Here is a 143,024-nt window from a genome sequence, read left to right on the forward strand (position 1 = left end):
ACTTGATCATAAAAATTCCTACTGACTGTTTGTGTGTGATATATTGACACAAAAACATCTACATCTTACTAAAAGGAGTGAAGCGGTCCACCCCTGCTATTTACATAAGCGAGATGTCCCAAACACAGCTGCTTCGCTGTTGGCTTGTTGGAAAAAGATATTAATTCAATGTTGAATTGGCATCATGTGCAATCTGGGTACAGAACAGAATCACAACTCAATGTTGTCAACACATAGTGCTTAAGTTAAACCGTGATTAACCCTCACTGAAAATGGGGTGTGCTGTAGTGGTGCAGGGGTTGGTTAAGCACAACCCACATATGGAGGCCCTAGTCCTTGACGCAGCTGTCGCAGGTTCAATTCCCAGCCTTGGCAGCCTTTGCTGCATGACTTCCCTCTTTCTTGTCAATTAACTATCAAATAAAGGCCACTAGAGCCAAAATAAAATGTGAAAATTGAAAACCCTCACCTAAAATTTTAATTGTTTCACCCGGAGCCCAAGGAGGAGGGGAGGAGACCGAGGGGCAGATGGGGCCACGTCAGGGGTGGGTGGTGGGGGGAAGGGAGGCGTGAAAAACAGCTTACATTGATTGAACATTTTGACCACGAGTTCTTCCCAAACCTTGTCCTCACGGCAAACTGACCTGCGTGTTTTCAGTTCAGCAAAACCCCATTAATCAGACGTCAATTGAAATCATGTGTGCTGAATTAGGGAAATGCCTAAAACTTGCAGGGGACCAGTGCTGAAACACACTGGATTTGATGTTGGCATTTCAATCAATAGATATAGACAATAAATCAAAATTGATTCAATGACACATTTTCAACATTAGTTAATTGGCTAGAATTGAATGGTTGGTTGATGGTTGCTACAGTTTTGTTATTGACCTCAATCATAAATTCAACCTTTGTGATCATAATTCAATATTGAATTAACATTTTTTGCAAATAAGCCAACAGTGTGTTTGGACCATCCCACTCATAAATGGTGAGGGTGGACCGCTTCACTGCTTGTAGGAAGTTGTAGATGTTTTCGGGTCAATATATCACACACAAACTGTCTGTAAGAATTTTTATTTCAAGTAAAAAAAGTGTACAGAAAGGAATCACCACTCACTATCCTCTACAATGTTATTAAAAATGCGATAACCCCCGCTCAGTAATAAAATGCTCTCACCCAGAGCTATGATGAGGAAGAGAGGAGGGGAAGGTGTGCGGCCAAACAGCTGACATTGATTCAACATTGATCAGACGTTGATCAGACAAATGCATTTCAGTCATTAGATTTCAACGACAAAACAACATAGATTCAATGACACAGTTTCAACGTTAGTTACTTGGCTAGAGCTGGATGGTTGTTTGATGGTTGATCCACCGTCATTTGTTGACTTCAACCAAAAATGAACCATTAATCAGACTTCGGCATTTCAGTCATCAGATTTCAACCACAAAACAACGTTGATTCAATGACACAGTTTCAACGGTTTGATTGGATGGTTGTTTGATGGTTGATCCACCATCATTTGTCGACTTCAACCAAAAATCAACGATTCTATTTTTCAACGTTGATTTAACATCGTGTGCTATCTGGGTAACGAGCAGAGCAGGAGTTTAAATTAACTAATCAACGACACTGTAAAATAAAAAACGGGTAAATGTACCGTAGAAATTTGAAGGAATTTTTCCGTTTTTAGTTTTAACTATTTTCAATTTTACGCATTGCATAATGGGAACAAGAACCTTCGCGAAGCGCGAAACCTGAAATTGACAGAGATGCAGTGGTAAGACTTACAGAGAGTTGTCAAGAAATGTTAAAGAACTGAAACAAACAAACGAAAAAAAAACTGGATCAGAACTCCACAAATTAACAGAGATATAAAATCCTCCAATTAAAGAGTGAGAAAAATATTTCAATAAAACTTGTGTCTGTCTGGGAACGACAACATCTGGAGAAACAAAAAGTAATTGAATGCCTAACAAGCAAAAACATCTCTAGAATGTAAAAATAAAAACAAACAGTAAAGATATATGTTAACTCTTTATTTAATCCATTCAGATTAGAAATAATAAAAGATAATATTTCACAACGGTTTCGTAGAATGCCCACAATAGTCTTCTCTCATCACAGATTGGGTTCTGATTCGGCATCGCATGGTTTTTCTTCCCAAGTCAATTAACGGCAGCAAAGACAAGTTAAAAATACCTCTGTACAAATACGTCTGGATAGTTCATCTGATTCCACGTACAAAAATAAGTTCTAAGTGCTTCACACACTTTAATACTGTCTCTGCTTCGGCATGTTCACAGCTCGGACGCCAACTCGTGTCATCTGTTCTGAAATCTCCACAAAACCTTCAGTCGAGTAGAAGAAGTAAAAGTTAAAACTGTTACCATCAGCAGCTGCTTTTGCCCCAAAGAAAGGAAAAAAAAAACAAAACAAGATACCCTAGAGCATTGTTTAGATTCGACACTATATCATCCATTTTTCTTTCTTTTTTTTTCTTTTTTTTACTTCTAACCCATCATGAAAACGCTGTGGATGTGACTGAAAGCCAACTCCTGTATTTTAAGGATCCAGAGAGGGAGGTGAGTTTTAGCTAATGCAACAGACTTGACGGAAGGAAAAGAAAACGCTCGGTGTGAAAATACGAACACTGAAAAAAAAAGATCAGAAATGAAGCAACAAATTTCAACCAAATAAGGTGCCTGGGCATTTTTTTACGCTTGGCGGAAACAAACCTGCTGAACAGAAGACGACACAAATGAAAGATCTGCTTTTAAAAAGCTCCAACAAACTTGTACAAAACAGGGCAGATTTACTTTGTGTAGATTTTTTATAAATACAATTGTTACGCTGTGTCTAATACTCTTCTTATGTTACCTTAGCTCCTCCCTCTGCACAAGAGGTTGCCATGGATATGCCAGGCCTGTAACCATGGCAGCAGCCACAGTGACAGATATCATTTACATCCTGTGGGTACTAATTGGTTGTGTTGGACAGAGTCAACAAAAGGTATGTAGCAAAATAAAAAATATGAGCAGATTCTAATCTTATTCTAATTACAGATGTTAAAAAGAAGAATTTAGTACCCTATTGTCTTTATTTTCAGCATTTTTTCCATCTTCTTTTCAATTTATTTGGCTTAAAAAGTATAGAACTGAAGCAGAGTTAAAGGTCTGAAGAAAAAGTTAAAGTTAACAACCCAAAAGCCATTGCAATCGCCACTAGAAGATACTCAGAAAGTACATTTCTTAGAGATAAGCCACACTGTACACACCTAACCAGAAAACGCGAATCAGCCAATCAGAGGCAGTTTTCAGCATCACAAACCAAACCGTGGATGAGCAGATAATTCGGATTAAACGAGGAGCAGAAACGGGTGACAGATGAAAGAGTTTGCTTTGAGGCGACTGACGAGTCCGATCGGGTTTTCAGCAGCAGCTAGCGATGTGGGATGAGACTGAACCGGTTTCCAATTGAAAGAAGCTTAAATCTCCCTGTTTGATAACAACAGAATGCTGCATTCACACCAGTTCACCTTTGGTTTTAGGAAAGACGCAATCAGATTTGACTTCTTGTCAGGTCGCAGTGTTTGGTGTCTCCCAGACTGAGTCGACCTTTGCTGGTGAGCGAAGCGGCGTGGCGCAAATGCAGCTCCACGGTTTAACTCAACGCCCGGAAGCAGCAGCTTTAGAAAACGCCGTATCCGTCAGAGTGGCGAGCCGCCACGGCAAACGCGGGGTAGCCCTCATAAGTGGCGTAGGCGGTTAGGTCCTGACCCAGAGAAACGGCCTGCTTCAGCTGGGAGGCCACGCCCGATGACCCCGGGCTCGCCAGAGCGTAGCCTGCAGGAAGACACGAAAGAAAAGACACCTTCTTATTTTCGATCCCTGCTGGTTCACATGTGTGATCTGGTTCTGGTTACACGCTGAGGGTCAAGTGGGTTCTGTCTCTGCTTTAGCGAGAAGTTAGTCGGACTTGGGTACGGACCTTCACATACCTGGGAAGGCTACCGAGGCCACAGCGGCTGCAGTAGCACAGCCGGTGTCAGCAGCGCCCTCTGTCTGCAGGCCGAGCGTCTGCAGGGTGTGTTCAGCCGCGTGGAGCTTCGCTTCTTCCACAGACGCACAGAGTTTTGCAGGAGTGAAGGGGTGCCTGCAGAGAGGAGCACAAACACAGATGATCTGAAAGTTGACAAAACTAACCTATTAAGTTTAAATTATAAGTAGAATTCTGCTCAGCTAGCGTTATTTTCTGTCCGCTTTTTAGCATTCTGCTTAGCACTTTTTAAAAAAGTTTTTAGAACGAGTTTCAATTAAATTCAAATAAAGTCTAATCATATCTAATTTTCTAGTTCAATGGTAAATGATAAATGGTAAGAGAGGGGTTCAAACCAATGAAATGAAATATTTTCGAACCAATAATTTAGGGAATAAACTCCTACCATCGATGCCTCCATCGTTCTTCAAGTCTCCTCAAAGATCACAAAACACATTTAGACGCTCGTTGTGAGATACAAACTCCTACGACCCAATCAGCAATTCCCCAACGGTTAAACTCTGGTACACCATTTCTGGTACAAAGCCCAGGCTTTGACGGTATTTGACAATGAGGAGTCTCGTCTTTCATCTTCTGACTCTCAAGCACGAAGAAGAAGCATTTAATGCCATGAACATTTACCTATTTAGAGGACGGGGCTCCTCACTAGACATTTTCAGTTTAACCTGTCCACTTCCTGCCATTAGATCCATTTCATCTCCAGTTATCAATCAACAGCAGTGCACTGCCTTTACTCATGTGGCAAAAAAAAAAAATCCTGGAAATTTCACGCATTACAAAGGAGTACAAAAACAGTCGTCTCTTTAGCTTATACTTTGTCCACCGGCTAAAAGGTTTCCCCAGCTGATGCTTCGCTACCCTGTAGATTCATTCAATGGAGCAGAAGTCTGGGTTGCTGCTCTACTCACACATTGGGGTACTGCGTGGCCAGAGCTGGGATGGTGATCTTGTAGAGAAACAGCTGCCGCTGGTCCGGACTGATGGCCGAGTGGAGCTGATAGACGGGCTGACCCCAGTTGTTCTTCTGACACAGCTCTTCCAGAACCTGACGGGAGCACAGACGGGTGGAGGTGTTCACCTTGGGAGAAGAACTTCCAAGTTCCACACAGTCATAGCTTTTATTTCACATTGCAGTTTGTAGGATAAGTGGTCCTCTTTTGTGAATGAAGAGCCAAAGGTTTTCAGTTGAGGAATCGTGTAGGCATTAGAAACGTTTCTCTCCGTTCGCATATTCCTGAAAAATGTCAGGAAAAAGTGGGAATATGTCGTTGTGTTTGGGTGTGTCCCGTTACCTGAGTTGGTGGTTTGATGCCGGTGCCCTTCATGCTCATGGCAGCCGGGTTCATCGGTGTCAGCTCCATCCCCGGCAGCAGGTCGTACAGCTTTTCCTCGGCATGCTTGTCGCCTTTCAGCCCGTAGGAGGCGCTACTTCCACCCCCTCGTCCCATGGCTCCGCCCCCGGCTGCGTAGGCCAAGTAGCCCCGCCCACCCAGCCCTCGTACCCCCGCCGCCCCTACAGGTACAGTCATGTAAATTTCTACAGGAGATCGGAGAGGCAGTAAATCAATCAAATCACCGGAAATCAGCAGGGAAGAACAATCACACAATTAATAAATCACGACGAAGACTGATAACAAAGATAACAGCTAAGTGATTTCTTATTTTTCTGGCGAATTTTTGACCAAACTTCAGCTGATTCAGAGGATCTCACATGATTCCTACCATAAAATACTCTGATTTTCAAACCACGTCCATTACATCCACATGATTCAGGAAAATCCACCCCTCGGCATCACACCTGCCACTCAAAGCCAATAAAGAGACGTGTTTGAAGTCGCTGTTAAATCCAATTCATTTGTAGCAACAGCTGAGTTGCGATCGGACAGTCTGTGTCGAGGGGAGGAGCTTCAGCATCAGATTGAGCAGTTTCTGCTGTCAAATCAAGATCTGACAGCAGATCTGCCTCCATCATGGTCTCCAGTTTATGTGAACAGAGAGAGCGTCCTCACCTCTGACCGACGGCGTCCTGATCAGACCTCTTCCTCCCACGTGCGCTTTGGCTGCCGGGAAACGGAACTGACCCGGAATGGCGGCGTAGGCCTGGGGGGCATAAAACACGGGAGCACCAAGGTACGCCGTAGTGGGGTCGTACACCTGCGAGAAATGGAGGCGGAAGATTAAGTTTGCCCCTTATGTTAAGATGTTTATTGTCGGAGCTAACTTGTATTTCTTTGGATTTTGTTATACTTGGTTTACTTTATGTTTTTGGGTTCTTTGCAACAATTTATAACACTAGCGGCACCCAGAAACAATTTCTTTTGCTCCTTGTTTGAGTGCTTGTGTTGCCCCTGATAAATTGGCGCCCTCTACTGCTCTGGAAAACGCAGGTAAAAACAAACAAAACCATAGCTAAAAATTGTTTTCCTGTTCTGAATGTTTTAGTTCCTGTTCCTGGGTTTGGTGTTGCCATCACTGGTGCAAACTCTTCTGTCACATTGAGTTAAACTCGACACTGGATGAAGTTGTTTGACGTCCTATGATTTTTTATTTTTTATTGGTAAGTGTTGTTATATACAAAATAATGCAAAGTTAGCACTTCTAATGGACTTTTAAAGCTACTTTTAGGACAACTTTGCAATAAAAATTTTATTATTTACCAACTCACACTTCATGACAACAGTCATAGACATTCAGAAAGAGCCCTTCATGTTCATGACAGATGTTATGTCATGTTTATGACGGTGTAATGTCAGTTTTATCCACACCCCGAGAAAGTGTTACCTTTTTTCCTTTTTTTTGGTCATTCTTGACAACACAGGGGAACAGTAACACAGAAAGTCTCTGGGAACTCAGAGTTCAGCTCATTATCAGCTCCTTATCTCCTGTTTATCTGTGAATCAGGTTCAGGTTCAACTCGGTCTACTTTATGGCTTTCATGTTCACGATGTTCCCACTCGACTCTCTAATGAAGGAATTTTCATAAGCTAGAAAACGAACAAAAAAAAGTGCCATATTTAGTAAGATTTTCAACTTTAATTTTCTCTTTTTTAAAACACTGAATTGTTGTTATATTTATTTCACTACTTATTGAAAAATTTCTCTAGATAATTTGTTTCTCTAAATGTCTTGTATACACCTTTGATTTGTGATATGATTTCTGTATAAGTCTAGATTTATCCCATGATGCATTAACCGTCCTGACCGAGATTTTTGATAACTGTGTCATGGAGATGCATTAAAATCTGATAAAGCTACGATAACGACAATGGAAAACATCATAGGTCACTGAGCTAAAGTTTGATAAATGTCAGCAGTTATGTGCTGCAAGGTAAATTCCTGTTGTAATTTGGGATATTGATGCTCACATTCCAAGTTGGTACTCATTTCGTCATCAATATATTTTACTATAGATTCGGTTCAAGGCCCCTCCATGCTCAAATTCCTTCCTGAATATACCTAATTTATAAGAATGTCTGTTTGGATATTACACATCCATTTTAGTATTCAGGTATGAGCTTAGAGTCCCACCTGTCCCAGAGTGTAGGCCGTGTAGTCGGTCTGCAGAACCGAGCCTCCTCTTCCTCCGGTTCCTCTGGTGTACCGGACGTAGCTGTCCTTATCCACCGGCTTGGCCAGAGTCACCTCGATAGGAGAGCCGTCCATCACCTGCAGGCGGAGAGAGGAGAGAGGAGTTTACCTCTCAATGATCATTCTGTGTGCATCGCCTAAAAACAAAATCAATCTCGGATGTATTTTTGGAATGCTATACTTTTGCGATTATTGCTGGTGAAATTATTTTCCCGCGTCAGCTCACTGCCATCAAAATTCCCAGTGTTTTATGCAGCTGTTTTGATGGTAGCTATGGAAACAGCCTGCTGTATGCCCTGTGAGGCAACAGCTGTGTGCTTGTTTCTTTTCTTTTACCAAACGGTGAGAAATTTGTCCGCCACCAAAAAGAAATTTTAAAACAAAAAATTTGTTTAGATTTAATTTCTTCTTCTTCTCCTCCTATTTTTTTCTTGTGTGCTCTCTGTGGGGTTTTGTGTGTTTGCAGAACATGTCCCCTTTCCCTTAGAAGTTTTGGAGTATACATATAAGGACCTTGGTCTCCAACCTTCAGCTCGCTTTGCTGACATGTGCTCCAATCATACGCTGCTTTTTTTTTGGTCTAAAATTAAACCTGATGGTTTTTTTCTGATTTTAAACAGCAGAGAAATTAGGGCAGGGCAGGGCAGGGCAGAGCTGACCTTCCCGTTGAGCGCGTTCATGGCGTTGATGGCGTCCTCTCGCTGACTAAAATGTACGAAGGCGTAGTCTCTGATCTTCTTCACTCGCTCCACTGCACCTGCAACGCAACAACACCTTTATTGGCTTCTCATTGTAACACTTTTCACTTTCCTGGAGCTCCACCCATTCAACATACAGTATTTATAATGCAAAGAAACCCACATATCATAAAAAAAAAAATATCTTCAATAATCATATGAGTTTATGGTAATAAAGACTAATAACCTTAATTAATTGCTTATTTTCTAAATACAAAACATATTAATGCTTTTATAAAGTTTTATGGTTTTGGTTTGAAATTTTAAATATATTTTTTAGTTGATCTTTACATCTTTTTACTAGACTTTGAAAGTTTACTTTCGCTCTCTTCTATTAAAACTATTGTTCCTGAATGATCCAATCAAATTTGAATATACACTGCTCAAAAAAATAAAGGGAACACTCAAATAACACATCCTAGATCTGAATGAATGAAATATTCTCATTGAATACTTTGTTCTGTACAAAGTTGAATGTGCTGACAACAAAATCACACAAAATTCATCAATGGAAATCAAATTTATTAACCAATGGAGGCCTGGATTTGGAGTCACACACAAAATTAAAGTGAAAAAACACGCTACAGGCTGATCCAACTTTAATGTAATGTCCTTAAAACAAGTCAAAATGAGGCTCAGTATTGTGTGTGGCCTCCACGTGCGTGTATGACCTCCCTACAACGCCTGGGCATGCTCCTGATGAGGTGGCGGATGGTCTCCTGAGGGATCTCCTCCCAGACCTGGACTAAAGCATCCGCCAACTCCTGGACAGTCTGTGGTGCAACGTGACGTTGGTGGATGGAGACATGATGTCCCAGATGTGCTCAATCGGATTCAAGTCTGGGGAACAGGCGGGCCAGTCCATAGCTTCAATGCCTTCATCTTGCAGGAACTGCTGACACACTCCAGCCATATGAGGTCTAGCATTGTCCTGCATTAGGAGGAACCCAGGGCCAACCGCACCAGCATATGGTCTCACAAGGGGTCTGAGGATCTCATCTCGGTACCTAATGGCAGTCAGGCTACCTCTGGTGAGCACATGGAGGGCTGTGTGGCCCTCCAAAGAAATGCCACCCCACACCATTACTGACCCACTGCCAACCGGTCATGCTGAAGGATGTTGCAGGCAGCAGACCACTCTCCACGGCGTCTCCAGACTCTGTCACATCTGTCACATGTGCTCAGTGTGAACCTGCTTTCATCTGTGAAGAGCACAAGGCACCAGTGGCGAATTTGCCAATCCTGGTGTTCTCTGGCAAATGCCAAGTGTCCTGCACGGTGTTGGGCTGTGAGCACAACCCCCCATCTGTGGATGTGGGGCCCTCATACCATCCTCATGGAGTTGGTTTCTAACCGTTTGTGCAGACACATGCACATTTGTGGCCTGCTGGAGGTCATTTTGCAGGGCTCTGGCAGTGCTCCTCCTGTTCCTTCTTGCACAAAGGCGGCGGTAGCGGTCCTGCTGGTGGGTTCTTGCCCTCCTATGGCCTCCTCCACGTCTCCTGGTGTACTGGTCTGCCTCCTGGTAGCGCCTCCAGCCTCTGGACACTACGCTGACAGAGACAGCAAACCTTCTTGCCACAGCTCGCATTGATGTGCCATCCTGGATGAGCTGCACTACCTGAGCCACTTGTGTGGGTTGTAGAGTCCGTCTCATGCTACCACGAGTGTGAAAGAACCACCAACATTCAAAACTGACCAAAACATCAGCCAGACAGCATAGGTACTGAGAAGTGGTCTGTGGTCCCCACCTGCAGAACCACTCCTTTATTGAGTGTGTCTTGCTAATTGCTAATAATTTCCATCTGTTGTCTATTCCATCTGCACAACAGCAGGGGAAATTGATTGTCAATCAGTGTTTCTTCCTAAGTGGACAGTTTGATTTCACAGAAGTTTGATTTACTTGGAGTTATATTGTGTTGTTTAAGTGTTCCCTTTATTTTTTTGAGCAGTGTACTTTTTTTTACCATGCTTTGGTTTTGTTTGGAGTTTCCCAGCTTTTTGTCAGCTTTTGGATTTAATAAATTAAAAAAATAGCTTTTAGAAATTGTATTTATTGCCAGTAACGATTTGCAGACTAACCTGACTGTGTGTTAGATGCTTGAAACAAACAGATGAGGCTTTAAGAAGATCTTGTCCGCAGCATTTAAGGACAATCTGAAAGCGGAGAGGCCGGTCGTACCTGGTTTCAGGCTGTTAAACTCCCTCTCGATGGTTTCTTCAGTGGTCTGCAACATCAGGTTCCTCACATACAGAATCTTTACGGTTGCCATGGTATCCTCATCAACCTCCACCTCAGGCTCCGCCCAGTCCACCGCGATGGGATGACCCCACAACTGGATCCGACCTGAATGTTTGATAACGCATGTAGTTTAGATTAAGTTTAGAGCTGGATTGGACCACGATCGTCAAAATGTATGTCTTTGTGATTTTTCAGAAAAACACTGGAAACAGTGACGGTTCTGCTGCTGAAACCCCATCTTCAATATCTGCTCTCTTATCATGAGAACCCATCAGCTGTAAAATTGGCTTTGACTGGCTGACACTTGGACAGCTGAAGACTTTGACTGTTTTTATGACGTTCTCTTGATGATATTAAGGTTTGTTATCAGCTTTGCAAGGTGCATGTGTTCACTTACCCGGTGTGAGATCAACCTGCATATTTTCAGCATCTCGAAACAGAACACGCACCGATCGATTTGAAACACCTCTAGTAATTTTGAGACAAAACTGGCCCAAGAAACCATGTGGATTTCCAGAGTTTTCGGTCTCTACCTGGCAGGAGTTTGCGCCTGGCCATGGCAGCTGCCCGGTGGCTCTCGTACTCAACAAAGGCGAAGCCTCTGTTCTTGGATTTGTCTGCAGCGCTGGGGTACACGATGACGTCCATAACGCCATCCGTGACCTTTCGCATCTCCGCTAGGATCTCGTCGTGCTTCTTGGTTTTAGGAATGCCCCCGACAAACAGACGGCAGTTGTCCACGCTGGCACAGACACCGAGGAGGCGACCGTTCCTGGGAGACGGAGAGAAGAACATTGTAGGAAGGTCAATTTAAACCAGTATTCTGATCTACGCAGATGACACCACTCTGTACTTGAGAAACAAAGCAGCAGTCTATAGAAGAAGGTGTTTAAGGTCTTGAACTTCTCATAAAACAGTTTTTTTTTGTCCCAGTGATGGTGAAACTGTTTCATGATCAACTGAGGAACTTACGGTGATGTGAATTGGTGCGGTCACATAAAATGTGAAGTGTTTGGTCAATTGATAGTATTGTTACTCTGGTTGATGACATGTAAATTGATAATAGTCAGGTTTAGATGGATGGTTGGCTCAGATTAATTAGGGTTAGGGTTATGGGCTAGCAATAAGGTAGTTTTAAATTAAGATGGGTGTTTAAAACGGATAATTGCAAAGGCTGTCGTAGGTGAAGAACCGCTCTGACCTGATCTCGTAGTTGTTAAGCTGCTTCATGGCTGTTCTGGCTTCCTGTTTGTTGGTGAAGGTGACAAAGGCGTAACCTCTGTTGTTCCCGTTGAAGTCCATCATCATCCTCACCTCGTAGATCTTACCAAACTGATGACAAGGGCAGAGAATGCCAGAACATTTAAAAAAGAAGTGATATCAAGGGACATATTCCTCAAATTATTCCACAATGACTCACCTTCTCACACAATGGAACCAGTTCATCCTCAAACAGATCTCTCGGGAGTTTTCCCACAAAGATCTCACTACCTCTCTCAGGCGGTGGTCCGTCCCAGTCAGGCGGTGGGCCACCATACCGCCGCTGACCATTCTCCTGAAGAACAGAACCCCAAAATGAGGAGCAGCAGCATGGGGAGAACTCCCCTAGCACTTGGGTTCCTAAAAACATTCCTTACCTGTCTCAGTTGGTATCCGGTCCGTTGGGTGAGTACCCGAAGAGCGGCCTCTTTCTGCGTCCCCGCCAGTCCGTCCCCACTTCCCTTCTGATTGGATTCCATTGGGTGTGATTAACAGCAGGTTGTGAATCAGGGAAATTAGGGGTGCTCACTGCAGAAACGGACATAAAGCAGGTCTCAGTTCTGATGTTCTGGTTGTCAGAGAGAGTTTGGGTGGGCTTTTGTAAGTCACAGAACCACGTTCAGGCTGTCTGTGATGATGGTTGTGAAGGTTAATCTATATTGGTTTCATTAAAACTCTTTAAACCACATGAAAAGCTTTTCTTACGTTTATTTGCTGGATCCTGTCATATCCTCACAAACCATTGAATGATTTACATATTTTCTTTGTACCGACGTGTTCAGATTTCAGAAATCAAATTTTTATAAACCCGTTTAGATTTAAGACATTAAAGCCTTATTTTCTCCTCCAGACAGTCTGTTCCCCATAAAGGTGAACCAAACAGAAACATATTTCCAAACATCCTAATTGCTTTAGAGCCTGCAGATTTCTGCAGCTTTAGAAGGAATGTATTCCTGATCTAAAAAGTAGCATTTGCAGTCGCAGTTAAATGAGTTCATGCAGAAAAGCTTGCTGTGGACTCTGAAACAGTTACCAAATAGTTTGTGTCATATAAAAACATAAAACTGATTAATCTACAGAGTTTTCCCACATTCAGTGTGAAATAAATACAGAGAAATTAAACAGAAAGTAAACCATTCTAATTGTAGAAAAATGTATATATTTTTCAAAAGCTGCACTAAACCAAACAACCATGACTTTATTAAAAGTGGACATTTATGTGAAACTAATGAACAGAGGAATCTGGTCAAGGAAGCTGCCATGAGGTCAACAGCAGCTTTGGAGGAGACTAGATACTTCACAGGAACACAATGGCCACTGTAAGAAACGGTGGCAGCAGCATCATGCTGTGGGATGAGTTTTTGTCCGATGAACATGAGGTTTTTGTAAAGTCGAATCAGTTCCAAAACCAAGGAAAGTTCTGACAAACTTCAAGATGTCTGCTAGAAAGCTGAAGGCTTAATTATTTAGTCCCACTATTACTCCCAGGATATATTCAAATTAGGAACGGAACGAATTGATATGAGGGAAAAATTGATGTTTTGAAATGACTGAGCCAAAGTCCAGTCCTAAATGTGACTTTAAAAAAGAAAAAGAGAGCAATTTGTGCCCACAATGTGACATATTGATTCCTATCAAAGACGGCTGAACGCTGAAATTGAATAAATCATTATATCCACTGTTTGTCCTCTCTCTTTTTTTCCCTGTCTCGGTCATATTTGGTGGAACCGCCTGCCAGCCCTCTGTTGAATCAACTCGTGTCCCTGCTGAGACATCATGTACTCACAGATCTGCACCTCCTCGCCTTGTTTTTCCCAATCTGAGCGGCAGATATGAGCGGCGGGGAGGTCAAGGTCTGCTGGCTGATCATTAACAGAGACCGCGGACAGCCTGACAGTCCGTCTCACTGTCCCGCAGGGTGAAAGCCTGCCGCGGCCAAAATCAGGTCGAGCTTTCGCTGAATTTATTCAGCAAATAGCTTCCCAAACGAGACAGAACGCCTCCCACCCCCTTGCTGTAAAAACCCTCGGCTCGTATAACCAGAACCAAAACACTCCAGGTCACATTATGCAGAGCTGGGATGTTGTGATGCTTTTATTACATCTGTGTAATAAAAGCATCATGTTTGTTTGAGGTTTTTTTTTTGTTTCATTTTGGCACATATTCAGGAATTTTTAAATCAATCAGCAGGGGACGAAACTATCTTACGTAAAAATGGTCAAATGTGTTCCAGACTTTGAAGAAATTCTTGTATCCTTATCAGAAAACCGATTGGAATGATTTCATGAAATCATTCCAATCGTTATCTGTGAAACACAGTTCAAATGACTCTGAATGTGTCCAGTAAGCTCTAAGAATCAGTTTTATGCTTTTTCTCCCGAATACCAAATTAATCTGTTCACACTTTCCTGGCTGGTAGTTTATCTCAAGTAAAACTTCTACAGGTTTTCTTCAAAATTCACGCCGGTCATAATTGAATATTTTTCCTCGAACATTCAAACATCAGCTGCCCTTGCTGGTAGGGCTTCAAACAATTCGGCTAAACTCGGGAATCAGATTGTCTTCAAACTGCTGACATCATTTCCAAGAACAAGGATGAACAAAAAGCTTTCCATCCGAGTCAGATAAATCAATCGGAATGCTCTCCGAATGTCAGAAATCCATAGACCGACACCGTCCCAACATGGCCGCCATTAGCGAGGAACTCCAAGAAGATATAGTGGCTTTTCAGCTCAGTCGAACTAATCTGTTCAACATTTATCAACAAGCATCTTCTGGACAAACTGACTAAAAGACAAAACTAATAAAAATAATTAGGCCACGTTTCACGTCTTCATTCAGTTTTACGTAATCAGATATTGGAGCTCGGTTCATGAATGACTGATCTTTGATCAATCACTCTATCGGCCAGTCGGCTTCAACTTTTGACCTTCCGACAGCAGCTGTGATGATCCTCCTGCATTGGCTCATCAGACAATTAAAGCTGCAGAAACTAACGCTAATCTAGACTTCTGGTTTCAGCAGAAACCAGAAGTCTGCTCATTTATTTCCATACGGAACAACTTCCTCATTAAAAACAGTTTCAGCTCTGCATCTGTGTTCATTATCCTGATCTGTGAAATGAAATCCTTGGTCGTCCTGAGGATACATCATGGTGGTTATGAATATTTATTGTTCAGGATCCATCTTCTCCATAAAGAAACATATCTATCACATGACCCATAACGTGTACTCCAATACTAAGGAACTCCCTGTTCAAGTTGCAATGAGGCAAAGTGACTGTTGAAGAACACAATACCAGATCTTCCTCAAAAGATTTTAAAAAGTCTGGAATGTTTTCATTCTTGAATCCAATTTAATTTTAAATTAGGACAGAAAGCTCACTTTTACTCACACTAAAATGTATAAATTAAATTAAATTAAATTCTGATAAGATAATGTCATTTTAATTAAAGAGGAAATGCTAATCTCGTCACTTATAATGGGATGATTGTAATATGAAAACTTTCCTTGAGAATGTTTGAATAAATCAAGCTAACAGGAAAACTGAGACGTGCTGATTAAATTCCTCCTGGTTTTCTAGGAAAAAAGTCAAAATACTCAAGTGCCTGCATATAAAACTTTGCTGTTTTCTGAGGAGAAATCAATTGTGGAGCAGTTCATTCTGTTGGAGCCGCATTTTGTTGGTAACGGCGTGGTTGTCATCTCATACGAGACCAGCAGATGGCAGTAATATTCCGGAACAATACAGATTGGTTTAATCAGTATTAAATTAACATGATCATATTTGGGGCTGAAATAGATTCTAATTTTAATAATACACTAATAAGGACAGCAAATTAACCACGGGCACATGTTTTTCTTTAGGTAAAAAAAAAATATATAAAAAAAGTAATTTACTAATATTTGAATACTTTTTATAATAAACATAATTTTAAAAATAAAATATTTATTATATATATATATATATATATTACATTTTATTTTTTCCCCCTAAACAATCTGACAAAATGCCACGCAGTTTAAATTTAGATTATAATTGAAATATTTTTTCTTCCTATGAAATATCCTCAGATGTCTCCTGCTGTGAGTCAGAGCCTCATAAATGAACTGGGCTGATTAACTGCACATGCTCAGTGACGATGTGTCTCTCTGTGGGAAAAGGATTTAAATAATGTACCTCCACATAGCACTCCAGCAAGAAAAATGATTCAATCAAAAGTTTCATTAATTTGATGTTAAAATTGCATCAGATTTGTCATATGAATGATCTCATTTATAATGCAGGACAATAGCTCAGGAGCTGCTGCAGATCCTGCTGCTGATTGATGGCATAACTGAGTTTGATCAGGACTTTCAGGATCCAATACAAAACTGTTCTCAAAATATTTTAGGTATATTAAATGAGATTTAATGTTAAGTGTCAACACAACTTCCCTCCTCTGGAATCTCACAGAGAGTGTATGGAAGTAAAGCTTTATGTAAATTACAGAAAGAAAAAATGAGCATGGTAATGGGATTCATCTTTTGTTGGATTTGTCTGGATTACCTCTGATAGCACAGCTTAACCACTAACCAGAGCTCCCAGTTTTACACCCCAGTAAGAACATTTAACTGGTCCGTAAACATCAACAGAAACACTTTCACTGGCAGAAGGAGCTCCAGCAGCTGCTGGCCGACGCTGGCTCGCCGCAAACCCGGCCTGTTTGCTCAGTTTGCAGCCGTCAGCCTCAACACACAGAAGAGAAGAAGAGAAGGGCGAGCAACACTTACTTCACATCTGCTCTCTCTCTCCCAAGTTTGATGCTTTTGGATCAATTTTTAGTAGCAAAAAATCTTAAAAACTCACCTGAGCAATTTCAGAGATCACCTCCCTCCGATCAGAGCTGTGTCATTCTGAATTCGAGTGTGTCGTCAGAGGCCCCTGTGTGAGATAGCGTGTGCGGGTGGGTGTGCGTGTGCGTGTGTGTGTGTGTGTGTGTGTGTGTGTGTGTGTGTGTGTGTGTGTGTGTGTGATCACATCATATCAAACTCCAAAGGTTCACTGTCCTGGTGTTAGCTTTACAAGCTGCAGGTCGTTAATGTTTAACCTGCTGCTATCTGTGGACACTGAGGCAGTCCTGTGTGTGTGTGTGTGTGTGTGTGTGTGTGTGCGTGTGTGTGTGTGAGCATCAAGAGGCCTTTGACCAACAGGATCTGGATCAGAGGCCTCTCCAGCTGCTTACAGATGTTGTGAGGATTGTTGCTAGGGGTCCGAAAATCTTTCTGATCAAAAGTATTGATAAGACTATTGATATTGCTTTCATAATGGAGTCAACCTTTGGTATTATATCATATCAGAGTAACAATGTGGGACAAATAATGTCCTTTCACATACATAAACAGATGTTAGATTATAATCACCACTGCTCCCAACAAACTCAACGAATGTTTTCATCCTGGCTAGTATTTGTTTCCCCTAATTTTAAATAACATTTCCGCTGTTGTTTGCGCAGTTTTTATTTTTCCACATGTTGTAAATAGTCTGCTCTCTTTCAATGCACACATGTAAATTAATATCCTACTCAGTTGCACATTCCCTGTTTCTGATAATTGCACAGTATTTTTATGGTAAGATCTTGTTCTTATTATACAGTATATTAGTCTTTATATTGTTTGTCATATATTTTTAATACTTTATCTTTGTGTGAACCGACATGCCTGTGTTTATACCTGAATTTCCCCACTATGAGACAATAAAGGATATTTCTATTCTATTCTATTTTATTCTGTGCCTACAGTGAAACAATTCCAAAACCAAAAGGAGAAATAGAAAAACTAAAAAAAAAAGAAAATTATGAATTACATGTAAAATGAATTAAATTTCTGATACACACAGGATTTTTGGAGCAGAAAGCAAGTTCAGTGTGAAACCGTTTCGTTCCAGAGGAAATTAGTATCATGTTCATTTGAGAAACAATAATAAAAAAAAGTTATAGTTTTTATCTCCTGGTTGTAATGACAGTAAGTCTCCAGAAGAGGGCGGACAGTGATTACAAAGTCCTTCATTTGTCTCCAGCAGAAGAGGTATAGTTTGACCATCCCTATGTCCGTGATGCCTCTATTCTGGTCAGAGCATTACGAAATATGATCCATAGCAGCGAAAATAACAACAACAACAACAACAACAAAAAATCAAAAATAATAATGTGTGAGATCGTGGAATATTTCCACGTCTGTTCTCGGATGAATTCGCTGTCATTTCCTCAGATGTCTCTGCAGCAGCTGCAGGGACATGCTGACAGTTTGAACACAGCAGGACAAACACTGATGCCAACAGAAGGTTTATATAAATAGAGAGAACGGACCAGGCTCACAGTTCTGGTCTAAACTGGACACATTATCTGCGGTCCAACACATCTATTTTCTGCTGTTCAGAGCAGATTTACGGGATGAATCAGACTTTAAACTGTTTTTATTATTATTATTATTATTATTATTATTATTATTATTATTATTATTATTATTAACTTTTGCTAAAAAGTTTAAAACATCCTTTTTCAAACTCTCATGAGTTTGAAAAAGAATGTTGCTCATTGGTTTTATCCGTTTTAAATTTGCACATGAACGCATCTCTTGAAACTTAAAAAACATGAAAGATATCGTCTCATCTGTTTTCCTGAACTTTCTTAGAGTAGTTTAACATCCATCCCTTCTGGCCACGGCTTATTCCTGCAAAAATAAATAAATCAAAAATTTTGGTTGGTTTAAGATTAGGCAGTTTTTTTCTCCATCTGTTCATAGAAAACTTTAACTGAAGCTGCACAGGTGAGGAGTAGCAGTAGGAGGACAGGTGACGAAAAGGAGCGGAGGCAGCCCAACTTTCCTCCTCCTCCTTTTCTCTCTCTCTCTCTCTCTCTCTCTCTCTCTCTCTCTCTCTCTCTCTCTCTCTCTCTCTCTCTCTCTCTCTCTCTCTTTCCGCCTCGACCTCCACTTAAGCTCCAACTGTTTCGGATTAAACTGTTCCTACTGGAAGTGGATCGGCGCTCCGGACTCCTCCGGACTCGCGGCTCTGCAGCACCTGTTTCCCCGCGTTTGTCCTCTCATCTCCCTAAACATCCAACTTGAGGCTCTTGGCTTCCTGTCTCTCGTTTCCAGGTGGGATTGGAACGCATCTTTTTCTTTTTTTCCTTTGTGTGTGTGCGTGTGTGTCGGGAATCAAGTGTGCGCTACTGGATTCCTGCACCTCCGTTTTCACACTTTATTCAAACTGGCGGACATTTGGTTCCTTATTCTCTGCGTAAAATATTCCAGCGGACATAAACCCGGAGCAGCCCTCCAGTGGGATTATCCTTCTCTCAGACTGATTGTAAACTTTTTGTGTGTGTGTTAGTTGTACTCCGGATTACTCCTCACGTCTTCAGTTTTTTTTTTCATTTCATATATCGAGAGGAATCCTGCATCCAAATTTCCTTCTTTTTAAAAAAAATGTTTTTTGAATCATGCGGTTTGTTTTGATTGGATTTAATCAACGGAATGGGAAACGTGACCCGCAGGAGTATCTTTTATTATTTAATCTGTTTTCCAGAGTTTCTCCTGTGTAAATCACTGTTCATCACCTGATTCCACCCAACCTCAAATTACCACAAAAACAATTTAATAATTTCCCCCCCCAGATATCAGATTGTGGAACCAATTCACAAACGTTCTCAGATATGTAAGTAAAAGAAAATCCGATGGAAACTTTGGGAACTGCCTGAAGGCACCCAGGCAGAACACCTGCAGCAATTTCGACAATGTCTGATAAATAAATGGATCTGGACCAAGAGCAAACACAGGTACCCTGACGAGCAAAAAAGAAAATGTAGTTAAAGACTTTTACAAAGACGTAACTGGGGTAAAGAGTAAAGGACTCTGGAGTTTCAAAGGTTTTAAGAAACATTTGGAAAGTTCCTGAAAGTCCTTTGTCCTCTGGATGTTCCTGGGAAAATCTGGAAGAGATTTTCACACAGAGAAGTTTCCATACAACAACCAAATCCTAAAACTCAGGGAGAGCCTCAACAAGACCTGGCAGGGCAACGATTTAAAGCGAAACGAGGCACCCAAAGACTTCTCCCAGGAACCTGGAGATCCCAACGTGGTCAGGCTGCGGCGGACGCTGAGACTCGGACCCGACGTCCTGCCGGGACAGGCTGAGGGGAATCCATGGGAACGCTGCGGGACCTGCAGTACGCTCTGCAGGAGAAGGTTGAGGAGCTGCGGCAACGCGACGCCCTGATCGACGAGCTGGAGCTGGAACTGGACCAGAAGGACGAGCTGATCCAGAGGCTGCAGAACGAGCTGGACAAGTACCGCTCGGTGATCCGGCCCGCCACGGCCCAGCAGGTCCAGGCCCAGCAGAACAACCTGGTGCTGCAGCCGGACCAGCAGCGCAGCAAGAGGCAGGCCATCTCCGCCGAACCCACGGCCTTCGACATCAGCGAGCTGTGCCACGTCACGCTGCCGTTCTACCCCAAGAGCCCACAGTAGGTCCTTCACTTCCTCCGGCGGGTTCTGACGCGGTGGGGGGGACTTCCTGTTTCCATATTGGCTGTGGTAGCAGAGGGTTAGAATCATCAGACTGAACAGAACCTCCTTCAGCAGCTCCAGAAAACCTCGTAGAACTTGTTCTGTCCCTTCAGCTGGGTTTAAGCTTCTGTCGAACTTCTAGAAAGTTCTGCATGCAACAGGAAGTTAACAGAACATCCTGCAGTACACTGAAAAACACAAACTCTTATCGAGTATTTTTATTTCGCTTCTAGTTTGAATAACTTGATGCACTTAAAATAAGACAAAAACTAACTTACAAGCAACTTTTCTGCTCATTTTTGTTGCTTGTTTTTAGTGAATAGTTACTTAATATTGATAAATAAAGTTATTAGTTGTACTAGTAGATGTTTGGTCGTATAACAGGACAAGTTCCCTAAGTGAAACAAGCTGCCGGTGAAATCAGTACTTTTTATTAGCATTCAGGAATTATTGACTGAAAACAAACTTGCATCTTGCTGAAAAGTTAGTACAATGGTAATAGGACAAAACTAAGATATTTTGCACTAGAAACTAGACCAAACTTTGTAAGACTTTGTGTTTTTGCAGCGTATACAGGAAGTGTAAATATTGGCGTAAACAGGGGGAGTTTTTATCTCTCAGCTAGTTTTAAGTCTGTGTTGAACACGCTGGATTTCCTAAGAGTTTACGACCAGAGGATAGACTCTCCCACTGAACACCGGGGCTTTTTGGGTTTTTTTGTGTGTTTTTTTTTGTAACAGTTCTGTTCTCTCGGCTGGTTTTGCACGCCGGAGACAGGTGGTTCTCTGCTTTCACCAAGTTTCAAAGCTGTTTTATGTCAGACTGTTCAAGGACGGATTCAACTGTTTCGCCGTCAAATAAAAAAAAAAAAAACTAATCGGCTGTATTACCTGAGTGAAGAACAGGCTTTCAGTGCGTGTCAGTCTGTCTTAAACGAGTGACTCTGGGGGTCTTTTGTTTGGCAGGTGAAATCTTTGCGATCAGTTTTGAGGCCCTGCAGCTGCAGCTGCTCATTAGCGACAGGAACGAGTTCTAATGGATCTGCTCTGTTCTGCGTTAATGAAGCTTTTCAGCTCTGTTTCGGGGCTGATTGCCCAGCTCTGATCAACATCAGATAACGCAACGGCTGGAGCAGGCGGCCCTTCGCTCCTTCGGATGAACAAAAACCACTCAGTCAAACCGTGGTCGTGGTCGTCGGTGCTTTTAATGCGCCGCACGACGCCGAACCGAGGTCAGGGCCTCCGGCCGAAGGTTCCTCATGGAGGGAAATGAGAGAGATGTGTCTGTTAAGACACCTGCTCCCTGTGCAGCTCTGTGTTTCAGATCATTATCCGCTCCGAGTATTCTCCTCACACACCTGTGCGCAGACGCGTCTCCTGTTCAGCATCCCGTCGTCGAGCTTCAGACGTGCAAAGATCTTGCGAGTTGCCGCATGCTCTCACTCAGATAATTATTTTTAGCTTTTCTCCTGAAAACATGAGCCGGTTTTGTTTTGCGTAAAAAAATTATAATACAAAAATAAATAAATAAATAATAAGAGGATGTACTGATGATGTTCTCCATGAGCTGGAGGAAATCTGAGAGAGTTCGATGTGAGAACTTGTGGATTTGCAGAGGAAGGCAGAGGAAATTGCAAAACCGGGGCAACGGCAAATGACGAGGATTCCTGTTTTCCTCAGTTGCCTTTGAGGTCTACTTCTCCTGATTGGATGATTCATATTTTGTTTCTCAAGGCAACAACACAAAAAAAGAGAGAAATGTGCTGCAGTTTATTCATGGAGAAACTTTCAAATTTAACAGGAAATAAAGGATTTAGACATGTATCCCCCATTCATGCAACGAAAATATTAGCCTCTAGCATATATTTGAAACTCAAAGAGCATGCGACATGCTTCTGATTGACGCGTTTGCAAACCAAAAATACTTGGAGTTCTTAAATTTGACAAATCAAATAAATAGCAAAAATAAAAATCCATCTAATTAAATTTTTTTTACTGATCCATAGCACTGAAAAGATGGTTATAGAATAAACATTTGTGCAATAAGGAAACAAACAGTATAATCTGGTGGTCTATTTTCATCATTTTGGTCAAATTGTGTAGAATGTAAGCTTCATGGACTCTCCCGATCCGATATTGATATCACAAATCAGTTCGATATCAGTAAAAAAAAAGTATCGGATTATAACGACCTGTATCAAAACCATTATAATAATAACAGTCAGTTGTTCTCACACCTATTGGTTGTTGACTATTGTTTTGTTGGAGTGACATCACTTGATCAACTCTTTTCTAATCTTCCACACTACAAAATAACTAATAAAAGCATGCATGGCTTGTGCAACGCGATAATATCACATCGGGTCAATGTCGGTATCGGCTGCTCCTCAAAACTCCATATTTTGAATGGCATTGCGCCTGTTCCTCTGAATGTGGATGTTTATGGCCAGGAGGCTCTATGGGATGTGAGGTTGGACCTCATGTGCTTTGCTTTGCAATAATATGAAATTCCTGACACTTCAGGTATCCAAATAAAAATAAAAAAAAGAGAGAGAGAAATTGAAATGATTTTCTGCTTTTTTCTTACTAGTATCAGATCTCAGATTATCCTGATTATCATCCACACAGCTTCCCAATCAGGCTTCAGGACGGCTAACAGATGGCTACGGAAAGCCAAGAAGGAACGAACGGTGGCCGAGCCTCAGCTCCAACTCATCAGCTCCGAAATTAAGTTTGAGCTGCAGACGTAGCTCCGCCCTCCGTGATATCCAGGAGGTTTTGATGTTTCCATCCACCAGAACGCCGCTGATACATCTCTGTATAGCTGGGCCGCACGGTGCAGCAGAGCTCAGTGTTTGGCGTCTTTGCATGTAGTGGAGCCGCACAATATCCTGAACTATAATTTGTGCAATGTTGCAGTCAGAAAGGAACAGCTTGGATGCATTATTTAATAGAATATAACATTTCTGGGGCAATGCATTTTAATTCTGTCTGATGACGATATTATTTCCCCACTTGGTTGGACTCACACTGCTTTTAAGGAACAGAACAGAACAGAATAGAGATTCTAGATAGAAATTCACAAAAGGTAAACATGAAGCAAAAAATATGGCAAATTTATGACGTAAGAAAAAAAAATTGTGGCGCTATTAAAGTAGTTTAGTCAGATTTAAAGAAATATGCAACAAAGAATCATAAAAATAAACACACAACATGTCTATGTGGTTTCTGTGCATAAGAAAAAGGTGGGTGTGATTGTTGTTGATGGTTAGGTTTCATAAACAGGATCATGATTAGGATGATCTGCTGGGATTTTCTGAAGGTCCCGTTAATCTGTCAGTGTCATCCGGCTCTTTAGTGGTTAAGTTCTGCCGCTTCGACTCTTTGCAGACTGCTAAATGGCGTGCTTTTCTGTCTGCGGCGGCGAGAACAACCGAGCTCGTTGGTTTTTATCTTCCCACACACGGAGGCAGATGACAGGGTTTGTTTCCCATCTCCTCTCCGAGTCTGCAGCCCGCCCGCATGTGTCTGTGTGTTATATGAAAATAGAAAGTAATGGAGAAGAGAGAGAGAGTGTGTGTGTGTGTGTGGGCTGTGGACTCCCACCAGCTCTCCTGGTGTCTACAGACAAGTTAATGATCCACTGAAACTGTTCCCTGATTCGCTGCTGCAAGAGTTTGAAGCGATCCACCAGAGTTTGCAGTGATCACCAGCTGCAGAGTGACGTGGGAATCAGAAGGTTTGCAGTTTCTGTTGTTAGACATTATGGTGGGTCTTTGTTAGTAACTACTGTGGTTCTCACAGCTGTAGAAACTACTTCCAGATACAAGGAAAGACACTCGTTTCCATTTTTAAACGCGTTCCCGCTGCTCTCATGCGACTCCTACTGAGAGAAACTAAACAGGAAGAAATCCAACTTCTGTTCTGTGTAAAAAAAAAACATAAAGTAGAACATTGTGAAAAAGTCAGAGTCAGTGAAGTTAGTCTGTTTCTTTGAAATCAGCTGTTCAGTCCAGGTTTGGTCCATGGGACATCCCAGGTTTGTGCTTTTTTGTAATGTAAATAAAGTCACCTTAAACCCATCATCTCCTGCAGAACGCTAGAGGTATTAAAAAAGAACTATTAAGTTTGAAGGCTCCCACATTTGATCGACTGTTAAGTGTTTGAGTTAAAAAGCCACAAACTTCATGGTATGGATGGATGTAATTCCCATAATGCCCTCTGTTTTATGGATTAAGTGCTTCTTTGTTATGGAAAATGAACAAGATCTTTGATTCCTTCCAGAGAGCAGTGCACAGAGATCTTAGACATCTCATTAATCAGATTTTGCAAATATTTCTCCATCCTGTTTATTTTGTTCAGTCATATGCAGCACAGACTGAACTCATCTAAGAACAAATGGTGTGAAACATTGCAAACTCACAAGCATTAACAAACCTTAATACCACTGAAAATATATGTTAAAACAACTTAATTTAACATATATTTATGTAGACATGTCTCTTGAATGTTTGCCATGAATTCAAATGTCTTTTTTTGTGAATTATTGAGAATATAATCAATAAACTATATTATATATTGTCATGTTTCTGAAAACAAGCGTTATAATTTATCACCTTCCCATTGGAATTGGTTTTCATGCCACTTTAAGCCTTTTGGTTTTTATTTATTTATTTTTTTTAATGAAATCTAATTTGGACTCATTTATTACACATTGAACTCTGATCAAATGATATAAATTGATTGCAGCTACACAATATTAGAGAACAAAACACATGAAATTGCGACAATGATGAAGATAATATGAGCAAGCAGAGTTTAAATGCAATAAACTGGACATATTCAAATTAGGACGATGATCTGCATGTTTTCTGGCTAAAAGGCGATTTAAATAGCTGAATGTAAAACTCGACTGGAGCGTCCCCACGGCAGGTATGAATCCATCCATGTTTGGTATAAAATGCCTCTCTAACATAAAGGTTAAGACGAGACGTCAACGGCTCTAAATAACCGGCGGCAGTTCAGCAGTTGCAACATTTACAAAAGTTTGGCGCTGCAGAAGCTTTCGGGTCAAGAGTTGACGTTTGTGTTGCACTCACCAGAAATTCTTTGTAAAAAAATTCAAAATGGCTGCAGAGGCTCATATTTATCCTGTAATACGTTCCCTCCCAGGGCTGCAAGAGCAAAACGACATCATTCTGTTTCTGGCTCGACTCATCGGGTCAGAACTTTTTTTGTGTGTGTGTCTGTGTGTGTGTGTTGTCTGACAGCTTTCGTGCAGTTGGTCACCAATTTTTAAGTGGGCATGTTTACTACGTGAACAAATGCTGCAGTGGGAGGACTGCGAAGACCTCACATTATGAAATGTCTCAGCCCAAGAAAAAGAAAAAAAAACAACTTTTCTCTTGTTCTTCGCTTCCTCGAGTAAAATAACATCGTTCTCTTTTCTCGCCGAGTACGTTTTTTAGGCCTTTGTTGGATCCGACCTTGACATTGACGGAGCTTTTTCTGAGGCATGTCAACTCCTTCATCCTTCAAAGACAAAAAAAGCCTGAAAGCCCTTTGGTTTTTTTTTTCTGTTGAAAGCCAGATTTATGCTTCATGTTGAACCGGTCTGTGTGAGTTTCAGTGGCTTTTGAAACTTTTTTATTTCGTCTTTTGTCAATGCTTCTTATATTTAACATTTCAAGCCCGTCTCACAACTTGGCTTCGATTCAGCAGCAAAATATAAATGCTATTCGTATTTTTCACTCCAGTTTTACCATATTCATGAGCAATGTTCTTACAAAATAAACGTGTTGAAATTTTTTTTTAAATATGCACCACAGCTAATGGTGCTATTAGAGAAGCTCTAATACTTCTTATTTGTCTCTGGAAAAAGGGTAAACATCAAAGAAAGTTATTTTCTTTACTCTTTCAAAAAAAATGTTTTTTTAACGGCAAGACACATTTTCTACATAAAATCAAATTTGTCTGTTATTTTCTATTATAAGCAACAAAAATATAGGTATATTTTTTAGCAGTATTCAAAATTTTTCACAGTTTTGCACCATAAACTGAGGCTACACATCTGCTTTAACATGAATTATTTTTTTGGCATTTTTTTCTTTCTTCTACACTCGACGTCCCCTGATTCTGATATTTGATGCTTCTTCTCATAGATTGGCAATAATTTAAAATATTTATTTAAATTCTAGCATATGAATCAAACAGACCGCCTGTTGTTCTGTCAGATTGTTTAAACTTTTACGCAGTAAAACTCATCTTAGTCTTCCAGTTCAGCCTCTTCTGTTGACCTGATGTCCATAAAAAGGTCTAGATCTAATGAATGCAAATCTGCTGCTGAGGATTTCACTGATTTTTAGATGTTATTGGTGTTTCTGCCTCTGATTGGCAGATGGTAATGAGCTAATGCTCCCCTGCTTCCCTGTCAAACACTCTGTCAATATTAGTCAACCATGTTTTACAAAATCATCTCTGTTCAGATTTATTTTATTTCCCCTTTGAGTTCCCTTTTCATTTTCAGCAGAATTATTTTGAGTTGCTTCTTTTTTTTAAATCTCTCTTTAATTATTTCCACTCTCTTAATTCTCTTTTCATAATTTTTCCCTCTCACCCATCTGTTGTTTTGTTCCTCCGGTTTCTATTCTTTCACACTCGTCACCTTCCTCTCCCTCCATCATCCATATCATTTGTCCTTACACCTTCCCCCTCCCTCTGTGACCAATGCGGCAACGACGTAAGGGTGAGCGCTTCGTCACCACCTTCCGTCCAGACCTCGCCGATTTTCCTCCAGAGTCCTGTTCTGTTCATGTGCAGAAACAGAAGCGGGGCCCGCAATGTTTTTCTGTCGCCGAAATAACATCCGGCTCATCTCCGAGAGCTCGTTTCCTCTGAGCATGAATTAAAATGGAACTTATCAAGCAGGTCGTAATGCGCGTCTCTCCCCCCCCCCACACAACAAGCCCCCAAGTTAACGACAAAGTGATCTCGCTCCACGTTTCCTCCTGCACTGCAGGGACGCATCTTGTTCGCCTCAGCTCAGAAAAATATTTTATCTGCAAACCTCGACTGGGGATGGAATGTTTCTCGACTGTGTTTGTTTGATCTGCTGATTGAATTCGGGAGGTAACGCCGCAACTTCTCCTGTTAGAAGTTTCTAAAGAAAATCTATTAGAAAATACTGACCATTGGTCCTGATTTACTCGCGTGTTCATATGTAGGTCTAATGAAACGTGGAGGATAATTCATATTCACGTCCATCTGACGCATTTCTTGTTCTGCTTTGACAAAAACTAAACGGATCACAAAGTAATCTGATCCATCATGAACTTGGGATTTCAGGCAGCCATTATTAGCATGCTGCTTGTAGCAGAACCGTGCCGCCAGCTCTACAAATAAGTCACAGCAACTCTTTGGGCAACGCAGTTGCTCCCACCATCACTTGCCACAACCAATAGGATTGGACCACATGGCTGTCATCAAACACTGTGCCATGCTTCACCACTAGTCACTCAATTTTAGTTTTACTAATTAATTATTCTACCCTTTGTTTTTACCAGGTAGGCTGATCAAGAACAGATTCTCATTTTCAACAGCGACCTGTTCTGGAACCATAAAAACTTCACGCCACAGAATATCGTACAGCAGAAACGGGACGAATATCGTAAAACAAACAAGCAAACCAAAATGACACAACTGCCCACATGTACCGTATCCACATGACAAGCCAACTGCTTGAAAAGCAGAAACATCGATCACATACTTTGTGGATTTTAGTAAGTTTATAAAGCTTATACTGAAGTTAATGTTTTTTTTGCGTTGTTTTTTTTTGCAAGTTGTTCCAATCCAAAGTTGAAAGGCGAATTTGATTGGGCATCATATGGTTTGGTGTTGATGCTAATCAGTTTTGCTAAATAAAAACAAGTTAAATTGTGATCTTAGGGTTCTGCATTAAAACAAGTCTCCTATTCTACACTTATTTTAGCTGCCTGATGCTTAAATTTACATTTCACAACCAAAAAATAAAAAACTCTATTTCTCCTGCCTTTAATAAGTCAATAATGCTCCTTTACACTGGAATCACATTTTTGTAGCAACTTAACACAGCTCTGTGAGTCTGACTGAACTGTAGGTGTTTTGGATTAAACCCTGAGTGGGCTATTTAAATGTTAGCAGATTTTTTTTTTTTTGGAAATCATTCAGCAGCTGCCAGCCAGTGAGGATCTATGGAGCATTCACCATCTTCCTTCCACTCACTTTGTCTCTTTCAGTCCATTTCAATAAAACTGAGCCCTCCACTCTCGACAGGAAGGAAAACCTTTGGCTCTGCTGGCTGAGAGAGAGACATCCTTCTCCTCCTCTTTAGATTCTGTATGACGACGACGGCTCAGCTGCTCGGTATTATTTGCATCTAGAGGGTAGAGCTGCTCATCTAAGCAACCAAGTCACAGTCCAGAGTTTAAAGAAGAAGAAGACAGTTAAAAACGTACAAGAAAACAGAGTCCAGCAAAAAAATTGAAACCAGACATCGTGGGAGAAGACAATAAAACAACAGCAATGAAATAAAGCAACTATGGAGCCATTAAGAGAAGAAATGATGACACTTTTTAAGTGCCTCTGTTGGGAGACGATGGCTCCGAACACCAGGAGGGAGTAAAGAACATAGCATGTTCTGGGGACTACCTGGAGCCTCGGGCGGGATATGATTTAGGGGCCCGTCTTCCTGTTAAGAACGTCAGCACCACTAATCAGTACAGATGTGGTAGAATCTGGTAGACGGGTCCCAGTTCAATTGACTAAGATAACAAAACAAAAAAACAATCACTGATAATTGGTTAATTATTATCGATAGGTATTTTGGTACAAACCGAGCCGGAACACAAAGATTAAACTCGTAGCCTCACACTGTCGCCATGGTAACGCAACAATCGAACTATGAAGGCCACTCTTTGCACTTTTACAAAGTAAACTTGGCAATTTAATCTCAGATGTAAATGTCAAGCAATTTAATTCGTCTCTGCTGAAACGGTTAAATCAAAATTGATGGCGTTCTCGTTCTCGATAAACAAATGTCTGGGGGCGGCGGGGCCCTGGGTGGCTTTTTAGTTCGTTGTTGTCATTTCATTCCTCTGTGGAACAAGGAGATCACTGACACAATATTTAAAAAGTCCATATTGAAAAGTTGAGAGATAAGAAAAAAAGCATAAAGCCCTCCTGGAAAGTGCAGAAACAAATGTAAAAAAGAAATTATGACCTGTTTGCTGATCCAGAGTTATTATTATAAAGGTCGTTTTTTAGTTGGATTTTATATTGTGATTTACCTTCTAGGCTATATAAAGGCTCTCTCTTTGAATGTCTTTAAATTATTGATGTCCTTTTGTTGATTTTCTTTGTAAAATAGCACGTGAAAGACTTTTTACATTTTCTCAGAGTGGCAGCATTTTGATTTTGGGTGGTTTCGAGACAGCAGTGTGATCGATTTAGTGCACAAAGCCGCACTGTGTTTTGAAATCCAGTCAGAATCTTCTCCTGTGCAAACAGAACCTGTGCAAAGTCACGGATGAAGTCTTGCACAGTCAGACTTGGGGTTACAGTATGGTGCAGTTAGCACATACCTCACAGTGAAAAGCATTCTGGGAATTTTTTCTAACAGAACTCGAATCAAAGAAACAAGAAAGAATCAGCAGAGCGGAGTCATGATTTCACGATGAAGAGTGTTTTTCAATTTACAACAGTGAGAGGAACAGGTTAAGGACAGCGCATCAGAGCTTTGTAATGTGACTTTAAGTGTTTTTGTGTGGGCCTTAATGTTCAGTTATTCAGCATTTGTCTAAGGCTAAAAGCTGCATTTCGCAAAGTTAAGGCATCGTTCCGATACAGACATCCTCGTCAAACACAAGAGTTAATGTCGATGTCGCTCCTAATTGTTGCATCATGTTGTACCTCGTATGCAGGTTCTGCTTTATATCTTATGTCTGTCTGCACTTTGGTCAATAAAACCCTTCAGCTCAAGCATGCTACTGTATTCAGTTAATTAACAAAACACCAAACATCTGAAACGTTTCACAGCTCCTTCTTTGTCCAACCTTTTGTCAAACACGTTGCAGATACGGTCGGTTTTCTTGTGATCATTTTTGTTTTTATCTGCGTGAGCTCCGGGGGGTTTTATTCAGTGACATCCGTTTCTTCTATGCTTTGCAACTTAAGATTGTATCCCAGAAAGTAGAACATCTCCTGACAGTTTGTGAGATACTCATCAGCTCGGGTCCCGATAATTCCTCCTTTTGCCCAGAGGCGCCGCGCCATTTGTAAGATCAATCTGAGCCGGAGGACGTTTTGAATGAATCGGCTGTCTGTTCTACACCACCCGGCTGCCATTGATCAGGCGCACGGTTTCAGTGTTTACGAGCTCGGAGATGACAAATGATCAAACCTGCAGAAAATAACTTGGGCTGTTTGATAAAAGACGGAGCTGAATCCGCCTCCCTGGCGCAGATGCTCACGCTGTCAAACAGAAAGAAGCGTGAAGACAACTGCAGACAGGAGAGTTAATTAAACACTGAGCGTTTCAGATGAAGGTTCCTCTGGAGCTTCAACGGAGAAGAGTAGAAGCACAGTCTTGAGTGTCTAGGAGGACAAACCACAGTTTTATGACAAAATTCTAAATATTTCCAGGTCGCATTTACAAAAAAAGTTAATTTAACATTTTTAGAGAAATGGACTGAAGTTATTTAGTTGTGAAAATATGGAGAATTCAGGATTCTGCCGTCGGATCTAAGACTTTCTGACATGAACTTGTCCCATTTCAGAGTATTTTTCGGTTTCTTTTTACTACATTTTTTTTATTTTATGGGTCAATCAAAGAACTTTAGATACTTTTTTTTTTTCATTTATTTAGCCTTTATTTTACCAGAGTAAAATCCTATTAAGATTTAAAAACAAAAAAAGGAGTCCTGATTAAGAGGCAACAACAAATATAACACAAAAAGTTACACAATTTATAGAAAATGATAAGCTATGAGAATCAGGTAAATGTCAGTCTATCAGCCTCAAACGCTTTTACTTTGGATGAATTCAGTTGATTTCAAAGTTTCCTGAAATAAGCTCCAGGATAACGGAGCGGCAGACTGAACAGAAACTTCTGTGCAGGAACAGAAAGAAACAGCAATTTGTCAAAGCGAAGAAATTAAGAGTCAGACTTTCTCTCAGTGCAATTTGAGCACAGATATCGGCCAGCAGGAGTCTAAGTGATGCCCTGGAAATGAAAGTTAACAGATGGGAGAAGCTCTCCATAATCCGGCACAGCCATAAGAGTTGCAGAGACACCACGCTTTTTTAGCAATATATGAAAAACACAATTTGGTTTGAAAGTAAAAGTCTGACTTTTCATGAGATTTCCCACATTGGGTTTGAAAATGAGGGAGTCATTGAACAAAATGCCCAGATATTTATATGTGTGAACCTGCTTTATTTGATTTCCATTGGAAATCCATTGGGATATTTTGATGGGCCTCTGTATCCGGAAAAATAAATCTATTAAGAACAATTTTTCATCGTAAGAAAGAGCATTAGATAGCAACAATATAATATTTATAATAGTTCAACAACCTGAGTAGGAATAGATCCAGTGCGATAAATTACTGTGTCATCTGCATAGAAATGCAAAATCACCTCAGACACTTTCTGCCCCAATTCGTTTATGTGAATTACGAATAGAAGAGGACCTAATATAGATCCCTGCGGAACCTCCTTATGAACTACTACAGCTTCAGAACAAGCGATCATATTTAATACATTGTGTCCCATTTCTGAGATAAATTTCGAACCAAGCAAAGGCTTGTAACTGGCTACCAGAACTTTGGTTTACAGTACAAAAAGCTTTGAACAAATCCACAAAAAGAGACGCGCAGCACAATGTTATTGTTAGTTAAGAACAATTGTGTTGTTAACCACCTTCAACGCAGCTGTTATGCTTGCCTATAAAGAAGGCTTGGAAGGATGAGGTGATAATATTGCCAGATTATAGACTTGCAGAATTAGTGCCAGCACTGAAAGATTAGATATAGGCCTAATATTTGTTAAAACGGTTGGTTGGTTGATTGGATGGATTGATTGACTGACTTTATCCTGACAATTTCTTGTAGATATTTTAGGTTTTTTTTCTCTCCCTCCTCTTCTTCTCAGGTCAAAGGAGCTGATAAAGGAAGCCATCTTGGACAATGACTTCATGAAGAACCTGGAGCTCTCTCAGATACAGGAGATTGTGGACTGTATGTACCCGGTGGATTATGGGAAGGACGCCTGTATCATAAAGGAAGGAGATGTGGGCTCACTGGTGTTCGTCATGGAAGGTGAGAGCAAGAACACAGGCTGGAACCGGTCCCGAGATGGGAATCGGTCTAAAAGAGTCATCTGAGAGGGATTTTATAGACAAGAACAGAAGGCTTTAGGGTTTGATCTCTGTTTCTTCCAAATGGTTCAGTTTTAACTATTTCTTGTGTTTCTCTCTGTACCTAATTCGTTTCTACCTCCATCTGCCTTTGCTTACGTTCTTCTGTCTTTACCTCCTTTGTGCCTCCTTCTGTTTCTACCTAGTTCTACCTGCCTGTCCTTTTGCTTTGACATCAACCTAGAGAAGAATTGCAAGCTCCAACTCTTAGATAATAAAATCCAACACCTTATGTATTTTTTAGCTCAGTGTGTTGCTTCAATCCAGATCATTCTCTAATACGTCTTGGACAGCTTCATCTGGGATGTGAAACACGATACATTTTATGTTTGACCTTGCGACCGACTAGAGTCTCTCAACAAAAACAGAACCGTTTGCATTGTTCTCGCTGTCTGTGCCGTAGAGGGACTTGAGGTTTCATTGCGGTTGAATGGGAAACAAGTTCGGAGAAGGTTCATTTAATGTTCCTTCAGAGTTTTGGGACACGGGAAATATTCAGCAAAATTAATGAATCCATGTGACCTGCAAAGGCAAAGTAACCTTCTCTTTAATGAGCCTCTGGTTGAAGCAGGAAGTTTATCTCAAAGGTCGGTTTAATCCTCACTGCTGAACATTTACTGCTGCTGGCTTTCTTTTGGCAACGCTGAACGGTTACTAGTTCCTCTGTTGCCGTCATCCGCTTTGTATAACTTTCAAAATGGAAATGAGTTTCTTTTCTTATTATTACCATTGAGCTGCCGCTGTTGTCAGAAAAAAGATATAATTATGTTTTTCTTCCTTCAGCTGGAAGTTTGGTTAGAAACTGGTCCCTGCTCTCTTTTGCCTGTTGATGCAGACTAAGAGTGAAGCAAATGACTCGTTGTTCTCCTGCAGCGTTGCTGCGGATGCAAAATGTGTCATCACTTCCAGCTGAGACGATGCACAGCCAGTCAGCTTTGCCACAAAGACAGAAGATTTTCCTCTGTACCGAGAGACTTTTAGAAAACCGAGAACAGGAAATGTAGTGGGAACGTCGAAACTCTGATTAATTTGTACAGAGCTCTAGAAAAATACAACGCTATGATGAGAAGTCCGCCGTAAGTTCATGCTGTCTGTGTGCAGAGCTGAACAATGGGTGCGTCTGGTGCTGCCCTTTCTTCCGGTTAATATTTAGGAGGTGAAATGCTGTGTCCATGACAACAGACTTTTATGAATTTGTGGTTTATCAGATAGCGCTTTGCTTTGCTTGGCTGTTTGCTGCAGTTTTCATTTACAGGCGGATGCAGTGTTTGGACTCCAAACTCAGGTCAAACTCAGGAAAGTTGACCTGAAAAAGTGATGATAAGAAATGATTACATTTTCTAATATCTTGAGGACAGCAGCTTCAATATTTCTGGTATTGTCTCTGACAATTCCTACTGTGTGGCTCTTTGCATCCCTTCTTGGGTGGACAATGGGGTTAGTACGTAGGACAAAAACTATACATGGCTGCCTTGGCTTAAAAAATAATTTGAGCTGAATTTCCTTCACTTCTGACATATTATTCCTCCTCTTTAATTCATCTATCTTGATCATCCTTTGACCAAGCTCAATGTTTTGGCATATTTTCAATAAATATTCCAATAAGTTAACAAAAAAATGCTGATGAACTTTAACCATCCGAATGCTCCATAAACAAGTGTCTTTGAATAATTTGCTACCAATTATACATCATACAGTATATTTTGTTGGTAACCCAACAAGCATTTTTTGGCACTACGGTGAAGAGTAGCAAAATTAGATCTAGCCTCGTTATGATTCCGCACCATGTCGTCAGGACCCACAACCTTTGCGGCTACCTCCTCGTGGGCAACATTTACAGAAAGCGGTGGAGGGTAAGACAGAGATGGAGGTGGACGGACGACATCAGGGTTTGGACGAGAAGATCAGGTGGAGAATGTACGGCCATCTTCAGAGAAAGAAGAGAGTGGAAAGCAGTGGTGCAATCAGCGTCTATTGTCCCCGACTCTCAACAATGAGGATGCGACTAGACAGGACTACGATTCCTCTTAGTTTTGTAGTTTGCAGATTCACCGGGTCAGATTCTTGAGTTGGAATCATACGGATTGTGTGATCAGTGTGTGGATTGGAGCAGCAGTCATTGTAGTTATTGGTTATGACCTATCCTTATGACCAGAAGGCAAAGAACTAAAAAAAAGAGCAGTTGCAGTCAGGTCCCACATCTAAACATCTGAGACGTATTGTGATATAAGTGCAGTCTGCAATACAAGCAGAAGCTTTTACACATGTTGGTTTCTTTCCCCTCTGCTGGAGGAACAAGATGGGATGAGAACTGGGAGGGGCTCCGAGATCAAACCCGGAGCCTCTCCGTCTTTTCTCCGTTACTACGCTCAGCTCGTTTGTTATATTTATAGCCGGATTTGAGGTCAGTGTTTTACATAAGAATCCTGTTCGGTAACGTGATCCTCCCACTGAAAACGCGCCGTGATGCTGGTGTCGTACTGGATCTGCAGTCACATCTGGAGGAACGAACGGTGTGCCGTTGCCGTCTCGACAGAACAGAGAGGACCTCTTCAGAGGGAAGACACTGTTTGAATACATTCGGACTGCAGGAGATTCCTGTTGAAACGTCTTCCCTCTGTCACACTCGGGCATGTTCTATTATGAAGACGCTGTGAGGATAAATTTAGCTCCACCTCCTCATTAGAGTCCACCTGACCTTTTCAGAGCAGCTGCAGGTCTGCTTGTGTCTTCAGGTCCTTTCAAACCTTTTGTGGCGTATCGGGGCTGGACTACACTGAGACCCCGACAACAATCCTCCAGATGGCTGGTCCCGTGTTGGTAGGCGGCAGCGCGCGGTGTGCAAAATAACCAATGACATTTATGTCCAAAAAAAAAAAAAACCTGCTGGGTGAATAACACACAAGCTGAGTCTAAGAGCACGTCCTCACAATGTGAGAGGCGTCTTTTCTGTCGGGTTTTATATTAGAGCCAGATTAGATAATTATCTAATCAATGTTAAAGGAACTGGTTTTAGAGAGGAGTCTGCTGTGGGTGGATGAAGTTCAAAACAGACAGATTTTTTGAATGCGTTATATATCTATGTGTGTGTGTAGCTTTGTTTGTCTATCTTCGTCAGGACTCGTGCTACTGTTTGACTCTATGAGTAGCTTTTTTTTTTTACCAGTGTTTGAACGAGTTTTAGATCAGACCTGATCATTTGAACTCCGCCTCCACCTGGACTGTGTTGTGTTTCAAACTAAATGTTAAAACCAAATTGCTTTGCCTGAATAGACTCTGGGTAGGAACATGTACTAAAGCACACCCTCACTACTTGCCTGACAACAGGTTATGAAAAAGGTCTAATCTTTTTTTTTTTTTTTTTTTTTTTACAACTTAGTAGACTATTCAAAGAGATCATATTGATCCATTTTTTTAAAAAATAATAAATTACTACCACATTGTCCATAATGTCAGATGGAAACAAAAATTCTGACATAACTTTCTCTATCTACTTAACCAGAGAAGCTACATGAATAAAAGCCTTTTTTTAAAAAAAATGTTTTTAGATAAAAGTTGTCTTTTTAGATTTGGATGCAGAAATACAGTTCTATGCATGCTTTATTTCCTTATTTATCATCAAATAATGGTCGCTCATCCATTGGCAAGGTTGGTTATACCTGCAGGTCAAGAAAATTCCCAGATATCAGTCTGAAAGTTAAGCATTTTGACAGGAATATTTTGAATATTTCCTACTGTTTTGTTCACCGAAGCAGTGACTTTCTATGGAGGACATTTTGCTAATAATGCATTTGACTTAAAATGACTTATTATATTGCTTAGAGAGAGAGTTTGATCTATGGTAAATTTCAGAGCTGAATTAGTTGTTTGAATAACAACATATTTAGCATCAAACATAATGAACACCTCTGACGAAGTATCGATTCCCTTGGTTTAGGCAGAATTTTACTACGACACCTAAACCCAACATATTAGTGGGTCAACATCAACATTTAATAAATCTATTAAAATATATTCCATACTATGAGGTTAATCGTGAATGCCTCCCAGTCCCTTGATGTTTACATAATGTCAAATCAATAGAACTGATCTAAAAGAGCTAGAAAAACAGAAAAAACATGATCGCTATTCAATTCTGATGAAGGACAGGTGTACCACACGGCTGTGTACACAAACCACTTCTGTTCTCAAATGTACAAATGAACATAGAGTAACGAGCGGGGGAAGATAAGATAGAACACCGGGAGAGCAACTAACACGTTAGAGCGGGATATTTACGGGAAAATTATAATACGTGCTTGGTCAGAATATGAATATGATAGAAATAAGTATGAAAACTAATAACTTACCGAACAAGGTAGATTCCATGGGTTTCATGTGAAATACAGAAGTGTTTCTTGACTGCAGAAATCCCAATGCAATCCGGGTTGGGAAGTTACGTCACTCGGCAGAAAATACATATTTTCCAAATTAAAGTACTTCTTGGACTTTTATTGAAGTATTACTCTCCTTTGAGATACATTTACATTACGTTAGAATAAACGCAATGCAGATTATTGAAGCTAGTAACCGTATTTTAAACGTCGCACACGGACGTTTAGATGATTTTCAGACAACATTCAGAGATGCAGACTTTCTAAAAGGACAAAAATAGAGATTTTGTCAAAAAAAATATTAACCACCATAAAGGTTTTAAAGATATTAAAATTGATTAAATAAAATTACAGAAAAAATATATTTTTTCATAATGCGCGAAAGTTTGGAGCGAATGTTCAGACAGAGTTCGGCGAACGTCAAGTCCGAACATTTGACGTTCGACTTTCGGAGAACGTTCGGCGGACGTAGTCTTAACATTTGCTTGTTAGCTGGGTACGTGAGCACGGCGGGAACGGGGAGAGAAGGGGGGTAAAAAAAAAACGGTAGCTTCCAGGTCAAAACGGGAGACTTGACAGGTGTGCGCCGATCAGAGTGAAAAGGTTCCAGCTGCAGGATTTATACTCCTGGCTCTTTGTTTGCTTTGTGTTAAACATGGTGAATTAATGTAGATTTTGCGCCCACCAGTGCTGAATGCTCTCTGTCGCTGTGGATCCTTACAGACGTGCGTTTCAGGGGCAGGGGCGGAAGTTGATGGGGCGCAGATGGCGGCTAAATATAAAGACTTTTGTCACAGGAAGAGGAAGTGATCCCAAAAAAACAAAACAAAAAAACACCACTTAAAAGACGAGGTTGATAGTTTTTGTTGAGTGTGTGAGTGTGTAAATATTACAAACATGATCCTCATTATTTGTGGTTTGGCAGAAGAAACAGATGCAGCAGTTTTGTCTCATGATGTCACACACACACACACAGAGCTTTGTGGTGAATGCGGTTGCTTAGCAACATGTTGGCTAATCATATTTTACTATTGGAAATCTACAAAATTGGAAGCAGTTATTTAAAAATAAAGCAAAAAGAAAAAAAATACACAGTGAGGCAGGGAGAGCGGCGAGAATGGACAAAAACAAAACCAAATGCATTCAAAATAATCAGAAAAAAACAGTAGAAAATGTTTAAATTGAATTAAGTGTAAAAATGTCCTCCATAGAAACATAAAAAACTCAAAAACTTTTAGGTGAGAGAAATGTTACAGCCTGAAAACGCAGAGTATTATTCATCCACAGTTCATGTCAAATGATCCGTTCATCGTTTTGCGTCACGGCATGAGAGGGCATGGCAGACAAAAAAAAAAAAAAGTTAGAAGACATGAAGGAATTTGTGACAGCTCAGCAAAGATGTGAGAAAAGTGGAGGGACAGATAACATGATGATAACATCCAGGCTACTGTCTTTGAGCTGTGTGAGATCAGATTAAAGCAGCTGATATTAAGCTTAAATAAGATCAGAATTTTAACAAAGTGAAGCGTATGGCTTTTAAAAAAAAAAACCTGTTCAGTCAGTGACTGTATTTCTGCAAAGGATGCAACTAATCACAGGTAAGAGTACATTTAAAAAAAAAAGCATAATTGTGGTTGAGTGATTATGTTATCTACCATCAATTAATAAAAAAAACCCTAATAAATCAAATTAACAAATCAATTAAAACTACTCCAGCTAGGCACAATGAAAATATGTATTTTCTACATAATTTATAAGTGAATAATGAACAATAAATTTGAAGCTAAACATTAACAATTTAGTGTAATGGAGGTAATTTTCTTCATAAAAAGACTGAATCCTGTGACTACACAAAGGATATAAAATTAAGAATATAACTAATTAAATATTTGATAATATCATGGAAAGGAAAATGGTTAGTTATCAAAATGATTTTCTAAATTCTTTTCAACAAACCGTGTCAATAAATATAAAAGATTTTCAGAAATTTTGACTGATAACCTTTTCTTGCATGTCGCTGCGCTTTATTTTTTATTATGAATAAGTAAACTCTCGAGTTGTTATTAGGTTATTACTACAATATTTAGCAGAGTTTCACTAAAATTCAACACAAATGAAACAAATTGCTTACAAATTGATTTCCTGTATCTTTAATTCCCCCCATTATCGCCCTGAGTTTCTCTCCCTTATTATCCTGTTACCCAGTCAGAGTAATTATGTTGACATATTTAATCACCCGACCGTTGCTTTTGTGAATATGCTATTTGCTGCAGAATCATTTCCAAATCTATCATCAGTGAATCCAGCAGGAGAATCCAGACAGAACCTCGGTGTTTTACAGTGAGAGCAGCGGCGAAGCGGCCGCTCGCATCCTCTTTCTTTAAAGCCTCTGAAGGTTAACTGGCTCTCCGCTTTGTTCAGACGATCTTCTTTCAGGCCGAGAAGCTGCCATTACCTGCAACGAAAGCTGGAATTAATTTTCACTCCAGCTAAGGAGACGCAGCGCTTAGCGGCTCCCTACTCTCTGCTGCCGACCGTCGTTCTGAAAGCTCTCCTGCTGCTGTAATGAGCTCCTGAAGCCTCAGCCGCTGGGCTTTTCTTCCTTACAGTGATTACAGGAACAAAGACATGAGCGGAGGAGGTCTCACTCTGATCCGTGTTTGTTTGTCGTGGTGAGAGCAGTTGAGGCTCCTCACATGGATAAGTGATTACACACACACGCGCACTGCTTCGGGCTTTCTGGAGCAGCAAACAGATTTTGGTTTCAAACGTCAAGCCAGAATCTAGCAGCTGCTTCTGTGACTCACCTGGATCCGAGTTCTGGCTGAATCACTAAAAACAAATTCGTCTGATCGAGTAAAAGATGTGCATCCGTCAAGCAGGTCTTTGGGTCAAACCTATTCAGATTATTACAGACTATAGGGCTGGAATGATTAATCAGATTAATTGTGATGAAGTGATTATTGACATAATCATCAACTAATATGGTAATTGGTTAATTGTTAACCATAAAAGGCCATTTGCTGAAAGAACAACATAGTAATTACGTCAAAACTATACAGAAAATATTGATACTGATTTAGCATTTAAGATAAAAAATACAACTTTGTAAATATATTCTAGTCAGAACCCCTCAAAGGTCCTAGTTTTAGTTTCACTCCTTTAAAAAAAATAAAAAATCTCTCAATCCAAATAAATATTCAACATATTAGCCCTACACTGTACAGCTTCGTACATGATGATACCAGAACCATGTGTACAGTCACATTGTTACATTTGGTTGTAGACATTAGCGTTCACTGTGGCTGTTAAAGAAAAAAAAAAAAATCTCACATCAGACTGCACAGAATGTGTTTTTCCCCCCTTTTCTATAGAGAAGGTGGACAGAGTGACAGAGCAGCAAAAGGACAAGTGTGGGCGCATGTTTCAGTTCAGCCTGGCAGAAGTCAAACTCTCAGTCAGTGTGGCAATTACTGAGAGATTTGACTGGCCATGCAGCTGTTACAGTAAGTGATACGGACTGGCAGAGAGAGGGGAAAATCGTTCAAATGCTACCGCTAATAGCATGCACCGTCGTGCCGTTTTTTTCTGATAACTGCCTTCTGTTAAAGTACGGAACTTTTGAGGAATGCTGTGGATTTTAATTGAAGAGAAACATAAACAGGAGCTGAAATTCCTGTTTTTTTTTTTTTTTTAGGTTGCTTGTAAATTCCGATTTCAGTTCTGTTATTCATCTGGCCTAACCAAACGACCGGACCGAGACCCGCTTTTTGAGTCAATCCCAGTCTGCTTTCAAGCAAACTCTGGTGCGGTTCACTTCTGGTGTGAACACAGACTGGCCTCCATGTAGTTTTGGACTTTATGAGCCACTATTGCCGGGCAGTTGCTAGCGCTACCGCTGATAAAACCGAAGCCGTACCTGATTTGCCGTTTTCTGCACTTTGTCTCTTTTTGCTCCCAGCTTTCGTTTTTACTGACAGCTTTGCAAAATTAGAAATATCTCATGATGGAACCAGCGTATTTATGACCTGCTATTTACTTTAAAAATGATATTACAATGTAATTGTACACAACAAAAACACAGCAAGTAATTTCTGTCAAATTGGAGCAACGATCGTCACCCACGTGGCTGTGTTTGCAGTGAAAGAAAGCAAAAAAAAAAAAAAAAGCAGACTTTCCTGGTGGGAACACATCCTCAGGTGTAATAATTCGGTTCACGCAGAGAGTTTAGACTAGCAGCCAAACACAGACGAGGGAGGAAGGAACAGACGTCTCAGCATTTCTTTTTCTTTCTAAAGGAACTTTTCTTTAAAATATAAATGAGCTGATTTTTCACTGAAACTTCTAGAAGAGCCATATTTAACATGTGATGACTTCGCAATGTGCTCGCTGGCTTGAAAACAGGAGGAGACGCTGCTGCAGGGCTGCAGTCCAAACCTCTCACCTTGCGCAGCTCCTGCTCCTTCTTTTCTTTTTCTGTTTCTTGTTGCTCTTTTCTTCCTTTCTTCCGCTGTCGGGCTGAAATCAGCAGAAGCAGTTGCGTGTTTCCAGTTCGGTTAGATTTCGCTTCTGGAATCGTGAGACTCTAATAAACAGAAGACTCTCAGTCACACAGGAAACTGTGTGCACAGTCACAGTTGGGCTTAAAGAGATTAAGGCACTGGGCACCAACACAAGCAGTAGCAGTTAACAGTTTGAGTCGTTAAGCCCAAAATAATCTCAGTCTGATATTTCTAATACAAACATACAGTAAACATGATCACGGAGGAATACTGCAGCAGTTAATTTATTCTCGTTCAGCACGTGCAGAGACAATCAAACAAGGGTTGTTGTAACCGTGTTTACTGTAAATTCATACTGATGTTATTATAGCTGTTATGTTTCCCCACAGACCAGTTCTGACTGTTAGAAATGTTGAAAGGCGATCCAGTCTGATCCATTTACCGACTTTTCTTCTTCTTTGGTTCTTTAGTCCTTCAGCTACTGGAGGATCTGAGTCAGATCTCGGAGCACCCGACGAGGGTTCAGCTGCAGCTTGCGATGAATGCGTGTGTATGCGCGCGCGTGTGTGTATGTGTGTCTTTTTCAGCACGATGATCATTACAGCCTGTGATTATGGCAAAAGATCCTGTGTGTGTTTATCCTGTTCGATAAAACGATTGTCTCCATCTGCTGTGTGTGTGTTAGAGACACAGCAGGGTTAATTATTGCTCCGTGTGTGTGCGTGTTATTGTTTGTTGTGCGTGTGTGTGAGATGCCAAGCAGATAATTTCTCTCCTAGCAGGTAAAAAAAAAAACAGCTTAGACTATTCCATCTTTCCTTCTTGGAAAAGATCCATAAGTCATCACGTTTTTATCTGAACTGAATCTGCTGTTGAGCGAGAGGAAATCTGCTGCAGCTCTTCTGCAGCAACACAAACAGCCAGACCTTAAACCTGTGTTGTGGCAGAGAGGTGGAGCTCACCGACGGTACAACTAAAGCTTCAGTCGCCAGTGCCGGGAGAGATTTCCTCTAAAATTCACCTCAAAACATAAAACTTGAAGTCTTCCCCTGACTACCTGTCTTTCGCTTTGGTCTGTATTACATTTCAGTAATTCATGTTCCTGGACTTAAAAAAGCTTCTGTTCTGAAGTTTAATTCCCATTTTTGAAAGGTTTTCCGGTGAAAGCAATGATAGTTGATACATTATATGAAAGACCCACTTCCTAAACTAAACAGACTAAACACAGTCTTGTCACTATGTTTACATTCTGTTGCTACTGCTGCAACCCAGTTTTACTCAGAACTACAAAATTCCAACTTTATAGTTGAAAAAGAAAAATCAACTGGAATGCCCTACAAAGTTGCATTTCGTAATGAGAAACTGGGACTGCCTCCATATTGAAACTGACTTGGTTTCAATATGGCCGCTTCTCGCATGGACAGTAACCAGATGAGTTGGAAGCATCTCAATTTTACACGAAAGAGTGTGTCTAAAATCAATGTTACATGTAGCACCTGAAACTTTAAACTGAAGAAATTAAAAGTGGGGTTTGATTACTTAAACATCAGTTTAAGTAAAGCTTAAACTGATGTTTTTATTAAACAAGCAACACCTATGAGCGCCACCATATTGAAATTCCGACTTCTTGAATCGAATATTGTTATCGTCGATGTGGCATCAAAACCCATCTCCGACATCCGGGGTATCTGGGACGCAGCATTAATTCTCGAATGGTGACTCTTCTTCTTACAAGCCATTATGGGATAGCATTTCTTAGCTGTGACAACAGTGCCCTCTGGTGGAGAAAGAATTAACATTACTGCACCAATGATAAAAAATTGTTACAAAGATGCTGAAAAGCACAAATATAAGAACGGTTTAAAAATACATTTATATCCCCATAATCTATTAAGCCATCATTGCTTTACCCTCAAGTTGTCCTCAGTGGGACTGAATAGGTTAAAGGTCAAGTATGTAAACTCACATGTCCCTCTCTCAGATGGAGCTCCTTTCTCTGGGGGATCCCAAGAAACCAGAGTGGTTTTACAATCTGGGTCTGTACTGGGATCTCCTCTTTAGAGCCAACATCTAAAAAGCATCCATATGGAGGATTTTTAAAAAATCAAATTAATCATGCTGGCTGACTGCTTTTGAAGTGGAGGAGAAGCAATTCTGCTCTCCTTGACGGAGCTCCTCTTCTTATCCCTAAGGCAGGATTCAGTCTTCATTAAAGGGGGAGTTAATTTCAGCTATTTGTATCCTGGATCTGGTTCTTCAAGTCATAATCCATATCTCAGGACCATAGGGGAGGGTTGAAATGCAAATGGGACAGTAATACCCAGAGCCTTATTTTCCAGCTCAGCTCTTTCTTGATAATAGATGATAGACCTTGATAGTCCGGCGCAACACCCTCATTATTGCAAATGGAGCCTTATCCGTCTTTTCATCTCTGGCTCCATCCTGCCATCAGTCAGGAACACCAGGATACTGCATGAGGCAGAGACTCACCTCTGACCTTCTTCCAGATCCCAGGTCTCAGATTTAATGGCGCACCATAAATTCAGTCTGTCGAAATATTAACAGACAATTGTGACTTTCAAGTAACAAATAAAAATACCAAGTTTGGTTCACAATTTCTCTGTCAATTTAGCTCTGCTTCTCCGTCTTCCTGTAGGTATGAGTGTTAATCTTCTGAGATGTTCTAGTGATCAGTTGGCAGTTTGATTTATCGATTGTGTCCACTGGCGTTATATGTCAGTTAATGTCAAAGGGAGACGATTAAACACAAATGCGCTCCGTCTTAAGGTTACGTCAGTTCCCTGAATGTTGCTTAACGCACCTCCAGTTCACACAGAGGACCACATCATGCAGGTGCGTTTGTGTTGTTGATTGCCCTGACATTTCTGTTCCCAGCTGCATTAATCCGTCTTCATTAGTGTCAGTCGGAAACGCCAGAGTCCAAATGCCAAGCACCCTGTGTCGTACAAAGAAAAGTGACACACGGTTATGAAAAACTCTGGGCTGAAAGTGTTCTCACCTAAACGTACCAAGACTTCTGATTGGACAGCACTTAAGTCAATCAGATCAGCACATATTGTGGCGACAGAGTCGAGTCAGCTGTGTCTAAACTAAATATTCAGGTTGGAGAGGGAAACATTCAGTTGGACTAACAAAGACTTCAATGCTTACACTACAGATATAGCTTCTAGGATATGGGTCCTCAAATCCAGTAAGGACTTAAAATCTCTGCACCAAATAAAAATAAAGCAATGATTTTCTTTGCCCTTAAGGACTAGATTTGAGGGCTGGCAATTCTATAACTTTTAGATATGTAGCTGGTTCAAAAGATCAGATTCAAATAGCTGTATTAGCTCCTCAGTTCAGTCAAATCCTGCTAATGACCTGATCAATTGACTCAGCTGAGACTCATCTAAAAGTTGCAGGACACTGGACCTTGAGGAAGGGCCCCTATTCTGGGGGTTGTTACTGAAAGTCACTGATGCATATATCCATTGTAGGACACTTCCAGAGATGGAAGTTACTCAGCTAAAGAAATCAGCCTTTATGGCCCGAGAAGGTATTTTTGTCATCAACCGTGACCTTAACTTTTGCTGTTAACTAAAGTGCTTAAGTTTTGTTTTTCTTTTGGTTCTGAAAAGGCTGCTGAGAGGAGTTTTTATTGGTTTATTGACTCTGTATGAGTTATGATTCCAGAGAAAGTTTCTACATGTTGACTTGAGACCGACAAATACCAAAGGTCTATATTTCCCATGATGCGTCTGGGCAGAAGTGCTTGTTTGACAGTGACAGATTGTCTTCTGTGTGTCTGACCCAGAGGGGAAGGTGGAGGTGACCAAAGAGGGGATGAAGCTGTGCACGATGGGACCGGGGAAAGTTTTCGGAGAGCTGGCCATCCTCTACAACTGCACCCGGACCGCCACGGTCAAGAGTGAGTATGCTGTTGGAGATCAACAGGAACAACATTGTAAAAAAAAAAAAAAAATGGAGGTGATCCCCCGGTGTTGTTTTGTTGCTACGCTGAAACCAGCAGACAGTCTACTGTTGTTGATTAAATTAGCTGTTTGCCTGGGTATCACGAACAACATCTCTGCAGGAGGTTAAACTGAAACAGCGCGCGGGGATCGCTCTTTCCAGCTCTGTAGGCTTAAATTTAAACTTCCAATTTGTAGCGTTAGCCTCAAACCGACTACTGAGGCGGCAGATGGTAGGGTTCCTGTGCGTTCTTCTGGGATTCGATTGGATTCTCTTCCTGATAAGGAGGGAATCCAAAGAAACTGTTTAGAGATTCTGAGAGAGTTGGCAGCATTGAGCTGATGTGACTCTAATGCTTCTGAGTTAAAAAAAGAAACCCTGAAATATTGCTGCTGGAATCAGCTTCCCTGCTGGTGTTTTCTTCACCAACACGGAGCTGGAAGAGTCGGGCTTCCAGAGGGAGCTGATCAGAGTTCAGCTGAAGAAACGAATCTGAACACCATCCGACAGCACCGCCGTGTCTAAGTGTGCACGTCCAACTTCCTGTCAGCTCTTCCTGGTGGAACGATCGCTAAGCAGCTGTTGCCAAGCAACACCATCCGGTCCGGCCAACCCGCTTTGGCACCTGTGCGTCTCTTGGCAACAGGGCTGGGTTCCACATGATTTGTTTGCATTTTCAGATGCTTTCTGCTTGTTTCTCACATTAACACGTTGAGTCCGCTCCATTAAATCGCCTCCGTTTCATTTCACAACACGGCTCTAAATATTCAGTTTCATGATCAGATCTGATTATGCTTCAGCACTACTGCGCTGACTCAAACCTCAACAAATTATTCTTCCCCTACGTGTTTGAGCCTCCGTCTGGCCTATTCTGGCCTAAAGGTTTTCAGACTTTGTATCTTTTTTTTTGTCTAAATATAAAACTGGCAGAGAAGAAAATATGTCAACGGCTCTACTTAGCCCATCTGAGAACACTGCGCAAATTTCCAATTTTTGGCTTATGGGGTCTTTCTGCATGGAATTTGCATCTTCTCTCCGCGTATGCGTGGGTTCTCTCCAGGTACACCAGCTTCCCTCTAAAGTCCAAATCTACATTACTCAGAATGGAAGAAAACTCAGCTCAGACAGAGAGATTTCAGAGAAGGAGATAAATTAGCCAACTGGTTTTATTTGCAAGTCATAAAACATTTGGAAATCTTTGTGTGGGGAAAAAAAATGGAAAAATGATGCGGGGATTAACAGTGGTGTTAACTGCTGAAATTGAGATGAGTTTATTACACATCATGTCTCACGCGGCTGCTGCTGAAACTCGTGTTTTACAATGATGTCACAGAGTGATGCATCACTCTCAGAGATCGTCTTTGATTGAGCTCAGATGGTTTCTTTCCTCGATCTTCGCCAGAGATCTTCATTAGGTGTTGCAACCATCAAGGCAATGAGCCAATTAAGTCAGAAACAAAACCTCAAAGAAATCGTGATCGCTCTAAATTACCCCTCATCATGAGTGTACTTAGGTATGAATTTGTGTCTCTATTGGTTGATTTGTCTGTCTCTGTGTTGTCCTTTTTTGGACTGGTGACCTGTCCAGGATGTACCCCGCCTCTCGCCCAAAAGACCACTGGAGATAAGCGCCATAACTCTAGCCCACATAACCCTGCAACGATATGTGGGTATAGTCAATAGGTCAATGGATTGATCTGTGGAACCTACCACTTGGTGTTTGGGTCTAAACCTCAAGTTTGGGGACCTTTGCTGGGAAGAATCCAAGGAAAGGGAGACACTGTTGTGCATCAGTTTGTATTGTTTCTTTCACAGTTTTCTATAAAACTGAAATGAAAGTCAAAATGATTCACACAGTCTTAGATTTGAAGTAGTTTGAAGATCTTTTATTTTACAATCAAGTTCCTAATGTTTGAAGGGAATAACATTTTTGGAGCGGTCCATCCAGAATTAAAGGCTCTCGAATAAATAGTCATCATTCCATTGAAAACAAAGGGCTTAATTACCGTACTCCCAATAGATTTTTCTACTGGTTATGAAACAGCATATGCATGTTATAGTGCTTTCACTTGGTGAGTTGGTCCAGCTAGACATGGATTCAGAAAATCCACCACTATATCCAGGAGCATCTTCAGAATTATCCAGAAGGTTTTAGAAGAAAAAAAAGAACATGATCTGAATTTGATGCTCCTGTTTACGTTTTTTACAATTGTTTCCAGGTTCCAGTAAAGTGTTTTTTATTAAAAGCAAAAATACATTTACGGCTTTCAGAAAATTATTTTAATGCTGATTTGAGCTCTTACCCACAGAAACCTCCTCACTTAGCGCCCACATGTCCGCACAGCGTTTATTTATAACCCAGCAGAGCTTCTCTTTCCCTCACACTCGCTCACATTGCGATAAACACACAGAGGCACAGTTTGGGTTCCACACACAAACGTTGTGCTTTCTGGACCTCCATACACACAAAATCACACTCACTTAACCTCTGAATGTGATCATTTACTCTCCATCCTGCAGCCTGGAGGCCTCACAGTGACAGGGAAGCAGAGAACCATCCTCACTGCTGTGGCTGACGGAAATAAATGTGTTGGTGCTCTCTAAAAAAAATAAATAAAAAATACAGTCTCTCTCAACTCAAACATCATTAAAGTGCAGGAAGTTTCTGAGTTCCTGCGTCTCCACAGTAACTGCCTGCAACTTTAGGCAGAGGCTTCGTAACCATGGCATCCAGGTCTGTCAGTGGACCTGTTGAGGATTATGGGATGTAATAAGTTTTGGCTCACCTTTCGTGAATTTGTGAGCACTTTCCTTCAGTTCCTAAGCTTGGAGTTGTCTTTACCCCTTGCTTTCAAGTTTTCCTATTTTACACTCACTCTTTTTCTTTTATTCATCCCCCTAAATCACTATCAGTTCCTTTGCTCCATTTACTCCAGTTAAATTTATTCTGTTCTTCGTATTGTGTTCCCTCTGTCCTACTTTTCCATCCGTCCTCCACGTCTTTCTGTCTTTCCTTCTTTCCTTCTCTCCTTCTCGTTTCAGTCAGGTTTTGCTGTTTCCCTCAGAGATTTCCGAGATGAACGACTGTGGCACAATCTGAAACTACCACAGATTCCTCAGGAGGACGAAGATTCTGCTGTGGCTCAGTCACAGTTATTTCCTGACCCCCTGTTCCTCGGTTCCGGTTGTGCGGGGAATTGAACCAATCGTCACCGTGGAGCAGAGCCCTCAGAGAAAGCTGATCCTCTCTGTCACAGACAGGCGTCAGAGGGGTTTTCTGGTGATTTTGGTTTTATTCAGACCAAGGTCTGTAAGTTTGACTCCAGTCTGATTTCTGGCTACGATCTGATTTCAGGCTCAGATCGCAGAAAGAAACCATCTGAACTCAATCGAAGACGATCTCTTGTTGTTCTAAAGCAGGGGTCCCCAAACTTTTTCCTGTGAGGGCCACATAACGTTTTCCTTTTCTGGTGGGGGGCCGGAGTCAGTTTGTAAGAGAAAAAGTGTGACAACTGCAGGAGTGCCTAAATGTAAATATATATTGTTTTCCAGAAAGCACAATCAAAAAACCCTCTTTGGGTTCTTCACAGAATAAATCCAAGGATTATAGTCCGTATTTTCAGAACTATGAGCCGCACTGGACCATAAGCCATAACCCCAAAGTTGTTTTTTTGTTGTTTTTTTAATCAGTAAACATACATCTAAGCCTCAGATATCTCTGCCGGTTTTCCACAACGATACAGCAGCAGCAGAGGGGGGCGGACACCCAAAATCTGAGTCATAACAGGTCAATTGAATATCACATTTATTATGGTTGAAAAAGAAAAAAGTTGCCAAGATTAGATTTAACTGAACTGATTACGGTAGTTTCCGAGCGGTAACTGTAACAGTAAAAGTGCTGATCCTTCGTGTTGCTACTAGCATGTGCTAAATCAGTGGTTCACCTTTTTATTACCGCGGACCGGTCAAGACTTGGACATTTTGTTGCGGCCCGGGAGAGGGGGAAGGGGGATGAACAGTCAGATAAGGCTTCTGCATGTTGGTGTTCCCACTAAATACTGAATATGCCCTATTTGGGTTGCTTGGCCCTTTTATCGCAGCCTGTGGGGTTTTCCCTGACTTGGAACGAGAATACAACTTGTTGAATGTGACAGGTAGCCAATCAGAAAGCGTGGTGACGTCAGAACAGAGGGGAATCCCAAACAGCTGACATGTCACGCAACCGAGAGTCGGGTAGATATCGGAGATGATATGTGGAAATGTTTATTATTAAATCTAAAAATTATTATTATGTTTATTCAGTTAAAAATGTTAACTATGAAAAAATATATCCACCTCCAAATCATAGTGCAGCAAATAGAGCGGCTACTTCCGTCGTCTTTCATCCACCGCCTTTTCTTTTTGTTACATCTTTTATCTCTTAAAATGACTCCACAAATTATCACTATTGCTTCTACATCGTCATCCGTGTTTGGTTATTCTAAATTCCTGCTATGTTGGGGGTTTTACTGGATTATCCTCTGGAATCGGGATGTTCGTGACTGGAATCGGTTCGTGTTGCTCCTGCCTTGGACACACGAACCGATCGAACCTGTTGGACTTTTATCAGCTCTGTGGTCACAGAGGTTTGGAGAATCAGCCGACAATTCTTAAATCTTTCCGTCTAAACCAGACTTAAGACTCAAAAGCTCTACTCCTCTCCTCTCCACCGCAGCCCAAACGCGCTGACTCTGGTCGCTATGGTAACGTTTATATATCCCTTCAAAATAATATACAGGAGCGCCACAAAAACGAACATATTACTTTCATGAAAATTTTAACTCACGATAATGACTAACGGGAGCCCTGAGCTTGTTTCTCTGCAACGAGTGTCCGATCTGGGAGTGATGGGAGACAATAACACCCGAAGTGTTGCTTATATCCACAGCCTGCTTGGTCTCTAGGTGGCAAAGCAGCTTGAAGCTTCATTGCTTCATTAGCAGCCGGTCGCGGCATGTTACGCAGAGCGGCTTGTAATGTGGGACTCACCTACCAGTCCGGGATAAATCCATTCTGCTGTCTCTTCTCTGGGCCTTTTCCCCTTTGCAAAGACACTTTCCAAAGACATCTGATCTGTTTCTTACTCATTTTGCTGTTTGTGGCTCAGTGTTGGTGCGCAAGTAACCAGACTTCCAATGATTCACTTCCTGCTAAAGAGCCCCCTGGTGGTTGAAGAAAAATCCACATATACACGGCTTATAGTTCGGAAAATACGGTAAATGAAAAAAAATAAATCTGAATATTATCGGGTATTGTTCAGGGGGCCGGACCAAATGTGGAGGCGGGCCGGATCCGGCCCGCGGGCCGTAGTTTGGGGACCCCTGTTCTAAAGCATCGCTTCAGTAGCAAAGTGAGACATTATGTGGAATAAACTGATGTCTGTTTCAGGAACCAACATCATTTTAACACGTTGAAGTATTCTCAACCTTTTTTCCCCCCAAAGATTTCTAGTTATTTTATGACTTGAAAATAAAATCCATGTGGTTAGTCAGGCGACTCCATCAGTGATGAATTTGGCTTCCCTATTGCAGCATTTCTCGGTCTCGGCTGAAGTTTCTAACGTAGGTTTGACGGGTTTCAGCAGATCTCAGACAGAAGATGTCACCAGGAGCCTGAAATATGCCACCACCAAAAAAATAAATACTAACTGATGTTCACAGACGTGTTAAATAGGCTGAGCGATGTGAAACCAAGGTCCGGTGTTTGTTCGTTACATAAAAAAAAAAGCCCCCTGCTGTTAAACAGACTAAAATTTGTTACTAGGCAACAACATCAACTCAGTGCTCACAGTATAAAAGTAGCCCAGATCACATTAAAGTTTGTCTGTTGGTCACAAACAGAACCTGAACGCCTGATTACACCTGGACTGCAGATTTGAACATCTGATACACACACAAACACACACACACACACACAGAGAAGTGTGTGGTTTCCATGACAACCTGTGCATGTTTTGTGCACGCACATCGTGGCACGATTTCAGGTCTCACCTGATGCTAACACACAGTTTAAAGATGAACATGAAAGCCCACGTGCACACAACTCTGAGCACGTACATGCAGAACCAGCAGCTCTGTGTTTCAGCTCTCATTGTGTGTTTCTCAGCTCTGATCCATGTGAAGCTGTGGGCCATCGACCGGCAGTGCTTTCAGACCATCATGATGAGAACCGGACTCATCAAACATTCTGAGTACATGGACTTCCTGAAGAGGTGATTGCCTTAAGAGATGCACGATCTCATCAACACGCGCACATATACAGTCAGTGGCTCCAGAACCATTTTAATTCATTAAATTCGTTGTTTTGAACGGCGAAAGTTCTCCAAAGCAAAACCTTCCCCTTGTGTAGATGCAGCAGCTGATAGTGCAGACTCCTTCAGAAAATGTCTTTTTAATATTTAATGTTTTTCAGGGAGCATTCAGAACTGAAGCAACCCAAACACTTCAAATGCAGAATTTACGATTTAAGATAAATTAAGAATGAATTTCTTTCTGCGCAGCGTTCCAACCTTCCAGGGTCTTTCAGAGGAAACCCTCAGTAAGCTGGCGGACGTCATGGAGGAGGTGAGTCCGTCATCTTACTCACCGTCTCTCCTTCGTCTGCTGCGAATCGTCCAATCAGACAGCTTGCTCTGTGTCCAGACTCACTATGACGACGGAGAGTACATCATCCGACAAGGAGCACGAGGAGACACCTTCTTCATCATCAGCAAGGGGAAGGTTCGTCCGCTCTCCTCTTATTAAATGACTGTGACATCATCATTTATGTTAGGAAAACCTGCTGATTAGTTCACACTTCCTGGTAGGTGAATGTGACTAAGGGGGATTCAGCCAATCAGGAGGCCATTCACCTGAGGGAGCTCGGAAGAGGAGACTGGTTTGGAGAGCGAGCGCTGCAGGGGTAAGACCATGTTGCCCTAGACAACCAATGTCACTCCACCTTTCAGCTCCATCAAGTCATCCAAGCATCTTTTCCCTACAATCAACCGTTCAAACACCTCCATGTCTGTCTGTCAGCCCATTGGACGCAACTTCTTCTTAAAAGTTTGATGGACAGCTCGCTGCCTGGCTTCATGTCCATGTGCACGAGGCGCTGCACAGTTTTCAGAATTCTTTTTACATACGCCTTTTCCACTTTTGCTCCATTTTTGTTTTCGAAGTTTGCATAAGTTTGAAAACAAAGACGTTTGAAGTCGATGAAAAGGTTTGTCGTGACAGAATATTTTGAAAATTGTGATTTTTGCAAAATTTTGAACATATTTGAATTGATCTCAGACAGTCTACTTAATGTGAGAACTTTATGAGTAGTCACAGACTACCCAGTGCTCTGAATACAGTTATCTGCTGGGCTGGTGGTTTAACCCCCAATGATGCTGTAAATATGTGTGTGTGTGTGTGTGTGTGTGTGTGTGTGTGTGTGTGTGTGTGTGTGTGTGTGTGTGTGTGTGTGTGTGTGTGTGTGTGTGTGTGTGTGTGTGTGTGTGTGTGTGTGTGGGTGTGTGTGTGTGCGTTTCTGTGTGTGTGTTTACAGGGAAGACGTGAGAACAGCCAACGTGATCGCTGTTGAGCCTGTCACCTGCCTGGTTATCGACAGAGAGTGAGTGTTCTCCGTAGTTTCAGAACCAAACAGACCTGGACACAAAGTCTGTCTGCCCCGGGTTCAGATTAGTCTTTTCAAGATGCTCCTTTAAAGCTGACCATTTTCCAAACATTGCATTTTAACAGTGGAAAAAACTGGTCCATCTTTCTTAAGTCAATACTGCCCTCTGCTGGCTTTCAGGGCAAATGACATGTACTAATTACTGCAAATAAGTAATAAAACCTATCTGGATTGTTCTCCCGACCCCACTAAGGGACAAGGGTGTAAAAGAAAATGGATGGATGGATGGATTGTTCTGGAGATTGTAGTCCTCCTCACATGGCTCCTAACTGCTATCTAAAACCAATCTGAGTCCTTACAGAGGGAGTTATAAATCTTCCACAGCTGTTAAAACTAAGTCTTACACATTGATTTTCCTTTTCCACTGCTGAGGTTCTCTCAGGAATGTTGTGTGGTTCAAGGCAGAGTGAGTCCTTTAAGAGCAACACTAATCTAACCTCACTGACTTCAGCTTTACCGGGGCTCTGTCCTGCTAGCATGTTTCTGAAATGGACCGAACATCATGATGGTTCTCAGATTATTGAAATGAATATATATATTCTCTCTCTCTCTCTCTCTCTCTCTCTCTCTCTCTCTCTCTCTCTCTCTCTCTCTCTCTCTCTCTCTTCAGCTCATTCAAGCACCTGATTGGTGGACTGGACGACGTTTCAAATAAAGTCTACGAGGACGCTGAAGCCAAAGCCAAGTACGTCCATCAGACAGTGACGGGTCTGCAGTGTTATCAGGAAGTTTTCACTTTGCTTTCAGCTGAGCTTTCTAAAAAAGTAAAAATAAAAATAAAAACTCTTGATGAAGCAACACATTTTATTTACAGCTTCATCACTACACCAGAAACCTCTCTCCCTAAACAACTCTGTTGTGTTGGTGTGACGATGATGCCCTCGTTAAACTGTCTCCGGCTGTGCGTTAATCCCTAATCGTGGCGCTCATGTGAGCTTTCATAAGTGAAGTGGGCATTGAGAAACGGCAGGAGGCAACCCAGGGGGCTTGTTACAGAGCGATACGCATAAAATTGGCATTGAATCCATTCTGCTCTAAAGAGTAAAACATGTCAGTAATGCGCAACCTGCATCGAAAACACACCTCCAGTACTGTTATTAATAACAACCCAGATCTGGTGGGCAAATCTACAATTCTCGTCTTTTTTCACCTTAAATTCTTTAAACCACTTAATCACACAGACTGTCTGCCACCATTACATCAAACCCTCGAGCTGATCTTTGTCAAGGGTCGACCGTTATGTGGGTGTCACTGCTACCTGAAAAACAGAATAGAAAACAATAAAAAACAGTGCGAGTATCGAGGGCTTCCCTTAAGAAATAGACCCATAACAGGTGGATGCTTTTGTATTCAGTAGGCTTGATTATTGTTTTGGCGTGTTTACTACTGAACTCTATAAAAAAAAAAAAAAAAAATGGTGTTAGAGTTCTGACCAACATCAGAATCAATGAACATATCCAGACATACCTTTTAATACCTACCTTGACCCCATTTTTGGAAAATAAAACTGTACTTCATGCTTGTTTTGAATTAGAAAGCGTCTGCTTAATTGTTTTTTCAGGTAAAGCTAAATATTTAGAAAGCCTTCATGTCAATGTATCTGTACAGCAGCTGGAATATAATTCAGTCCGACTTCTACCAGGTGGAGAAAGGACCGCTATCAGAGGCGTTTGTGGACCGAGGTCACTCGTCCAATCAGGGTTCAGCTGCTGCTACAGTGACGGTCAGGAGTCAACCGACTGCCGGTCATGTGACACTTTGCAGCTGGACGCTCATGTGTTTCCTCTTATGGTATAGATTTAATATGGCACACACTCGCAAACCTGGACTGTTCGACTGTTGCGCATGGCTGTCGCCACGGCAACGGTAAACAGAAAACAGAGAGGTTGCAACCTGAGTGTGCGTTTGCCCTTCCGGCGCTCTGCTCTGAGCCGAACTCTGTTCCATACCAGTGACCTGAATTTGGTTTAGGTTGCTTCTGTTGATCCGAGCTGACGGAAAGTCTTTGGTGGGATTTGTTTGTGGTGTTTAAGAATATCTCCTAACTGCCAGGAAAAAGTGTTAAATATGCAAATATGTCCAATTTATGTGAGAGTTGTTTTTTTTAGGATTACCGCAAACAATTTCACACGGAGCTTGATAAGAACATGAAAAGGATAAAACTACAGAAACGATGCTAAATCTCCTCGTGCTGTATTTTGATATTAAATCTCTCCCCTTTGTTTAAGCTTTTTGAAGCCGCTTGGTTTACTCTGTTTGATTCATCCTTGTGTGTCCTTCGTGTGCTGTGAAGTCCAAATCCCTTTCTTACCACCGCCGACTAATTTTAGACCGTTCAAGTGTTCGCCAACAGCAGCTACTGTTTCTGCAGAAACCCGAATCCAGTGCTTGCAGGAAGTAATCTGGTCCTGCATGTACAACTAAAGAGGCTTCAGTCTGTTGGTCCAGACGTGAAAACATGGGAAGCATTGTTCTCAAAAGATATATGATGATTCTATTAGTCTCTTTTTTATTCTTCTGTAAAACTTCCAAGAGGTCCCAGGACGCTGTTCACATTAGTTTCGGGTTTGGACATTGACTAGATCCCGTGGTTCTCAATGCCAGGCCTCATGTTTTAGGTGCTTCCCTTTTGCCACACACCTGGCTTGAATAAGTGGGTGATTAACAGGCTTCTGTACCACTTGATGGCATGCAGAGAAGACCATGCAGTCATTTTAATCAGGTGATCTAAAACAGAGACACGTCTAACATACAAAGGGCTGTAGTCCCCCGAGGACTGCAACTGAGAAACACTGGAACTGAGAAACACTGGACCAGACCATTGCAATATGTTGATTCTGTTCTTGTTTAGCTATTCTGCCATAGTTGCTGTATTTGGGATCATCGTCCAGTTGACGTCCAAGTGTGGGCAAGGTTCATGTTTCAGACAGACAGCCTCGCATTTGACTCTAGAATTGTTTGGTTGTGGTTCTTGGTCAATTCAAAGATAGGAGAAGGTAGAAAAAAGCCCATTCATTACACCTCAACCAGCACTAACTAGGGTTTTCTATAAACATGGTTCTGTGCTTTATGACCAAACCACTCTACTTTGATCTCATCTGTCCAAAGGACGTTGTACCTTGAGTCTCGCGCTTCATTCAAGTACAGTAAGGAAAGTTATCTTACTCAGCAATTTCATGCAAGTTTAGTTAAGTCTTTCTCTGATTGTCCTGTCATAAATTTCAACAGTTAAAATGCTGACAAAGTAATGGACTCTCTAATCCAAGAAATGTGCTGGGATGTCAACTCAACAGAAAAAGTAAAGAATCTTCTTTTTATTTTATTCTGATTATATGATCTGTTGAGAACCAGGTGACCTGATTTCGTGGCTTGGTACGATTCAGGTATAGAGCTTTGGCTTAAACCCTTTTTGACCCTCACGTGCAAAGGGATTAGAGCTGCCATTGTGACAAAATATTTTTTGTTGTTTGTCAGCTCGTAGCGAGTTATTCTGGGAGGACATGGCGATGCTGGAACACAACGCTTACAGTTATTGGCCTGGTTAAAGTCAGAGTCCGGAGGATTAACAGCCCTAAGTTATGTCAGGTGTATAACACCTGTGGTGCATGCAAACATAAAAGAGCCTCGTTCACACTGAAGGCAGGAACAAACATGACTCCACAGCTGATCCATGGGTACGGAAATGCGCAGCAAGCTGTGAGGGTCTCTGATAATCCCAGAAGAAGAAACCTGGGTGTCTTCTAATTTTCAGGTTGGGACAGTCTGTGCTGCAGCCTCCTGTCACTCAGCCAGCCTCCTCAATGACTGACCTTCCTTTAGCGGGTGAACCTCTGAGCAATGTTTCCACCTCCTAAAAATACCCGTTAGCAGCAGCAACTCCCACCACTCAGGTCGCCGTGTCAGTAGCTGTTCCAGCCTGGAGGATTCAGCCGCTGCAGACCTGAGTCTCATTTTGACCAAAACCTCTTAGAGCCTTTCCTCAGTTTGGGTTATAGTCCTTAAAGTGTCCTCAGTTTAACTGCTCCGCTTCAGACCTTCTTGTTCTCTTCGTATCAGTCAGAGAAACAAAAAAAGTGATTTTCTTGGAGGTGATGCTGTTCTCAGTCTCTCCTGGATTCTGACAGCAGTTCCTTCACTTCAGGACCAGCCGCTTTCTCTATCTTGATGCACAAACCTCTGGAGGACCCGGCAACCTCCCCGCCGCGCCGGTACCTCCACAGCAGAACCCTGCTGATCTACTGCTGCCATCGGCGCTACCCGCACCATGTAAACTGGACGTGGAGCTCATCGTTTGAGACGGCTCTGCTGCAGACGCTCTGCCGAACGTTCTCGTGAGGTTCCAGATTTTGCTCCGGTTCTCTGTCTTCACGTCTTTACGTGAGAACTTTTTTTTTTCGTAGAATAACGACTGAAACATCATCTGAAGAATCCAGTGCATTGAGTTCCATTCATAAATAGTCATCGACCGATTAAAGGCGGATTCACCCTCTCGGTTCAGGGAGAACATTTTTTTTCCTTATTCCGACCTTATTCGAAATAGTTTCAGAGATGAGAGAGTTGCTTCCCGTCCCAGTGAGGCGGCAGCGGGAACGTCTCCCCAGTCTTCCTTCTACCCCCTCTCACTCCTTCCCCATCACTTCCTTCTCCATCCAGACTTCCAAGAAGTTTCCATTTTTCCACGTGGTAAAATGCTACAGGTAGGACAGCCGGGTATTTGATTAACTGGAAAGGTTTTATCCACTTGTATTCTCCATTGCAATGAACCTTTAAAAAAAAAAAAAAAAGACATTCCCACCACATGATTGTGTGTTTATCTTGTCAGGTACGAAGCTGAGAACGCCTTCTTCTCCAGCCTAAAGCTCAATGACTTCAACATCATTGATACTCTGGGAGTTGGAGGCTTTGGAAGAGTTGAGCTGGTACGTCTTGATCTGTACGTGTTTTACTAGTCAACATCCATCCATTGATCCATTGGCTACACCCGGTTGTCCTTGTCCATTATACATCCCGGACAGATCGCCAGTTCGGAGGTCAATGTTCTAACAGAATAATGAACCAGAAACTCTCTGTTCCACACCAGTTTCTGAACAGGGATGAACAAGTTTTAGACATGCTTCTGAACTTGCATGTCTGAAACTTGTACCAGACATCCAGTTCCGGACCGTTTAATTATTTGTTGAGTCATTTTAAACTGTTTCATTGTCACTGCGTGATAGCAAAGTGTCAGCATCTGTAACTGGAAACCAGTCCAAATATGGTTGAGGGGGTCATACACCTGCAATCCTGGACCAAAACAGGCTCAGGGATGTTCTGGGTTGGGTGGAGGGAAGTGGAGAGGATGGAGGGATGAGGCATTTGACGCACTGCGGCTCAAGGAGTTCGGTTTCTCTAGGACAGGAGGCGGGGCTGGAGGTGACTGTTGGTTAAAGGGAAAGCCCTGCTGCGGGTTTGCCCAAAAACAGATTAGATTCCAGGCTTGGCGGTTGGGGGGGTCCTCCTGAAGTATTTTTAGTCATTCAGAGTGTAAGAAGGTGAACTCTGACCTCCAGACTGCCTGTCTGACCCAAATGGATTGCTAATGACATCATCGTAACTGAAAATCTGACTCTGCAGGTCCGCTTACTCCCTTTACATCAGCATGGCCTTAAATCTTCTAGAAATATTTTTGTTTTGAGCTCTTCCCTGTCATCACAGTATATTTTTTAGATGTAAACAATAATAATAAAATACTTTTTTTTACATATAGTCAAAACACCTCTTTGTCTAATAATAATAATAATAAATGAAGTTTCCAACATGTCAGTAAAACCAAAGTAAAGCACATAGTTGGATTTGTCTTTGCTGGGATCCTCTGAGTGGAAACCCGGCTCCAGTTCCCAGTGTTTTTCCGCTGGTGCTAGCATGATCGGGGCGTCACGGGTTGGGGTTGGAGCTCAGGTGTCCTGAAGTGGAGAATCCGTCCAGGAATAGGAATAGATTGTGTCATGTCCTACAAGAAGCACAGTGCGGTGTTTACAGCATGAACACTCAGTAGATCCTGACACCCCTCAAGCACATTTCCTGAGTTTTTAACTTTAGAACGCTTAAAAAGTTTCTAAAATAAGCAATGGTATAATCTAAAAGGATAATTTAAAGAAAGCAGGCCAAATTCAACCAAAAGCATAAATCAGAAAAGAACCTCATGCAGGGAAAGCAAATAGGTGTTCAGCTGGTCATTTTCGGACATTGCACAAAGTGATAAATAAAACACATATGAGCTCTCTCTGCAGGTTGGCAGTTGTGCTGTGGCGTCACACTGCAAGTGTTTTGTAGTAATTGATCTTTCTTGCTTTCTTGCCCTGCTGTATTTGCTGTCTTTATTTAGGTGCAGCTGAAGAACGAGGAGGCGAAAACGTTCGCCATGAAGATCCTGAAGAAGCGTCACATTGTGGACACGAGGCAGCAGGAGCACATCCGTGCAGAGAAACACATCATGACCGAGGCACACTCGGACTTCATTGTCAGGTCAGAGAACTGCGTGTTTTTATGTCTCATGAAATAATAAATGTAAAAAAAAAAAAAAAAAAGACAAAGGTGCCAGTAAAGCATACTAGTTTAACCTTAAATGAGTACTTGAATTTGTCCTGATGTAAGTAAAGTTGCAGACATGTCAGGTTCCCTCTGTGACTCTGTTCTTGGTGTTCAGGTTGTATCGGACGTTTAAAGACAGTAAATATTTATACATGCTGCTGGAGGCGTGTCTGGGTGGAGAGCTGTGGACCATACTGAGAGACAGGTATGAAACCTGTCACCAAGATGATACCTGACCGACTAAAGATTTATTTAACTTTACTGTCATCACAATTATTACCCACTAATTAAAATAAATTATTTTTTACTTCATCATTCACCTATTTATGTCAAGAATATGTTCTCTGACGCTTTTGTAATATTACATAATGTATAATTATTATTTGAGAGTGTATTAGATTGTTTCCTAGTATTAATATCTGTATTAGATTAGTTTAGCTTATTTACAATTACTCTATGAATTACAGAACAAATTTGGGAAAAAATAATTATGTCATTTTTTTTTTTATAATATTACGATTTATAGTGAAAATGTATATTTGAAATTCTTTTTTTTAATTATTAAGTTTACAGTGGGTCTCCAGTATTCATTGGGACCACAACAGGTTGCAAAGAGCTAATAGCCATGAATACTTGAGAATGTCTCTAAATGTTTATAACTGCATATTGAATTGATTCAAACACCAAATATACCTTAATATGAATCAATAAGAACAGTCAAAGCCATCTTGTCGCTACCACAGAAGATAATACAATCCATCTTATCTCTGCTCTAGGAAGTATAACCAAACTGCAGCAAATAAATAAATAAATAAATAAATAATAGCACCCCTGAGTTGACTGCTTTGCAAATACTACCTAATAGCATACAGTATAACATATTATATTATGTGTTGATATTTTTTCTTCCCAAAGTGCATTTTCCTTTGAATAGCTTATATTCTATATAAAAATCAACAAATATGCTAATATTTCAGCAACTAATCTGGAGCAATATTCCAAATAAACTAAAAAAATCCACAAATAAGTGAATCCATCAGTACTAAACCGCAAATAGGCTACAAAATGATTACAAATCTAATTTTTTACATATTTGAATAAACAGAACAAAACATATTATTCACATATTGGGTCTGTATTATGTAATCTTATAATGACTGGTATGAAAATGTCTCCAAATTCCAAATGCATTGATCATTTTCTGCATCTCTGTTGGTTGCAGGGGTTCGTTTGACGACTCCACCACTAGGTTCTACACTGGCTGCGTGGTTGAAGCATTCGCTTACTTGCATGCCAAAGGCATCATCTACAGAGACCTGAAACCCGAGAACCTGATCCTGGACAGCCGAGGATATGCTAAGCTGGTACGTCCACCAGATCCACGCGGGCTACCTGCGACTCATGTTCAAAAAGCTCGGCAAATGAACTGAATCTGTGAATCTAAATTTTTGGTGTTCCAAGAAACTCCAGTCATGTAACTGGTGTCAGGGAATAAACTCCTTGACAGTGTCCAACTAAGCAAAATAAAAAGCACTGTCCTTTTGCAGGTGGATTTTGGTTTTGCAAAGAAGATTGGATTCTGTAAGAAAACATGGACGTTCTGCGGGACACCAGAATACGTTGCTCCAGAGATCATTTTGAACAAGGGTCACGACGTATCGGCCGACTACTGGTCTCTGGGGATCCTGATGTATGAGCTGCTGACAGGCAGGTAGGGATTCCCATACCTGAAATTTAAAAAATCTGAAATGACCAGTTCGGAGTCCGACAATGTCGGTTTGCGTCTGCAGTCCTCCGTTCTCAGGTCCAGATCCCATGAAAACGTACAACATCATACTGAAAGGCATTGACATGATCGAGTTCCCCAAGAAGGTCACCAAGAATGCCGCCAACCTCATCAAGAAGCTCTGCAGGTAGCATGGACTGTTTCCTAAAACACAATTCACTAATTCTGACGCCAAATCAACTACTTAGTCATGTCTTCCTCGTGTCTGCAGGGATAGTCCATCGGAGAGACTAGGAAATCTGAAAAATGGAGTGAAGGACATCCAGAAGCACAAGTAAGAGAGCTACAGTGAGCTAAATGTTTACTTTCAATCGTCTGGAAATGAACTGAATGTTTGTGTGTTCAGGTGGTTCGAGGGATTCAACTGGGAAGGACTGAAGAAAGGAACACTAACTCCACCCATCACACCCAAGGTAGGTTAGGAGAAAATCAAAATCCACTTGGATTGTAACCATAATGTTCCGAATGAGCCTGTTTTTTGGGGGCGTTTTCCTGGTCTTGAGTTGTACTTTTGATTCCAGGTGTCCTCTCCAATCGACACCAGTAACTTTGACAGTTTTCCAGAAGACACGGACGAGCCGCCGCCCGACGATAACTCAGGATGGGACTATGATTTCTAAACTGAGTCTGCATCTTTGAGACGGTGTTAAAATTGGAGACCCGCCAGGATGAAGAAGCCAACTGTGGCGGGTTTGTTCTCAATCTGAACTTGGGTCCAAGTGTGAATGGAAGCGCATGGAGAAAGGTTCTCTGGAAGATCGAAGCGATGCAGCAGATCAGCTCTGTTCATTCAAGAAGAGTTGAGCAATGAAGCAGCTCAGCGTCCAGAGCTGGGGGTTTACCCCCCGTGGCTTTACTTTCTTGACTCGCTTCTGGTTCTGGGAAGTCACGGGAGGCGTGATGAACAGTTGAGACAAACAGATGGCTGCTGAAATTTTCTAAGAATCTGAGTTGTCTTTTAGGCTGCAGAGGAACTCTGAGGCAGTTCTTTCATCACATGGACCACAGAGGACTTCTATGAACCCACTTTGTTACTGCAAATTCACTGAACCGGCTGCAAATGTAGTGATTCTTGAGAGTTTGTGTCAAAAAGTGCTGGTTCTTAGCATCTCTTTCAGCTTTTAAAAATCCCACCAGAAAGCTGACAGAACTTGAATCACCATCTGCTTCCTCTGAAATGTGTAAGATGTTATTCACAATACATCTTCTCACCTGGAGATCTTTTATTTATTTATTTTTTTTATCAACAAGGTTGGGGTTGTAAACAAGGTTTAGCTTGCTTTTCCTGGGAGGTATAATTATTTTTAATTGAGCAGCTCTAACAAAATACGCAAATAAATATTTTAAATATTTACTCTTTTAAATACTAACAAATTTTATTATTTAATATTATTATGTGTTTAAATTACATTACTTCAAATATAATTGATTTATTAAATTCAATAAATTGAAAATAAAAAAAGATTCAGAACATTTAATTTCTTACTCCCTGGAAATAGAGCAAATAATTAGCATTACTCAATCCAAGTAGAATAGAAGTCAGACAGTAGAGGGAAAAAAATGTATACTTTATTGATGAGTTAAGTTTTTTTTTTATGTAAGGCATAAACTGACTGGATGAGATCTGATTTTGTCAGTTACAAGAGAGTGAAAATGGTAAAAAAAATTATAATAATGAAATGATTATGTGAAACTGTTGACCTTACAAAAATGCCTTTCTTCGTCATTGAAAGGTAAATGAACTGAGATCAGAATGGCTTCCCAGGCCTCTGATAGTTAAACTTAGTGCATCACAACGTTATTTTGGTAGAATTCTGAAAACTTGCTTTGTTATTAACCTGCCAAAGTCCAACACTGCCCAAAGCCTCAGAGCCCATTTGTGCATTAATAAATCAGAGCTGAAGAGTGAGTCCACATTCAGCTCTCTAACTGAGGGCCGGCTTATATACGACGCCTCCAGTGGCAGGAATAACTTCCTTACAGCCACCTTAATGCCTTCAGTCACGACTTCCTTTCTAAAAACTAAAGAAACTTTGAGGATGCAGTACAAGTTTCTGCTTTGAAACTTCTCTGTTTGCAGGTTTTGACACAATTAATCTTTGAGTTGCAGCATGAAACTGATATTTGGTGTCATTCTTGAGTATTCCAACATATACAGGCACTTCCATGTCTCTGTTCCTCTTCAGGTGGTTGTTTGGGAGGTATGCATGGTCAGTACACGTGTAAAGTAGTTTGAAGCAATCTCTTCTGATAATGCTTGCTCCAGTGGCAGTGTCAATAATTTAAATATTGCTCGTTCTGAAATCTACAGAATTTGACAAACACTCAGTTCCAGGCAATTCCTGAATGAAGGTCTAATATCACACAAAGATCGTGAACGAATGTCAACAATGTCCATGCTGAGCTGGAAACTTTCCACTTGACAGGTGTAATTACAAAAACAGTCAGAGATGATGTTTCTATTAAAGAAAAGAAAACCATAGGTTGGTTCTCAAGCATTTCGGATGCATTGTAGTACCATCTGGTGGGTAAATGTTGCTATTGTAGTTCTCTAAAGGTGCTGAGAAAACTTTAAATTCACAGTTTTTTGCCCGTTGTGCCTAAATGTGATGTGTGGATTATGTGACAGCAACCAGCCCTCTCACTTTCAAACGAAATGAACTAAACTCTTGGAATCCTTCTTCCATTCTGTAGACACTTCAATCTACTCAGTAGGCTGTAGTTTTCACTTTGTGCCACTAGATGTCTATGTTTACAAAACTCTGTACCTTTAACTCGTATTGCTTCCTTACACAACTCAAGATTTCTGCTGCAGACTGAAATTAACTCTGAAACTGATGATGACAAATATTGATGATAAGGTTTGCTCTCTCTCTCTCTGATCAATCAACTCCTGATTCATCCACTAAATACAGGTTTTTTTTAAAGAAAAGTCAAACGCAATCCCACCTCAAATCAGACGAGGATTAAATGTCAACTTTCTTCATTAAGCCTAAGATCACGGTTGAAAAAGTCGTGGCCGCAGCAAAATAAGCGATGACGTGCAAGGAGCTTTGCATGCTAACAAAGTTTATGTGAAATAGTTTCAACAATTGTGCAATTTTGATGTTCCATTCCTCAAACGAGGATATCTGATCTCTGTATTTTGTGCCGTTTTTAAAAGAGTGAACACCTGTATGTATTTTGTATAATGCTTTTGTATCATCAGTCAGACTTTACTGCAATATTTTTGTAAAACAATCCGTGTGGTGTGACGTCTCTGCATGACGCCAGTGGTAACGGTGTGCGGTTTGCGCCGGCAGAGGGCATGGTAGAGCTCAATCAGTAACAATCAAAATGATATGACTTTTATTTTGTTCAGAAAAGTCAAATATAAAGACGGCTCCTTTTATGTGTTTTCAGTCAGCCAGTGCTTTAGAGGCACTGACATGATAAAACCTCTCTGTTTCTCAATGTCAGTGAGGTCATGTTGGAACATTAAAGTTTAGTTTTGGACCACAAGGAAAAAAAAATGTATACTTAAGTGATGCTATTTTGTGTTTATTGGTGATTTATTTGTATATTAAGAAATATGTTACTATAGTTTCTATATATTTAATATTTATGTTACAATTGTAGCTGAAGAAACTTTCTGCTTTCACGTCCAGATAACCTTTCTGAGTCTGACTGTTAGAAATCTGAATGCCAAGCTCTATGGATGTGTTTGAAAAATAAAAGGTTCCAGAATAAACTGAAGCAAAGTCAAATCATATTCTAAATCTGCTGAATTTAAATGTCGAGTGAAGCTTCACTTACATAAGATAGTAATTTGGTTAGCAGCTGATCTGCAGTAAACAGAGATGGCGTAGTTACTTTGAAAAATTAACTTTAATCGGATTACTGACTACACCTTGAAAAAGTTACTTAGTAAGATTACTTATTACTTGATTGGGAAAGCAACTAAGTTACATTAAAAGTAGCTTTTTTAGTTACTTTCAGCAGCTGCTAACAACAACGGTCTGTGAAAATTATATTGATCTTTGCCAATACTGAATTGCAAGTTATTTTATAATGGTAATATCAACAATGTATCTCCATAGCCTTTTCCATAAAATAAGCATTTTAGCTTTTTCCTTCTCCCAGGTCAGTGCACCAGTGCATTAACATTAGCAAATATATTAGCATTTCACTGCTTAAGTCAAACTTAGCATTTGGCTGCCACCCACTAGTGCACTACCTTGCAGGACAAGCATTTTAGCTTTTTTTTAATTATTTTTATTGATTAACTATGTTTAGTATACGGAATGGAGCAAGTCAAAGTAAGACAACATGCTAGTGATACCCCACATGCTACTGACAGCATTTAAGCTAACATTAGCATCTTGGCTACCGTAGTAATGAGTACAGGTTGGCAATGGTGCTAATTTTTAGCAACCCCTGATTTGGATCCAGGCACACTTTGTCAGGCCCTGTTTAAATTTTTCTGAAGCAATTTTCTAGTATTACCTTTTATTAATTTGGTGTTAAGAGATTAGTGTTTTTTCTGGTAATGAACTGCCACGAAGTATAAATCTAATTTTTACTTTTGTGTTGAATGTCTGTTTTATATTTACCACCAATGACAAAACAAACCAAAAAAAAACATTTCCACTTTTCTGCAGAATTCACCAACTGCACAATTCTTAAGTAGTATGAGGTAAGCAGTATTTCAAAAGAGCAGAGGAATTGTCATGTTTTTTGAACAATAACAATATTTGTTGTTAATCTGTTGCTAAGAGATAAGCGTGCTTCTGGTAACCAAGTGCCACGAAGTAAACATCAGATTCTTACTTTTGCAAAATGTACCAATTGTAAATTTCTTGTGTCGAAACAGATAAGCAGTATTTCAAAATAATGTATGTTTTATAAACAAGAATCCTACTTGTTATTTATTTGGTGTTAAGAGATTACAGTTTTTTTATGGTAACAAATTGCCACAAAGTATAAATCGATTTTTATTTTTGTGCTTAATGACTGTTTTATGATATATATATATATATATATATATATTTCAAAAGAGCAGAAGAAATCCTAGGTTTTTTAAACAATAACAATGTTTGTCATTAATTTGTTGCTAAGAGATGAGCGCATTTTCTGGTATCCAAGTGCCGCAAAGTAAACATTAGATTTTACTTTTGCGAAATTGACTAACTTTGTGTCTAAGTAGATAAGCAGTATTTCAAAATAACTTATGTTTCATAAACAATAATCCTACCTGTTATTAATTTGGTGTTAAGAGATGAGTGTTTTTTCTGGTAATGAACTGCCACAAAGTATAAATCTAACGTCTATAAATGTCTGTTTCATATTTACCACCAATGACAAAAAAAAATGTAAAAAAAAATCCACTTTTCTGCAAAATTCACCAACTGCACAAGTAGTATGGGGTAAGTAGTATTTCAAAAGAGCAGAGGAAATGTCATGTTTTTTGAACAATAACAATATTTGTTGTTAATCTGTTTCTAAGAGATGAGCGCGCTTTCTGGTAACAAAGTGCCACGAAGTAAACATCAGATTTTTACTTTTGCCAAATTTACCAATTGTAAATTTCTTATGTCTAAACAGATAACCATGTTTATGTTTTATAAACAATAATATTACTTGTTATTAATTTGGTGTTAAGAGGTAACAGTTTTTTTTCTGATAACGAATTGCCACGAAGTATAAATCAAATTTTTATTTTTGTGTTAAATAACTGTTTTATGACATATATATATTTACCATCAATGACGAAAAAAAAATTGTTTCACTTTTCTGCAAAATTCACCAACTGCACAATTCTGAAGTTGTAGTATTTCAAAAGAGCAGAGGAAATTTTTTTTTGAACAATAATAATATTTGTTGTTAATCTGTTGCTAAGAGATGAGCGTGCTTTCTGGTAACCAAGAGCGCTCATCTTTGTACTTGTAGATAAGTACAAAGTTGGTACTTATTTACCAACTTTGTGTAGATAAGTAGATAAGCAGTATTTCAAAACAGCTTATGTTTTATAAACAATAATCCTACTTGTTATTAAATTGGTGTTAAGAGATGTATGTTTTTTTCAGGTAACGAACTGCCACGAAGTATAAATCTGATTTTTACGTTTGTGTTTAATGTCTGTTTTATATTTACCACCAATGACAAAAAAAATAAATAACATTTTTACTTTTCCGCAAAATTTTAATGAGCGGTACCAAAGAAAATAAATACTATTAAATAGTAAATGTTTGATGGAGACTGGAAGTGGAAAAAAAGACAGGAAAAATAGAGCACAAAGAGTCCGTTTTTGATAAATATTCAGTTTGTTCCTCTAACTCTTGATTTTAGAATAGAATAGTGAAGTCCATTGGTAGTATGGAAGAAAGAAAGTACATATTTTGTTTTCCCAAGGATCTTGCTTGCTCTTCTTGCTTCTGACCACCAGATGTCAGTATTTCAACAATTTTGTTTGGTGCCTCTAGTTTCCTTGCCACGAGTTTTTACTGTAATACAGCTCTGGAAATAGTTAAGAGATCACTGCACAGTTTTCTAAAACATCAGCATCGTAAAAGTAATGTACAAGTAACGGAAACAATACCAATAAGGAACTCAAAGTATTACTTAACAGAGCCCAATAACATAACATAGAATATATTATTAACATCACCAGCTTACCAGCAACACAAAATAACTCTGAAGTATCGCTCCACAGCTGTTATACACATGCGTATTAAGGCCCCCACATACTCAGCCCTGAGATAACGCTTGCTAAAAGCCCCCGAGCAACGGTCATCTTTATCATTGGTGGAGAGATACTGCCCCCTATTAGCACTATGTCAAACTGTCAATTAATCAATCAACTCACTTTGTTTTGGAAAATTGTCAACATTAAACACAGGAAACAACTGTGACTGGTGATGAGTAATATACTCCCTATTTTTATAACCAAAATGATGAAATATTTCTGATTTAACCCCAAGAATACAACAAGTAAATAACACAAAAAACACAAAACAATATCAGTTTATATCGACTATTACGCTAACGTGTGTGTGCCTCACCTGTCTGTTCTGAACTTTTGTAGAAGCAGTTATTTCTACATACATGTACAATCTTTTGTTTGCATTACTGCTAATATGTTTTGTGTATGTATTGGCATCATCGTCATATGATTCCTCAGTCAATATATTGAAATTTTTCAATTCATACCTGTCTGTGTGGGCTTGATTTTCACATTTGTCATTTATATTTCCTCCCTGTCTGCCTGCACTACACTTTTACATGTTTGCTATAAGTGCAGTTAGTCTTTCAGTCATGCACTTTTCTTTCTGAACTTGTACCTGGGTCATGGAAAATTATATTGAAGCTCATGGAGAGTCATGGAAAAGTCATAAAATTTTTTTGTTTTCTAAATGCTCTTATTTTGGTCTTGAAAAGAACAAAATCTCAACATAACTACACATCAGTCCGTCTGAAACATCTGATGATGCAATTTTGAAATATTAAATGATTGATGTTTTCATCAGCTTCTCAGTACTTCAGTAGCTCTTGTACCAAATACTTGCTTACTGTGGCTGAAGTAATTTCTTGGATTCTCCATCAATCTCTGTCTGCTGAAAAAGAGGAGGATATTTTGTGTGCGTCTCTCTGTGAGGCAGCAGCGTTCACTGGCTCTAAGGAGAAGGACGTCCCTCCTCCTCCTTCTCCTCTTTCTCCTTCATCCTGCGCTTTTATGAATGAGTTGATGATGTCAGCAGCAGGGCCCTCCCTCTCTGATGCGGGAAAAACCTCACAATCAGATAGAGAGACGGTTCCCCACACGTCTCAAATCCTGACGGAGGCAAACATCTCCATCCTCCTCCTCCTCTCAGCCCCCTCCTCTTCCTCTCAAGACTGAGGATGAGTAATCCAGCCGGTGAGGGAGGGGAGACGAGAGAGGTGCGCACACAGTTAGGGAGAGAGAGGGGGAGGAAGGGAGGAGACCATTGCATCATCACCATCATCATCATCAGTGAACGTGCAAAACGACAGGCTGAGAATTCAAAAAACCATCCTGCTGAGCTGAGTCTGATCGGAGGAGGCTAATTCCTGAGCACTCACTGCCAGCGCAGGAGGAAGGAATCAGGAGAACATAATCTACGTTTCACTGAAACACCTGGACTGCACCGCTGAGAGAGGGAAGGATTTATATTTAACCTCCTTGCATCTGGCTGACCCACAGGGATGAAGCAAATTCGTGGATTAAACGCTGAGTGAGTCATCCTTTCGTTTGGAGGACATGATCGTACACCAAGAAGCAACCAGCACATCTTCCTGCCCCCTCAACATGTAACAGTCCAGGGACAGAGAGCAGACTAATATCTGGATCCATCTCAGTGACGGGACTCACTGCTGTCCGTGTTGGACACACTCCTCTCAGGACCTGGTTTATCAGTGTGTCGGCATGTTTTGCTTCTGCCTGCAGAGTTCCCTGCTTAAGCTCCAGGCTCTGGATGTGGAGGGAGGGTCCTCACGGGGGACGTCCCCAGAGGAGAGCCCCCCTGCCCTGGACAGCAAGGAGCAGAAGAGCCCCTGCGTCCCCGTCGAATTGGGGGGGAAGGACGGGAGGACAACAGCTCTCTGCCACAGAGCCCCAACAGATGAGAACCACCCTCCAGGTACACCTGTCTGTCTCTGTCCCCACCTGTCTGTCTCTTGTCCTCATCTTTCTCTTCCTTCCCCAACCTGTCTGTCTCTGTGCAGGTCAGACGTTGTTCCTCTTAAGCTCCTTCTGAACTGTTTTCAGGTTTTTGTCTCTGGGTTTCTGATGAATCAACTCCTTCTAGCCTCTCAGAGAGTGTGTGTGTGTGGGTGTGTGTGTGTTTTCAGTCTCCCACCTCCCTTCAGCAATCAGCTATTTATAGCCACCGAAGTAAAAAACTCTGTGAAGCACACTGACCTCCTTCGGCTCCTCGGTTCTCACTCAAACTGCGTGCTTCACCGAGGCCGGGCTCTGTTAGCATTTGCTGAGAATTTAAAGTGGAATCGGAGACAACGCAGGATCGTCTCCTGTAGCAGGAGCATCTCCTGTAGCAGGAGCATCTCCTGTAGCAGGAGCATCTTTACAACTAGCTAATTGCTGAAAATGTTGGCGAGCCGATGTGATCCCATGAAATATGCATGAGAAATGGGCCATTATGTCCGTTAATTTGTCGTTTTTTTTCACCAGAACTCCTGACGGTCCTGACCAGACCTTCACAACCCCCAAGACACCAGCCGTTAGCGTCCATCCATCTCAGCCAGCAGCCCCTGGTCTCCGATGGGACATTGTCCCCCAGTCCTCATCACTCCCCACAGAGGAGCAGCCCTGGGGGTGAGGTTGGAGGAGGAGGTGACGGATCGGAGGGGGGAGGAGGAGGAGGAGGCGGAGCTCTCCTCCAGCTGCTGGCAGGCCTCCCCAGCCCCCTACCCTCCCCACGCTGCTGTAGCCCCAGCCTGAGGTTCAACTCCGACCCAGATACGGCTCCATCGCCACCCTGCAGCCAGCAGTACATGCTGTGAGCATCCAAAGCATAGCGTTGAGATGTTAACCTTGGTTAAAAATACGGGTATCAAACTCCAGTCCTCAAGGGTGGATGTTGTGCGTTTCTTTGGATGAGAAAATTCAGCTGCTTGATTCAGGTGTGCTGAACTGGGAAGCACCTAAATGTTATCAAAAACTGTCCATGGAGGAGTAGAGTTTGATGCAGGTCTCTGCTGAAATTAAGAAAGGGATTCAATCATTTGAATCAGGTGTGTTGGAGCATTTTAAACAAATTTGAAATACTCAAGAGAGCTGCCTCTCAGGATGGCATCGATTCACTGGAATCGACGGCTTCTGGACATGTTGGATCACATCCTGACATCAGCTATGACTCAGTCAAATGTATTGAGGGAGACTAGTCTGCGAATAGTCCTGAAATACTTTCAGTTTTAGGAATTTCACAGACGCAGGATGTGACTTAGAATTTGAGTTGTGACTTTTGAACCTTTACATCTGTCCAGTTTTAGTCTAAATATGTTTCAGATGATTTATCTGATATAGGAACTGAAATGGGATGTGTTGGTCCAAAGATGGCTCTGATTTTATCAGTCTTCTTCGAGTCTAGAATTGGAGCCCAGTAGTTCTTTTATGTTTTTACAGGTGTAGTTGTTGACGGTTTTCTTTTGAGTTGGGCAATATGTGTCCAGATTTTGGTACAATGTAGGTCTGGGTTTAAGAGACTTCAACAGCAAGCTTTGGCACTTGTTGATACCGTGTCTCGATATGAGACTGGATGTTTGATTGATCAGGAATAAAATTCTTGATCTATTCTTGAGTTTTATTTCTCCTGTGCAGCTCTAGACGAACATGTTGTTGGCTTTAAATCAAATCTGGGTTTTGACCACAGCAGTTGTAGATGTGGGAATTTGCTGGTGGTTTTCACTTGACATTACTGATCTGCCGGTGGATTTCGTGATGTAGCTTTTGTTTTGTTTCTTCGGGAACCCCATTTGGACTCATTTACACTAATATTCCTTGGTATTTGGTTCTGTAGTGGTTCTAATTTGTTGGTCCACAGATTCAGGTCTGGGCTCAGACAGGACCGTTCCAAAACTTCAATCTGCTCCTGGTGAATACAATGTCATGCTGGTATACTTTGTGCTGTAAGATGACATTTCTTTTCATCTCCAGCTTTCTAACAGCTCCCCAAATATTAGACAGTTTGCATTCTTATGCAACCACATGAATTAATTTTTTACTTCGTTAGTTGCTTTTGTGTTTTTCAGTTGGGTCCTATGGGTTACAGGTCGCATTGCAGGTGTAGAAAGTTCTGCGGTGATTTATTTTGATCTCTTCTTTTTTGCCATCAGAAAGTAATCAACATTTTAATGGGGAAATGTAGATTTTTTTTTGTATCCATTTTAGGCTCCTCTGAATGTTCATTCATAGTAATAGGCAGAGACACAGTGTGGGACTGGTTATTTGAATGTCTATTGGTTGTTGTCAGACATAAAGAAGTTTCCTTCCAACATAAAAAGATTTATCAAAAGAAGCAGAGCATGTTGAGTGAAATCTAGTGAGACTGTTTTTTCTTCCTGTCCTGATGAGGAGATTTTATTCTGACCTTGTGTCTGCCTTTTTAATGCATCTTACATAATCCATCCATCATTTTATCTTTAGAGCCAAAGCTTGAGGCAGGGGGTCAAAATGTGTCCATGACCCAGATTGTGGTTTGATGTCTCACTGGGACTCTCTCTCTCTCTCTCTCTCTCTCTCTCTCTCTCTCTCTCTCTCTCTCTCTCTCTCTGTCTCTCCATATCGCCGAATTTGACGGTGATGTGGAAGGTTGGGTTTCCCAAATTATTCAGGCATTTTTAAGATTCGACTCCCTGATTACGGGTACGGCTCTGAGCGTTGATGCTAAACAGAAATGAGTAAAAACTGACACATAATATCAAGTTTGAATTTCACTGAGGCCCTGGTTTGTAGTTTATATTCAGCAGAAAGATGAAAACTAGTGAAGCTGAACCCTCACGTTCCTCTATGCAGGTGCAGGAGTCTCGGGGACAGGACTGAGGTTTCAGAGGACGAGTGTCCAGCGTCCATCCCTTTCCTCACCCGACACATTCAGAGCCTGAAGAAGAGGGTTCGCAGGTTTGAGGATCAGTTTGAGCAGGAAATGAACTACAAGGTAAATCTGCACTTCCTCTCTCGTGTGATGAGGTAGCGGCCGCCTAAATCAGTTTAAAGGCTTCAAATGCAGCTTCTTTTTCTCTTTCTATTTTCGCTTTATTTATGGGATATATTTGTATATCACCGTGGAATAGAACAACAGGAAAACGCATGATTTCCAGCTGTGTTTTTTAAAAATATATCTATACTTAAGCACAGTATAAACCGTTTCATAAGCAAACAAAATGAAGACTGTTTCTACACCAGACTCCCACGCAGTCTTGATATTCAGAATATAATCCACAAAAATAGCCAATTGCTTTACCCTTCTCAACAACTTAAAATTCATACAAATAACCTGAACTTTTAAGATGGTTTTCAAGGGCAGTAGATTTCAGCAGACAGCATCTAAGATTAGCATGAGAGCTAATCTTCCTGTTCTGAATAGAAAGCTGAGGAAAACCTGCTCAACACACGTGGAAGACGGAAACTCCCCATTTACTGCATGTTCATAAAAGCATTAGAAACTCGTTCATGTCGTAATTGTCAGATAAGTTATATGCTTTGGTGCTTATTCACGCCCCTCTTCTGAATGCCGCCCGGGACAACTTCCCAAAACTTCAAAAACTTCAACCGTCTACTGATATGTAAAGTCTAGTATTTGACTAGATATTTCTGTGGATATTTGTTGTTATGATTTATTTTAAATGGTTTTGAGTTATTTAGTTAATTTGAGTCGTCGTCTGTTTTGTGTTTGCTTGTTTTTACAGCCGTCCCACAACGATAAATACTCAAACCCGGAGATGATCAGAGTGATGGGTGAGCTGGCAAAAGCTCGCAAACAACTTAAAGGTAAAATTCAACAAATATCCACGATTTCTGTCCCAGCTTATCAAAGAAAAAAAAAAGAAACTGATTTGAATTTAGATTTTTCACAATTACTACAACAAATGTGCTGTAGTTCGAACAAATATAAAAAAGACTAATAAAAAACAACAAACCACATGTTAGGTATTTAATTGGTCTTGCTATAATATCCTCTGTTTTCTCTGCAGCAAATGCCATAAACGGTTCAACGCAAATTTTAATGTAAATGTTATCCACCTTATTTTCGCTGTTGTTCTGAATGTGTATCCTCCGCAGAGTTGAGACTTCGACAGTCGGTGTTTGAGTCAAAGGAGCAGGAATCCAGCGAAACATGCAGGTAATATTCCATACAATTTCATCCATTCATTGTTTGAAGACTCTTAGAAGTGTCAGGATTTACACAGACAAATTAATTAATTAAAGCAAGAATATTTTCATCTGGGTTCTTTGCACTCAATCTGCAGATCGGGTTCCGGCCAGCAGGGGGCGTCGGACCACAAACCATCTCTAGAGGAAACTGTGGAGTCTCTGTTCAGGCGGCTGAGAGAAAAGAGACAGTCTCTGGGTCTCCCTGACAACATGAAGGTTTGTGTTCGCTGTGGCGGCTGTCTGAGTTGCTCCTGTGAACTGAGCCTGACCTTCGCTTTGACTTCCTGTCTGCTCATGTCGGTGTGCAGGAGATGACGCAGGCACAGATGGTCCTGGAGAAGATCACACTGCAGAAATGTTTGCTGTACTTTGAGAGTGTTCACGGCCAACCAGTAAGGCCCCAACAGAAACTTTACCTTCATCTCTTAATGAGCTTAATGAGAAGGGGCGTAATGATACAACTGATACACTTCGGATATATCGATATTGACCCAATATTATATCAGCAAAATTCATACGTACTTATATTAGTTATTTTGTCGTAAGGAATGCTAGAAAATGCTTTATCAAACAGTAAACAATAGCCAACAACTATGTATTGGTAATTATTAAACAATCGGTCTGGAGTGGAATACCGGAGCAGAGTGCTTCTAATGCTTTTATTTGAGATTTAAAATGCCGATACAATCTGATACTCATATTTTTTATTTTTGGCTTATATCGGACCGATTTCCGATATCAATATTGGATCGGGACAACCTTATTAATGAGGCTTTTTTTCCCCCTTTAGCTTGTGTAGAAATGCTGTTGAAAAGCTCATGTCAATATAAAGGGTTTCAGAGTTTCATCATCTCCTTTTTATCCTTCAGGGAACGAAGCAGGAGAAGAACCTGGTGAAGCCTCTTTATGACCGCTACCAGATGGTCAAACGGTTACTGTGTGCCAGCCCCACCATCACCACCATAGTGAGAAACAAACACACACACACACACACACACAAATTGCTCTTGACCAGTTTTGCTTCTTTCTCAATTAGAAAAAAATCTGAATCAGAAGCAGATTCTGTTCTGGTGGCGCTCTTAATAAAAATATATTTCAGCTTTTACTTAACTGAAGCTTAATTGCAGTTGAAAATCAGTTTATACAATGTCTAATTTACGAAGACAAAACCACAGAAGCCTAATCCATTTTCTGTGTCTGTCCCTCAGGAGGAAGAGGAGGGCTCAGATGAAGAGTCTCTGACCTCCTCGGTGGTTAGTGATGTTCTAGTGCCGCCTTCTTGCAGAGCGACGTGGCCAGCCGCCAACGAGGAGGACAGCGACCGGGACAGCGACCCGGCCTTCGTGTCCCCAATAGACGAGGTGAAAGCCGTCCGCCAGCAGGGCGCTCTTACCACGGCCAACCTGCACGAAGCGTCCAGGTGTGCCTTTTACAACAGCGTCTGCGTTCTTCATGTTTTACGCTACAACTGAGCCGAATGTCTTTTAACCCTCCTGTCCTCCTGCTGGATAAGGTCTCAGCTGCTGGAGTGTTTACGGCAAACCAGAGCTGAGAAGAAGATCAGGAGGAAAGTTCTGAGGGAGTTTGAGGACGAGTTTTACCGCCAGACCGGACGGTACGCTAAGCTAACAGCGCCTGTTCTAAATCATGAGGAAATACACATTTTGCAATTGTTAAACTTTGTAGTCAGAAGAAACTGACTTGGCAACGTTTCTTCTGACTTTGCTAAGTCAGAAGAAACTTGGCAAAACGTTTGTCCGAGAGCTTCTGTAGTGCAGAAAACGTGGAAGAATCCCCCTTTAAGAAACAAAATATTGAGGATTCTGTTCACTTCTGGATGTGATCTAAATGAATCAAAAGCTTTGTAAACGTGTCTGTTGTGAGTGATCAGTGATGGAGTTTCCCCCCTTTCGGCTCAGCTGAGGTGACGTGAACCACAGGGTTCTCCCTGTGTGCACTGCAAAAAAAAAAAAGAAAAAAAAGAAAAGGAAAGTCTCTATAATTTACGGTAAAATACCAGCAGCACTGGTTGCCAGAATTTTACTTTTTAATCATGATTGTCATGATTAAAAAGTAATTTGATCGGGATTTTTTTAAATAAGCGAGCAGCCGTACATGGCGTAACTTACAAAGTGATTGGTTTTCCCCACAGGGTCTGCCAGAAGGAGGACCGCACTCCGATAAAGGAGGAATACCAGGAATACAAACAGCTCAAAGCCAAACTGCGGCTGCTGGAGGTTCTGCTCAGCAAACAGGACGTCACCCAAACCCCCTGAAGGCAAGCAACAGATGTAAACTACGAAAAAAAAGGGGAAAAAAACTGAATCAGATGTTGAAAATTAGTGCCATACGTCAGACAGGACCATAACTATATATCTTCAAGATAGCGGTGTTTCGACACAATGTTTGAAATGACTCTGACCCGTTTTCCACATGTTTCTCACACATTTCGGGCGTGTTTCCAACATGTTTTCAGGTATTCAGTCTAATTTGTCTTCAGCATCAGTTCAACATATCGCACAAGTGCAAAATCCATTTACGGCGTCATTCATCCCACAGCGGTTTTCTGACGTCTCTACAGAACTTCCATGCGTGCTCGCAGAGTTTATACGGTTTGTCGTTTGATCGACGGTAGACATGTTCGTAGTGTGTTTAAAAGGTTGTCCTCTTGTGTGTTTGAAGTGTTGCCTCTGTGTGTCCGTGTGTCTGAAACTGTGTGACTCTGTGTTGGACGTTTCCGGCGTGAGCCACTCCCGCTTCCTCCCCCCCATCCCCTCCTTCCCTCTTAAACTGCCGTTAAGCTGATCAGTCAAAACGCCCGGACTTTGGTCGCACACCGAAACTTCAGTCTAAGTGACTTCTGCTCCGGTCTAGGCCCAGTTTAATATGAACAAACATTCCTTCAATCTCAGACGTTCATTTTTTTTAAAATAAACGAGTCTGAGCACGTTTTCATTTGTGAAGAAAGTTGCACAGATGGTTGAGATGCTTTCATTTTATTTTACCACATGAAGACGACCAACCTTTAAAAAAATAGATCATCAGATCCACCTTATTCCTGGCTGTGGGATTAACTATATTAGTTACTTCTAGCACAATAATGGCAGCTGCTTCAAAATGCTTCGTTTTTGTACGTTTTAACAAAAATCACACACCAACAAGCTGCATCTCAAACATGTCTGAACATGTCTACTTTTAGCAATAGTTACAACTATCCGACAAAGCTTGACCATATATTGGTTATTTTAGAAATGATTGCTAAAAAATAGTCTAATGCACAACTAATGTCTTAAGTCACTTAAAAACATTGAAATAACCAAATGAATCCTATATTAAGTAATATTTTCTTTTTCCCTTCACTGCGACCGTCACAGAATCTGACGAGACGGACACATATTTAATTTTATTTCATTCGAGTTCATCCTGAAAGTACTGGCATGATGATGTTATTCAAATCCAAAAATCACATTTAACTTATAAAGGCTGATGTTCCCACATGTTTTTAATCACTATTTGCTCTAACAGAGACGGCTTGTTTACATGCTAAAATGTTACTTAGTGAAGTTTTCAATAATCTATGAAAAAGCATCACAGCATCCAGGAATAAAGTGGATCGGTAAGCAAGTTTCTCAAAGCAGATAAACAAAGATTAATAATGAAAAGAAAGATATATAAAAAAAATGTGTAACTTAAATATATATATTTTTAATAGCTTTGCTTCAAAATTAAAAACAGTAAATAACATATAAGGTTATTTTCGGTTATTCACTGTTTGTAATCAAAATTCAGTTTGCGTTCCAACAGACTGGAGAAATAGCTCGACTGTGAAGCCACACTAGTTTTTACATTTATATTTTTTGAAATATAGTTTTAACATTTGTGCCTTTAATAATCACGGTGGTATTAACAACGTTGACAAGAAGCTGTGACTCAAAACACGAGAACAATCTGTTACGCTTTTTAGCTCCGGTTTAGGGAAGAAAATATTAGTTTTCAATCCGAACGAGATGCTTCCTATTATAAAATAGAACCAAAAGATTAGAATTATTTTTTAACTATTCAGTTATATTTAAATATAATGTTTGTCGCTCTTTGGTCAGAATGGTTTTGAGAGGAAAACATCGGAGGGATCCTCCGCTCCAGCGTCATCGATGTACATGTGACGTCACTTTAAGTGCAGGAGGACGTCCATCGCTCAGTGTTTAATCCGACTGCTGAATGAACAGAGATGCATGTTTTAATACATCCAAGCACTTTAAAAAAAAAAAAAAGGGAAAAATCATTTTCACCCCAAAAACTCAATATGCAAACGGGTTTAGTTGTTCCGGTGACATTTAGTTTTCCACATCTTGGACAGATTAGAGTTTCAGTTGTTCGGGATAAGAGTGCCGACGGATAATCTGTAAATAATCTGTGAATGTGCGAGATGTAGAGAAAAAAAAAAAAGGGCTTCCAGAGGCCGCAGGGCTCAAATGTCAAACATCACACGAGTAACGTCTGTGCGCCGGTAGATCTTAACCGAACTGTGATGCGTTTTCACAGTTACGTGCCGAGTGAAGCTGGAGAACAAATCCGTTTTTTCCCCCCACCCGAGTTTGTGACGATGAATCATACGACAGCCGACTAAAAAAGAAAAAAAACAAAACAAAAACAACAAAACGTACTCCGTTGTCGAGGGAAAGCATGTGTAAAATAATCATAATCGAGCTTGTGGGTTCCGTTATGTACAAAGAAACCTCGGTAGTCTCCTGTAACCCCCGACCTCTCTGATGAAACGTGTTTTACCTGACCGAGGTTTAGTTGTCCGCTGACTTCCTGAAGCCGCCGAATGCACGTCAGTGTTGCTGTAGTGACCTTATCCATGCTGCTGTGACGATTATTATTGTTCCTGTAATGTATAACCCTGGCCTGGCTGAGACGTTTCTATACAGACAAGATTAAAATAAATATTTTTGCTATAAACGTGAGTTTGTCATTTTTAATTGAGTTCAATCTTTTAGCTGAGGCTGAGAAATAAGTGAGAGATTTTAACAAATAAAAAAACGAAAAAATATGGGAGGAACAACAGCGTAAATAATAGGATAAGACATCTACAAAGAAACAGAATGAACATGTACGGAGAGAAATTGTTCTCAAAAAACACAAGATTATACAAATGAGACACAAAGAAACAGAGAATGTAATTTTTTTAATGGAAATGCTACAGAATCAAGGACAACAAAAGATTCTTATCAACATACACAAAGCAATTAATTTATGTTTCATAATTTGTTATTTAGAAATATAATCTTTCTCAATGTGTTGCGGCTCATTCCTTAAATCTAAACAACCGTTTCTGAAATCCTGATGGAACGATTCTGAGAGTTCAGAGGAAGTTCTTCTGCGATCAAGAGTTGTGTTTGTGGGCCGGCTGGTCATGTGAGTGATAGTAGCTGGACCGGACAGAGAAGACGTCGGACGAGCCTTCGTACGGCGCGATGACCGGTCTCAGACCTGACAGCTCTTTGTAATGTCCAAAGTGTCTGATCCTGTAGGAGCCAGTAGGAGCAGAGGAGGGGATGAACCACTCGACTGTGGCGTTGTTCTCTCGATTTGAACCCTTCAGCCAGTGAAACCTGCAGAAGTTACAGAGGGGGGTTAACTTTAGTCTCAGGTCTAAAGAAAATATGTTTGGATTTAGACCAGCATGCCGTGGTCAAACTGTGTACAGCTACAAAAAAAATGAAAGGTTTTCTCCTGCAATTTGTGGCCTGAAATTGAAATGCTAGGTCCCAACTCAAACTGTTGAAAAAGAACATTTCCAAACCTCCTGGCAAGACATAAAAGCACTACACTACAATGACGCAAGTTTCAGCTAAGTATCCTGTTCATCTCATGATTTAAGAACGTTGAAATGTTGTTTTTTTTTTCCAATTCTTGTCCATCAAGACATTTGCAGGTTAACCAACCTGGTCTCCCACGACGCATCATTGTAAACAACCTCCCAGCTTTCTGTTCTGTTGTCATAAATCTCCACGGTGACAAACGTCCGGTCTCTCTGCATCAAAGGAAAACATGTGGCGTTAGTACGGATGACCTTCAAAGGTAAAAATCAAAAGCGACTGCTGCAGAAAAAAAACAAACTCTTTCCTTACAATGTCTCCTGAGTGTCGAGGATTTCCTGCTACAAATGTGACCGAGACGACGTCACCCTAAAAAAAAGACGTAAACAAACTTTATCTAAGATATATATATTAAAATATATATAACTGCATATAGGTAAATTTAATGTGATTATGTAAAAAGTTATCCTAAAGTGTTCCATTTGTTTCGCTGTTGATTATTAAATGAAGTTAAATGAAACAAAATATTTGAATTGCTGGAGAATTTGTGCTAAAATAAAGTATTCAGTGATGAAGGGAAGTCTGACGAATGGTTAATACATCTACATATGCATGACATTATGTGAAAACAATAAAGCTCGGCAGATTAATGAAGCATTGAAGGAAACCTTTCAGGTGTGAGGGCGGGCCTCCTACCTGCCTGTAGACGGGAAGAACCTGCTCCAGAACGTCTCCGAAGCTGCTGTTTTCAGGCTTCCTGTCCACCGCTGCTGCAGCCATTAAATTAAAGAGGTTGTTTGTGAAGAAGGGAGGCTCAGGGCCAACAGGCAGCTCCGACACTTTGTCCTGAAAACACAAAAAAAACATCTGTGCTGTCACAGGAATTTTATGCATTTGATTTTACGTAAAAGCATTTAATATCTTGGTAAAATACAGCTATCAGAGCAACCTTTTGCAAAACTTTAGTTTTTAAAAGCTCTTCTAAAAAACCCGCAGACAGATTTTCCGATAACCTAACATCCAATCTAGAGAGGTGAATTTTTTTTTTTTTCATTTACAAATTTTATCTTGACCTTTGTTTCTTCCCTTTACCGGTTTAAAAAGTACACTGTCCTCCTAACTAACATTAATCACTTAAAACGTCAGTATCATCACCGGTTAGAATTCACCAGTGATAAACAAGAACATCCCTTACTACAAACTTATTAAATTTTTTAAATTGCATCAAACGTATTCATTGCCTGACCACACCTGGGCGATGGCTTTGGCCAGTTCACGGTACTTGTGCAGGTAAGCAGTGAGTGTGTGTGGACCGTAGATGGTGGATGCTCCTTCGTATCGCTGCACCTGAAACACACGGGTGGAAATCGGTTGGGTTATATCAGAAAGAAACTAGAAACAACTATCAGGCCATGAAGAAAAATTAAAAAAACTCTCACTGATAACTAAATTTATTGAAATTATACATAAGATATAAAAGGACTTAGTGTCTTAAACGCTTGATTTAGGTTCATTTAAACACCCCTGTTATGAATTATTCACATTTTGTCTCGATCTTGTCTGCATGGTAGACTGACACATCTGACGACTGATCAGACAAATACCTGGTACTCCTCATACGTGGTTATGTAGTGAGTGTAGACGTTACTAAGTCCAGCAATCACCACCTCTGAGTTCCTGAAGGTGCTCACAGACGTCAGCTCCTGATAAACAACAGCGTGTGTTAAGACCTCAGCGTAAAGCCACAGAACGAGATGCTAAATATTTGTGTCCCTGTCAGCGCTCACTTTCTTGACCGCTTCTCGTAGCCTCCTTCCTGACATGGTGCTGTGGAAGCAACCACATAAATAAAGAGCATATAAGCAACAGTGCTACCGACAAACTTGCGGTTTGCAGTCAGCTTCTTTATGGTAAACTGAGGTAAAAGCATCGTTACGTCATTTCTCCTGGGACGGCGATGACGGCCACGGATCCGATGGTGATGATCTGAACATCCACAATCTGAGGATGCCACGGCAGAGGCCAGTTCAACTGTACGCCACGAAAACACAAAAACGCTTAGAAAGCTTCAATGATCACAGTTTTGATCTTTTAAGTAAACAGAAGAGCAAGCGTTCACAAAATGACTGAGTAACACAAATATCATTTGTTTATACTGTGTCCGTTCATCTTTAGGAAAATAAAAATCAGCATCTAAATTCAGCTACGTTTCACCTCGCCTGTGCTGAAGAGGATGGGTTTGGGATGATGACATTCCTTTGTCTGGTTGGACGGCGGCCCCACCAGAGCATCCCTGATCCCGTCCCAAAACGGGTCTCCTTCCACAGAACCTTCACGCACAGCGAGAGTCACACAAATGAGGGGAAGGGGCGACGTTTCAAAACGAGATTCAAATGAGAGCAAGACGACAATAAAATCACCTTGAGTGAAATTCAAGTACGCTCCCCCGTCTGTCGTTCCTGCTGCAAAGCTGTGACCCAGAGCTGGTTTACATGTGCTGACCTAATAAAAACCGAGAACAGGCATAAATAATACGTAACATAGAAAAAAATTGTAGTGGAGGCAGAGTTTGAATTAGTAAACTCATAGAAGCTTTGCTCTACTCACAACAATACAGAAAATCATGATTTTACTAAAGGTTTATTCTATAAAACATCCTGTCACTCCAGTGTCTGTCACCAGATTTAATGATAACACGCATCTTAACTCACAATTTTCTAGCTGCCAAGCTCTACAACCTCATTGGTAACATAAATGAAAATACAGATAAAAGGAATTTGCAAAAAAAAATCATTTCAGAAATGAGGCATTAAAGCAGCAATAAAGGATGATTTGAAAAGGTCTCTCTAGCAAAGCATATTACAAATTCAAACATTTTAATAAATCTGAATGCAAAGGATGCTTGAATTGTATCTTTTTAAACATGTAGGTCCTAACCTTCATTCAATAATCAGGATAATTCTAAACACGTCTTGTGTGTGTGTTTCCTGACCGTATGCGTGTCGTTGATCTTGACGGTCACGTCCGTCATGTTGACCCACTGATGAGCAAACCGAACTGGACCTGTGACCTCTTCCACTGCATTCGCATACAATTCCTGCAGGGGGCAGCAGCGCACCGTCAGCCATTTCTTTGTAGAAGAACACTTTGAACGTGAGCTTCTGCTTTCACAAAAACCTTGTAATATACCTTGGCCTTCAAGTAGATGTTGTGTCCAATGATCTTTGTGCTGTCAAACATGTCTTCTCCTGGCCCGGATGCCACACACATTGCAGTCTGAAAAAGACGGACTTAGTGCTCAGATTTTAAAGATGGCAGTTGTTGCGACTGTGTGTTTTTATACTGTCTGTATTTTCTTACCCCGCCAACTGGGCAGGAACTGTTGAGATAGTCACAGGGTAGCCCAGTGTTCACACAATGAGGTCCTCTGGTGTTTGGAGTGACGTCACCAAGGTTACTGGAGGAGAAACCCGCGACAAAACTTCCCTAAAAACATACAAGTGGGTCAGTGTCAAATTCCACAAACATAGAATATTTGAGCATGAAATAAATTGGGAGAGATGCAGTTGATTCAAATACCAGTCTAAACAGATGTGCTGCTTCTTGAATAGTTGCAAACAGAGGTTCAACTCATCAGTAAAATCAATCAGTGGAAAGAAGATAAATGCAATTTCTATTAATTCACAACACAGAGAAGAACAAACGGGAGCTTGACGTTGAATGTGCCTTACAAATGTATTACAAAGTAATGAGTGTGTCCTGCACCTGTCCAGGCAGCTCTCCAGGGTTCTTGTCCTCCTCCAGCAGGTAGGAAGCATAACCCATGTTATCGCTGCTCACCATGCGGTTGGTGTAGTTCATGCTGACAGCATGCACAGCAAACCAGCTGTGGACATAGAAGATTCATGTTAGGAGAGGTCACAACTAACTGCTATCTAAATATTCAACTTTAAACTGTTTCGCAATGTGTTTTCTTAACCAATATTAACAGAAAAATATCTTACATTTTTACTCTGCAGGAATTGGTTGAGTGGAAAGTGAAATCAAATTTAAACTGATTAAGTTTAGAAATGTGGGGAAGATGCTCAAGGTTTATTTGTGAATGATTCTAATGGGCAATATGAAAAGCTGACATACGTTTAGAGATACAAGTTAGATGCAAATTTGTGGTTGATTCTAAAAGAAAAAAGTCCTAAAAAAAGAATAACATTTATATTTTAAAAGGTTTATTAGGTTTCCTTCAGCTTTTGTGGTGTAAAAATAATCTGTAACAGTTCAGGCTGTTGTCAAAACAAAAAAGTGCAACAACATTGGTTGATAATCAAAAATGTATATACTCATCAATAATTTACACAATATTAAAACAACTGAAGACATCTTTTTTTTTTTGGAAGAAAACTTAATTACGCATTTGCTCTAAATTTTTTAAAAACCATATCTTTACCTAATCATACCAATCCCGTCGCCATCCAGATCTGTGAACTTCAGCACCAACACGTCTTTGTCTGTGTTCGTCTTGTACCTGAAAAGATAGCACTCATTAATAATGTCTCCAGAAGTTTCACCAGCTGATTAAAGCAGGTCTGATTGAAAAAAAAAAAAACTAATTTCAGATGCTCCTATATCTGGATGCATCTCTTTATTGATACAGATATCAATAAGATTTTTCTTGCTTTATAGGTTCAACATATCCTGGGTTCCATCTAATGATTTAACCTAACATGTGCTAACAATTGATATAACAGCTAATGGTAATTGGATATGTGAATAAAAAAAAGTTTTTCAAAAAAACGTTTGGAGAATGCACAGGAAAAAAATGATCAACATCAAAATAGAACAAACTCAAAAGGCAAATCATTGTGAAGCACACAAAGTAAAGGGAAAACATGTTAATACAAGAGCTTTAAGCTAGAGCCATTAACACAGTCAACCAGTGTCATCATAATGAAACAAGGTGAACAAAGACATAAAACCAGGTGAGAAAGGCAAGACATTTTGATCTTCACCTCTTTTATCCGTTCATACCTGTTCCTTTCATCCTTTGGGTTGTTCATGTAGGAGTGAGGACTTCTGTTCAGGCTGTTGTCGTCCAGCTCCCCTCTGTTCCTGTAAATCCTGCCCGGCTTCATGTTACTGTGAGCTATGTCTATGCTCTGAAATAAGATTGAAATTAGTTAAATAACTATTAAGATATTACAGATATGTTTTTTTGTTTGTTTTTCAGAAAAAAAAAAACAAAACTGAAATACAATATTTTAGGTAACATTCAGGTTGCTTGGGAAACCCAAACCGGAGTCAGACAGGAACCAGACCTCTCTGGTTCACACAAACCTTAACGATGCCGTTGACCAGAGGCTCCACGGCTGCCTTGATGTATCCCTTACTAGTGAGCATAAACAGTGTGTACTGGAAATAGCCTGCCGGTCCACAGTGGGTGTGTGTCCCACTCAGAACTACGTTGTCATTTCTGTACAAGTCTCCGTACTTCTCCTTCAGTGCCTGAAGAACCTGAAAACAGAGGAATTTGCACAAGAGCTATAATCCTGACATCAACCAGGTTGTGAATTCAAACTAATCTGGACAGTAAAAGCAGCCTCGTAAGCCTTCATCATATGATTACGTAAGGTAAGAAGTACAAACCTAACCCACTCAATTCCTTCTCTTTTAATTATTTTATTGTTTATTTGTCTATGAATGTGTGTGGAGCAGAACTAAACAGGTCATTTGGTATTGTCCTGTGGGAAATTGTTGTGTTACAGCAGCAGAAGAAATATTTTGAAGAAAACACACATAGGAAACAACAGTAGAAACAATATGGGGACAATAACAACACAATCTGTGCAAGGCATTTTCTCCATCATTTCACTGTACACAAAGTAGTAGATTTTGTGTACAGTGTGTGTGTGTGCGTGCGTGTGTGTGTGTGTGTGTGTGTGTGTGTGTGTGTGTGTGCGTGCGTGTGCGTGGGTGCGTGTGTGTGTGTGTGTGTGTGTGTGTGTGTGTGTGTGTGTGCGTGTGGGTGTGTGTGTTTACCTCCAGCCGCAGCCTCTGAGAAACCATCCCCACATCAGCAGTGACGAACACGACTCTTCGACTCCCGTCGTCGATGATGAAGGCTCGACTGTACAGACGTGTGTGTATTCCTGCAGCTGTTTGTTCAGTGTTTGCATAGCCCATCTGAGATACACAGAACAAGCACGTTTTGGGAGGAGGAGAGTATTCTTATCAGGATGTTAGGAGGATAATTCCAGCATTTACGCTTGCAGAATTGTGGGCAGTGGTGATCAATGCTTGTGCACTTAAAGATGAGCTTTAAGCTCAGTCTATGTTCTCTGGCACAGTGTGAAGGATGGAGTTGAATAACAGCTGAACATTCAGCTGTATGTTTTTCTACGTTTCTATAGCATCATCAATGTTTTGGATGGTCCACCTGCTATTATCAAACTTATCCGACTCCTAATAGAAGATCCACAGACACTGCCAAACAAGAAATTTGACTTCAGGGTTTTGGTTTCAATCTTCTGTCTAGAGAGTTCTGAATCTGTCTCAGGCTCCTGATATGACCTCTCGAGGATAAATTGGCCTCTGGGTAGACGGCTAAACTTCAAGAGATTCAATTATCTTGAAAAATGGTTGTAAAACTTAGTCAACCCCGTCCAGATCAGGGTAGACCAGGTCACGACTCAAATGTGTTTAATATCACACTTATGAGTGTATAATATTTTGGATTATGACGACTAAAGCTGAAATAAACTTTGGACATGAGATTTAATGATTGCTTCCATCTGAACTGAAAACTGAGACATGTGTCTGCTGTCTTCTAATCAGATTAGGAAGTCTTTATCAGGTTGCTTTCTGATCCAACCCCTTCACTTTGACACACTCCGACGTCTCCTTTGCTGTTTTCTGGTAACTCAGCACATGTGTCGAGCAAGATTTCTGATGCGTCACCATAAAGGATATCAGTCTAACACACCCAATCAGGTAAAGGGGCGTCCTTTCCTTCTTATGATGTTGTTTGCCTGCTTCAGATGTGTGGACCATTCAAACGCTGTTAGAGCCAAAGGAGTTTTTCAATGATAAACTGCTGATAACTAACAGATAAGAAGTCAACAACCAATAGCCCTGAGTAATTAACCCTGAATGAAATTGTGACCTCAGGCAGGCTCTGCTGTTATTGTCTGTATCTGATTTTCTGTTTTGCTGGTGGCGTCTGGGATTGGACAGAAAATTTCAGGATGTTTAGGGATTAACTTGTAGGACTTCGCCTTTATCCTGTAGGATATCTGAGATTGAACATGTCATTATCAGAGCAACATTTTAATTCTATTATAATTTCAAAGAGCCAGTAAATAATTATTTTTATGGACTTATTACATAAATGGAAACCATAAAAGATTCCACTGTGAAGACATTTAGTTAGTCCAATGTTGTGTTGAAACCAGTCAGAAAACTCACCAGAAGACCAGCAATGAACAGAAATGTTAGGTTCTCAACAGCAACTAAAGAAACTATTTCTTTATGAAATGAAAAGGTATCGGAAAACTTGTGATAAACAGATTCCAGAAGCAAAACGTACTAATTTAAAAGGAAAGGTTCACAACCTGGGATGGGTTCATTTTGATGTAAGCTGGTTCACACGTAGACTTGTGATACTGGACGGGGGGTGTATTCAATTTGATTTAACAGGGATGGTATTGACAGACAATCTTATCATGCAAACCGTTTGAACGTCCAACAACGACAGGCCCCAAAGGACGCATCAACAAGCAGCATTGCCAGTACCAACCCTAACCCTAATCAGTGTTAAGTCCAATTAAATAACCCTAATTTTGAATTGTGGAAAAAATCCTCCTGGATTTCTGAAGGTGCTCATCAGAACTCATCAGAGTTGTTTCAGTAGCAAATGGAGAACCAAAACACCGGCAAGTGTGCTGATTGGTAGACGACAGTGATCCTATAGATGCAATTCACTTCAAGATTATAATTGTTCCCGATAAACACTACAAAACTTTCAGTTTTCCTAATACTTGTCTGGCAGCATGTGCTTTCTGCTAAGCTGAACTTAATGTTGCCTTAAAATAACTAGAACCAAACATGGAGATTAAAAAGCAAATGTTATTATGTAAATAAAGAAACTGAAGCATGGTTTTTGTTCAGCTCTGAAGCTTTCCTTCCAAAGCTTTGTAAACTAATATGAGCAAAAGATTTTCATACAAAACACTTTTAAACATTTGGTATGGCTTGATACTGACCAGAGGGATTTCAGCCGGCGGTCCGGTGCAGTCAGATCGGCCTACTCCAATCAGGTAAGGTGAGCCCTGAGGCCCTGGGGCTGGAGGACAGAGATACAGACTGAGATGAAACGACTATTGTCAGGCTTATAGTTAGATTCAACTCTGGAGATAAATTTTCACAGTATTTGTCAGATTTAGATTATCAAAATCAACAAATATATGTGCTGAAACATCTAGCAGAGAACAACCAGCATCACGCAGTGAGAAAATGTATTTATTATTATTTTATTTTTTTGCCACATGTAAATATTGGATTTTAAATGTGTTAAATTGACTAGTTTTTCTTTGTTTTCTCAGTGTAATGTCAACATGTTTCTACATCAGGTTAAAAAAAAATCTCATAACGACACGACACAGTTGAATTCCCTGAATGTCTCGGCTGTTTTTATTGAACTGGATACAGATTATAATTGTTTCAGCTTCATGTTTCTTTACCTGTGTCTTTTTTACCAGTAGTCAGCACTACAATCAGTGCCACACAGACGGCTGTCATGACGACGAGCAGAACGATCAGCACCACCTGAACAGCTGGACACTTCTTGGCTGCCATGCTGCCTGTCAGTGCAGGAGAAAACTAATAATTATCACTCAGCTGTGTAGCTTCAGGTCAGTCATTTAATTATCAAAATGTGCTGCAGTCTGTAGGGAAGTCATATTACAAAATAATCATAAAAAAAGAGGAAACAAGCAACATGCATGTTGTATTTTCTTATCTTGCAGATTTGATAAAGTTTTTAAAAAATTAAAACATTGAAAAAAGTTTATATTTTCCTGCAAATATTTATTGCCATGCATTTAGTAAAGAAGAGTGGTTGGACTTAAAAAGAAAGCAAATAGCATAAATTACTTTAAGGAGTAATTTATATCTAAACACTGTTGTCGCACGTTATCAAGAAAATAATCATAAGCATAGTTATCTCTAATTGCTGCAAAACATGGCGAAAAGGTAAAATATAAAATAACAATATATATTTTTTGTCAGAAATTATCAGATGGGAAAAGTGATGGTTTCTGTGAAACCTTGCATCAGATATATTTTGTCTTATTCCACCTGCCTTCTGAACATTAAATCTAATCTAAAATCAGTCTCCCGCCTCGGATCTGAAGATTTCTGGGAAGCACAGACAGATTTACTGATGAAGAGAAAGAAAATAAAAGAAAATATTTAGGAACACATGTAGTTTTTACCCACCTCTAGACAAAGAAGCTTCAGCACCAAGTAGAGAAAGTTTGTGATTGTTTATTGACCTGAGCGGAGCTCTACGGTTCAGAAAGTCTCCCAGCACTGAACGCAGCAGCTGTTATCTGTTGAAGGTTGTTCCACACAATCTGCAGGTTCGCACTTCAAAGGTCAACAGCTGAGCTTCAAACCGCTCTTAGATCTGATAGTTAATTTCACATAGAACCAATTGCACAGCTAATAAAGATGCTATCAAAATCTGATTCCATATTTAGCTAAACCACCAGAACTAAGGGCTGGATTTGCACTGAAAATATGTACTGTCTAAATTAATGGCCTAAGTCAAAAATGATTTTTGCAAAAAGCAATCAGTCATTGTCAAACAATGACTGAAATTACTTTTGGCAAAAAATGAATTAGGCCATTATTTTAGGAAGGTGACAATATTTAGTATTTAGTTCTTAAAGCCTATTGATCATGTTGATTCAAAAGGAACAAACCAACGTTTGCCCAAAATGACAGGTAAATTATTTTAAGTAGTCATGCAATTTACACAGGTGTATCAGATCAGGTGAAGGGAATTTATATTTTTTTGATAAATATCAGCTCTGGGAAATTTGTTGTCATTTTTGAAGAACCATTATTTTATTTCTATACTTAGATTTAAAAAAAATGTTTGCAAAAATGTTTTATATTTTCATTTGTAATATCGATCTTGTGACCTTTCTCCTTTCCCCAATAAATTTTCAGTAAATATTATTTGTCCTTACAAAAGTGTTTGAGTTCCCTCACAATAAATTTGCAGATGCACCTGGTCTACTTTGTAATGACGATTTAAAATTGCATGTGTACACACTCAAAGATCCTTAGTGAACGTGTTAATACGCTGCACTGATCTAGTTTTAATAAATGTTCCATTAGCAGAGGGCAGAATAATCCGATTTGACTGCAGGAAAACTGTTTTTATTTGACTTTCATTTCCATGTTTACATGCTACAGTTACTGTTTCTGTTAAATATCTCTATGCTAAACTTCACAACCTGATCATGTTTTGGAAGAGGTAACAGCTGACTGACTCATGCCTCTTCATTCTCTATCAGTTTGTCAAACATTAGTGAATGGCGGGTGTAATGGTGACATGTGCCTGTTGTTTTTGTTTTGACTCCATCCATGTCGTGTCCCTCATCTCCCTGATTCCCTGCAGCTGTGCCGCTCCCTGATTGCTCCCCTTCTTAAGCCTCCCTCCGCTACCCGCACACTGCCAGATTATCGAACGCTTTCAGCAAGTAGTTTCTAGCTCTTCATCCACGCCCTGTGTATTACTGCCTCGCTCTTGCCCTTTGGATTTTCCCCTTTTGCCTTCCCTTGTTGGACTACTGTTTTTGCCTACCCGGATCTCGACCCTAGCCTGTTCTCTGACGCCGCTCACGCCCACTCCCTCGGACTCTGCTATCTTCCACCTCGTGTATGACCTCGGCCCGGCTGACCAAGAACTGGATCTGGACTCTATTCCTCTGATCCCCGGTTGTGAGTACGCAGCCCTGCATCTGCGCTTCTCCCCCCGCCCCCACGCACTATCTTCCAGCTAGTGCTTCAGCTAGTTATCCTGTGTGCCGCCCTTGGCTGTCTCCAATAAAGATCTGTGGTTTTCTGCTCACTCCTGTCTCGTGGCTGATTTCGGGTCCTCCTAGTGTGCATTACAGGCGGGTGGAAAATTAAATCAGTCTGTTTCTTTACATCATTTAGAAAATGATGTAGGTGAAGCTTTAGTTTTGTTTTGTGTTTTTCTTTTTTTCTGGTTTTACTCATAGCTGTAAAACAAATTAAATCTAAATATTATGTTAAGCAAAATGATTTAGTAATCCAGTAAGAAAAACTGAATAAGACAACAACCTGTCCTGTTTATGTTTCTACATTTAGTGTTGATTTGTGTGTTTGTGTGTGTGTGTGTGTGTGTGCGTGCGTGAGTGTGATATTAAGGGATCTTTCTGTATCAATACCTTTTTTAATATTTTATTTTAAGTTTTGGTTTTCACTAACCAAATGGAACTACTCAGAACATGTTCTGGTGGATAATTTGATCCTGATAAGTATCTTTATCTTTAGCTGACTTTATTTTTTATTTCAGAACAACAACATGGGCGCTAACATGATATTGCTAATGTTTTTACTCAAAGCCTCTTCTGCTTCGGCTTTGTGTAATACTGCAACCTACTAGAAACAATTAATAAAGCTGTGTCCTGATTTGAACTCTGTAAGGTTCCTGATAATTTGCTTCTTGTTTGATAATGCAGTCAGGTTTGAACCATTTTTAATGCTTTTTTTTTTATAAGAAAGCAACAAACGGTTACAAAACATGCAAACAGAATTTGGTGATGAATTCAATTGTCACAAAGCAATAAGATGTTTATTTGAGTCAATCCTCTCTAACCCAAGATGAAAACCTTTGAGGTGTATTTTTGTGCTCTTTCAATCAGATTTACATATTATTTCATATTCCTCACTTACAAGGAATACATATGGGTTGGAGGGAATTTGAATTATTAACTAAACATTTTTCAAGCCCATTTATTTAGGTTAGCAGTGTTTTGATCAGGCAACGACACAGCCACCTAATCATCACAAACGTGTTTGCATTTGGCTGAAATGTAAAACAGTCTGGTCAACTTCAGTAGTGTTTAAATGTGCAACACACATTACCTAATTATTAGCATTATGAGACTGATTGACTCATCGTGATTAATTTAGCATATTAACCATTTTCTCCTGAATATAACAGAGATCTCATTCTCCGGCAGCAAAGAGGATTCCATCCAGAAGAAACATAACCTCAGCTGAAACCATGTAACCTCTGATATTGTCACATAAAAGTCAGCTCTTTCCTGTCATTAAGCATTTTCATCATCACAAATGTCCACACAAACCCCTCCCCCCAAGAAACCCCCCAGAAAATAGAAGCGTAAAATTGTTCTTCCTAAGTTAGCTTCAGAGTTTAAATAACTTTTAACCTTCACTGAAATTTGTGACTATTTCATCCATCCATCCATCCACCCTTGTCCCTTAGTGGGGTCGGGAGGGTTGCTGGTGCCCATCTCCAGCTAACGTTCCGGGCGAGAGGCGGGGTCACCCTGGACAGGTCGCCAGTCTGTCGCAGGGCAACACAGAGACAAACAACCATGCACACACACATTCACACCTAGGGACAATTTAGACAGACCAATTAACCTGACAGTCATGTTTTTGGATTGTGGGAGGAAACTGGAGTACCCGGAGAAAACCCACGCATGTACAGGGAGAACATGCAAACTCCATGCAGAAAGACCGGGGCCGGGAATCGAACCCAGAACCTTCTTGCTGCAAGGCAACAGCTCTACCAACTGCGCCACTGTGCAGCCCGTGACTATTTCAGTTAATTAAAAAGTATGCAACACAGAGACACAGTGCAGATAAAATAATTTTTAAATTTACCAATAGCACATTTTAAGGAAGTCAAGCAATGTATTGTTGGGTAACTTCCACAACAACAAATAACAGAAAAAGAAAAGAAATAAACTGTAAAAAAAAAAAAAAAAAGAAAATCCAAGGACAATATGGTGTAATTTAACAGTTTCAATTGATTGAAATTAGTAGTGATTCAGCTCTCCAAGAATAAAAAGACCACAAAGTGAAGCGAAATGTTCTGATAATATAAACAACCTAAATTTAGAATAGTGGAAGATGATTTCAGCTACAAATTTATATTGAAATTAATATCTGACTGAAGGCCAGCACATCATGGCCTTTAGGAACAATATAAGCTCATATTTAATTCACAAAATATAATTACTTTAGACTTTAATGACCTTTTTGCTGGGAGTCATAATTTCCCAGCAATTTCCCACCTTATTTGCACAATTTAGGGTGAATATAACAGATGTGAGATTGTCAGGACTTAAAAATCTCTAAATAATTTTTATGACGGTAAAATGATGCTGCTGCTATTGCAAAAGAGTTTACCCAATAAAAATAACCCAGATTTTGTGATAAGAGCCACAGAAAGACATCTTAACATGAAAAATAGCAGATGGTCGCAGATGTAATAAAACCCAGGAACAATGTGATGCACTGCTAAACATTTATGCAGCCATTTTACTGAACAGGGCGAATCTTATAGCTGATGGCTTTCAATGAATAGTCGTAGCCTTTCCACGTGGACCAATCCACTCCAACAGCGTAGATAGTACCATCAGCCCCCCAGCGGTAAACCCCATTGGGATTGTTCTTATGACACTGTTGGTACCAAAACCCCCCCAGGTACAGCCTGGCACAATTTGCTTCAGAACCGTCCTGATCTTTGTCAAAGGTGGAAAATTTGAATCCATTATGACCACTTAGAGAGTCTCCTGCAGAAACAAAGATGAAATTAGCTCACAGTTAGAAACATTTCACTTCAAATGTTATACAGAAACAACTTACAAGCCTTTGTCTTAACCCTCCTTTAGTTTTATGTCTTCAATTGAAACTAAATGCAACCAACTGCCATCAGAAATCAATTATTTAAATTATTTAAACAACTCAGTCTGTAGACTTACAAAGTGAAAGGTAGTACTACAAAGTAGACTCTGGAGGCTTATTACAAATGGAAACCAAACTTTTTAGATTTTTATATGTGAACAAAATGTAAACCATGTATAATTATGGATAATTATGCACAGTTATTTTGTGTTTATCAGAGAAGAGATAAATGAGCCTGTGTCTCAAACATATACTCACCTGCCCCTCCATCACTAAATCCAGAAACATGCAGAGTATAGCCATAAGATTCTGGACCGACAGAGAATGAGGAGTAGCGAGCGTATGCCTTATTTCCTTCAAAATCCTCCATGTCGACCAGCAGCTCATACTTTTTCCTGAGACTTAAGTGGAAGAGCCTTTCCAGACCTAAAATATATATATATATATGTTAATAGTTTATTGCAGTGGTCCCCAACCTTTTTATTACCGACCAGTCAAGACTTGGAAATTTTGCTGTGTCCCGGGGTTTGTGGGTCGCAGCAAATTTCTGCATGTTGGTGTTCCTCAGTATGCCCAATTGGGTTTGTCTTGGCCCCTTTATCGCAGCCTGTGGGGTTTTCCCTGATTGGGAACGAGAATGTAACCTGTTGAATGTGACAGGTAGCCAATCAGAAAGCGCGATGACGTAAGAACAGAGGGGAATCCCAAACAGCTGACATATCGCGTAACTGAGAGTCCCGTGGACATCGGAGATGATATGTGTAAATATTTATTATTATATGTAAAGGTCATTATTATATATGTTTATTATGTTTATTCAGTTAAAAATGTTAACTATGAAAAAACAGTCACCTCCAAATCATAGTGCAGCAAATAGAGCGGCTGCTCCCGTCGTCTTTCATCCACCGCCTTTTCTTTTTATTACGTCTTTTATCTCTTAAAATGACTCCACAAACTATCACTATTGCTTCTACATCGTCATCAGTGTTTGGTTATTCTAAATTCCCGTATGCTATGTTGGGGTTTTTTGTCGCGTTTGTCTTTTGATTTTTACCCAGCAAGCATTTGTGAGTGAAACAGCCATTGGGACTGACTAGTATATATTCCATTGGGGAAGGTGACTTTAACATTAAATACACCTTTCTCAACAGGCGAGGGCGCACTTTCTCAGTCTATAATCAGACATTTAAGCGACTTGAAACCATTCCTCCCTGGCACCTCCAGACCCGGGCCCCCATCCAACCAGCCCCCCCCCCATAGCTCCGCGCCTGATCTTTCTTACTCATTTTGCTGCATGTGGACTCAATGTTGGCGCGCAAATAACCGAAAGAATCCGGTTAAAGGATTTTCAAAATAAAAGATCCTCCAGACTCAAATAATACATAAAACGGAAATGTTTAATTATTTCTTGCATGGCCTGGTACCAATTGGTCCACGGACCAGTACAGGTCTGCGGCCCGGGGGTTGGGGACTGGTTTATTGGTTCTTCTTAAACTTCACGGCTGTTTCAGTTTCAGGTCCCACCAAGCCAGTACTCTCCAGCAGCATTCCCAAAGCCCTCCTTGTAGTAATTCCAAGGCCTGTAGAAGTTCACGGAGCCGTCCATCCTCCTCTGGAACACCTAAAAAAACACAATCCAAAAAACAACTGAAAATTATGTTCTTGAATCTAATACTGAATTGAGAATGACTGTTCATAACAAAAATCAATGCAGAGCAGCGGGTAGCCTCAATGAAGACCAATCTGTCTGAAGATGACAGGAAACTGAAGAGTTCACTCACTGTCCACCGTCCTCCCAAAGTGCTCATGTCACAGAACACCTGCAGAGACACAAACAACAGGAAGGTGTTCAAACCTGTTGCTCTATTCAACTGATACAGAAAGCAAAGCCTAAAATTAACTTCAGCTCATTGCTTTGAAGAATGATGTGAAAATCAAAGATATGACAATAACATTCCTTCTTATGGTTCCTATTTTCTTGGGTGATGGCACTCCTTAAAACGTAAAGCTTATTAAATTGCTGACTGTTTTCTTTTTAATTTTGTTTTTGTATTGCATTTGATCTGCCTTGCTGCTGAAATGTGCTATACAAATAAACTTGAATGTACATTACTGATACGTAATATATTCCAAAATAGACTGTGATATCATTAAAGATATCTTTATGTGACTAATTCTTTCAGATTTTCTTTCTTACAACTCAGTAAACAGACATGAATCAACTCAACACATGGAACTCGTTAAGACATAAGTCAAAAATACATCTATTTCCAGTTGTGATTTACACTGATATATTATGTCTAGATTTGAGTAGGCTAATCTTAGACTTCAAATCAACAATTGTGATTTAGGATTTAGGGTTGTGATAGGAGAAATAATTTTGTTCTGTGTGTCTTTCTTTTGTACATTTTCAGGTTATCTTTTTTCTTCTTTTAAAACAGTCTAAAATTCTGAAATTTTTATCTTCTAATATTTTTTTAACTCTACCTGGACAGCCGAAGTTGCCCCAATAGGATATATAGTGTAAACTCCGCTGGGTTTGCTGTTATCATGGTTATAGATGTCGCTGCAGTCCAGAGGAAGGACAAGAGGCGCACAGCTGACCCATAGAGGAATCAGGAAAAGCAGGAGAGCTGACAGCAGCTGCAGAAGAAAAGATTCCATCTTTAATTAGAAATACTATATAAGCACTTTGTTTATGAGAAGGTTAAAGTTTTGTCTCAAAACATGTATATGATGCAAGATGTAGATTCACTTGTGAGAGGTGGGTAAAAACTTCAAGTCTAAAATAAACAAACAAATGAAAATAACAATGATATAAGTGCATTTTCACCACAACAATTTATTGTGAATTTTCTTCAATCGACACAAGACAAAAATTATCCATACATTAACGACTGCTGGTCATTGGCTAAGTACCCTTTAGTTTCAAAGAAGTGATATTTTTTTATGTGGCCATCAACAACTTCTGGCATTTTTACAGCTGAATATTTGACCACTTTTCTTGAATTGGTTCAGTTTAATTAGTTATTTTATTGACATAAGCATAAACATCAATATTGAAAAAAAAAATATTTCTTTGCAGTAAATTAAATAATAAGAACATGCTATGTGATCCTTTAAGTAGTTTATACCTTAGCTACACCATAACCAACCGAACAACAGCTGTAAACTCACCTTCATGTTCTTGGTTGTGCTGCAGGAATACTAGGGATGAAAACTGTCAGAAATGTTCCTCCGAGTTCTGCTGCAGCGATCTGATGTCAGTCTCTGGTTTCTCAGCAACTTTTATAACCAACAGACTAATAAATGGTCGACATCGCATACCCAAAAACACCTTAGACTTTGTGACATTGTATTCATGAAAATGTGGGTTAGTGGAGCAATGTCTGATTAACATTTAACTAGTGATCAGATAAAGCACACTTTATCCATATTTAAATTGGCTGACAAATGAGTCAAAGAGCAGGTGATATTTCCTGCACAAATTTAAGAGTAAGTGTTACAAGTCAGCTACCATTTAAATTCAAACGTCTAAACTATATCTGTGAGACTCTATTGCAATAACATTTTTATAAACCTTAAAAAAATCTAACAGACCAAATGATATGCCTACATCGAAAGGAAGCGAAAAAAGAGAAGGAAGCAATGTAGCAATCAAAAATGTTTGTGATAATTAGCAAAAAGTGGAGTTAAAAATTAATCCAAGATAACAAAAGCTAGATTGTGTATGAGGTTGTTGTGTTTTTACAGTTCTCCAGGATTGTTTCAGAGTTTACTCTCTGGAAGAGAACAAGATTTAAGTACCAGAAATATCATCCTATGGCATCAATGATGACTGATTCAGATGAGCATTAAGGACCCAAGAGGAAACCAGAAGTTGGTCCAGAAGCTGAACGCTGGAAATTTTAACTCTGCATGAATGTGAATTACTCAGAGTAAACCCACAGCTTAAACTGTGTTGCTGAAGGATGAAGGCTTAGTCATTGGGAGCCTTTGTCTACATCAGTGTTCATTTTCACATGAAGCTGCTGCTGTGAAACAATCTGTCTCTGTGAGAGGAGTCTTCACAGACAAGTCAAAACTCTTCCTAAATATCTGATGACAAGATGTGTTCATTGTTCTTTGAACAAGTATGATGGTAGATCACTCCCTGAGGAAATCTGAGAAAAAAAACATGTAACCCTCTGCACAGCCAACACACACCCACTTTGAAACGCAACTGAATAAGAATAAGCTGCTGATTTATAAGAGCAACCAGTCCAAACTCCTATTGAACATTGATGCCAGAATCTATTTGTAGTATCGACACAGTATATAAACAGTATCTACATTTGTTTTAGAACACAAATGCTATATTTCTGTCTTCTGACTGAAGATCACTAAAAGAAAAAAGAAAGAAAAGAAAAAGCTTTACCGTTAAATTAATAATACAAGATACTTCTGTTTTTAAATGTTTCTAAAACCCTTTCTGGGGTAATCTGAGGACATGTAGCAGATCGACCTTCAGTTGTTGAACATCAAGCCATGGAAAAATACATCTAGGAATCCATCGCCACCGGCAACATCCACCACTCATCTTCCCCGCTGGTGGCGGGCTTCTTCTTCATAAATAAGAAGGACGGCTCAAAAACTGACCTAACAAATAAAACATAAGGGAAACTTAAATAGTGGCTTATCAAACCACTGCTGACATACAAGGGGTAAATAACTAACAAACTAACATAAAAAAAAACAAACAGCTACTAGTCAAATCAATACTAATAAGTACTTTTAAAATTAAACAAATACTATTCGACAGCACTGGCTGCCAAAAACAGAAGAAAAACTAAAAAAAAGAAACTAATTTTCGTCCCCTTTGGCAACAAATGGTACAACCCCCACAGGTTATACAAACCATTAAGGAGAACAAAGCAGCTGGAACTCCTCTGTGTGGTGCTTCAGCAGCAGCTCCAAAGGAACCTGGTAGCTCAAGTCAAGAAGAAATGAATATTTTGCATAATAGCAAAATTAAAGCAAACTGACTAAGTTAACTAAATGTGTGCATTGGAAATAGTTAGCTAAGAAGTCAAGCTAATAAAAATAATACTGAAAATCTAAATGGCCCAAACTCATTTTAAGAATGAACAGAAAACATTCAACATCTCTGGTGTGTGACATCAAGAACAGCTGTCACAATCAAACTGTGCTATGTTAGAATATGTGAAACTTTGGTGGTTAGAAGTTTTTTACCAAATCCAGCAAAGCACCTTGATCCTCGCCGCTTGCTGTTGCTTCTTGTGTAAATCTTTTCACTTTTGTGGATCATTATTGACCAGGATTCACTTAACGTAAAAACTAGTTACAATTCTTTGTTTTTTTTCTTTTTCAGGCTGTTTGGAAACTTCATGTGGTTGTGAAATCCTGTAGAAAAAATGTATGTTATCTAATTCTGAAATATGTCATATCAGTGGTTTTTAAATGGTTTTAAAAGGAAATGAATCTTGGTCAGCAAACACTTTCGGTTTCTTTCCTTAACAGTCATTCACCGCTGACTGTTAAAGAAAGCAAATTACTGACCAGCAGTGAGGTTTTCCTCATATATGGTGGGAAATAAGAAAGTGGAGCGACATAACATAGGCAGCAAATTAATTTATTATTAACAAGCCTTCATAGATTACTCATTTTTACTGTTTTATGATGTGTTATCAAAAACGGGAGGAGACATGCATAGACTTTTCTTGCTGTGCACTTTACTGGAATTTATGAGACCTTAGCGTTGTTTGGGCAAAGCAATACCAATATTTCAAATATAAACATTTACTGAACTACATTTAACTTTTGGCAACAATAGACTTGTGACTATTGTTGCCAAAGGTGACTCATTAATTGAATGTCCACAACATCTTTTAGATTTTCTTAATGCTAATTATTTTATTAGTAAGGCAATTTTGCAAGGGTCAGTACAGCTGAAATAATCAAATAAGCAGAAATAATCAAATAAGTAAAATCAATAATCTAGCCTATCTTTCCCTAATGCTGACACTGTGAACTAAAAAAGGGAAACTTTGAGAGAGACGGACGGAGTTTGGCATCTTGAACCCCAGAACTGGCCTGATGATGAAGAAGGTGTTGCAGCAGCAGGAGGCTCCCAGTACAGGAAGAGTACTTCCTGTACTGGAAGTACAGGAAGGACTGAGGTCTCAGGCCTCAGGGTGACTTGCTCATGCACGTAGCGGTCCTCAGCTTCTTATCTTGCAGCTCTGTAACTCCCTTCTCCTCGTCTCACGATCTTTCTGGTCCCATGGAAGGAACACACCAGTTCTTCCTCTTTCTTCAGGAAACCTGCTCTTCCTGTTCCATGACTCTCTTTCTGCCTGAATATGATTTTTTATGATTAAAAAGAAAAAAGTAGAATTAAAGCAAAGTTTGCAGGACATAATCACAACACACACAACCAGATTAATTTTATTACGGTCCGACTCTACCGTTAGGTCTTGATGTCACCTGTGTACTCAATTTTAAAGGTAACTTTATTCATTGTTATTATTAAACTAAAATCTCCAGCATGGGGAAGTGGGATGAGCTCGACTTTTCTCGACACCCCCTCCTCGAGGTCAGACCTTTCACATGCTGGGAACCCAACACCCTCCTGCAGGTCTGCGTCCTCATCCCCTGGAAAGAGAAGATGGTCATCTGGGATGTGAAGATGCAGATCCTCAGTCTTCACCAAGGACTTAGCAGTCTTCAAAACCCCACTGCTCTTTGACAACATGAATGTGAATTACTCAGGATAAACTCACAGCTGAAATTGCGTTGGTGAAGGAAGAAGCCTTAGTCAATGAGAGACTTTGATTAAGGCATATAGCCTTTGTCTACATGTTCATTTTCACATGAAGCTGCTGCTGTGGAACAATCCGTCTCTGTGCGAGAGGAATTTTCACAGACAAGTCAAGACTCTTTGAATACCTGATGGCAAGATGTGTTCATTCTTTATGTAAGCAGGGCTGTGTAATGTTGGATCACTCCCAGAGCAAATCTTAAGAAAAAGTGCAACCTTCTGCCCAGCCAAGACATGCACACTTTGAAACACCACGGGGTGAAAATAATCTGCTGATTTATGAGAGCAACAAGTCCAAACTCCTGCTGAACATTGATGCCAGAATGAATTCCTGTATATATTGTCTAGGAAAAGCCTGTTTCAGTTTTCCTGGGAATCAAATGCTATTCTCCTGTCTCCCTACAGGATAATTAAAACAAACTTTCACAGTTAAATTCTCCAAACCTTCAGTTTTTTATGCTTTTTTAAACACTTGCTAAGCTAACCTCAGGGCACTGAGCAGATCGACCTTTAGTTTTCCCAGCTGTGCCGAGGTCAGAACGCAGTTTATCATTAGAGCAGAAGTGTTGGGAGAAAATACATTTGCCCTGAGAACTATGGAAAACTGTTGACCGATTCACCTAGTTAGACTCTAACTGAACGTCACATCAGCTGAATAAAATGACAGAGTTTATAATCCAGAAATGATGCTTACGCATTCTGAAAACATATATATACAAAGAAGTTTTGAATATCTATACAGAGAAGTTCTACACAAAGTTCAGGATGTAAAAAAAACAACAAAAAACAACCCCTGAAAATAAACGTAAGGTCAAACTAATTAAGAAAGGTAATATATTCCATTAACTTCAATTTGTTTCTCTTGGCACGTCTGAATAGATCCTCAATATTGCTTTGAGAGTTTCACATGTGGTAAAACAAGAAACCTGAACATGTGGGTGTTCCAGATACTTCAGTGGGAGGAGCTATAAGGATATAAGATCACACCCCAAGTCAAGAACTCAAACAAGTCAAAAAAGCTTCAACACAACTTAACTGATCAACTCGTCTTCATCAGGTAGGAAAATCCTCATGTTTCTGAAGAGCTGCATAATTGTTTGCTTGTCATCCTTTTATCCAACAACATAATGGATTTATTTCACAGTTCTGGAGTTGTTTCTGCATTTACCACCTGATGTTTCTGTCTGTCCTCTTATATCAGAGACATGTCCTCAAATCAGGTTGAGATTGCTGCCCTCGGCCGTCCTTTCGCCTTGGGAATGTTGTATGATGCTCGCAAAGATCAGCTGATAACAGGTGAGAACAAACCTGCTCATTTCTGCAGTTTGTTTAGACTCAAACATGGGGCAGGTATTTGTGGTTTGAAACTATGTTTTCCAATTCTGGACCTCAAGGTTCACTGCCCTGAATGTTTTAGCTGTTTCTTTGCTTTGGTACAAAGACTTTTGCTGAACTGCGAGCAGCTGAGTCAGGCGCGTTGAAGCAATGAAAGTCACAGAGGTCAAATAATCCATCAAGAAGAGTAAAAAAAACATATAAGTATTATAAATCGTCTTTATTTAGAACTTATTGAATATGAGGGAGACATTGTCCATGTTGGTGAAAAGTTCTTGTGACAAGTGTTAAGTTGTCTGATATTTAACAAACATATTGGAGATTGGGAAGCTGGAGTACCTGGAGAACCAACAGAGAGAAAACTCCATGCAAAATCTAATATAATTTAATGTGTTTTTGTGGATTCTACAGGTTTCTCGCTTTGCAACAAAGAAACAATCGAGAAGAACACTTCTACTAAGGCTCAGAACAGCAGCTCTTACCATGTTACTGCATCCGACACCCTTGAATCCAAGTCTTCTCTGCTGGACGTGAATGTGTCGCTTAAAGCCAGTATCCTGGGTGGTCTGATTGAGGTTGGAGGATCTGCCAGTTATCTGAATGATAAGAAAAAATTTAAGAACCAGAGCAGAATCACCCTTTAGTACAAAGCCACAACTATATATCAACATCTGTCTCTGTCTCATATTGAAAAGAAGGAACTGGATGCTAAAAGTTTTAATCCAAATCTCAGAGCAACACATGTAGTGACAGGCATACTCTATGGAGCAAATGCCTTTTTTGTGTTTGACAGTGAGAAGTTAGATTCAAGCAGTCTTCAGAAGATTGGGACCAGCGCAGAAGTTGCAATTAACAAGATTCCAGTCTTTAGTTTTGAGGTGAAAGTTAAAGTAGAGCTCACTGATGAAGAAAAAGCTGCAACTAATAAGTTCTCCTGCAAATTCTATGGAGACCTAATTCTGGACAAGAACCCTGCAACCTTTGAGGATGCAGTCAAGACGTACTCCAGGCTTCCAGAGCTCCTTGGAAAAAATGGAGAGAATTCAGTTCCTATTAAAGTCTGGCTGACTCCTCTGAAGGATCTGGAACCATCTGCGTCAGAGCTGATGGGAGACTTTTCTGTCGGTTTGGTCAGAAAAGCAACCGACACTTTGGAAAGTATCAGAGAAATGGAAATGAGATGCAATGAGGCTCTGGATGAGAAAGTGGTGGAATGTTTTCCAGAGCTTTGTAAAAAGCATAAGCGTTTCCATGATCTCTGTAATGACTACACAACAATGCTCAGACAGACCATGCAGAAGAAGATTCCCCTGATTCGTGAAGGTAAAGAAGATGAAAAGTCTGTACAGAAACTCCTTGATGACCACGAAAAATCTCCATTTAATGAGGAATACTTAGATAAGTGGTTAGATAACGCAGAGAGAGAAATCAACATTATCAAATCATGTGCAGACATTATGGAGGGAATCAAGACGGTCCCAGATGAGTCTGACTTGGACAGAGAAGCTCTGGCTGCAGGTGTAGAAAATGCTCTCTGCTTTGTTTTCACCTCTGTGGAAACTGATGACCCCTTCACTGAACAGATGACCAACTATTTGAGCAGAGATAAGACAGCAACCCCACCCAGTGTGACTGCACCCACTAAGGACCACTGGTTCTTCTCCAGTGAGATTGTAACCAACATGAGGAAAAAAGCCAAAGAGTTCTACACCATTGCCAAATACTTGAAAAGCAGCAGTAAATTTCGTTTCCTTGTAGCAGCTCTGCCAAATAAGAAATTCAAAGCAGCAACCATCTACCAGTACATGGACGGCCTTTTGAAAACTGAAGACTTCTCAAAACCTGTTATTACTGATGAAAAAGCCAACTTAGATCGAAGAAATATTTTATATTGTAAGTACATTATCTTCATGTCATGATGGGAGGTATATTACGAACCCACATGCGAGAACACAACCAGACAGGCAGTTAAGTACAATGATTTTTATTGAAAGGGTAGGAGGAGAGTTCTGGATCTGCGGACCGGGTCGTCTTACTGTCAACAGGGGAGCACAGGGTTAGATAGGGACAGGTGAGAATCTTGAGGGAACAACAGGAGAGGGCTTACTTGGAGGGAGGATGGAGTGCGAGCGAGAAGTAATCCTAGGGTGATCAGGTAGCTCCACCTGAGATGATAGCCTGGAGCTAGGTCTTGTCGGAGGTTGTTCTCCGGGGGGTTCGGGCGTGGGTCTCCTGACCCGTAGCGTCCCGAAGGGGAATCCACCGGAGACGGATCAACGACAGGGAGTAACACGAGCACACACACGGGGGGTGGCGTCAGCCGGAAATGCCGGCAGCGTCGAGGGAAGGCACACACGGAGGGTTCACACAAGGAGTGGCGTCTAGGCCGGTAACACCGGTAGCGTCGAGGGAGGACACGGAGGGAGATGATCCACGGAGGGAATAGGCACACTCACTCAGAAGCCAGCGACGATGGAACACACCAATGCAACGAGGAGGCGGCAGGAGAATCTGACGAGGAAACAACAGAGATTAGGTTCGGGCAATACTCAGAGGGCCTAGCTCTGGAACGAAGTGTTACCGATGCGAGCAAACACTCAGGCGGTGAGATGAAGTGGAGCCGCTGCTTATATCCACAGTCAACGCCTCCTCAACAAGCTGCAGGTGTGTCTACGGGTTGACCCTGGCGGCTTCTCAGGGGTGGAGTGGTGGTGCCCTCTGGTGGACACCAGGCGTAATGCCGGTTCCATCCAGGATGGAAAACTTCCCAAGACAAACAAAAGACTAACAAAAAATAACTGGGGGAACACGGATCCTGACACTTCATGACATTGTTTAAATATGTGATTTTAATTTGGGCCAAGATGTTGAGAGTGAGACGTTACTTTTAGGAAAATCATTCATATTCTTCTAAAACAGTGTTTCTCAACCTTTTTTGGCCCAGCGCCCCCCTAGCCTTTATCCAGGTCCCTCACCACCCCCACCAAAGAATTTGCAGGCTACTTTGCACTGACCATTATTTTATCATTAATATAACTATCACTATTGTAGATGTTTTGATTTTTATGCTTGTTTCTGTATTTATAATCAAAAATTATTTCCCAGAGAACAAAAAAGTCATGGGAATAGAAATTATTTTCATAGGCATCTACGAAAAATGCAACAAACATTCAAGTTAAAATTTGTAGGCCTAACAGCAGCCAATCAGAGTGGAAAAAATATTCTTATTCTTTGCCATTTTCTAGTTGTTAAATATTACACAAATGACCAGATAAAAGATGTTCAACATGCCAGTTTAAACTTTGAACTATTTGCAAACGACTGAGCTCTGCAACATTAAAACATGGATAGAACTGTAACTACATTAATCATAACTCTTCTTCTCTTCAGTGTTTGTCAGTTTCTGGTGGTGCAGCTCTGTGCTGCTTTCAGGAGAATGGGACATCAGAGTATCATCCATAAAATTTCACCCACATGGCATTTATTGTGCAAACCAGAGCTTTCAGTGGAAAAATAAAAGTTCCAGGTCCTTTTAATGCCATACAAATATGAGACAGAAACATGGATTATATCTTTATATAAACCTGTCTATTGATTTATAGATTAATAGTTTTACTGGACAGAAATTACAAAGAACAAATCTGGTTCTTAATCAAATCCTAATGAGTCAAATTGAAAGTGTCATGGAGTCATCAGCCTCATGACATTAACACTGACATGAAAAATAATATTGAAGAAATAAATATATCAAATCTAATTAAAAACATAAAAGTGATAAGTTATTTACTGTTATGGTCTGTAAAATATATTTATTCTCACTACTAGATATGGTCTCAACAAACCCATTTTACTTCAACAAGATTATTTTACCTTTTATGTGGAAATAGTGTCTGTTTATTCTTGCCATTCTGTCCTCTGTATTAATTATTGCTCGAAAGATCTTGCCATACAAGTTTATTCCTCTGTATTTACTTTAGTTTCTTAGTTTATTCTTGCATTTTGTTCTTCATTCATTTCCATTTAGTTTTATTTGATTAGTTTTATTCTCTCTTGGTTTATTGCTATGTCCACTTTAGTTTCTTTCCTGTTTTAGCTACCAGTAGCAGGAGAACGGAGCTGCGCCAAGAAGCTAACAGATTCTAACAAACACTGACTAGAAGAAGAGCTGCCATCGATACAGTTGCAGCCAAGCATGATTTAATGTTACACAATACAGTTTTACCAAGTTGCTCAAAGTCTAAACTATCATTGTTGTGCATTTAAGATGTAAAGTTTACCTTAGACCAAACGCCCCCCAAAGGCATCCCAGCGCCCCCCTTTTGTAAAAATGTCCGCCAGCGCCCCCTGCCGTCCTCTGAACGCCCCCTGGGGGGCGGTACCACCCACGTTGAGAACCGCTATTCTAAAACAAAAGATGTGTTTAAATTAAGCTAATGTCATTTCGTCATTTATTGCAGTAGAACATTTATTTTTACATAATAACCTGCTTTAAAATGAACTAAAAATATCTAATCAGACTTTAACAAACTGTCTTCCTTTGTCAATCAGACTATTGTGATCTTACCTTGGACCCAAACACAGCCACCGACTCTCTCAAACTTTCCGAGGAAAACAAGAAGGCAAGCCTGATGTGGAGAAAGGATCCTCCAGATGACTCAGTTCCTCATGTTCTGTGCACAGCAGGCCTGACTGGTTGTCATTACTTCGAGGTCACATTGAGCCCAGTCCGTGCCACATTTGCTGGCATAGTTCTTGCATGCATTGGTGGAAAACCTGGAAAGCAAAAAACATTTGAGCATTATCACAAATATTATGCTTTGTCTTGTATGTGCGGAATGTACAAGGCAGAACAAAGCCAAAGCATGAGCTATAATGTTCATCCTCCAGAAGGATGTAACAGGTTTGGGGTGTATTTGGATTATCCTGCTGGCACTGTGTCTTTCTTTGCTGTATGGGGAAAAATTCTGCATCACCTGCACACCTTTAAATACAACTTCACTGAACCAGTTTACCCAGGTATTTACATGATACTTAAAGATAACTATGCAGCCTTCTGCCCACCTGAATAAACTGATCATCAGATGTTGGTGACGGACTTGGTTTGGTCAAGATTTGTTGTGTAGCTAAAAGTAAAGCAAATTAAAAACATGAGATGTTTAGCCTGCTATAGTGTTTTATCTCATTATCTAAATCTACCAGGTAGTCAAATCTTAGGGCACTATTTTTTGGATATAGAAGCGATATACATATGTTTTGTTTTGTTGAGTAAAGCTTACGTGGAGCTTGAGAATTTTTCATTCAGTTTTGTGTTGAGGTTAACACATGCCTTTTTGTGTTTATCAGTTTTGTGTTTTTGTTATATATTATGTAAAACATTGAGCTACAAGTAAATGATTGAATAATCAAACTAGTGAGTAAGATAAAACCATAGTTCATGTTCTTCTGACATTATTGCTGGATTTTTAGATATTTTGGCTTAGTTTTGTATTTCAAGGAAATGTGCTGCATGCTGTCTTTTAAGCAGCTCATCTGAAATAGAAGCTGGATGTTTTGTTGTATATGACCAAAGGTATACTGATTATGTTTAATGTCATTTCTTATTTTATTTCTTAAGTTTTGGTATTCCTTAAAGAAATGTAATGATCCACTCAGGAAAATGTTCTGGTGGACATTTTGATGTTAATCAAGTAATTCTTTGTTTTAAAACCATAATGTGGGCTCTCCAGCTTTGACTGTGTGTAATGAAATAATCAATAAAGCTTGATCCTGAGTTGCTTAAACTGATTATTTGCGCATTGTTAATTTGGTAAAGTTGGAATTATATTCCAGTGCTGTGAGATTATAAAAGCACTACGTTCAGTTTTATCGTCTTGTCAAATTTTAACATTTCCTTATAGAAAAGTGACAAAACATTGCAAAACAATCACTGATGATTTGGTGACAAAATAATTTATGTTAATTTGAGGGTTTTATCTTCATCTTAAGATCTTTTATGGCTTTGGCTGATTTGTTTCTCTCTAAATTCTCCCTGAAAAAAAACAAAGGAAACACAACTTTACATAAAATAAAAAGATTTACTTTGAAAGTGTATTCACTGTGCAAAGATGGTAAAAGGTCTGATCTCTCCTTTAGCCTCAGACACCCAGAGTCGTTTCTCTGGACAGGTTCCGTTCTTAGGTTTGGAAAACAAGATTGTTTTCCATACAAAAAAATCTTGCATGGAAGATTTTTCTTTATAGCTTCCATACAAGTGAAGATAGAAGTGAAAAATGATATTAGAACAAGATGCTGCTTGGTGAAAGGAATCTTTTTCAAATGACTTGAGGACAGAGTGCGTACATTTTTCTCTCTGTGAAGACTGATGGTGTCAAATGAGGTTGACTGTAAATTTCAAATTTGTGTTGAACTCGTTAGATCAAAAGAGTGCAAAAGTTCGTTTACATTAGTTTTTATTACAGCATGAAGCAGCTGCTGTGAAAAAAAATTCTTCTTGGAGTTAGGATATTTTCCCCAAGACGAGTCTTAACTCCTGCTAAGTACCTGATGGCAGAACATGCCCATTGTTCTTTGTATTAGGACATAATGTTTACCCTCTGAGACCAAATATTTCATACTTCTGTGAAAAGAAACTGCTGGTCAGTTAAAACAAAATAAATGGTAATCGCAAAAAACATGTCTGCCTTTGCATAGCTTCTATGCACGCAAATCAAATCTAAAACACAACACACGTCCTTCGGAAAACTTGTGAGAACATGTTTTTTTTAAAAGCTTTCCAAATGCCTTCTTGGTAAAAGAGGTCAGTGACTTTTTTTCTTGAGTTTCCTTGATTCTGAATTCTAAAATGGCCATAAACCAGAGGTCCCATATCCTGTTGCTGACAGACTTATTGAATCCACTAAGATATTTCAACGTTGACTGCTTGTGTCAGGGTCATGACCGAAAGAACGAGATCCCGGATACAAGCGGCCGAAATGGGTTTCCTCCGCAGGGTGGCTGGGCTCTCCCTTAGAGATAGGGTGAGAAGCTCGGTCATCCGGGAGGGACTCAGAGTAGAGCCACTGCTCCTCCACGTCGAGAGGAGCCAGTTGAGGTGGCTTGGGCATCTGGTCAGGATGCCTCCTGGACGCCTCCCTGGTGGGGTGTTCCGGGCATGTCCCACCGGGAGGAGGCCCCAAGGAAAACCCAGGACACACTGCAGGGACAATGTCTCTCGGCTGGCCTGGGAAGGCCTTGGGATTCCCCAGGAGGAGCTGGAAGAGGTGGCTGGGGAGAGGGAAGTCTGGGCCTCCCTTCTGAAGCTGCTGCCCCCGCGACCCGATCCCGGATAAGTGGCAGAAAATGGACGGATGGGTGGAAAATGGACAATGTGTGTTAACTGTAGACTGATTACAAATTGTATCAGCCCACCCGCCTACCTTGCATCTCCTTTTCTCTCTGTCGATGGTACAGCGGTGATGTCAGGGACTGAAGGCCGAGTTGTAGTCGCGGTTTTAACAGTTCGGGTTGAGCGCATTTTTGAACCAAGACAGAAGTATGCCGTTTATAGTTAAGGTTCACATTGGAGCCGCCTGGAAGACTATTTTCCAGATCATCCAGTTTGTGTGAACGGCGGCGCGCGCAATCCGCGCCGAGTTACAAACATCCAGAGGTGCACGGGGTGCTGCGACACACTACACATGCTTCTGTGTGTCCGCTTCAATGCGAGCTGCTGCGTGCTCGGTTCAACGCGTCAACAATAAACCCTTTTGAATAGACCCTTTTCACAGCGACGTCACACAACTTCCGTTATGGCTCAAAGCGGTGTATCTTTACTTCCGGTGTGATTTTGCCTCTGGAAACCTGACTGAAAAAAATCACAGATACCCATTATCTTAAGGATATAATAAAAGGTAAGGTCAATAATAACAGTTAGATAGCTGTTATTACTCATTGTCAATTCACCATTCTCTATGTGTAAAATAAACAGCCTCCGATCGGAGAGTAAACCAGCTAGCAGCAGCTTTAGCCACAGTTGGGAAAATATATATACCGCTCTGTCAGTGTTGTAACATTAAAAGGTTCACTTTCTGTATTAACTGTAATAAAACAGTATTTACGTTAGCCTTCATCAGTCATTGTCAGTTTACCATTCTCCAACTGTATTTAAAGAAACCAGCCTCCGATCGGAGAGTAAACCAGCTAGCAGCAGCTCTAGCCACAGTTAAGAAAAATATACACCGCTCTGTCAGTGCTGTAACGTTTAGAGATTCATCAACTTTCATAAAACAGCATTTAAGTGTTAGATAACCATTATTACTCATTGTCAATCCAACATTCTCTGACTGTATATAATAAACAGCCTCCGATCGGAGAGTAAACCAGCTAGCAGCAGCTTTAGCCAGTTAGGAAACAAATACCTACACCGCTGCCTTTCAGTGCTGTGTTGTTAAAAGTTTCACTAAAATCACTTATATCTTCCAACACTGTTGTTTAGAAAAGCATTTTAAATATTGATTTAAGCTCTATCTGCCAAATAATTTACATATTTTTATGTGATTCAGAATTTCTCCATTTGTTTTGTTGTCCATCTTTCTCAACAGTAGGCGACCTAACAACCTACCATATCTGGGATGGTCTTGTTCCTTTGTCCATGGCAGGTTCAGTCAATCAGCTGTGGGACATCTGCTGCCTAGTCAAAGTATCATGGGCCTCTTGATTTAAAAGGACAAACCAGTACAGAGCCTCCCTGCTCCTGCAAGCCATTCTTCTTGGATGAACACTCACTACTGCAAGCAGCTGTTAGAAATGAAATCTTTGTGTATCTATTCTGTAATTAATATCTATATGTATCTATTAATAAATGAATTGGTGTTGTGTAGAGTTCTGTAAAAAAACTATTGTTAATAACTTCTCTTGAGTAATCTACATATGTGCAATTTTTACATTTAAATTGCTTATTTTTGTAAATTTTACACATCTGGCAACAAAGTATGTGGAGGAGAGGAAATGCTAAAATTAAAGCTGCCATTAAGGACCAAAGACATAAGGTTTGTGGCTGTTTCTTTAAAACATCCATCCATCCATCCATCCATTTTCTTGCACCCTTGTCCCTTAATGGGGTCGGGAGGGTTGCTGGTGCCAATCTCCAGCTAACGTTTCGGGCGAGAGGCGGGGTACACCCTGGACAGGTCGCCAGTCTGTCGTGTGTTTCTTTAAAACATCTATTTAATAATTATATTAAACACTGTACATGGTTACTACATTACACAAACATAATTACCACAGTTAATAATTTAAGTCATTGATAGAGAAAATGTAGTTACAAAAGGCATATCAATTTTATTTCAACAGTATGTACTCAGGGTTTACAACTTAAGAAGACATCCATGTAGGGTCCTTGGCGGGTGCCAGTCTGCAGTGAACTGGTGCCAGTCTGCAGTGAACTGGTGCCAGTCTGCAGTGAACTGGTGGATGACAGAGACGATGCTATACTGTAGTGAGCAGTTTGAAGCAGAAGTCCCACCATGTGATCCACAGGGTTTTCCCACCTGAGCACAAACTTCATGCACTTTGTTTCCACAGGCACCACAGCAGAATCAAGTGTAACCTGTTAAAAGGGATATAAAGTTGTTATTCCTATGTTATCAATTTTCTACTGCCAAGTCTAGAACCACAAGAAAACAAAGTATAAGAAACTTAACCTTCTAATCATAACATTGGAGAAATGTGAAGTTAATGAGCTAATATAGATAGATAGCTCATCACATTTCTCCAATGAAACGTTAATATCTATATCTAAAACAGCGTCTTCCTCCTCATGTCTTGATCGTAGCAAGAGTTTAACTTCTCAGGACGTGATGGAGTAGCGGGTGTTTGGCATAACTGTCAAGTTTTGGACTTGTGGCTGCAGGTAATGTCGCTACTTAGCGGGTGGTGAAACTAGCGTAAGTGAGGAGGGTTTAATACGATCAAGCATTTTACATGACGTGTGGCAACCCCAGTCTATACTATAAACATCTGATTAAGATTAGAGCCTAAATACGTTCTATTTCCAAAACAGAAAGGCTACGTAATGTTAGCCAGGTAACAAATTACTATTGCTTGCCTAGCATGTCAACTGTCTAGCAAAAACTGTCAGGTTGATTGGGGCCACATTACAGCTACGTTTGTATAATAATGGATGGATGGAATTACAAAGAAGAGACAATGGAACTTACCAAGCTCCGCCCAGAAATGCCCCTCGAAAGGCCCACGTGACTTCATCTCTCACATTAACCTCCTCGCAGAGCTTAGGTTCTATGGGATTTTTCGTTTCGACTGACTCTGCAGAGTATTTCTGAGTCGATTAGTTTAGCATTTCTGCCGGATTTTCACAAAATATCAGCCACGACAATGGACAGGGGAACCAGAAATGTTCATGTCATCTTTTTTGGACGACATCAAGATGTTTTAGCCACGCAATGCCTCTAACATTGTGCGAGTTGCAGCTAAATGCTACCAGTCGATGAGGAAAACAGCAGATCCTCAGACCCTTAGCATAAATATAGCTGTGGACAAGATCGCTGATGCCTGTTGTTATTGCAAGGCTGGGTGAGTCGGACATTCATGGTTTTGAGGGTTCGAATGTGCCTAGGATTTATACACGGTACTCTGTGCTAGCGTGGCTAACACGATTACAGTTTAGTAAAAGCTAGCGTGGCTAACACGATTACAGTTTAGTAAAAGCTAGCGTGGCTAACACGATTACAGTTTAGTAAAAGCTAGCGTGGCTAACACGATTACAGTTTAGTAAAAGCTAGCGTGGCTAACACGATTACAGTTTAGTAAAAAGCCTTTTCAGGTTAAATAAAATCTTTAATGTATGTCAGCTGTAACAGACAGGCTTCAGGATGTTGTATCGGTACAGCAATTATGCCGTACTTGGCTAAAAGGTTTTCATAATGGATGTGTTTATTATTGACTTTATTTTTTTTCATTCACTAAACACAAAGATGCCAAATTGGGGCTGCAAAGTGGCGCAGTTGGTAGAGCTGTTGCCTCGCAGCAAGAAGGTTCTGGGTTCGATTCCCGGCCCGGGTCTTTCTGCATGGAGTTTGCATGTTCTCCCTGTACATGCATGGGTTTTCTCTGGGTACTCCAGTTTCCTCCCACAGTCCAAAAACATGACTGTCAGGTTAATTGGTCTGTCTAAATAGCCCCTAGGTGTGAGTGGGTGTGTGCATGATTGTTTGTCCTGTGTGTCTCTGTGTTGCCCTGCGACAGACTGGCAACCTGTCCAGGGTGAACCCCGCCTCTCGCCCGGAACGTTAGCTGGAGATAGGCACCAGCAACCCTCCCGACCCCACTGAGGGACAAGGGTGTATAGAAGATGGATGGATAAACACAAAGAAAGCAAAGCAATAATACTTACACCAGCAGACACTTTGTTCTTATTGATCCTACACGGTTGAACTGCAAATGCGGTCGTGCACAAGCGTTAATCCAAGCAAGGCTTTCTGTTTCAGATTTTGGAAATCTGTGAATTTTAGTTCCACAAACACAATCAGGATACTTGACATTGCCTGTACAGATACCCCACTGACGGAGAACCATTTTTTTTCCGAGTCCTGACGCAAAAGCTTTCTGTCGGTCCACAATGTACATTAGCATGAGTTTGTGAGCCGTTAACCCACGTGATAGCTGCGCTGTGACGTAAAATGGGCATTAGCCAAGGAAAGGTGGACCCTGTGGTAAGGTCCATATGAAAAACAGCATAAGTGTGTGGGAAAAATAAGTCGTCTGATTGTGTCTCTCTTGTGTTTTAGGGAAGTGTGCTGCTTTCTGTCTTTCAATCAGTTTATATAAAATAGAAACTGGGTGTTTGACCAGTTTAGACTTTTTTTTTTATTCCTTAAAGACGTGTAATGAACCACTCTGGAATATGGTGTGGTGGACATTTTGATCCTGATAAAGTCTCTAGATCATCAGCCACAACATGAACATGAACACAATAATGTTGATGTTTGCTATTCAAAGGCTTTTCTGCTTTGAATTTGTGTAATGATGCCACTTTGTGGAAATAAAGCTGGATCCTGAGTTGAAATCTGCAAGTTTTCTGATTGTTTGCTTCTTCTTAGAGAATCCATTCAAGTTGGAAACATATTTTAATGTGAAATTATCCATTATTATTTTTAGGAAAGTGACAGAAGGTTTCAAAACAGATGCTTTGGAGATAAATCCAGCTGTCATTTAATAATCAGATGTTAATTTAAGGTCTTAATCTTTGGGACAACCAAATGCAGCAGATCAACTGATCAACAATAAAAACTTTATCTAAATAAAACATGAATTGTTTGTTGTTATTGGCAGGCAAATCTGGCGATGTGTTCTGAGGTGGTGTTCAGATGAGACATCGCGTTTCAGATTAAAATACCTGGCAAGTTACTTTCCATTTTATTTAAACACGAAGAAAATATGTCAACAGATGTTGTAATAAATTGCTAGTACTGCAGTTTTATTGGTAGATGTTTAGATGTCTAGATGTTACAAAACAGACTGAAAAACCTCCAGAGTATTAATGCTCATCCTAACTTGTCTCCAAACTTAAAAATGTTATTAGAACTTGATTTTGTGACTCGTCCATAGTACGCTCTTGGTAATTATTTAAGAAAACATGCTAAGGAGGTAACATAAGCAAGTAAGCACACAATCTGACTCACTTATATGTTATTTCTTAGAACAGGAATTTGTGTTAATTACATTATAAGTATTATAAACACAAATTTTACATTTGTAATAAATGTCATTATGTAAATTCTAAAATAGAACAGCAAGCAGTTGAGATTTAAATAACACGCTGTTTGTGTTAGTCCAATCCAGCCACAGAGTTATCACACTCTTTGAACTCCAACGTGGTCACGTGGTTCATGCAGCTCGTGGAGGAAGGATACATAACTTGAAGTAAATTACCCACAATCTCTCAGAAAAAAAGGATAAACATGTTCTAGTTGAAATATTAACGTAACTGGAATTACCACAAAAATGAAAATATTATCAACTTAAAAAATTTAAGCTGTAATGGATGTTGTAAAACACTGAATTAGACTAACTTAAATAAACCCCTCATGCTTAGCAATGAGCTAGCTGCAGTTACAACTAGCAAGAAAACCTAATTAACGAAAACTGGCGACATAAATTATCACTGTTGATAAACTGTGGTACAGAACAGTCAGCTAACGCTTCTCAATAGCGAGAAAATATATTTTCATGAACTTACCGGAGAAACACTTCTGAAACACCGAGAACGAACTACGTTCAATGGCGGAACTGCAGTGGTTCGGAACTATTTGGAGCTCGGTGACCCCACGCGAGTGCCGCATCTCATTCTATTTATGGAAGTCTATTAGAGTGTCTGAACTCCCCTTTAAATGCACTGTTGCAATCTATGCAGACTAATTTCAACAATGCTCCTACCAATAATTATTCCTTTAAATGAGACTAATTTTGCTCATTGTTTGAACTTCTTCGCCCAGAGACTCTGCTGCTCCTCTGAGGTAGTTATGTTTGTATTTGGCTGCCATCTGCTGGTAATCTTGCCACAGTGCAGCCTGGAGTAATTAAAAGAAGCAAATGATGCAACGGCTCCTCAAAATGGTCACAATGTTGCTTGTGCGTGAGGGATTTGGTTCAATGTTGTGTTCAGGGCATTTAGTTTTGCTATAAAATCAACTTTATCTACGAGCCATAGTCATATAAGTTAGGTCTGTTATGGCTTTGCGTGAGTTCTACGTTGCTTTCTTGATGTCCTCACAATCAGTTTGTAATTTTGAGCTAAATTTAAAACTGAAAAATAAAGTAAACAAGCCATTTTAAAAACACAGCTCAAAATCAAATACTTTAAGAGCCAGTCACTTTGACATTTTAACTTTGATTGCAATTTTATAAAGAAATGACACATTATGCAACCTGAACCTAAATTACCTTATTTTTCCAAACTTCCACGTTTTTTTTTTGTCAGAGAGATAAATATATTTAAGTGGTTTCTCAATAATCAGAGTGGGAATTTGTTTTAAATATAAATAACCATGGCTTAACAGGGTATTGTTTTACACTGCAATACATTGCTTGAAAAGATGAGAAATGAAAAAAAAAAAATTAAATTAAATCAATAGACTAGAACTTCTTACATTTTTCCTCAAGGGGGCAGTGCAACAAAAATTATAGAGCGCAAGAACCTCAGTTCTACAGCAATCAACATTATCCACATCGTGTGAAACATCCATGTTTTATTGCTGTAAATATCAGTGATTAACTGAATCACGTTTAAGGATCGAAATGTACAGATGTTTTCTGAATTATATATTCTACTTATTTCATAAAAATAAAAAGCAAAAACCAAACATAATTTGAAAATCACACAAAAGCGAGAATGTACTCATAGAAATGATGATTCGATACAGACAGGTTTCCCTTTTATTTCTATATATGAAATAGTTAAAAGACAGATAGTTTGTTTCTCATAATACAAAAAGTAGCCACAAAGTCCAAATCCCCTAAATGTTACCAGCAAAATATAACACTGTTTATTCACATTTTCCCAATGGGTAATCTCTTCGGTTGCAGCTGTCAGATGAGGAACACCAGACTTTGAAAAGTCACTAGACATCTGCAGACAGTCACTGTATGTAGATGGCTGCTCCTTTGAAAGTTCTTTCTTTTTGGCAAAACTGCTACAAGTAAACACAATCTGCTGCTGTTCTTCTTGGTAATGGAAGCTGAAATTATAAGGATGCTGACATTATGTGTGAAATGGTGTGCTTCCAGGCCAGCTAAGAAGCCTTTCTGGATCTTACTTTGGGTCTCCTATACCTGCGGGATATGTCTGGTTAACCTCACAAGGAAGGCACCCAAACCAGATGGCCAAGCTTTGTACCCTGTTTCTCAGGGAGAGTCCTGACATCATGCTGAGCAAACTCATTTTGGCCGCTTGTATCTTGTGATTTTTTTCTTTTGGTCAATATCCAGAGATTGTGAGAGTGGGAACATAGATCAACCAGTGAATCGAGAGCAAGAGATAGCTTTCTGCAGCTTTTAGATGTGTTCACGGTTCAGCACACCTGAATCAAATGGCTGAACTAACTCCTCAGTATGCAGTTACGTTCTCTAGAGTTCTGCTATTGACCTGATTTTTTGACTTAGGCATGTAGCATAGGGCCAAATCTCCTTCACTCGTGGCATCCTGAGATTGTACAGATTTTAAACTCCATCGACCAATGCCACAGTGATCAACTTACATTCTCCCAAGTCCTCAGGGCTTTCCTTATTAGTATTTCTCTCCTGAGTGAGAACACTGAAATAGCTACTGGTTTATTTAACTCTGGAAGCACTTCTGGACCAACACATCTATGTTCCACTGAATCTCGCTGTTCTGGAGACATCTCTCGTTAAAAGGAGTCTTTCTTTTCCCCTGTTGCCGCATACATATTCAATATTAGGGACTGTTATCAAACTTAACTGCTCGATGAAAAGAACCGTTCATTGTCGTCACTCGTGGGAAATAATGGAACCTATAAGATGTGACGTAATTCAGACAAGTAGAAAAATAAAAATTCAAAGGCAAGAGACAAGATGTAAAATATCAGAAATAGCAAATAGAAATGCGAAGCCGAAATGAAGTTGAAGGTAATGTGCGGCAATGCAGTAGATTGACAGGACAAATTATGTGCAGACAGGAGAGAGAAAGAACTGTTCCAGGTCACATGCCGGGCCTGTTCACCAACACGAGGAACGACACAGGGGTCTGTCAAACTGCCTCATTAATTGCCAACTCTACACTCTGCTGAGCAAATGCAACATGGAAGATCCTGAGCAGGATAAGAAGAAACCTCTTGATTAAAGTGATAGGATGAGACACAAGGGTGGCATTTCTGGAGAAATGTCTTGGAAACTGTCCTTTGTCACACTAACTGTTTCAGTGAGTACCAGCACCATTTGGCTGCTTTGTCTTAGATCCCAAGTAGCGTTGAGATGACTCCGACAGACAGGAACAGACATTTATGTCCATCCATTTCAAATAAATCCAAAAGAAACATGGGAATGGTTTGCAGGATGTGATTTCACTGTATGTGTTATCCAAAAATCAAAGAATGCCCATCTCAGTTTTGAGATTTCTCCATTACTTGCATAAAAGACTTTAAAATTGACTCAGATTTGTGTCGTGAAGACCAAAAATATGAATTGAACCCCTGGTCTGAGACTTGAGTCTTTGTAAAAGTTTTTATCTCATGCAATGAGGAGTGAAATGAAACAACTATATGGGTGTGTTTTCTGCGCACGCATGAATGCAAAAGAGGATATGGTTGATTTGTTAGCCATTACTTGCAAATTTGGGCATGCAGGCCAGTCCACAATCCTAACTTAGTAATGCCAAACTTAGCAGGGAGAATTGGTTAAAATTCTAGCAAAAATCTTGTGAAAATACCTTAAAAAATGTATTTCTACGAAAGACTGAGGAACTATCTGTAGAAATCTGTCTTAAAAAAACCCTAAAAAATTTCAAAAATGATCTAGCTGTAGCTCTGTGGATTTAAAAACAACATTCATTAAGTGGTGCATATTTCATGTACAACCTTGGTGGTTGAGCATCATAGTATTTTTATATAATATAATATAATATAATAATTTTCCCAAATTACAAATGCATGTACACTAACACTCGTCCTACAGAGCTGTTTCTTTTTTTTTTTTTTTTTTTTGCTGGTTCAATTTTTTTACCTGTAAAGTAGAAAAAAATAGATCATCTCCATAAGGGAGAATGTGGAATTTCCAGATGCAAAGCAGCCTCTTATTGGAAATGTCCAAATCCTACACAAAATAGATACATTTTTTTTAAATACATACATTAATAAATAACTAAGGAGAATTAAAAATCCTTTAAATTACCATAGTATCCCCTTATGTTTTTTAATGTTGGCTGTTTGCAGCTTGTAGTAGTTTTCAATAGATTTAATTCAATACAGTACATATTGTAAACCCTCCCGACCCCACTAAGGGACAAGGGTGTAAAGAAAATGGATGGATGGATGGACATATTGTATTGAATATGTACTGTACTGTATTCAATATAATATATGTATATTATTATACACAAACCATAATAATGTGGTTTGTGTTTTTTAAGATGTTGAACTGGGACTGTGCCTGCTACTCCTACCATCTGTGCCGTTCATGTTCCTCATGGTTAGTGACATGAATGCTAAGTAGCTGATAAAGTCAATTACTTTCAAGCATTTCTTTTGAAGTCTAGAGACGAACAACACTGACAAAGAAACTTTTTCTGAAGGTGTTCTTTGAAATGTACTTCAAAATTATGGCAGGACGTCAAGCGAGATAAAAAACAAAACAAAAACATGGTCACAGAATCCCATTTGTTCCATCGGTGGTTCATTATCTGATACATCTTGGACTACTGCAAGTCATGCAAACGCACGGCAGTGAGCTGCAGGTGTCTTGACCTGCTAGACGCTTTCAGGGCCGGGGGGAAAAGAATCGAGATGAACACGAAAGACAAAATGACAGTAATCATCTGACTGAATGAAATGAAATACACTGATTGTAACTCAACCTAAGAAAATGTTCTTTTTTTTTATAGGAAAAACTCTTGAGATTTTTTTCTTGTAATGAAATCATGTATGTACATATGTACGCAACATAAAAGACACAACCATTTTTTTCATTGTTTGAATTTAAATTCAACTTTTTCTGTTTTAAATCGGGTATTTTTATGAAGCTGACATGACTGAAAACTTCTGATAATTTCACCATATTTGACTTAAGATAGGAATACAGCCGTGGGTGCATTTTAAGGCAACTCCTCAAACACACTAATGTCATGGGAACAGTAAAAGAAATCAGGTTATCATTAACTGTTTCCTGGACACCTGTTGCGCAAGTAATCTTCCCTAAAATTGTTTGTACCATAGCCATTCTGAGTCAGAAATATTTTTTTTTACATAGTTTTCAGACCATCAAAACTCTGTGTTTTCATTTGCCGTCTCCCATAGTTGTCAAAATTAATATAAACAAATGGCTTGAATACTGAATTGTGGTTGTAAATCATTCTCAAAATTATCACGATTAACCTGTAGGTGCATCCAGGGAGAAAAAAAAGGACAAATTCTCAAGTATTTAAGTTATTGCAAGCACAGATGCACAACTTTTACAGCCTTCTTCTGTTTCTTGTCCTCTGAGATTGGATTCATCTAACACTTTTGTCTAGCTCAGCATTTTTCTATGGTGCCACTGCCCAGTTCCTCCACACTCCTGGGTGCTTATTCTCTTGTGGTAAGAGTTAATAGCTGCCCTCGGGGACAGGGACAATAAGAAAGGAGCTCAGTGAAAATACAAAAAAAGAGAAAAAATAGAGAGAATGGAGAAAGATCTCGGTTCACTCTTTCCCTCACTGTTAGTTTTTTTTTTAGTTTTTTTTTTTACATATACATATTTTAAAAAACATTTTCATAACTTTCAGCACTTGTCAGTCTTTGACACAAGATCCATTTTAGTTGCAGCTCTCTGCTTTAGAAGGACTTGCGCTGTCAGTTTGTGCCATGCTGCGACTCGACTGCTGCCGACAGCCTCACTGGCAGTGATGTCAGTGAAGAGTAATCTAATGTGTTACTATTTCCAATCCAGATTGAAGTTACTTATGCGAGTCACTGTGTTTTGCTATCTTTGTCATTTTACTGCGTCTCTGGGAGGAACTTATAATACCACGCAGCGACACAAATGTAAACAGTGGAGGGAGGAGAGAGATGCATGTTTTCTAACTGGAAATAACATTTTCTTTTTGCGTTTGTGTCAACTAATGATGACAATGTAAGGTTTGTTGCGCTTTCTGTGCTCGTGCAACAGTTCAATGCAATGAGGGTGGAGCCGCTACCAACCAATCAATCCAAGAATAGGCTTACTAGCGGATTGGTGATGTGCAGATCATAGTTTATTTGAATAAAATTCCAAATAACACATGAAAAATTACACGTTTTCAATCATTTTCTTACTGTACTTACTCTGGTTTTAGGTATATGTCAAGTAATGTGGTGCTTAAATCTAATTGCAGTGTTTAAATCTTAATTTGTTATTGTCAGTTCTTAGCATGAAGTCAGGTTACAGCACCTGCATAGAAACTTTTCATATTGCACAATAACAGTCTTCCATACTATAAAACTATACAACTTTAAAACACACTACATTAAATTTGATGCCACTGCCACTGAAACGCAGGAGGTCTCCCACCCAAACAACAAAACCTGAATTTTGATGCAAAACCTTGGGACTTGGAACCAAGGTTTTGGCAGTTCTACTATTGGACTTGAAATATGAATTTCAATAAATTGCCAAGTTTAATTGTTTGGCCTCTTGCTCTTCTTTATTACTTCATCCTTTTTAAGCTCAACTGATTCACTTCAGGGAACAGTGTTAAGACTTTGATCAGGAGTCTATCTCATGTGGTTGTCTGTGTCGGAGCCCACTAGGAAAAAAAAAAAAACATTAAACAAAATTCATTGGAAACATTATTCTATATCCCTGGGCATTATTTTTAATACTTGTTTTTATTTCTTCACTTTGTTGCTTTCAGCAAAAAACTTATCACACAATATTTCAATATTAATTAACATTGTTAGAATGTTAAACTATTTCTTTTCGCAAGCAGTGGGCATTTCTCCCTGCGTTTTGATTATTATTCTTTTTCTTTGAAACGTACCCCGATTTCCTCATTAAATAGCATCACTCTTCTAACTAACTTCCATGTCTCTGTCTCTCAAAATCCCAGTTATGCCGACATTCTTAATGCCAGCGTTTTATTTGATATTCTTCAGAATGAGCTTGAGGATTTGTTTTGCTGTATAAGGTAACTTTACGGTTGTTCGCTTTGCCCAACACGTCCCTCTTTAAGGAACAGTAAAATTTGTTACAATCAACTTTTTCAAGATTTTTTGTATAGCTTATGCGTCAGTGTGAAGTAATGCATCTGCACAACCAACAAGCATTTTCACAATGAAGGAGCTGCTTAACGCTGTCTCTAAAGTGAGACAATACCAGCCCACCTTGTGGCAGATTAAAGCGTTTATGAGGCCCGTTCGCCTCGGCTGTACGTGGAAGAGGCCCGGCATCCATATGTAAATACGTTGCTCTCTGCTCCCTCTCACTGACAGTGAAATTGATTAAAGTTGTGTTCCTGGCTGCTGCTGCTGAGGGAGTGCTCCAGTTCAATGGAATTTCACATGGCAGCAGATGAATGATCCGACTCCCCAGCGGAGCCTCACAGCTTTGGCAAATTCATCATACCACTGAATATAGATATCCATACCAAACAGAAGAAGGAGGAGGAGGCAAGGTTACAGTTCCAGGTATGCTCCGTCTTATCGAGGGACAAGACCTCTGTCTCCATTTTTCTTCATCAGTCTATTGCAAATAAAAGACATTCATCAATTGCGTGGAAGCCCTCTGCAGATAACTAGCTGCTGCCGCAATCATTGCTTCGCAAAGCCCACAGTGTCTGTGGGCTTATGTAAGACTTAGGACTGCTTTAACTAGCTGAATTCATTTTGGAGGTTTTTCACACCGTTGAGAAAGACATTTCTTTATGTCCAATGGAACTAAAATTTCAATTTCAATTTTTTGTTTTAACGTTATCTCAGTTTTGGTGACCCAGCTTAGCAGACATCTGGATGACTGAGGGAGAAACATATGCAAGGGTTAAATAAGTCCATCCACACCCCACACATCGGCAGTGAATCACAAACACCCAAGGCCGAATCCCCCGCCTCTAAAAAAACGAATGAAAACAGTAACAGAAACGTACAAGCATGCAATTTGATGTTTGAATCACTTTGAATGCATCAGGAACTGGAAAATGGCTTGTGCCTCTCAGTCTGTCTATTATTTGCTGTGGGGACCTAAAGGAGATTGGATTCTATGACTAGCATCACAAAATGAGATTTATCTGTATGAAATAGAAAAAGACTAGTTCCCCCCCCTTCTACTTGTTCCATTTACTGGCCAAAGGAGCCATGGAGAGGGTGAATCCGACTGCAAAAAGTAGAGGGATAAACAAGAGAAGGGGTGAAAAGAGATGCACACCAGGGAAATTACTTTCTCCTAATTGTGGCTCGAACAATTTAACCCCGTCGTTAAAAAAACAACCTCGGCGAGCCGAAGGGGGGAGGGAGAACATTTTTTATTGACTGAGAATATCTGATATCGGGGTAAATTAAATTTGGGCACACGAGGACAAGCTGCTGCTGGGAGGTTAGTAGTGATTGGTTTATGTAGAGAGACTGAAGTGAAATAATTTGTGATTTAAGCCAATGGCTGCTGCTTTTTGGAATCTAAACAAACCCTGTTTATTTAGAGGGTGAACTGACCCCAGGTCAGGTCAGGGTGATTATCGGAACCGTTGTAACAAACACACATTATAATACAATACAACTCAGATTAATGTTCTTGCTGACCTCCACCATTTGACATGGACATCTAACTTTGAACTGGAAAGCTTTTTTTTTTCTTTTTTCTGTGGTTTGATAATAAAATCTTGAGGGTGTTTCCAAAATGTGTTTGGATTTCTACTAAAGGGAACCATTAAACTTTGGTTCTGGACTCACTCCACTAGCTTCTCATTCATGACTCAATTGATTGCTTTTAATATAAATTGCATTGCTTATATTATATGGAAGAACTTCTCATAAACTAGAGTTGCTTAAGAGACTTTCTACATTTAAGTGCTTCTCTATACAAATATAAGATCTGTAGTTTGTCAAATGGCTATTTTACCAAAAAGAGTGAATTTGACAATCCAAGACAACAAATTAAGGAAGGGGTTAACCAAGACTTATATCATCTACAAGATTGAAAGTCAGGTTAGAGAAATGAGGTTTCATGTTTGTTTTCCCTCCAGAAGCCATGGCAGTTTTCTAGGTTAGCATTTCCTTCCTGATGTGTTTCCAACATGGGAACCAAATCAAAAAAAGGTGTGTAGAACTTTGAAAACGTATTAATACAATCAGTTAAGTCTCGTGGAAGTGATTGTTAAATGGAATAACCAAAGTGTGGACCACCGCCGGGGACTGAAGGCGTCACGTTCTCGTCTAAGTAATCGTTTAGGGATTTAAACCTGTAAAGCGTGATGTTTTCAGTGTTTTGTTACCTCCTGTTCCTCATTTTCTGTATCCCTGTGTCTCCGGGTCAAATGACCATTTTCACTAACCCATATAGCTTAATTGATTTTAACACAATTTCTTGTTATTGTCATTCACACAAATTGTGATACTTGGTTTTCCTCTCACTTGAATTTCTTTAGCTTAAGGAAAAAAATGTGCAAAAGGAGTTTTGAATGCATTTTATTCTTCAGTGACTCATTTTTTTACTTTTCTCCAGTGAACAATTAAGAGAATGTACAATACAAAATATGAAAAATAACATAACCCATTAATTAGCACATGTAGGCAGTATGCAAGTGCACAGCTTTGCAGATATATTCTTACACCTGCAGCACACAGTATGTGTTTTACAGTCCTTCTTTTGAGGGCAGAACTGACATCTCTTCCTCTTACTTGGCTTAGCTGGGGAAGTGGCTGTGGTAGATGGATCCTCAGGTTGATCAGGAGCTGCTGCACTCTGAATAGATTTCACAACTGCTGCTGAGGCTTCTGTGCGGGGGACATGCTTCCTTCTTTCAATGAGTGGAGTTACAAGTGCCTTTCCTAGCTGCTCCAGGAACACCCTCCTCTTGTTGTGCTTACGAGACATCCAGGTTGGGTTGATGTCTCTCCAAATCACAAAGGCATTGTAGGAGGACACATCAATGATGTTGTGGAAGATGACCAGGGGCCAGCGGGCGGTCATTCTTCTGCAGCTATATGTTCCAATCACCTTGTCTAGGTTGTCCACACCTCCTTTGTTGCGGTTGTATTCCAGGATGATGATTGGCTTCCTTTCCTCACGATCACTAATGTCGCCATCTTTGTGCAGTGTCCTCAGAAGAACTACATTCTTGTTCATCTTTGGGAGGTAGGAAACTAGAGTGGTGGTGGGCGTGAAGGCAAACTTTTAGGAGAAGACCTCTCTCTCCTTTGACGCAAGCAGTGCAGGTGGGAGCTCAGGCTTGTTCTTTCGAACTGTACCAACCATGGTGATCTTCCTCTTCAGGAGCTGCTGTCCGAGTTCATAAGAGGTGAAGAAATTGTCACATGTCACATTGTGACCCCTCAGTCCCTCTGTCACATCAAGCACAACTCGCATCCCCTGGTTCTTCTCTGGGCATCCACTGGTTGACTTCCCAGTATAGACTTGCATTTTCCAAGCATAGCTTGATTTGGCATCGCAAGCCACCCATGACTTGATCCCATATTTTGCTGGCTTGCTGGGCATATACTGCCGGAAAGGACAACGACCTTTGGACAAAAGACATTAGCATCAGTGATTAGTATCAGTGTCACAGAAAACAGTCAAAGAAATCAATAGTGAAAATCACTTTTATTACAAATATGAAAACAGATTACCTCTAAATGGAACCAGTTGCTCATCCACTGTTACATCAGGCCCTGGATTGTAGAGGTAGGGCAACCGCTCCACCCACTTGTCCCATACCTCTCTTATGGCTGCAAGTTTGTCTGTCACACGTCTTGCTGGTCTTGATTCACGGTCATCAAATCGTATCAGTCTTGAGTAGGTGTGAAAGAGTTTGAGTGGCATTGTGGCTCGGAAAATTGGCCTTCCACTCTCTGCATCCCATAGACTAGCTGCAGCCTCACCTCGGGACCTGTATACACCTTTATAACCTCTTGAAATAACAGGTGTTCTTCTGAAGTCTGCGAGAACACCACCTGATTTGCCTTGTTTACTTCTGCTACTGATTGATCTGAGACACAACTAAAACTTTGTTACATTTTGTGGTTTGTAAATAACTCTGTGACCTTGATTTCAACTCTATTTGCCTCACGGGTCATTTTGACCCGAAGACCATCTTTGAACCTTTTTTTGTACAGCTTACATGGAAATGTGAATAAAAAACATTTACTTTTCTATGTATGGGCCATCTAGGAAATCTCAAGTTAAAAATAACATTAGGGGATTTTGGGGGGTTTTAACAGTGGGGTCATTTGACCCGAAGACAAGGGGTTAAAACGCCGCAGGATCTGCAGATCGTGAAGCCATTTTAAGTCTGATAGAAGCAGGCTCTGTGAGCAAAGCTGCCGCTGTGTGAGTGGGAGTTAATCAAGACGACTCGACGCTGCGTGTGTGTGCTCATTAAACAGCGCCGGAGCTTGATGGACCTCAGCTGGATAATTCTGTTGGACTTGCTGCCCAACAGGGAGCGGCGCTTACTCTAGTTGTTGGCCAGCCTTTGAATGACTGGAAACAACAAGTGAGTGAACATGAATGTTCTTTGTTGACTAGTCACCGCGCAGACACTCGATTCTTCAGACCCTTTCTTACCTTCAGGATGTTCCGTTTTTAAGAACGTCTCTTTACAGGGATCACCACTGAGCATGTCAAGGGGCTTTGACGACTCCATCTTTACAACACAAAAACCATGGAGCTGGGGGAGGATGTCAGGAGAGCTAACGCCGTCTGATGGTCAAACAAATACCTGAGTGTGGTACCGCTCGATCAAACTGGAAAGGTCTGCCACAAATAAACATTGTGTGTTCCCAGTAAGGGACACATTTGTCACTTTTTTCCTGAGACATACTATGCATGTTTCTTTTTTCACGCACTCACTGACAATATTCTGTTCTTTGCCGTCGTCTGCATTGACAGTCCATTATAGTAGGCGCAGCGACAAAAAGGGCGAAAGTGGACACTTCTGTCATGGGCAGGAGGCCGCACCATCTCAGAACGAAGATGGAGCTGCAGAGGAGGGACGTTATATTCAAGCACTGAAAAAAAAAGAACAAAAAAAAAAAAACTCCTCACAGCTGCACTGATGAGAAGCTCATCTCACTGCGTTGCAGGATTGCAAAGTTTAGCGGGTCGCTTAACCGTGGCACTTCCATTCGTGTTTGTTTTTACTTTATGTTGTCGTAATCTTTAAGTGCCTGCAAATATATGGATTGCAGGCTTCATGATCATTTTAATGTTGCCCATGGCTACACAGATGAAGTATTTCTGTTCTACTTTATTCTAGCTCCTTTGTTTGGCCCTGATGAACTGTTTGAAAATAATAAGACAGACTTTTTTTTTACTCAGTTAAACTCACTGTAAGAATATAGATGAGTTACTTTCAAACATCCTCCCTGGTTGCTGTCAGAGAACGTTAACGAGCTTTGTACTAACTTTAATATCTGACGTTAATAGATCTGACGAGACTTGTCCCGAACTGACTCGGTTTAGCACGACGATAATCACTTATATTCTGGCCTTGTGCCGTCTCCTGCTTTAAGATGCTTGGTTCTTGCAAAGCACAGATCCTCATTCAGTGACTCTACATAGATGATTACGTTGGAAGGTCATGTAATAACAAGGGTTTTAACAGCAGTGCGTCGTTCCTTCAGTATTTCCACACGGTGTCCGTTTCTCGTGATGTCATTTGTTCCGTTGAGCGGTCCGGCATCTCCTACGGCGAAACCCCTCAACAAACATGATATTGCCATCGGCGTATTTCATTTTTGATTCATGCTCGTTATGCCAAAACACGTCAATATTAGTTTCATCAAAGCACAGGCTGTACTATCAATAAAGTATGTCCTTGGTTTGATTTGCAAACATTATTCTGGGTTTGTTTGGAGTTATTGGTTCTTTCGCTCTCAGTAGCCTTTCAAGGCTACCAGTTTTAACTGTGCGGTGTGGAGAATGATACCGTCTCGCTGGTGTCAGACGGCATCTTCTAACTCTCTGTGGAAGTCTGTTAGAATGGATTTATTTTTATTTAATATGGACAACACAAACACATTACCAGATGAATCGTATCTGAGCACCAGATGAATCGTGTCTGAGCGTTACAGCTAGCATGCTAACTTTCAGTGCCTGTTCACAGGAAGCTTCTCTTATACAGAGAGATGTACGTGTGTGTAGGATGTGACCACACTGTCTGTGCAGACATGCATCAGCAGCTAAAGATGAAAACAACAAAGACACATTGTATGTTTTGAAGAAACATAGTTGAGAAAACGCTTTATTTTTCTCCCCCGTTTTCCTTCTATTCTTGTTTACCTGAAAAAGAAAAAAAATCACTGTGTTACGATACACCTACTGTCTGAGACTTTAGTAACAGCTTTCTGTTTGAGGAAAAAAAAAAGGTGTTTTCCAGCTCGTGCTATAGTAGTAACAATACAGCCTCATAATTCTTCGTAAGGTCCAAGCAGCATGCGTGTGTGTTTGTATGCACTGTGCATCTCTCGACCCAAAGCAGCATGGCTTATCTTAGTTTAAATCAGTGCATCCAGATATAGATCAACACCAAAGATTTTAATATGGGAGTTGAAAGTAGACTGGATATTTGCCTTATAAAAATAATCTGAGTTATTAAATGATTTAATTGTTGAAAGGAGGAAAAAAAGCTACCCAAATCAGTCTGGGGCTGCTTTGCTGTGAATCCTTCATGGAATCAGAACAAAAACTACTTCTATTTCTTAAATATTAATATGAAGCTTGAAACGCTGCAAATACTTGCCCAGTATTATTCTCTACGTTTTACTTTTTTCCCCTACAAGTGTAGCTTAATTTGTCTCTTTGGATAGATCACCAGTCGATTGATCTGTTGTGGTTTTGCAATTCGTCACTCAGTTTTCCATATTGCTGGAGCAGCCAGCTTTCATGAGATTGAAACATAGTTAACAATGTTCTGTTATAAAAGTGGATAGAAATATAAAATAGGTGTTAAGTCTGGCAAGTTTCTGTTTTCACTGGAGCCTAGAGGCAAATGATTTTTTTTTCTTCTTTTTCCCTCTTCGGGGACTGAGAAGGGATTTCTTCAGCTAGTGTAGCCCAAGGCGTGCTGCTTTCAGGGGGCTTAGAGCTCAGAGTTTGATACAAGCTGTGAGGGTCTGACCACTGAAACCTTCAACATGTGTGTGAGGGAACGTGGAGATCTCACAGACTGAAGCTCGGGAGCTTCCTGAGCGTGACTTGGCGGGCCGATGCACATGCGAATCTTGACGTGCGTCGTAATGCTCTCACCTGAGATTTCGACAAATCCTTTTTGCGTTAAAAGACTATTCATATTTGTCTAGTTGCTAGAAGGAAATGATCCTTAGGAAAATGAGGGCAGATATGTGTATTGCTTTCTTAAAATCTGCTCGCCATTTACGTGCTGCACATTTCTTGCCGTAACCACCTCAAGTCGTGTCATCTTGTTGGGCTTTTTTTTTTTGTTCTCTTTTGTCAGATTTGCCTTAGTTTGTTTCTGCCAGACCGGCATGTTCTCTGATTTGCACATTTCTTAGTTCCAAGTAAAGAAGCAACAGCGCTTCTAGAGAGAAAGGTCCCACTGTGTGTTAGGTGCAACTGTTCTGAGAAGGTTTAAAGAAGTATTCCCAATTTGTTCTCCCCAGCAGAACAGCAAGTACTGTACCACGTGAACATTAACATTCTAACCACTGACAAAAAAGAGGCTTAGTCGGCGTTTTTTGTGCTTAAAGCTGCGTATAACTTTGTGCATTGAAACGAGTTTTAACTACTTCACTATATACACTTTTTTTTTTTTTCAGTTTTTCAGAAAATTTTATCAGTCTGTGTTGTAAAACAAATAAGTTTGTCAGTGAAACCCAAACATTAGGTTAAGGCTAAACCCTCTTAATGGTGTAACCGAACTGGTGGGTGTCTACAGAACTCATTACGCCTTCAGCAACACAAAGACACACGCAGTACAAAATGATTTTAATAATCAATTGTTTTTTGACAGACTACTATAAATTGTATCGCAAGTTTCAAGCAGAATCTATTTGAGGTTCTTTTTTTTTAATGGTGATCGCTGCTGCTGGAAAGCTTGACATGCTGTTGTTGAGGCGGAGGGTTACGCCGTAACGTGTGAAAATAAATTAGTTGTTTTGAACCACGCTCTGCCTTACTCTGCTGTGCTAATAACACACACTAACAGTAAAGTTATTGTTTTTTTTAAACAATAAACTGTATTTCCTTGAATGTCTGAAACTGGAATTGTGTCAAAAGATGCTCTTTAGTTCTGAAAACGACCTCAGCTACAAGCAATCGACCTGTTCCATCAGCTGTAACATGCATGTTAAGCGTGGCATGTAAATTTCTGTTTAAAAAGCGGAAGACATTTTAATAATCCCTCAGTGCACATTTTCCTCAGATTACAGATTTACGTGGGCAGCTATTACATTAAAATGTGGCAGATCAAATTAAAACATTAATAGGTTATAAGACCAGTGTAGAATACAAAAAATGTAGAGCGAAAAAAAAATTAAAGTGCAATTTTGCTGATTAATCAATAAATTGGTGATGGGGGGGGAAAAAAAAAAAGTTTACTTCAAGTGCCAAATGAAATTTGTCAATGTGGCTTAATCACAGTTTTATTAGGGGAGCTAGTAGCCATATGTTGCCTGCTCTAGATGACATGAAGAAAGCAACTTAGCCTTGTGCAACAAAGCTGAAACCTCCGGTAGAAATAAAAGGACGGCGCTGAAGAGAACACACTTCCATCTATGCAATATCAGATGCAATTACTATTTTCCTCCCTTTCGATACTCTGGAGGTGGAGGTGAGGCGACCGGCCACCTATCAAATCAGCCTTGAGGACACCTCATTGTCGGCGCTGCTGCGATAACAATTTGACGACAGCAGCAGCTGAGAAGGAGCAGGAGAGATCCAGCGGAGCCCACAGGCCTGAAAACAATCAAGTGGAGTCAGAGGTCAGTCTGCACTAGCCTTTGAACAGGCCTTCTTCAATACTCATTGTTGTTCTGATAATGGGGTTGCACGGGTACATGCACACACACACGCACGCAAAGCAAATAGAGAGACGGAAAGGAAAGAGCAGCACATATGATATCTGAATTTTTAATAATTACAAAGAGAGTTGATGTCAAGCTAATGGTGCAGAGTGTTAGATGCATAATATCCTTATCACTGTCATTTATTTTATTTTTTTTCTTTGTTGTTGAATCTAAGAGCAAAATGAACCAATACTAAGTTCTCCAGAGGGGAGATGCATTTGGTGTCACAGATATTTCTCTGCTTTAGCCCTGAGTGCATGTTAAAGCCTGTCCACAACATCATCCAGTCATCATGTTCTGATGCTGTAACCGTGAGAGAAATTGGCTACGGATGATATTAGTTTGGCTACCTCCGGTGGACTGAGGATGGAGGTGACCTTCTTTGATCAAATTATCCAGCTGTTTCCTCTTGGCTGTTGAAAGTTATGTTTTTTCTTTCCCCTCCAGCAAACCACAGCATAAAAAATTGATAGTCTGACCAGTGAGTCAAAAAAGTTAAAAAAAAGGTCGGTCAGGCCCCCTGCATCCTAAAAGAACCTTATCTTCTCAGTAGGTAGAGTCTGTTCTACGTACTCCGGGTCCAGTTTGTCGTTCGCAGGAACACCCACTTTCTTATAGCAGTCATTGCCATTTCCCTGGGACGTTCCTCAGTGTCATTGCAGTGTGTCTGTGCCTGCAGAAATCCCCCATTAGCTGTGGAGTTTTCCCCACAATAACCTGGAGAGGGTTCCGCTGGCACTGGTCCACAAAATCCTGTTTCCAGTCTGTACCGCGTGCAGCCCTCATCTGAGAAGAAGCCGACAATGGAAGTGTCTTCAGAAAAAAGTAAAAAAGAATAAAAAATGGAAGTGGCAGTGTGGCAAAAATGATGATGCACTTTGCAGTGCACAGGGTAAACAGGATTTGTGATTGCATCAGACCCTGCAGCCCCCCATCCTGCTGACTATCTTTTAGGATTCAAAGCTCTGGGTCTTCACAGACTACGGACTCAGGCTTCCACACTTGACAGCTCCAGCTTGTCCTTCAGATTTCTGAAGGACAAGCTAAATAAATACTGTGTAGTCAAGGCGCTCTGTTGGGAAACATTTAACTGAATATTAACACGGGTGTATGCATACATTAATTTGACCCTGTGTATATATTATTCTCACAAGAGGGGATTAGAGACTATCCACAATAAATTCGAGAACGCCATGACTTTAAATTCCGGCCTGAGTTTGCATGTTTTCCCTACGTATAGGTGGGATCCCTTTGGCTTCTCCGGCTTCCTCCTACAGTTAAAAAAAAAAAAACATGGCTGTTAAGTTGATTTGACTCTAAATTGTCCGTATGTGTGATTGTGTGCATGGTTGTCTGTCCTGTGTCCATTCAAGTTACTCTGTGATGGACTAATGACCTGTTGAATGACCTACCCAGAGTGATCCCCACCGCTCCCCCAATGACCACTGGAGCATTCAATCTGCCATCAATGTTTGGTCTTAAATACTTATTTGGATTTTCCTTAATCATCATTTGCAATGTCAATAAAGTTGGAATATAGGATTCATATTCAACATATTCAATATTGGAATAGGTCCAAAACAACCCAGGGTTGAATGATTGGCAGTAACAGTGTTCATGCAGATTCATTTAATTTAGTAATTAGTTTGAATTAACAAAATGAAGTACTAGTATCTCTTTGACATCTATTGCTGATTTTAACTTAAATTGTGTGTTTTATAAAGAATTAAAAAAACAAACTTTTTCCCCTCTCTTTTCCTTTTTTGTTAACTTGCTTTGTCTTGAACAAAAGCATTACGTTTTTTCCCGCTTCTGTTCCATCTGTTTGTCAGATTGGAGTGTCTTTATGCGTGTCAGCTCAATGACAGGTCCGAGAGCGAGCTAAATCACTCGCAGGTTTTAAAACGGAAGAAAAGATCCTCAGAGGATATCCCTCGTTGTTGTTGTTGTGTACAGGAGTCGGCGAACATCCCTCAGTGTTGTGGAAGCGAGATTTAGCTTTTCTGCTACTTTATTTGGCCAGAGAAAAGCTCATAGTGTTATTTATACATTTAAAAAATTGTAATATATTTTTGTCTTTTGGCCAAGTCAATGTTAAGAAATTTACCAAATGGCATGATATGGAGAAAGTTACGTATAAAGGAATTTTGTTATTAAAATGCCTAAATTGATTTGAGGGACAGCTGATGTAAAAGCTGCACAACAGTCTCAAGTACGGTTTGGTAATGCTGATGGTTTGGAGGCAGTATATGGGCCTGATCTTGCAAATTGTAAAGGTTCTTTGGTAGCTCTGGATCTGACGAATGTGGACTGAGGTCAGATATTACCACGTCAGGCTGAGGGTAATTAATTATGTGAATTACTTTGAGTGGGTTGTGTGTCTGCGTCTGCATTTCTGCTGTAGCTTTAAGGCGCGGCGATGGCGAGTGGGGTGGCATGCTTCAGCACAATAATTGTTCTGCCAATATGATTGATTCCGAAGTGCTTCAGAAGGACTTCTAGTAATGAACAGAGTGCAACACGGGGAACAGATGAGGAAAGAGTGGGAGAAGCTCCTGTGGAAATCTTAGCATCCTGTTGGACCCCATTAGTGGTATAATTACACCTTTCAATATGCTATTGGTTAACCTTTTCATTTTATACAAATATACTAAATGTAAAACTGCAGGTTCAAAAGTTTGGCTATGCTTCAAATCCCCGCTGGCGACAATTTCTGATGACTAGGCAATTCTGCATGTGCTCCGAATGGATTTGTAAAACGCTGCCAGGGATTTAAATGCGTAATTCTTCTCCTCACAGTTACGATTACAAAGTTCAAACACACTTGTTCATTTTTATTTTTTTATGGACACCTACATGTTGCTAATGCGACTAAATCCCTGGTTATGAGTAAGCCTTTCCAAAAGCTTAGGTGGTGAAAATATACAGAAAACTTAGATAGGAACATTTGAAAACCAAATAAATTTGAAATACTAAATTTCAGATTTGTTCCCTAACTGTCTTGTCTTAATTGGTGTAATAGTAGAGCAGGTTTTAGTTGGCCTTTTGCAATTGTTACTGTCTATAAAATTAGATTCAAAAAAGCTTTAATTTTAAAGGTCTTTATTATAACTAACTTCTTTGACTGTCCACGGCCATCCAGGTCAGTACACATACAAAACAAAATGTCAAAGTAAACAATAAGCTACGTTTTTTGTTTTTTCCAGTAGTATATTTAAAATGAATAATGAAAAATTATGCACGTCTTTCATACCAGTTACTGTTTTGATGACTTCACTTGTCTCGTTGCCTGTGCAAAAAAAAAAAAGAGAATGAAGTCTTCAAAAATATTTAAATGAAAAACCAAAAGTAAAAAAGAGAGTTTTTTTTTTTTATTCTACAGTTTAAATAAATAAAAAAAAACACAGGAAAATGTACAATGTAGTGACACACACAGACAGACACAAACACGGGCACAGAAAAATGACTGGTCAGAGCAATCTATGCTCATGTCAGCCAAGGAGAGGAATTGTTAGTAGATTTATGTTGCGGAATAGGAAAAAAAAAAAGGACCAAGTTTTTCAGAAGCTTTGTAAAAGTGGCATTGGTATGCAGCATCTGGTTGAGACCCAAATTAAAAATGGAATGTATTACAAGGGATTTTACACTTGGTTGAGCAGGCTGGAGAAAACTCATCAATCCACGGAGCTAAAGATAACCACAAAGGTGGTGAATTGGGGTGGAGGCCGTGGGCTCCTCGCGTTTGTTTCCCGACCTTGTGAAAATCATTCCAACTCCGAGACATTTTGCCCTTATGTTATTACTTCTGTATTCATTTGACCCAAAGGTGGCTAATAAACACTCTCTAATCTCAGGAGGGAGACAAAAATGTTGACATGTTTTGTTCTTTTGAAATTAGCTTTTGAACTTCTTGGTCTAGATTTGTAGTTTAAGAGTCTACCGCAGAGCAGCATCTGTAGAGTAACCTCTTTTCCCCTGGACTGCAACTCCCTAAATAGAACTGTCAGTAAAGGCAACAGCAAAAAAGAGGCAGGGAAGTGGAACTAAGTGGGAAGCAGAGGCACTCGTTTTAGAAAATAAAAAAAAAAGAGAGAGAAAAAGATCACGTTTAGTTTTATGTTTTTGTCTCCGTTACCAAATAGACAGTATCAAATCTTTTGTCCCCATGTTTTATTTGGTATGGATGAGCACGCTGAAAATACTGCAAATAGATCCCCGCCGTATGAGCGTCGCTCTGACACACACAACGTCGTGCAGAATTGTTGTCCATTATAAGCTCCAGACCTTTGGTCCCAGTTTTAGGTGATGCGTGCTGAACTTCTAATAGTTATTCAAGCAATGCCTCTTGCTCGGAAATCATGCTTGCCACCATCACCTTGCAAGTTTACAGAAAGTAATCACTATAAACATCAACAAGTGTGGAGCTGAGTGGAGATTTTTTATTTTTTGGAATAAATAGAGATGGGAAAAACTGATGGGAAGAACACTGCTACATCATTGGCGTTTGCTGATCATCCATATTGTGTAATCATGTGTTACGGTCAAAATATAGATGGATTGATAAGTCAGAAGCGTTGCACATTAATTTAGGTAATTTTTCAACAACGGACAGGAACCGCACCTCCATTACCGCAGAAGAGGCCTCAATCTGCCTATCAGTCACCCACTCCATCCCGCTATCAGTTGTAAGCCAGACACCAAGATATTTATGGCCCATTTTGTGAAATAGGGACTGGCCCCAGACCCAAAGGGAGCCGTTAATCTTTTTTTTTTTTTTTTTTTTTTTTAAGATTTAACCTGGCAAACGTCAGACAATTTTACGTTCTGACATGTAAAATACTCTGAAAGTGGTGTAAATTATTCTTCCTTATAACTGTAGGAAGCTCTAAATGATCAAGGTTTGTCTGATCTTAACGCACTCGTAGCTCGTAGTCATGCATTTCTCCATTTTTAAAGTTAACTTTGAAGAGCGAGGAAGAGTTGTTAAAATCCTATTAAAAGCTCAGAGGCTGATGAAGGCTTTCTTGGTGTTCTGCTTTAGTCTCCCTATGTAAATTGAGTTCATACAAATGAACTGAATGGATTGAATTGAACTGGATTAAAATCCCAATGCTTACAATTGTTTCTAGAATTTGAAAAAGTTGCAGTTTCAACTTTATCAAACAATACTGAAAACAGTTCAAAAAATGACTGCGGGCTAGACTACAGTTACTATTACGTCAAGAAGATTAGATGTAATAATACATATTATGGGATGTTTATTTTTTCTCAAAGTAGCTGCTGGGAGCATCTCAATAGGGAATGTTCCACTCCCATTAACACAACGAGATATTTTATTGTTTTACAGCAATTTAAAAACAGAGAGGATGTGGTTAGTTTACGTTATGAAAGCATATAAACCATTTTAAAGTTTGTTGTTTCAGTTTTAATACGTCACTGTTTGCAAGGTGACCATTTGGCAAGAATCAAACAGACTTTATCATACTGACAAGCGTAGCTCTAGAAGCCCTTACTACCTCCTCCTACGTTTACCTAGAGTATGGCAAGTACACTGTGACCAAAACATCTCAGCCAAGAAAAGAAAAATCAACATCATTATGTCTTTTTTGAGTTTCCATAGTTATTTTTTTTACTCATTAATTTACCACATTGTCATATGGAGATATGTGTGCGTAGAATTTTAAGGAAAACCCATTTAATGCAATTTCAATGAAGGATGTGACATAGTAAAATGATAAAAAGATACTTCCTGGATGCACTGTCTCTGTACTGCTATAAGTCAAAGTTCAGACTAAAGTCTGATAAAGAATCTGTGGCATCAGGAAGAAATTATCGAACAGCAGTGGAACCTACACAGCCGGAAGGAACTGGACCGGTTCTTTTGTGGTAATGGTCATGAAGCTCAGTGAGATACAGTCTGCCACAGGCTGTTTGAACCAAATGAGCTGGTGTAAGTGTTGCAAAAGGAGGCTGCACGAAATATTCGCCCGAAGGATTGGTGAAAACTGAGTTTTATTTATTTATTTTTAGTATTACTTATTTTGTTTGCTGTGGAGCTTGGTGGTTTCTTCAAGGTTTGAGTGTAAAATTGTGTAAAGAAAAAAAAATTAAATGTCTTAATGTGATGTTCCTTTGTAAATCTACTACACTTATTCTGACTCCCATTGGTTGTTTCTGAATGTATCTTCCCGTTTGTCGTCCAACAAATACAGAGGAGCTATTTTTTTTATAAGAAAGATTCTCTTTCTCATATTATACTGTCAGATCATGGCATCAGGTTTAACAAATAATTTTAAAAAATACATATTTTTGTGAAGGTTATCTACTATAGCTTCAAGGCAGGAGTAACTCAAAGTTAAAAACTGTAAACCTGCTAGAAGTGTACAGTTTAAAACTCAATTGCAGCATTGAAATCTTACCAGTCAGGGTCCAGAAGTGGTTACTTTTGGGTCCAGATCTGGGCTGTTGACCTCTGACTTACAGCCACATATGAATATATTTCAAAGTTTTATTTTATGTCCACTGAATGCTTTGTGATTAATTTTCCCTTCCTTGACTGTCACCCACAAAAGACAACGGCTCTTTGAAGACTCTGCTGTCCTTTGTGACAGTTAAGATTTTAAATCACAACTTCCATTCATCCGTTTCATTGTGTTCGTTAGGCATCTTAACTAAGGATCACTCAGCCATAAAATACTTATAAAGTTAAGGGGTGAACTAATGTCGTACCTACAGAGACAGATCGCCTGGGAAAGAGGCTGAAACTCCTTTCCAGCCCTCCAGAAGCAAACTTCTGTTCATTCAACTAGTTTTTGAAAAATGATCCAGTTACCACATTTCGCTGAAGAAAAAAAAAAAAAAGAAAGAAATCCCATTTTATGTGAGTGGATGGTCATTCATCATCAAATGTTTGGAGGCCCGGGCGTGCTGACCCTACAGGAAATCAAAAACCTAAACGGCTTAAAGTTTTGGACCCTTTCCCTGAAAGCATTAGTATGTATTGCTGTCCGTAACCATGTGCCTGCCTGTGCGTTTGTGCGTGTGTGTGTGAGACATGGACAATATAGGTAACAGGTCCAAAGGCTATTTACCACAAACTGACTACCATCTCTATAGACATATGGCGATGTCTTGAAGTCTTCCCCATTTCATCCGTCTACAGCCCTGCAAAAGAAACTGACTTCTGCCAGAGTTGGTGCTATTGTCATTTTCTATGGTTGTACTGCAATCTACTACTAGGAATAATAATAAAAAATAGGCAGAAGGAAGAGTATATCCTGGTAAATATATCCTATCAGATTCGATTTATTTGCAGATTCACTTTTATTTGTTAAAACCAAAGAAATACTCTCACCAGAAATTAAGAAAGGTTTTCATTCATATATATATCTACCTGCAATAACTCTGAACATTCTTCCAAGCTGATATGTTGTATGTAAAGTCACACACACACATGCACAATGGGTTTCTTTGACTCCAGCAAGAAAATCCAGCTGTTTGCTGAGGAATGCCCTGATGGCTATCAAGAGGAGGACAACCTGAACGGCATGAAATGAATAATTCAGCAATCAAGAGTAGCCAAGGGACCGTGGAGACATAGTAAATTAGCAACTTTGAAATTTCACAAACTTGTTTGGTGCTCATTATGCATGCAACCCATTTAAATTTCTTCCAAGCTCAGCACAGACCCTGAGGCGGTTTGGTTTGAAAACTTAAAAAAAAAAAAAAAAAAAGGGGGGGGGGGGGGGGGCTATATTTCATGAATAAAGAGGCCAGATGATCCACTATTCATCTGTAGTGGATTGTATGGAAAATTAAGAAAAAATCTAAAAAACAGTGTATTATGTTCTTCAACCAAGCAACATGTTTCCACAACTTTAGCAACCACATCTTCCAAGCGAAATTGTGATGCTTGTAAAAACTCTTACAAGCTCTTAAATATATATTACAAAACTCTCTGTTTCATAATATCTCACTGACTAGAGCAGATGCAAACAGTTTATGGCATCCAGCTTAAAATAAATAATAAAACATTTAAGCGACTATTCCTTTTAGTTAACGTTTGGTGAACCTTGAAAAAGAAAAAAAAAGCATTAAGAGAAAAAAAAACCTGTTATAACTGAAAGCACTTAGTCTCACTTTTTGGCAAGATAAAGGAATCGGAAACCATGCTGCATTGTCAGAGTCTCTCTAAGCACTTCATCCATGAGCAAAGTGTTCACGAGAGAAAAAACGATAAATGCACACGGAAATGTGAAGTCCCTAAATTATCTTGTCACTTATGGTTTTAGAGAAAATTGGTAGCACTTTCAAACAGATCAGAAAGATCTGAATGAAGCAAATAACAGTTTCATTCCGGTCAACATGGCATGAAATACTTTTCATCTCCCAACAACAATTTCCATGACAAAACATTTTATTTTTTAGGGATATTTTACGGGTTTAACCATTTTATGATTGTTTAGTGCCACAACACTTCATTGTAGCGACGTCCATAACCAGTGCGCCTGAAAACATTCTGGAGTAAGCAGCCTTAAATAGAAAACTACTGTTGGGTATTTTCTGTAAACAGTGTAGCTGAGGAGTATATTCAAAAGAAGAACTGCCTCCAGTGTGTGTACAATTTATGGTTCTGTAAGCCCTCTGTCTGGATCTAGAACGTTCTAAAATATACTAAAAAAAAACAAACATTACTTGACTTTTTTTAATGTTAATACATTCAAGGCAGGAACAATTAACAGGACCAATATTATACATGTTGAAACCACATGTTTCAACATGTCGTGTTTTAGGTCAGTTTAATTTGGAAATTCATGTGACATGCATATCATTTCTACGCATCCCGTGGGGAATATCAGTGGTCAGGAATCTGACATGTTCATGCAAAAAATATGAAAAAGGGAAGCAATGTTTTGCTATTAATTGCCAACACCATGGCAACTAGACAACAAGTATGCCCAAGCTTTCCAATCCAGTAATATATACACTGTTTGTAAGGGTTACCAAATTTATTTCTATTTGCTAAGTTAAAAATTAGATATCTAAATTCAGAAATTTGAAAGCCCAGAGGATGATGTGATGCCTTTGTAAACCTTTTAATACGTTAATTAACTACCGAGTTAAATGGAAGCACAAATGTAGGTATGAGTTTTCGGTTAGTATTTCTGCTTGTCTGTGAAAATCCCTCCCGTACTGTAACTTCTGATCTGTATTCTCCAATCTCCTTTTCACTCTCTTCTCTTTTTTTCTTTTCTGAGTCCACTGGAACAGTTAAAATTAATCTTTGAAAGCTAAGAATGTGCGAATGAGAAAATTTTTATCATGTTATTCAACTTTAGTACCTCATAACATGGTCATAATGTGCAAAATGTGAGGTAGGGTTTTGTGTTCATCAAGGTCGTAAGTAAACCGAGTGGAAGATCGATTAAATCGATATTTTTGTTAGATGCAAAAAAATGTAGGGTGAAGGTGGTAGAGCTGGCACATTTATGCATCCACATTTGAAAAGATACAAGAAACATTACTAGGAAAATACGTAATAATAACATGACGATTTAAATGTTTGCATCAAAGTCTATGCTGCCTTCGTAGTCTATGAAAAGCAACAAACATGCCTCTTTTTGAAGTAATCTCCTGGTCAACTATGTTGCCTAACTTATACAGAAGGTTAAACTCTAAAAAATTTTTAAACTATTCTCATAACCCCAAATTGCAATAATCTTTGACAAATGTTTAATACAAACCTCCATATCCACTGCTCTGCCATTGATGCAGGTTCGCAGCCAACATGTCTCTGCATCAAGAATAAGACCAATAAATCAATAATGAAGGAACAATCTCTCAAACTTGTCAAAATGTCACCCTGAGTGTGGCCTCCTATCAATTAAAACAACATTTTATAACTTCTATATTCAGAGATTAGATAACCTGACTTCGTTTTGGTTGCGACAGATTCCAGAAGTGAACCAGAACTAGGAATAAGAACAAGTAAAGTAAAGATCTACCAAATATTGCAGGACTGTTTCAATCTTGGACACAAGCCCACATAGGAGTCTCTTAACTTTAACAGTATCTCTGCAAGTTGGGTTCTGCTACTTTGAAATCGTCACAGGGGACAATATTGTTGCTATTTTACCCGTCATTCAACCATCACATAAAAGAAGAAGACATTTTCCTTTTTCTGCCTAGACCGGCTCCTGACCTTAACCGCAGCAAAGAAACCCTCTATGTCCAGGGAGGCAATATTGTCTGTAGCTGCACATCAACAGCCAAGACCCATTTTCAAAGGTTCGTCCCGACCTGAGGCCCCCTCAGCTATAGCAAACTACAAAGAGCGGGTATTTTTTCAATCACAGGTCTCAGTTGCACTGCCCTCACTATCTATGGCCCCTGGGCACTCCAACTCAACAGTGACCCTTCAGCTCAGTAGTAGAAGAAGCAGTTTTTAAAGATGTGCCGTCCTTCAGCAGAACGCGGAAATGAGCTCAAGTTTCAGAATGAACCTGTGTGAATACCTCAGCGCAGGAACAAGCAAAGCATCACTTATCCACACTGGGGATCCGAACTAAAGCGATTCTGCAGAGCATGAATGCCACTGACAGATTTACTCAAACATTTTTTCTTTGGTGACACTAGTTAATGATGATTTATGGTCTCAGGTCTATAAAGCGGACTCTAATTCACTATCGCCCCAAAACCAGCAAGACTCACTAACAGAAATTATTGCATTAATATTTTATAACAGTAATTAGAGCATCACTGGAAAGCTGTCTTCGTTTTTTTTTTTAGGGAATTCTTGGTGGAGTAACTATGGTTTCCTTTTGATCTATCTCATATCTGAAACCATAACAGTGGCTGGTTACGGGTCCAGCGTGCAACGGTGATTAATCCATGTAAGAAATTAACCTGCTCTGTGACATGAAAAATTTGGAACTGCACCTGAAGTTACCTCACATAGCTATTAATCCTGCTTTGGCTTCAGTTCTGTTTCATAATTACTCCCCCTGTGTATGTGTACTCCAGATTTTCGGTAGCTCTCTGCCAGAACCTGGTCGGACCCTTCAGGGAACGTAGAAACATTTACAATTTGCTTGGCCCGACAGTCACCAGGTCCTTCCCAGAGTGAGGTAAGGTAGCAAAACAAATGGGTGTGAGGGAGAAGAATGCTTTTATCAGCACTGCTTTTTGCAATTATTATGATTATTAATTCTATGGATATCCCAGATGCATATGTATATAGAGTTATAAGTAAACAAAAAACACTTAAGTAGAAAACTAGGCACCCTAACATTATTTTTATGTTTCTATCTTTAATTTCTCATTGTAATAAGTTCTGTAGTGTTATTTCAGTTATTCTGTGAGATTCCACATAAAACCACTAGGAGGCGCCTGTCGCGTAGGTGGCATAGAGAAGGTTGGGCACAAAGAAGAAGAATAAACCTTCTAATGGAAGCCCAACATGTGGGTCTCAACTTTTCTGTATCTCT

The 143,024-nt window shown here is 40.1% G+C and overlaps 5 protein-coding genes, 2 long non-coding RNA genes and 1 pseudogene across 13 annotated transcripts; 3 read left to right on the forward strand and 5 right to left on the reverse strand.

Annotated features, from left to right (window-relative positions):
• Window positions 1-1,077: 1,077 nt before the first annotated feature.
• Window positions 1,078-16,838, reverse strand: a1cf (apobec1 complementation factor). 2 transcript variants are annotated; one of them, XM_008437694.3, is made up of 13 exons: window positions 16,737-16,838; window positions 12,265-12,415; window positions 12,048-12,182; window positions 11,829-11,959; window positions 11,161-11,399; window positions 10,568-10,732; window positions 8,308-8,405; window positions 7,589-7,726; window positions 6,070-6,214; window positions 5,353-5,597; window positions 4,969-5,105; window positions 4,002-4,156; window positions 1,078-3,846 (listed from the first exon to the last, which is right to left on the reverse strand). In XM_008437694.3, the coding sequence occupies exons 2-13, from the start codon at window positions 12,364-12,366 to the stop codon at window positions 3,692-3,694; spliced, it is 1,845 nt and encodes a 614-aa protein (XP_008435916.1). In that variant the 5' UTR covers window positions 12,367-12,415; window positions 16,737-16,838; the 3' UTR covers window positions 1,078-3,691. The 2 variants fall into 2 exon arrangements, with proteins under 2 accessions (XP_008435916.1, XP_008435919.1); XM_008437697.2 differs by having other exon boundaries at window positions 3,710-3,846; window positions 3,992-4,156.
• Window positions 16,839-18,859: 2,021 nt separating this feature from the next.
• prkg1b (protein kinase cGMP-dependent 1b) lies at window positions 18,860-65,518 on the forward strand. 3 transcript variants are annotated; one of them, XM_008437699.3, is made up of 18 exons: window positions 18,860-20,391; window positions 32,620-32,786; window positions 45,577-45,690; window positions 51,879-51,984; window positions 52,273-52,336; window positions 52,415-52,492; window positions 52,579-52,673; window positions 53,304-53,369; window positions 54,043-54,117; window positions 58,255-58,351; window positions 59,797-59,936; window positions 60,118-60,207; window positions 61,225-61,366; window positions 61,550-61,713; window positions 61,793-61,915; window positions 62,000-62,062; window positions 62,135-62,201; window positions 62,310-65,518. In XM_008437699.3, exons 1-18 carry the CDS (start codon window positions 20,072-20,074, stop codon window positions 62,406-62,408), a joined length of 2,070 nt encoding a protein of 689 aa, XP_008435921.2. In that variant the 5' UTR covers window positions 18,860-20,071; the 3' UTR covers window positions 62,409-65,518. The 3 variants fall into 3 exon arrangements, with proteins under 3 accessions (XP_008435921.2, XP_008435922.2, XP_081456530.1); XM_008437700.3 differs by lacking the exons at window positions 18,860-20,391; window positions 32,620-32,786; window positions 45,577-45,690; ... (4 more) ...; window positions 53,304-53,369; window positions 54,043-54,117 and adding an exon at window positions 56,376-58,129; XM_081600404.1 differs by lacking the exons at window positions 18,860-20,391; window positions 32,620-32,786; window positions 45,577-45,690; ... (4 more) ...; window positions 53,304-53,369; window positions 54,043-54,117 and having other exon boundaries at window positions 58,255-58,365.
• Window positions 65,519-69,569: 4,051 nt separating this feature from the next.
• On the forward strand, window positions 69,570-78,956 carry LOC103481899 (protein FAM13A-like). The gene is made up of 11 exons (XM_008437702.3): window positions 69,570-70,424; window positions 70,976-71,303; window positions 73,319-73,460; window positions 74,212-74,293; window positions 74,585-74,645; window positions 74,773-74,893; window positions 74,986-75,069; window positions 75,547-75,642; window positions 75,886-76,097; window positions 76,191-76,292; window positions 76,830-78,956. The coding sequence occupies exons 1-11, from the start codon at window positions 70,211-70,213 to the stop codon at window positions 76,951-76,953; spliced, it is 1,566 nt and encodes a 521-aa protein (XP_008435924.1). The 5' UTR covers window positions 69,570-70,210; the 3' UTR covers window positions 76,954-78,956.
• A 575-nt stretch (window positions 78,957-79,531) lies between these two features.
• asah2 (N-acylsphingosine amidohydrolase 2) lies at window positions 79,532-90,206 on the reverse strand. Of its 2 annotated transcripts, XM_081600746.1 has the most exons (20): window positions 89,232-90,204; window positions 88,755-88,834; window positions 86,533-86,676; window positions 85,831-86,007; window positions 85,525-85,652; window positions 84,944-85,021; window positions 84,265-84,385; window positions 83,860-83,985; window positions 83,689-83,775; window positions 83,492-83,596; window positions 82,920-83,001; window positions 82,714-82,829; window positions 82,436-82,530; window positions 82,287-82,326; window positions 82,104-82,202; window positions 81,751-81,846; window positions 81,196-81,345; window positions 80,812-80,868; window positions 80,626-80,714; window positions 79,532-80,292 (listed from the first exon to the last, which is right to left on the reverse strand). In XM_081600746.1, exons 1-20 carry the CDS (start codon window positions 89,344-89,346, stop codon window positions 80,064-80,066), a joined length of 2,214 nt encoding a protein of 737 aa, XP_081456872.1. In that variant the 5' UTR covers window positions 89,347-90,204; the 3' UTR covers window positions 79,532-80,063. The 2 variants fall into 2 exon arrangements, with proteins under 2 accessions (XP_081456872.1, XP_081456871.1); XM_081600745.1 differs by having other exon boundaries at window positions 82,714-83,001; window positions 89,232-90,206.
• A 3,654-nt stretch (window positions 90,207-93,860) lies between these two features.
• LOC103461212 (microfibril-associated glycoprotein 4-like) lies at window positions 93,861-98,311 on the reverse strand. Its single transcript, XM_008403533.3, has 5 exons — window positions 96,958-98,311; window positions 96,252-96,290; window positions 95,995-96,091; window positions 94,729-94,896; window positions 93,861-94,358 (listed from the first exon to the last, which is right to left on the reverse strand). The coding sequence occupies exons 1-5, from the start codon at window positions 97,132-97,134 to the stop codon at window positions 94,105-94,107; spliced, it is 735 nt and encodes a 244-aa protein (XP_008401755.3). The 5' UTR covers window positions 97,135-98,311; the 3' UTR covers window positions 93,861-94,104.
• Window positions 98,312-100,440: 2,129 nt separating this feature from the next.
• Window positions 100,441-105,559, reverse strand: LOC145549128 (uncharacterized). Of its 2 annotated transcripts, none has more exons than XR_014085092.1 (4): window positions 105,207-105,558; window positions 104,733-105,136; window positions 103,108-103,221; window positions 100,441-100,826 (listed from the first exon to the last, which is right to left on the reverse strand). It is a non-coding gene; the product is annotated as an uncharacterized LOC145549128 (long non-coding RNA). The 2 variants fall into 2 exon arrangements; XR_014085093.1 differs by lacking the exon at window positions 100,441-100,826 and adding an exon at window positions 100,833-101,124 and having other exon boundaries at window positions 105,207-105,559.
• Window positions 102,300-108,405, forward strand: LOC103482090 (stonustoxin subunit alpha-like; annotated as a pseudogene). The gene is made up of 4 exons (XR_014085091.1): window positions 102,300-102,347; window positions 102,492-102,586; window positions 103,037-104,518; window positions 107,174-108,405. The product of XR_014085091.1 is annotated as a stonustoxin subunit alpha-like (transcript).
• Window positions 106,692-116,127, reverse strand: LOC145549129 (uncharacterized). Its single transcript, XR_014085094.1, has 3 exons — window positions 115,860-116,127; window positions 107,190-107,398; window positions 106,692-107,027 (listed from the first exon to the last, which is right to left on the reverse strand). It is a non-coding gene; the product is annotated as an uncharacterized LOC145549129 (long non-coding RNA).
• Between the last annotated feature and the right edge of the window lie 26,897 nt (window positions 116,128-143,024).

This window comes from Poecilia reticulata, chromosome 19 (assembly GCF_904066995.2).
Source record: "Poecilia reticulata chromosome 19, P_reticulata-male-v2, whole genome shotgun sequence".
NCBI lineage: Eukaryota > Metazoa > Chordata > Actinopteri > Cyprinodontiformes > Poeciliidae > Poecilia > Poecilia reticulata.

Excerpts from the sequence above, each read along its gene's own strand:
- a1cf (XM_008437694.3), bottom strand. The coding sequence starts at position 12,366 with ATGGAATCCAATCAGAAGGGAAGTGGGGACGGACTGGCGGGGACGCAG. Across the intron at positions 6,215-7,588 it reads CGGCCTACACTCTGGGACAG|GTGTACGACCCCACTACGGC; the intron begins GTGGGACTCTAA and ends CATTTCTCGCAG. Across the intron at positions 5,106-5,352 it reads GCATCAAACCACCAACTCAG|GTTCTGGAAGAGCTGTGTCA; the intron begins GTAACGGGACAC and ends TGCTCCCGTCAG.
- prkg1b (XM_008437699.3), top strand. The coding sequence starts at position 20,072 with ATGGGAACGCTGCGGGACCTGCAGTACGCTCTGCAGGAGAAGGTTGAG. Across the intron at positions 54,118-58,254 it reads GACGCTGAAGCCAAAGCCAA|GTACGAAGCTGAGAACGCCT; the intron begins GTACGTCCATCA and ends TTATCTTGTCAG. Across the intron at positions 62,202-62,309 it reads CTCCACCCATCACACCCAAG|GTGTCCTCTCCAATCGACAC; the intron begins GTAGGTTAGGAG and ends TTTTGATTCCAG.
- LOC103481899 (XM_008437702.3), top strand. The coding sequence starts at position 70,211 with ATGTTTTGCTTCTGCCTGCAGAGTTCCCTGCTTAAGCTCCAGGCTCTG. Across the intron at positions 73,461-74,211 it reads AGCAGGAAATGAACTACAAG|CCGTCCCACAACGATAAATA; the intron begins GTAAATCTGCAC and ends TTGTTTTTACAG. Across the intron at positions 74,894-74,985 it reads GTCTCCCTGACAACATGAAG|GAGATGACGCAGGCACAGAT; the intron begins GTTTGTGTTCGC and ends GTCGGTGTGCAG.
- asah2 (XM_081600745.1), bottom strand. The coding sequence starts at position 89,346 with ATGGCAGCCAAGAAGTGTCCAGCTGTTCAGGTGGTGCTGATCGTTCTG. Across the intron at positions 83,986-84,264 it reads CTGGAGAGCTGCCTGGACAG|GGAAGTTTTGTCGCGGGTTT; the intron begins GTGCAGGACACA and ends GTATGTTTTTAG. Across the intron at positions 82,327-82,435 it reads GCCGTCCCAGGAGAAATGAC|CACCATGTCAGGAAGGAGGC; the intron begins GTAACGATGCTT and ends TTGCTTCCACAG.
- LOC103461212 (XM_008403533.3), bottom strand. The coding sequence starts at position 97,134 with ATGGAATCTTTTCTTCTGCAGCTGCTGTCAGCTCTCCTGCTTTTCCTG. Across the intron at positions 96,291-96,957 it reads GGGCAACTTCGGCTGTCCAG|GTGTTCTGTGACATGAGCAC; the intron begins GTAGAGTTAAAA and ends GTGTCTCTGCAG. Across the intron at positions 94,359-94,728 it reads ATTTAGTGATGGAGGGGCAG|GAGACTCTCTAAGTGGTCAT; the intron begins GTGAGTATATGT and ends TTGTTTCTGCAG.